Source organism: Panulirus ornatus, chromosome 20 (assembly GCF_036320965.1).
Source record: "Panulirus ornatus isolate Po-2019 chromosome 20, ASM3632096v1, whole genome shotgun sequence".
In the NCBI taxonomy this organism is placed as follows: Eukaryota; Metazoa; Arthropoda; class Malacostraca; order Decapoda; family Palinuridae; genus Panulirus; species Panulirus ornatus.
In genome coordinates, this window is record NC_092243.1 from 74,318,128 (window position 1) to 74,462,306 (window position 144,179).

The 144,179-nt window shown below is 42.8% G+C and overlaps 4 protein-coding genes across 6 annotated transcripts in view; 2 read left to right on the forward strand and 2 right to left on the reverse strand.

Annotated features, from left to right (window-relative positions):
* Positions 1 to 1,938: 1,938 nt before the first annotated feature.
* LOC139755760 (uncharacterized) lies at positions 1,939 to 12,193 on the reverse strand. The gene is made up of 6 exons (XM_071674386.1): positions 12,158 to 12,193; positions 11,496 to 11,699; positions 9,320 to 10,595; positions 8,860 to 9,074; positions 5,918 to 6,145; positions 1,939 to 2,889 (listed from the first exon to the last, which is right to left on the reverse strand). Exons 1-6 carry the CDS (start codon positions 12,191 to 12,193, stop codon positions 2,548 to 2,550), a joined length of 2,301 nt encoding a protein of 766 aa, XP_071530487.1. The 3' UTR covers positions 1,939 to 2,547.
* A 25,100-nt stretch (positions 12,194 to 37,293) lies between these two features.
* On the reverse strand, positions 37,294 to 75,365 carry LOC139756144 (uncharacterized). 3 transcript variants are annotated; one of them, XM_071675282.1, is made up of 11 exons: positions 75,219 to 75,365; positions 52,765 to 53,025; positions 51,705 to 51,839; positions 51,333 to 51,490; positions 50,908 to 51,044; positions 50,520 to 50,687; positions 48,208 to 48,396; positions 47,762 to 47,884; positions 47,242 to 47,341; positions 46,805 to 47,001; positions 37,294 to 38,219 (listed from the first exon to the last, which is right to left on the reverse strand). In XM_071675282.1, the coding sequence occupies exons 2-11, from the start codon at positions 52,947 to 52,949 to the stop codon at positions 38,163 to 38,165; spliced, it is 1,449 nt and encodes a 482-aa protein (XP_071531383.1). In that variant the 5' UTR covers positions 52,950 to 53,025; positions 75,219 to 75,365; the 3' UTR covers positions 37,294 to 38,162. The 3 variants fall into 3 exon arrangements, with proteins under 3 accessions (XP_071531383.1, XP_071531384.1, XP_071531385.1); XM_071675283.1 differs by having other exon boundaries at positions 52,765 to 53,022; positions 75,219 to 75,333; XM_071675284.1 differs by having other exon boundaries at positions 52,765 to 52,967; positions 75,219 to 75,321.
* A 4,048-nt stretch (positions 75,366 to 79,413) lies between these two features.
* Ost48 (dolichyl-diphosphooligosaccharide--protein glycosyltransferase non-catalytic subunit Ost48) lies at positions 79,414 to 96,684 on the forward strand. Its single transcript, XM_071675286.1, has 10 exons — positions 79,414 to 79,550; positions 81,769 to 81,881; positions 82,055 to 82,191; positions 83,218 to 83,382; positions 83,630 to 83,834; positions 85,927 to 86,045; positions 91,081 to 91,236; positions 92,421 to 92,570; positions 94,675 to 94,755; positions 96,111 to 96,684. Exons 1-10 carry the CDS (start codon positions 79,543 to 79,545, stop codon positions 96,267 to 96,269), a joined length of 1,293 nt encoding a protein of 430 aa, XP_071531387.1. The 5' UTR covers positions 79,414 to 79,542; the 3' UTR covers positions 96,270 to 96,684.
* A 27,731-nt stretch (positions 96,685 to 124,415) lies between these two features.
* Positions 124,416 to 144,179, forward strand: part of dlp (glypican dally-like) — a 336,501-nt gene continuing 316,737 nt past the window's right edge. The window contains exon 1 of the mRNA XM_071675291.1: positions 124,416 to 124,768. Within this exon, the coding sequence (XP_071531392.1) occupies positions 124,609 to 124,768 (160 nt within the window). The 5' untranslated portion in view covers positions 124,416 to 124,608. The remainder of the gene's footprint in view (positions 124,769 to 144,179) is intronic.

Here is a 144,179-nt window from a genome sequence, read left to right on the forward strand (position 1 = left end):
AGTTTGAATTTTGAAGAGTTTGAAGTCTGTATAACTTTATAGCACTGTTCGGGTGAAACATCGAAATACATAGTCTTTACATCGGTGAAATATGCATGAAATATATTGCCAAATTGACTCGTTCATGTAACCAAATTAGGTAGTTTGAAGGTAGGTTTTACAAATCACAGCTAGGCAACATGTATGTTGAGGAGCGCGAGCTAAGCAGTTAGACTTCTAATACACCTACAGCGATCAGGTTTCCCTGTGTTGGGGTAGTCTTCTATGTTTACCTGCAGTTTTACTAAAGAAAACCTTACCTAACTTCTTAGGAGTCAAGAAATATCACGTTATATTTTCGTGGAGATATATCACATATATAGACTTCCGTGGAGAGGAGCGGTTATAACCTCGCTTTATATATCTGGTAGCGTTGCTGACAATGAAGCAGCACTCACTGGCCGCCTGTGGACGACCGCATAGGTTTGGATCCCAGTTGCAACAGTCAACCCAGCTGTTCATCCTACCCTAGGAGTTATCATCTGCGTTAATACAACAGAAATAGCAAAGCGCTTCACAGCCAAAACATTTTGACATTGTTCAATAACTATTGTAGTTGACCCAGTCACCAAATGAAATTTGTTTACACTAGGGAGGCTGGCTAAGTTAGGTATATTCAACATACTTGGCAAATATTGTCATTGTTTGGCACGTGCCAAAAGATAAAATCACTAACAGTTAAATTTACTGGGCAGGGTACTCTATGCCGAACACGGTAAGCTTTGAACCAGTCAATTTGATAAGCAAGCAGGTGAAAATGTATTTTTTCTTGCATACTGCTTTTGATTCTGAAATACAGGTTGAAGCGATGAACACGAGAATACAAATCGTGCTCTGTATGTGTTCTCATATTACACTGTCATGCAGAATCTGCTAGCAGTGATGTCCCGCGAAATGTGAAAATGTAAATTTCATTTATTTTTTTTATGCTGAACACATCAGGGTCTCAACGAAAATGGATGTCTGTGCCTGAGTAGGCTAGTGACATGCAGGAACAACAGAGGCACTGATGACATCTAGGAACATTCAGTTAGTCAGTCAAGTCACCAGATATATCGGGTGAGGCCATTGCCTATGGTAAACGTAGACAAAGGACCAGTTATGTGCCGCATAGCTCAAGAAAAAAGATGTTGGAACGTGCATGCACTACCCATAACCCTATTATTCTTGTTTATATGCTTCGAGTTCTTGAGCTTTTCCTCATTATATTTTTACCTTTGATCGCAAATCCATCCACTGAACTGACAATGTTTGTTTGTATTTACAATATATCAATCTATTCTCACGAAGTTCGAGCTTCACGGGAGTACAGTCTTAAAATTTCTTCAAGCCTTCGACGTGATCTGTGGATGCAAGCATTAATACATGTCCAACTTCTCATAATACGCTTTTTGCATCTACAAGAACTTCGCTGTCTTTGCAGCTAGTCTGAGGAAATTTGTTCAAGGGTTATCCTGATCTTATCAATATATATCTACTTTTTGTAGGTAAATCTGAACGATACCTCAAAACAAGAGTACGAAATTTTTGTCGAAAGCAGTTACTCTTCCACAACTCCGTGTCAATGTTGCTGAGACAGTGGACGCAAGAATAACAAGCTAACAGTACTGGTGGGTGAATTGGACTGTGATTAAGTATATGCCTACAAACCTGGGAGGTGAAGAGTCATTATGGATATGCCTGCAATACTGGTGAGTGAACACAAGTCATTTAGTACATAAGTGAACACGTCATTAAGTATATACCATAAGTGAACACGTCATTAAGTATATACCATAAGTGAACGCGTCATTAAGTACATGCCATAAGTGAACGCGTCATGAAGTACATACCATGGTGGTGGGAAAATACAATAGCCATTAGAAGTGTAACTACAGGAGTAGAGGTCTGAAACAATCATTGAGCAACTTCATCTCTTAAGTATGTAGCCCACGTCATAGGCATTGAAACAGAAACTTGTTAAGCGAGTATGTATATATACTTCTGCAGCAGAGGTTAAGAACAACAATCAACAAGTATGATATTATCATTGTGTAATCCTAGGATTCCTCTTATGAGGTTAGTGCAATTTCGAGGATGCGCTTCGTGTGGGAGGAGGGTTAAAAGCTGGGCACCTTTAGGGTGAGATCCTGGACAACGCTAAATTCTTTTCTGTCTGCTGACAATGATGTGGTGTCGTAGAATGTGACAATTGGCTTTCGTGATGTTACGTTTTGCAACTGTTGTCCATTAACACCCAGAAGTATAATGCATTTATATCTATCTATCTTTATATCTACGTTTGTTCATTATCTCTGTATTCCTAATGGTGTGGAGTATCACGAAAGCGCTCGAATCTTCGTGTTTCCTTTTCCATGTGGCTACTGATATATATATATATATATATATATATATATATATATATATATATATATATATATATATATATATATATGATAAGCCTGCACAATTCAGGTCAAGTCATGATGCAAGCACACATCCCCGGGAGAAGACGGGTGAAATCAGCAGTCATTTAGCGAGTATGTAGCCCCAGTAGCAGATATTGAAGAGGAAGAACACGGCAGCCACCAGCACTTTGGTCACTACCACCACTCTATTTTCAAGCCACCCAGGCCTTGCCCATTTACCAACACCTATTTTATCAGGTTTGCCTTTGTTCACTGGGCGCACCCAGACCTTCGTCTGATGCATACCCAGGCCATTGTGGGCCAGGGTGGCTCCTTCCGTCCGGTACAGTATGTTGTCAACAACTACGTGGAATATGATGGTGAGGAAGGTGATGCTTATGCAGAAGATGAGCCATACGTCCACCATCTTGAAGTAAGATGTCTTGGGCAAAGAGCCAGATACCTGAGAAAACACTAGGTTTCAGTGATTGTGAATTGGGTTTTGACTACGCTTCAGTGATTGTGAATTGGCTTTATAATACAGTGACTTCAGTGAGTGTGAATTTACTAGGCTTCAGTGACTGTGAATTTGTTTTTATAGTAGGCTTCACTGAATGCGAATTGGCCTTTTCCACTAGGCTTCAGTGATTGTGAAATGCCTTTTGCATACTAGCCTTCATGATTGTAAATTGGCTTTAAGTACACAAGATATTTTGAGACTAAGAAATGACTGACCATGATATCAGTAACGAAAGTTTTACACTTGAGGTTATGTATGTATGACATATATCCTGCACTTGCTTATACATTTATGTACAATGTAGACAAAATGCAAACAGCAACAGACCACTGGATGCATTCGAGGATGTTTATGATAGAAAAGATCAAACAGAAGAGAAATGTATGGAAAAATACTTGAGATAAATGGAAAGATATATACTTGAAGAGAAAAAATAAAATATTTAGCTTTAAGTATATTTAGTATTACTTTTAACTAATCTTATAGGTATATAATTTCATGTTACAATCCTGTTGAAAAAGTACTTTGCTTCATTCAAATCAAAACGAATTCCACAAGATTGCACCCATTACCCGAATTGAATTGGACCGCTCTAGCCTTTAATACCTGCTTAGATCAAGATTGTTAAGTCTTATCATTTTGAATACCTAGATCAAATGACCTCTTAACATGTTAACTTACCTAGATCAGATGATCTCCTAGCATTTATCTTTTTAAGGCAGACAACTTTTGGTGTTTATGCTTCTCAGGATTTTCTCAATTCGGACAAGAATCGGTAGCTGGAGGCATATTTTCATTCTATGTCCCTTGTCAACTGGGGGACCGAAAACCTTAACACGGATTTCAAGACGGTACACACAAGTGAAGTATTGATTTTTGTTTTTGTTTTAATCTTGACTTTGAATACCGTGCCAATGAAGCCGATTTTTTTTTTCACTGCTTCCAGCCACTGCTTATATGGCTTTAGGTCATCGGAGATTATTGTTCCTAACCTAACCTAACCTTACCTATTTTCGAAAATGTGCCAGGCCATAGTTATTGGGAAAGGAATGGGAGGGTAAAGAATTCCAAAGCTTTGAGGTGTAGGGAAAGACAGTTATCAAAACAGCCCACTCGTGAGTTGCTAACAGCTACACAGTGATGAAGTGACGCAGCAGTTTGTCGAGTAGTGTGATCTTTAAACAAAATTGGAACAGACGAGCAAGCACAGGTGCACATTCAGAGGCACACTCTTTCAGTACACGTGGATGGGTGCCATCAGGACTATGGCAAAACCTTGCTTGTGTCCAGAGAAAGAAGCGCTGTTCGGACAGTACAAAAAGAAATTACAGGAAGAGAGAGGCATAGGTTTAGTAAGAGGAGGATCAGGGGGTGAAGGAATGTTTAGTCATCCAAGGTGGAGTTAAAGGAGAAACGGGAACCAAAGATGCTCTGTCTACGGGAGAGACAGGTATTGCACAATCAGAACGGAAATGTGAAGAAAAGGTAGAGCGACAGAAGTTGTCAGCGATGCCCTTAGCTAAAGTCCAGAAAGACCTATTGGTGGATGACGAGGAGAGCTTATCGCACGTGCTTGCAATGATCAATGGTAGTGATCATTACTGAGTGGGATTCAGAGAAGAGAGGGGTTTTCCAAGTCCGATATGCCTGATCCCTCGCTTGAATGGCCTTAGAACAAGAACAGTTGAACCATGGGTTGGAAAAACGGGTCGTCTTGGAGGAAAAAAAAAAAAGGGATAAATGTTTCCATTCCCGCAAGAATAACCTCTTGCTATGCGTCTGGCGGAGACACCACATAAAAGACAGTAATTTTCCCAAGGAAAGTCAGTTATTCCAGTCAGCTTTGTTCAGGTGCCAATATTTACGTTTATTATAAAAGGGGCTGCTGGAGGGGGAGTGCCGTTAGTATAGACGAATTTATGAATGTAATCAGATGAACCAATTAGGGCGAGGTTGTGTGGTAACAGCGGGATGGACTAGATGTGATAAATAGATCCAGAATATCTGGAGAGTGGTCACAGCGGTCAGGAATGTGGGAGATAATTTGCTCTTAAATCCCTGAGAATGGAGAACGTGAGGGTTTCAATACCCCCACCATGCGCATGGGAGGAATTCAACCACTCCCTATGGTAAACGTTGAAATCGTCTAAGGAGAGGATCTCGGCTTGCGGGTAAGAAGACGCTACAATATACTGAGCAAGAGTTGAGTTAGTCAAAGAAAGATAAAATTTGACCATGGGGGGGGGGGGGGGGCGTTCATTTGCCTGTGCCGTCTTAGTTAATATGTAAACAACTGTAGACAGAAACACAGATTGGGTCTGTGGACTGGAATTAATATAACTGGACAGTTCATCGAAAGTTAGGCACTGTCACTATGCTCTCTGAGTGAACTCTTTGGTTACCTTGCCAGTTGCCACCATTTTGAGGTAGTGATATGAGAAAGCTAGGCTAGGCTAAAACACAAACGGTAAATGTTTATGAAAAATATGACGCAAATTAGGATTTAACACTAACCGTAACTCAGTAGATATTACGCCATCATGGTTGACAGCAATCACCGCAATTACAGAAGTTTTTTAGGATGCACCTATAACTACCATAGTTAGTCAAGTAGATTGTGACACTAATTGCCATAATTGGTAAGGTTATCAGTTCTTCACAGAAAGTGAAAGGGCATGCTTTGTTCCATTTTTCATCATAACACGACGGTACCTGCATGCAAAAGTCGTACAGCTCAGTCATTTTTTTTCCTGGAAAATGTCCCCCCCGGCATGCAACCTCAGCTTCTGTTAACTACGCCTTCACATGCAAACCCCGATTGTGCGAGTTATCCCCACACACACTGTTCTTATCACCTCCCGACGTGGCAGAATTTCAACCAGTGTATACACATCGCTTGACATGGGTCTCACCCTTCACAGAACTTCCCTCACGCTTGACCTTCCAGCCGGGCAAATAGCAGCAACCTCACCTGCGAGAAAAGCGTAGCAATGACCAACTGGACGGTGAGGGCGGACATTATCCTCACGTCGAAGACGGCGGGCCTGATGAAGAGGGTGACGTAGCTGACGACGAGCAGGACGAGGCTGGGGATGTAGATGTTAAGGATGGCGTAGCCGTAGCGTCTGGTGAGCGGCACCCGCACCCACACTTCGCTGAACATACCCGACCCGCCGTGCTCCAACACCAGATCGCCCACCTGCCGACCGCAGACGCCGGTTACAAGTAGGACCACGTCCAGGGCGGCTGGAGATCATGGATTTTTTTTTCTTGATTGTTATATCTGGAGGAACGGGTCTTAGGTGATGATAAAGATGTTGCCAGGGGGTTTTCTTGGGAGTAACGAAAAAAGTTGGAGGGTAATGTCTTAGATTTTGATATAGCATTTAATCATTAGTAACAAGGGTTAAGTTTCATGAAATGGATGGGGTGGTGCTTTGATGGTATGGAGGTTGTCTAAGTGGCTGTAAACATAGTGATTAATGGTCAAGCCTCTAAATTGTCATCCCTAACAAGTGGTGTGCCACAGGGATCAGTATTGGCACCGGTTCTCTTTCTCATACAATGTTATTAACGATATTACTAATGGGCTTCACTGTAAGATCTCTAAATTCGCAAATGTTGATTGGGTCGAATATAGATTCTCAACAGAAACTGAATGTCTGCAGCCTTAAGTAGCATACACAAACTGATGGGCTGAGCTAACATGGCACATGAATTTTGATATTGATAAGTGCAAAGTTTTACATACCGATAGCAAAAATGATAAGGCAAACTATGAGTTATGTTGGGCTATAAAAAGGTAAAGCTTTGACTTGGGTTTGATAATCTCTGGTGATCTAAAGCCTAGCATCATGGGTTTAATAATTTCTGGTGACCTAAAGCCTAGCATCATGGGTTGATAATCTGTGGTGACTTAAAGCCTAGCATCATGGGTTTGATAATCTGTGGTGACTTAAAGCCTAGTTTCATGCACAGAGGCAGTGGAAATGGCAAAGTTCATGAATGCATGGGAAGGACTTTCGAATATGTCTCGGGAAATTATCCTCACTCTTTACAGCTCACTGACGCGTCCCCATCTTGAATACTGCGTTCAGTTTTGGTCAGCCTGCTCGAGAAAAGAATGAAGAGTGTATAGAGGCGAGATACCAAGATGATTTCCGGACCGAGAAACAAATCCTATGAGAGCTGACGAAGCGGATTGGATCTACTTACCTTAGAAAAGAGAGCGTTGAGAGGTGACTAATACAGATATTCAAAATCATTAAGGGCTTCGATAGCCTCGATCTAACGAGTTAAGGATAAATTCTGATCTCACGCATACTAATGGATACAAACTCGTGAACGAACGTTGTACGTCGAATGAGTGAAAGTACTTTATCTTCATTAGGATTGTTATCATGAATGATTTGCCAGTTGGAGTGGTTAAGGGTAGTACTACAGATACGTTTAAGTATAGACGGTGAATATTTCGCTTCAATCCCAAGATGGACAATATATTCTCTTAGAAAAAAAAAAAAATCTGCATGTCTTTCTCTCACCACACTCATCCACAAGCTTCTGTCCTCTCCCACCATCACAAACAGCCTACTTAGGGCCCATATGGCCTGTTGTTGTTGTTTGAATTCAGTTGTGTTTAGGTAGGAATAGTATGCGAAGAGAGTCATGGAGAGAAGTTTGGTGAAGAGAAAAGAGGTGGTGAAAAGAGAAGAGATGGTGAAAGCCTTGCGTAAGACGAAATGCGACAAGGCGTTTGGAGTGGATGGCAGTGCAGTTGAGTTTCTTAAGGTTGTGACTGTGCTGCTGATTGGTTAATTAGGATTTTCAGTGCCTGAGGATTGGCAGAATGCATGCATAGTGCCATCGTATAAACGCAAATGGAACAAAGGTTAGTGTTCAAACTACAAAGGTATAAGTTTGTTGAGTGTACCTGGTAAGTTTTAGAGAAAGTGCAAGAAATACTTAGAGAAAAAGAAGGATATTCATACGGCATTTTTGGATCTGAAGAAAGCGTTATATAGGGTTGATAGAGAAGCCTTGTGGAAGGTCTTTAGGATATATGGTGCCGTTGGAAAGCTTTTTAGAAGCAGTGAGAAGTTCTCTCAAGGGTGTAAGGCATTTGGGCGAGTAGGAGAGAGAGAGAGAGAGAGAGAGAGAGAGAGAGAGAGAGAGAGAGAGAGAGGTTCCAAGTGAAGGCTGCGACCGGGGTGTGTGACGTCGCCATGGCAGCTCAGTTTGTTTATGGATGGGGTGGTGAGGGAGGTAAATGCAAGTCTTGGAGAGATGGGCGAGTATGCAGATCTATAGGGGATGAGGAAAGCCTGGGAAGTAAATCAGTTGTTTGCCGATGATGCAGCACTAGTGGCAGATTCGAGTGAGAAACGGCAGAAGTTGGTTGCGAGGCAGGGGCTATAGATAAGGCTGTGGAAGAGGGTGGATGTACTGGAAACGAAATATTTGAAGACAATATGTGGTGTGAGGTGGTCTGATCGAGTCATAAAAGGGTAAGAGAGTTATGCGATAAAAAGAAATGCATAAGTGGGCATTTACGTATATATGTACACGAACATGGTGTATATGATCGCGCGCGCTTTTCTTAAAACACATAATGCCATCAACAGCAAGGATTCGACCTCGGACCTTTTGCGTGGTAGCTTGGAACGCTAACCGCTCGGCGGCGATGGCAACCTAGCAGTTAGCGTTTCCCAGCTACCACACAAAAGGTCCGGGTCCGAATCCTTGCTGTTGGAGGGCATTATGTGTGACGTATGTGTGTGCGTGTGCGTGTGTGTGTGTGTGTGTGTGTGTGTGCTTGTCATACATATCAGCATACACTCCTACACCCATCTTTTCCACGGATCGTACACCCATCTTTTCCTGTGGGTGTTGGCTGTGCATCCCCGCCACACTCACTGCATACTCCAGGAGGAGGTTGCTGGCTGAGTTGTTGACCGAGGAGGCGAAGGTGTTGAACACCAGGAAGGACTTGGTGGCGGAGGTGATCCTGAGGTGCATGAAGCACTCCTGGGCGTCGAAAGGGTAGAGGGCCAGGTCCAGGTCACACATGAACACCGTGCCGTACTTCCTACGGGTCGTCAGGGTGTTCTTCTCCCCCGAGTACACTTCCACTGAGGGAAGAGAGAAAAGTAATTAGACAGGAGTAGAAGAGGCGACGTAAAAAGTGAGGTGACTGATTGATTGGATGTTCAGTTATGATTCTCTTTGTTACTGACCAATGCCTATAGAAATAACATGAAGCCTCGCCTTCTCAAACCTGTTGTGTCTGATTATCATAGCAAAGTCAACCTAATCTGACGAAACCTTCAAGGACAGATCTGTCACGAGTGTGACAGATGGGCGTGGGCACACAGACCTTCGGCAGGAGCGGTTTCGTTCCTGCCGATGGAGTCGGCTCGGCGGTCCACCAGCATGATGGTGTCCACGTCCATGAGGGTGTGCTGGTTGCCGATGGTGTTAATGAAGCTGACCTGCGGCGTCCACAGCCTGGCCACCGTTCTGGCCGGCAGGATGTTCAGCGTGTTCTCCACCTTCAGGTTCTGGTACAGGACCCGGTTGTCCACCCACGTCAACTCCAGCTGGTAGGAGACCTCCATGGTCATTTCCATGGTCATGACAGTCATGGACTCGACGTTGATGGTGAGGATGATCGGCAGACTCTTGTCCTCGAGCCCGCCGGCCCTGGGCGGCAGGTGGCTCTGGTAGTCTCTTGGGAAAGCCACCATCTCGCACTCGAGCTCGTCCGTGTTGTCCCGGCAGTCGTACCTCAGGTCGCAGCGGTTGTCCAGTGGAATGCAGGTGGCGTCGTCGCAGGTGAAGTCGTCCGTGCCACAGGGCGAGAGCAGGAGGAGCCTCCGTCCGCCAGGTTTCTGGCCACAGACTGGCTCCTGCAGGTTCCACCATCGCCGCCCCATCGGGAAGTCTGGGACGCTCTCTTCCATCCGAGCGATGGTTCGGTTGTTGACGGCGTTGACCCACGTCCACACCCCCTCCTGTCTCTTGATGTGGTAGGCGCCGTAGCCCACGAAGACCGTCTCATTGTCCTGGAAGGCGGTGAGGTACACGTTCCGGAGCTCGGTCTCGCACGTCCCGAGGAACGAGAACCTCGTTTGCTCCTTCACGGGACACACGACGCATTTCAGATTCGCTTCGCAGTCAACGTCGCCCATGCCTATCCTGACGCCGGCCGCGCAGTTCTCGTAGTGGAGTCCGTTGGGTTCCTGAGGCGCCCAGCTGATCTCACCGGTCACAGGGACTCCATCGATCTTCCACACTCCTTCCTCGTCGATGTCGTTCATGGCTAACCAGAAGTCCGTGTAGCAGCTGTGCTCCCTGGGGAATTTGACCTCCGATACGTTATGTATGGCCAGCAGTTCGGCCATAGTGCTGGGCAGGTGGGTGCCCAGCGCCCGGCACAGGTACTGCGCCGTGTCGTAAGGGGTGGAAGGGAACCAGAAGTACGCCGGGTCAACTTCCCGCTGACAGAGGTTCGCCAGGGGCACTTCCCGGCTGGTGACGTTGTTCAGCGTCCAGCCCACCTCCCAGGACAGGTAGTTCCCCTGGGGGTCACTCCGGCACTGGGCTATCTCGCGGATCTCCGCATCGCTTAGCACTGTGTCCCACACGTTGACCTACAACGTACACAAGATGAGCGCCAGATAATCTCACAAGAAACGTACATACATAGGTCTACGTACATGCACATGCCTACATGCACACATAGGCCTACATACATACACAGGCCTATAGATACATACATACACAGGCCTATAGATACATACATACACAGGCCTATAGATATATACATACATGTAACGCACCAACTGCAATCCCTAACATCGTTGTGTGAACTTTACGATTTATAAAGTAATAAAATGTAATTAACCAAACACACCATGAACATTGATAAACTGTGAACTATGCGGTCATTAAAGTAATGAAATGCTCTTTAGGATACGAGATAAAGACTTAAGAACATGAATCCTACGCGGCCAAGCACTGGTCGTGGCTCGGGCGAGTTCGTAAACAAAGCGTTGTAGGAAACCTCGTGTGCACGGGGTGGAAGATAAGCCTACCTCTGGCATTCATCACGTATTACGAGATTTTCGTTAGTTCTAATGTAAGAACGCTTATGAAATAGCTCTGGATGAACTGGAGTGTTTTTTCTATACAGATTAAGCAAATGTACTGTGAAAACATACTCTCGTAGGTTTGTATTTTTTCCAGGAAAGAGAAAACATTAACTTTCTTTAATGATATACTGGAGGAGATTGGAAAGAAAGCGACTGAAGATAGAAAACACATTTCCTTCAAAAAAGATTTGATAAATTGACAAGCGAGAGACAAAATAATAGCAAAACGAAGAGAAAGAGTTGATATTTTTCCTTTCAAGTTGATGTAAGAAAAGGGAATTCAGATGAAAGTAACTAAAAACAAAGATTTTCATACGCTGACACCCGTATATTGGTTGGGCATCGAAATATAGGTAATAAAAAAAGTCCTTCATTGGAGAAGAAACCATCTTACCTTACCTGTGAGAGGTCTCCACTGAAGCTGCGCTGTATCCCTGCGCCCTGGCCCAACTTGGCCCTATCGCCAGACATATGGCGGACGATGTCGTACTCTTGGTGGTTATTGAGGTGTCCGTCCACGTAGGTGCCGATCAGGTGTCGCTGATGGTCGTAGGTGAAGCACAGATGGTGCCATCTGTAGGTGAAGGTGACATCTGCACTGCTCTGTTCTCGGTGTAAAGTACATTTCAAGATATTTTTAGCACTGTGAGTTTGATTTCAATTATTTACAGTGAAGAGACGAAAGAAAGGCAGGCTTGTCAGCGTTTAGTCTCTTGACTTACTACTATGGAAAGGTAGGTAAACAGAATGCGTATGAATTTAGTGTTTCTGAGACATTATCGGTTATGGCCACTAGAGACTTCACCTCCTCATTCAAAAAATTTTATGCATCACATATACAATTATTCTTTTAACTTTAATTCGTATTATTTAGATGTCATGTGATCTTAATACTGATCTCTTTTTTCTACTATTTCACGCACACCGTTGGTTACTTTATGTCCTTGGTTGGGGTGCAAGCGCCATTGTGGCTATTGCAAGCATCATACTTGTTGTGCTAGGCTTGTGGGAGAGGGTTAGCATTGTATCACACATACACGACCATCCAAAAGAGCCCTTACTTTCATAAGTCGGCCACCAGGGGTCACTTTGTCCATCATTTGTCTACATTCGTTGCTTATTGTAGGTGAAAATCTCTCACGTTAGTGATTTTTACTGATAACTGATACCAGTCTCATATCCGACTTTTTTGTGGATATCCGACCATTTTCAGGTCGCATCAATGTCGGATAACACGTTCCTGGCTCTCTCTCTCTCTCTCTCTCTCTCTCTCTCTCTCTCTCTCTCTCTCTCTCTCTCTCTCTCTCTCTCTCTCTCTCTCTCGGCAGTTTAACTGAGGGCAGCGCGGTAAGGCAACATTTCAGTGGCTGTCAAGTTTGATTTTGTTAGCCTAGGTTGCTGTCCTTTCCCCTCTGCTTCGCTCACGTGGGCTGCTGGCATTCAGTCCACCAGCATAATGTTTCTCGTCTCACCAACTGTGTAATGTAGCTCTGCATGGCTGACGTTGTTGGTGTGTTGTCAGGGTGTTGTGATGTGGCTGTGAGGTCTTCTGCATACGAAAGGACCCTCATGCCTAAGGTAATGCGAAGTCGTGTTGGAAGAGATTGATGAGAGGTGGAGAAAGGACTGCTCCTTGGGGAACTCCACCGTAGTGTATTTAAATATCTATAGATGAAGCTATTGTGAGTGACTCTGGGCCCAAGGGGCGGTCGGCTGTGAAATTGGCCAACTACTTAATGCCGCCGTTGTGGAGGGCGGTGTCAGATACTTCTTGTATGTGTGTGGGGTTGTTTTGGGAACCGTCAAATGCTTTGCTGATGTCCATTGCTATAAGTACTGTGCGGGAGGGGGGGGGGGGCTGTGGTGGGTTGCATCCATCTAGGATATGTTGTGTGAGGTTAGTGTGTTGTGTGGTGGTAGAGTGTATGGGTCTGGTTGGGTGAGAGAGATGATTTTGTTAAATGCTATCAAAGATCAGTTGTTTTCACAGAGTTTGGATATTGAGGGTACAAGCGATATATAACAGTAGGAGGAGGGGGAGTAAGATGGTTTGAACTTGATAAGGGTTATAGGATTGGTATTATTTTGGCAAATAACCGGATGTTAAGGATTTTGATGTGTAGTTAGTTATGTTAGGACCCTTGGCAGGGAAGTTAAGATTTTGATTACACTGCATGTATTAAATGGGGTTAAGGGTGGGTGGTCATTTTTTGGGGGTGGGTTGGTTTTGTGTAGGTTTATCAAGACTTTCCTATTTAGGGATGAGGCTGGTTTGGGACTTTTTTTTTTTGTAGCAGAGTTTCACGAATATGTGTGTTCTTTGGGAGAAATGATTTCGCTATTTCATGTGTGGCGGGGTGGCGACGAAAATGGATGAAGGCAGCAAGTATGAATATGTACTTGTGTATATATGTATATGTCTCTGTATGTATATGTGTGTATACGTTGAAATGTATAACGTATGTATATGTGCGTGTGTGGAAGTTTATGCATATACATGTGTGTGTGGGTGGGTTGGGCCATTCTTTCGTCTGTTTCCTTGCGCTAACTCGCTTACGCGGGAGACGGCGATTAAGTAAAATATATTTTCATACTATTCGCCACCTCCCGCATCAGCGAGGTAGTGTCAAGAACAGAGGACAGCCTTTGAGGGACTATTCTCACTTCGCACCCTACTTTGTTCCTTCTTTTGGAAAATTGAAAACGAGAGGGGAGGATTTCCAGCCTCCCGCTCCCTCCCCTTTTAGTCGCCTTCTACGACACGCAGGGAATACGTGGGAAGTATTCTTTCTCCCCTATCCCTAGGGATATATATATATATATATATATATATATATATATATATATATATATATATATATATATATATATATAAAGGAGAGATAGTATATTTGAGGAGAGAAACCTGGATGTTATGGCTCTGAGTGAATCGAAGATCAAGGGCATAAGGGAAGAGTGGTTTGGGAAAGACTTAGGAATAAAGTCAGGGGTTGGTGAGAGGACAAGAGATAAGGATCAGACACCTCGCTTTTGTATACCTATCAATTAGTATGTGATCCAGTAGCGCCCGCTGACCATCTTTTGCTCATCCACGCTTGTCCTCTATTTAGACAAAGTATTCCAAGCTCATCCACGTTTGTCCCTCTATTTAGACAAAGTATTCCCAGTCACCAGTCCTTTTCTTCAGCACACAACTCCACTAGCTGTCCATCGTGCCTCTTCACCTTATTGAATACCCCATACCCCCTTTCTGTACACTTCAACTGCCACATTACTCGCTTTCGCATTTGACTCACCCATCACTAATACCTGGTCTCTTGTATGGGAACTGCTGACACATTCACTCAGCTGCTCCCATCCCATTCGCCCCTCTTAATCTTCCTTCTCGTGGCCATGTGCATGAACGCTGATAAATCGCCCACCTTCTCGCGATTCACTTTCATTATTACCCACGTCAGTCAGGAGTTCGCCTCCTTACACTCTCACACATTTGCGGTGAAGTCATTTGGGCAGTGGTGAGGATGGGAATGCTGGCGTGTGACTGATTGAGGTCCCCGGTCTAGTGAGTTAGACGGCACGCGCATTAGTAGGGAGTTCCCAGGTCTGTCTTTGGCTGAGGGGCATCCTAGTTAGCTGAAGAGAGCAGTAGGCTAGTACTTCACTGGTCGACCTCTATGTATTTCATGGGGAGTTGAACCCATGCACTTGAACAGAACACCAAAGAAATAGACCAGACACTTACCCGTATAGTCACTAGCAGAGACCTGCATACACTCATCCGCTGAGATACTCACCCATCTGCTAGGACACCCAGCAGCTGCAGCACCTACCTGTATACACCCAGCAGCTGGACATCCACCTGTATACACCCAGCGGCTGGGAAACCCACCTGTGTATATACACCCAGCAGCTGGGACACCCACCTGTGTATATACACCCAGCGGCTGGGACACCCACCTGTACACCCAGAGCTTATCCTTGAGGATTTGGAAGTTCCAGTTCCTGGCCATGACTGGCCTGACGCGCTCCACCCACAAGTCTGAGGAGAAGAAGAGGTCACACACGTCACCCACACGACTCGTCTGGAATGGCTTCCTCCCGCTCTCATTAATCCTCTCAAAACACAAGCTTTTCTTTTTTTTTTTTTCCTATAACGTGATTATTACCCCGCCAGTCGTGAGGGATTAGACACATGCAGTGAACTCTCAAAGAGGGCCAGGAGAAGGTGAGGCTTGCTGGTGGTAGATTTTGGCCTACGAAGTACGAGATATACATAAAAAACAAAACAATCACGCCAGACTCTACATTTATCCTGTTTAAAGGATCAGACAGGATGACTGAAGACTTCAAAGGGGAACTGGAGAGAGGATGGTAATCTGTGGAGACCTACACACTACATTTCAAACCTGATTCACAATAAGAGACGAGAAAGTTCCAACACGACAGGATTGAGACGATTAATAACACTTTGGAAAGCAAAGATCAACAACTTGGATATGGAGAAACCACTGCATCGTTTGTGCCCATCAACACATTATCTTCACGGATGTGTCCGATGGATTACGAAAAGATCACTTCGACTCCTGTTGTCTCGGTAGGGTTGGTAATCGTGAATGCGAGACGCATTTCTTAATCGTCATAGCAGCTGCTCCGTGTAGGAATTACTCTTGAAATAAAGGTAGATGAGATGCATGATAACTGCTTGGAAATAGCGCAGTTTACATTGTTTTACTCAAACTGAGAAACATACATGGCGAACGCAGGGCTGCCAATGTGGGGGCAAGACACCCCCACCCCACACCCCCACGAGAGCATTTGTCTAAATCCTTCGTCCTTTGTGTCATATTGTCTAACACTAAAATGTAAATCTTTTTTTTTCTAATGGTATCACTACTGACAGAGTGTGCAGAAACCTTGAACATGACAGTGAGGGCTTTGTTAAGGACACATCGCGCTTGGAGACGATTGAAACTGTAGTATCAAATTTTATGAAAGTGGATAGGGTAGTAGGCTTGAACTACAGACTTGTTTCGCTAACAATGGTACGATGCAGACTGCTGAAAATGATGAGACAACAGAAGACTTCTTGTCTCTTTCGGACTTACACAATTCATGGCGAAGTGGAGTTAGGAAGTCATCGCTGACAAATCTGTTCTACGTAAATTTAGGCCACCTTTTAGGAAAGGGTAGATGTAGTTTGCACACAAAAGTCTATCAGAAGACCTTTGTTACTTTTTTAAGAAGGAATTCCTGACTGATGTCAAGGAAGGATTTCTGGTCTGAAAGCAACATAACTGGTAGACAGTTCATGACGTGTCAGGGATATAATTTGTCAAGATGGACGACGGTAAGTAGCGGGATCCTTCAGGGTTCTGTGTTGGGACCACTGCTGTTCCTGGCGATGTGAGTGACTTCTCAGAAGGGATTGGAATCCCATCCCTGTATTCTCATATCTAATCTTCGCTACCGTCAGTTCCTCATCCACTTTCAGTCCGCTTTCACTCACACTCAGCCACCCCCTATCCGTGCAATTAGGCTTCGAGCCCTACCAATTTCAGACCTCACCCCTGCCACTTCTAGACCACGTGCCTGCAACCCTCAGACCCCACATCCACCAGTCTCAGCTCCCATTCCTGTTGCTCTCAGCTCCCACCCCTCCCACTCTCAGATCCAGCGTCCTGTACAGCTCCTGTCCTAAACACACAGAACTAGGAGGCGAGTCGTTAGTTAATCACAGACACAGACCTCAAGAACAAGCAGGGAAATCACTAGAAAAACCTCACTGGGAGTCAGTAAAACAGACATACACGCAGCCAATAGTTCACATATAAAGGAACTGAACAACGTTAAACCAACGGAGAAACAAAGTAATATAGACTATGGGAATGAGAGACAGTAAAATGATAATGATGTTCACCAACGCACTTGCTCAGATACACACAACTAAACATCATATTACGCAGCAACTCAAGAAATAAGGAGGTAATACTTAACCAAAGGAAGATGTTTGATGATACTCAGATTAATAGTTTGATACTAGATTGATAGGTTGATACAAGAGGCATTTACGACCAAACCATACAACGTCACGGACAAGTAGAGAAAGCCACATGAAGCTGGTCCGCGCTACTTGCCTCCCTCCAGAATGGCGGAGTCTCCCTGGGCGTTGGTGAGGGTGAAGAAGGTGGCCCAGCCGTGGATAGTGAAGAGGTAGAACCTGGCGCACAGGGTGACGGAGAGGAGCTTCCTGCCGGGGTCCAGCTGGCCCTTGTACCACGCTACTGTCTCGCTCGACGCTACCCGGTCCTCCTGGAACCGAAGAACCGTCACCCCCTCAGCCGGACCTGCCGGGAGGAGGAGGTAACACACAGGTGCAGGGGGAGGTAACACACAGGTGCAGGGGGAGGTAACACACACGTGCAGGGGGAGGTAACACACACGTGCAGGGGGAGGTAACACACAGGTGCAGGGGGAGGTAACACACAGGTGCAGGGGGAGGTAACACACAGGTGCAGGGGGAGGTAACACACAGGTGCAGGGGGAGGTAACACACAGGTGCAGGGGGAGGTAACACACAGGTGCAGCGGGAGGTAACAAACAAGTGCGGGGAGGTACCACAAGTGTTGTCCGCCTCCTGAGGGTCGACACAATATATATCGACAGCACTGAGAATACTGGGAAACCGGATGATGCTCTCAACATGCGACAGGTTTGCAAGATGGTACGATCCATGAAACAGTGGTACAGCCTCTGAGCACCAGGGTACAGCCTCTGAGCACCAGGGTACAGTCCTTGAGCACCAGGGTACAGCCCCTGAGCACCAGGGTACAGCCCTTGAGCACCAGTGTACACCCCTTGAGCACCAGGGTACAACCCCTGAGCACCAGGGTACAACCCTTGAGCACCAGGGTACAGCCCTTGACCACCAGGGTACAGCCCTTGAGCACCAGGGTACAACCCTTGAGCACCAGGGTACAATCCCTGACCACCAGGGTACAGCCCTTGAGCACTAGGGTACAACCCCTGAGCACAAGGGTACAGCCCTTGAAAATTAGGGTACAACAACCCTTGGACACGAAGGTACGACACGTGGATCAATAATAGTCTTATCTCTGCCATGATCCACATGAATCAGGTATGAGGCCAGGTCATCATTAGCAAAGGGTCGTACTATGGCGTTCAAGGGTCGTCCTTTCATGCACAAGGGTCGTACCGTCGTGTACAAGAGTCGTACCGTCGTGCACAAGGGTCGTACCGTCGTGCACAAGGGTCGTAGCGTCGTGTTTTAAGGACTGAAGTCATCATCGGATGAGAAGCGTATGGCAGTACGGAGGCAGTCCCGTCTGTACTGTACCACTAGGCCAGACCTTCCACTTGCGATGCTGACGCTGACTTGAAGCTTCGACTGGTTAATGCTAGGCAGAAAGGAGAGCGAGTTTCGACCCCGGAACTAAGTTGCTGCCTGAGGAGGGTGAGTTTAAACCCCAAAATTAAGTAAGTTGGTTTGAAACTGTTAGGTCTCTCTGAAATTAGACGTTGGTACATGCGGTTTCATTGTATCTAGAACACTGTTTAAAGTCTGTCATTGACTGGATATATGAGTGGATTATGTAAGAGTAGAAGGTATACTACAGTTGACGATTTACAAAAAATAGAAGTTGTGAGTACCGTTAATCATACGCCGATGATGCCATATCTGGAAGATTTTCAGCGATAATTATTGTTCGGTGATATAACTCAAATTGAAAGGGAAATTATCACTGAATCATACATGAATAAAAGTATTGAAGCGTACAGTGACAATGGAGGAATGTAACGTCTGAGGTGCTTAAACCACAGTTTAGGAACGAGGTAGGTTGAGCGAGCGAGGCTAATGTTTACATATGTACGTGTAGGGAGGAGCAGTACTCACGGGAACAGAGGGCGTAGCAAACGACCAGCTGGAGCAACAAGATCTCTCTCTTCCTGACGACGGCGACCACCTCCTCGCACCACCTGGGACAACCCATGGCCTCCGGTAACCCTGCAGATGACCTCACGCCACCGCGATATCCCCGGGATGATCTTGCGCTGGAAGCGGGGCGAGGGAGATACGATCCAGCTGGGGGATGCATGCAAGACCCCAGAGAGGAGGATTTGTACTGGTCACGAAATCTATCTATCTATCCATATATCTATCTATCCATCAGTGTATCTATCTTTCCATCCATGTATCTACCTATCCATATATCTATCTATATCCATCTATGTACCTATCTATCTATCTATCCATATATCTATATATGTATCTATCCATATATCTCAGTCCATCTATGTATGTATCTATCTATCTATATATATTCATCAATCTATCCATATCTCTATCTATCCATATATCCATCTATTTAGCTATCTCTCTATGTATATATACGACTGAAGATCTTCCTGACAACCGAATCACAACACAGGCTGCACAACACAGCCTCTCCCTCTCTCTTGCCCATACCCTTATCTATCCTCTTATCTATTTCGCACCCCCACCTTGTCACGTGCAAATCGCCCCACTCCCCTGCTGCTCACCCTCACCTTGCGTCTGTGCTTTCCTCCTGACCTTGTCAGGTCGACTCACCAGGTGTGTGCGCACCTGGAACCGGGTGTTCTCGTGCACCCGGCTCTTCTTTTACATATATATACATACATATATATATATATATATATATATATATATATATATATATATATATATATATATATATATATATATATATATATTTGGATTTAATGGCATTCGATCGCATGGTGGTCATTAAGCCAGAAATCGTTGCCTGCGATAGAGATGCATAGTTGATGAAAGCAGTTAATGGTGCTAAGCTTTGCCAGGCCCTAACCCCGCCACAGGCCCCCTCCAGCGTCTTTTGACAGGCCCTCCGCGCTATTCATGACAGGCCTGGACACTGCATGACAGACTAACAGCTCAGTCTGCTGGTGCGTGGCTGTCCTTAGCTACCAGGGTCTGGTTCTGGTCTGGTCTGGTTCATTCCGATGACGAACGGAACTCCAGTGGTTCATTAGTTATGTGATCGAGTGGTCTGGTTCATTCCGATGATGAACGGAACTCCAGTGGTTCATTAGTTATGTGATCGAGTGGTCTGGTTCATTCCGATGATGAACGGAACTCCAGTGGTTCATTGGTTCTGTGGTCGAGTGGTCTGCTTCATTCCGATAACGAACGGTACTCCAGTGGTTCATTAGTTCTGTGGGCTTCAGGCCCATCGACTGCGAGGCTCGCTGAAGCCGTCAACGTCACTTCTGAAGAGCCAGTGGAACAATCATGAATGTCTGCAAGCGTTGAGGATAGTTCTAAAACTCCACACGCTCTTGCTAGCATGCATCGCCCACGTCAGGTGTCTGTTATTCAGTTCAATTGATGACATCTACGTGGCGCTATGAAGTTTGTGGAGTCGGGGGCAGTAAAGTGAGGAAGATACTGTTATGTTCGGTGACAAATGAGCGGATTCACTCAGCGCCATTATGATATGTATTTATGTTATCAGTTCTGGCTGGATTTATCGACGAACAAAGCACAAGATGTATATAAAAACGGCGTCTTTCATCACTAAAGCAAATGGAGTTTTTCCACATATTGATGGTCAATATCCACAAAATCCTGAGAAGATTGTCTCTAGATGTTAACGGGTCATCGTAATTTATAGCCTTGGTATATTTATGATGAGTAAATGTAAAAATTCCTCAATCCCGCCGTTAAGGAGTGGATAATCATTGCTCCATTTCACTCTATCCCGTGCTCGCCTTACGCCCTCCTGCACGTTCAGCCCACGAGCACTCAAAATCCTTCTCACTCCATCCTTCCATCCCCAATTTGGTCTTCCGCACCTCCTTGTTCCCTTCAGTTCTGACGCGTGCATCCTCTTTGTCAACCTCTCCTCACTCATTCTCTCCATATGTCCAAACCGTTTTGGCACACTTTCTTCAGTGCTCAACCACACTCTTCTCATTACCAACAGTCTCTCTTACCTTATCATTACGAACTCGATCACTCCCATCTCGTACCACATATTGCCCTCAAACGTTTCATTTCCATCACATTCACCCACCTCCGTACACTCCCATCTATAACCTATGCCTCGCAACCGTAAAACACCCTTGACTACTTCGTCTCTGCACATGCCCATTTTCGCTCTCCTAGATAGTGACCTCTCATCTTCACACATTCCGCAATGCCCCCAGAACCTTTGCCCCGTCACCCACCCTATGACTCACTTACGTTATCCTTCGCCGCCATATCCACACTCATGTATCTGCAACACTTCTTTCCCTCCAAATTTTCATTAATTCAAACTCACACCCTAAGTAACCTATCTCTCTGCTCTGCTAAACCTAATAACCTTGCTTTTATTCACGGTTTCTGTCAACTTCCTTCGTTCACGCGCTCTCCCAAAATCAAACACCAACTTCTGCAGATTCTCATTCGATTCTGCCACCAATACGGCATCATTAGCAAACAGCAACTGACTCATTTCCCAATTACCCTTACCCCGTACATTCTGTATAGCTGCCCCTTTCTCCAAGACCCCTGCATGTACCTCCCTCTCCACCCTATCCATAAACAAATCAAACAGCCACGGTGACATCACGCACCCCTGCCGCTGACACATCTTTACCTGGGACCACTCACCCTCTGTATCTACTACCACATACGCCTTATCTCTTGATAAATCTTTTTGCTTCTTGTAAAGGCTTCCTTCTCACACCATACATCTAGATTTAAGACCTCCAAAAGGCATTATTATCAACCTTATCATACGCTTTCCTCAGATCCATAAGTACCAACGACAAATCCCTCTGTTTCTCTAAGTATTTTTCATGCACACACATTCTTCAAAGCAAACACCTGATCCACTCCTGCAACTACAGTCTGGAGGAAGTAAAGTGTTTTAGATATCTGGGAGTGGATCTGGCAGCGGATGGAACCATGGAAGCGGAAGTGAATCATAGGGTGGGGGAGGGGGACGAAAATCCTGGGAGCCTTGAAGAATGTGTGGAAGTCGAGAACATTATCTCGGAAAGCAAAAATGGGTATGTTTGAAGGAATAGTGGTTCCAACAATGTTGTATGGTTGCGAGGCGTGGGCTATGGATAGAGTTGTGCGCAGGAGAGTGGATGTGCTGGAAATGAGATGTTTGAGGACAATGTGTGGTGTGAGGTGGTTTGATCGAGTAAGTAATGTAAGGGTAAGAGAGATGTGTGGAAATAAAATGAGCGTGGTTGAGAGAGCAGAAGAGGGTGTTTTGAAATGGTTTGGGCACATGGAGAGAATGAGTGAGGAGAGATTGACCAAGAGGATATATGTGTCGGAGGTGGAGGGAACGAGGAGAAGAGGGAGACCAAATTGGAGGTGGAAAGATGGAGTGAAAAAGATTTTGTGTGATCGGGGCCTGAACATGCAGGAGGGTGAAAGGAGGGCAAGAAATAGAGTGAATTGGAGTCATGTGGTATACAGGGGTTGACGTGCTGTCAGTGGATTGAAGCAAGGCATGTGAAGCGTCTGGGGTAAACCATGGAAAGCTGTGTAGGTATGTATATTTGCGTGTGTGGACGTGTGTATGTACATGTGTATGGGGGGGGGGGGTTGGGCCATTTCTTTCGTCTGTTTCCTTGCGCTACCTCGCAAACGCGGGAGACAGCGACAAAGTATAAAAAAAAAAAAAAAAAAAAAAAAAAAAATATATATATATATATATATATATATGGAGGGGATGGGGGGTTGCTGTTTCGTGTGTGGTTGGGTGGCGATGGGAATGGATAGGGGCAGCAAGTGTGGATGTGTACATGTGTATATATGTACATGTCTATCTATGTATATGTATGTATACGTTATACATGTACGCATTTGATAAACAAGTCACTTGTTTACCAATTGGCGTCCTAGCTATGTCTCTTCGTTGTATATCAACTGACATGTAATTCTTTCTTATATCTCTCCTGAAGTGTTATCACAGGAAAGTGCACTTGGGAACTTATCGTGTTTCATTTCACCGTGAACTCATAGAAATATACTTGATTACGCGCTAAATTGTGATCCTTTCCAATATATTATTTTTTCATACTATTCGCCATTCCCTACGTTAGCGATAAGAATAGAGAACTGAGCCTTTGAGGGAACATCCCCACTTGGCCCCCTTTTCTGCTTTTTTTTTTTTGGAAAATCTTAAACGATAGGGGAGAATTTCCTGTCCCCCCCCCGCCCTCCCGCACCCTTCCCTTTTAGTCGCCTTCTACGACACGCATGGAATACGTGGGAAGTATTCTTTCCCCCTTATCCCCAGGGGTTTGCGGCAGGGGTGTGTGATGTCTCCATGGTTGTTTAATTTGTTTATAGATGGGTTTGTTAGGGAGGTAAATGCAAGAGTTTTGGAAAGAGGGGCAAGTATGCAGTCTGTTGTGGATGAGAGAGCTTGGGAAGTGAGTCAGTTGTTCGCTGATGATGCAGCGCTGGTGGCTGATTCGTGTGAGAAACTGCAGAAGCTGGTGACTGAGTTTGGTAAAGTGGGTGGAAGAAAGCTGAGAGTAAATGTGAGTAAGAGCAAAGTTATTAGGTACAGTAGGATTGAGGGACAAGTCAATTGGGAGGTAAGTTTGAATGGAGAAAAACTGGAGGAAGTAAAGTGTTTTAGATATCTGGGAGTGGAGTTGGCAGCGGATGGAACTGCGGAAGTGAATCATAGGGTGGGGATTGGGGCGAAAGTTCTGGGAGCGTTGAAGAATGTGTGGAAGTCGAAATCATTATCTCGGAAAGCAAAAATGGGTATGTTTGAAGGAATAGTGGTTCCAACAATGTTATATGGTTGCGAGGCGTGGGCTATGGATAGAGTTGTGCGGAGGAGAGTGGATGTGCTGGAAATGAGATGTTTGAGGACAATATGTGGTGTGAGGTGGTTTGATCGTATAATAATAGGGTAAGAGAGATGTGTGGTAATAAAAAGAGTGTGGCTGAGAGAGCAGAAGAGAGTGTTTTGAAATGGTTTGGTCACATGGAGAGAATGAGTGGGGAAAGATTGACCAAGAAGATATATGTGTCAGAGGTGGAGGGAACGAGGAGAAGTGGGAGACCAAATTGGAGGTGGAAAGATGGAGTGAAAAAGATTCTGAGTGATCGGGGCCTGAACATGCAGGAGGGTGAAAGGCGTGCAAGGAATAGAGTGAATTGGAACGATGTGGTATACCGGGTTTGACGTGCTGTCATTGGATTGAACCAGGGCATGTGAAGCGTCTGGGGTAAACCATGGAAAGTTGTGTGGGGCCTGGATGTGGAAAGGGAGCTGTGATTTCGGTGCATTATTACAAGACAGCTAGAGACTGAGTGTGAACGAATGGGGAGGAGGGGGTTGTTATTTCATGTGTGGCGGGGTGGCGATGGGAATGAATAAAGGCAGACTATGAATTATGTAAATGTGTATATATGTATATGTCTGTGTGTGTATATATATATATATATGTATACGTTGAGATGTATAGGTATGTATATGTGCGTGTGTGGACGTGTATGTATATATATTGTGTATGTGGGTGGGGTGGGCCATTCTTTCGTCTGTTTCCTTGCGTTACCTCGCTAACGCGGGAGACAGCGACAAAGTAAAATAAATAGAATATAGATAATATACATATATTTTATCCCTGGGGACAGGGGAGAAAGAATACTTCCCACGTATTCCCTGCGTGTCGTAGAAGGCGACTAAAAGGGGAGGGAGCGGGTAGCTGGAAATCCTCCCTTAGCTTTTTTTTTTTTTTTTAATTTTCCAAAAGAAGGAACAGAGAAGGGGGCCAGGTGAAAATATTCCCTCAAAGGCCCAGTCCTCTGATCTTAACGCTACCTCGCTAACGCGGAAAATGGCGAATAGTATGAAAGAAAAAAGATATATATATATATATATATATATATATATATATATATATATATATATATATATATATATATATCTTTTCTTTCTTTCATACTATTCGCCATTTCCCGCATCAGCGAGGTAGCGTTGAGAACAGAGGACTGGGCCCTTGAGGGAATATCCTCACCTGGGCCCCTTCTCTGTTCCCCTTCTCTTTTGGAAAATTAAAAAAAAAGTGAGAGGGGAGGATTTCCAGCCCCCCGCTCCCTCCCCTTTTAGTCGCCTTCTACGACACGCAGGGAATACGTGGGAAGTATTCTTTCTCCCCTATCCCCAGGGATAATATATATATATATATATATATATATATATATATATATATATATATATATATATATATATATATATATATATATATATGAATTGAGCCCACAAATAAGGTTGAAGAACTTACACAAAATACCCATGTAAGGGAGATAATCCATGTATAAATCTGCATATTTGTAGCATGGATTCATGATATATGAAAGGGTATTTGCATTCAACACCCTACTGTGTTGAGGCAAAGAATCCGTAACACGCTCAATTTTTTTTTCCATTAAAAAAAATAATAACTACACATTAATTCGCTAATCATGTATCACAAAGCTCATACATTATTTTGAAGTACATCAGGAATATTACCTAGGAAAGAACTATCACTATCTTAACAAATGAGAAAGCCAAAATTCAAAGTATAACACATAATCATTCATCCTTTATACAGCAAAATATTTTATTACTATAAAACTGCCACACAAAATATCAAGACACTTCCCATCCCTACCATAAATATGTCTATTATAAATTTCTTACACACATTGCAAAAAATGCTTTAGTTAAATTTCTCCCTTTTATGCTAAAGTATAGTATGGCCTTTTATATGAATCACTTGAACTTAACTTACATTTAGTATAATTATTCTATATACATGTGTACGAGAGTATGAGTACTCAAGTAAAAATTTGTAGCTAAATATACAGCTGAAGATTTTCATTCATTATGAAGGGAAAATACATGAAAATGTGCTTGACAGTATCATGTGCTCTACGATGAACTACCCAGTCACATGCTTATAATTAGTTCCTGCATGACACATGTGTCTATCTATCTATATATCTGATGCCAGTTCCTTTCAGGAACTCTTTCATGAGAGAGAGAGAGAGAGAGAGAGAGAGAGAGAGAGAGAGAGAGAGAGAGAGAGAGAGAGGTTCACAGACCTTAAGAAGGAATGTTAAAATGGTTTGGATATAGAGAAGTGAAGCGAGGAGAGACTAACTTAAAGGGTATATACATTAGAAGTTATGGAGATTGGGTTGACCGGGTAGAAGTTGGAAGTATGGAGTGGAAAATCCTTCATGTTATCAGGGCTTGAATATAAAGGAAGGTGAGAGGCATGCATGGGAAAAAATAAATTGAAGCGTTGGGGTACAGAGGCTGACGTAGTGTCAATGGTCTTAACCAGGGGATGTCAAGCTGTTTGGGTAAACCAGAGAGGTCAGCGGGGTTGGCTGTGGATAAGAAGCTCTAGTTTCATTGCATTATACATGACAGCTAGTGTGGGACGAGAGCAAATGAGGCAATTCTTCACCTGTTAGTGTTGCAGGAAATGGCACACAAATATAGAAAAAAATAAGGCCATAAAAAAATCTTATATAGAATGGATATCAGTGGAAAAGAGAATTATGTTAAAAGAAAAAATTCTTTTTAAAACGGCTAGGTAAGTGGTTTGGTCGGGAGGAATAGGTATAAAAAAGGTAGAGGGGATTGAGGAGAAAATGTATACATGAAAGAAGTTAGTATAGCTGAGTATGTTGAGCTGTACATAATCAAATAAGTCTAGAGTATGTTTACAAATCTTCTGAGATGATAAAAGCCGAGTTATTCCATCTATAAGACTAGCACAAATTGTTATTATCCTTTTGAGCCATTACTTTTTAAATTACAGTATTCAAAAGGCCCTCCTCCCAGTGACCAAAAAAGCGAAGGGTATCATAACTTTTTACAACCTAAGATACGGCAAACATATGACAATTTTACCTTACAGTCCTTTGCTCTCTTAGTGTGTGATTATATTACACACATAATGAAATTTCCACTCCTATACTACCAACAGAATCAAAAATATAAAAATAAGTTGCATTATGTTTCATAACACAGAGTGGGATAGCCTGCAGCTATTACTGAACCACAGGTTTTGGAACTCTGAGCAAAGAAGGTTTCCGAGATGCAGCTGGGACTGTACCTGCACTTCTTGATAATTTATATATATATATATATATATTTTTCTTTCAAACTATTCGCCATTTCCCGCATTAGCGAGGTAGCGTTAAGAACAGAGGACTGGGCCTTGAGGGAATACCCTCACCTGGCCCAATTCTCTGTTCCTTCTTTTGGAAAATTAAAAAAAAAAAACCAGAGGGGAGGATTTCCAGCCCCCCGCTCCCTCCCCTTTTAGTCGCCTTCTACGACACGCAGGGAATACGTGGGAAGTATTCTTTCTCCCCTATCCCCAGGGAAAATAACTCCTGGAACCTTACAATTATATATATATATATATATATATATATATATATATATATGTGTGTGTGTGTGTGTGTGTGTGTGTGTGTGTGAGCGAGGTTGCGTTTAGAACAGGAAAGACGTAGGCAGATATTGTTAAGTCATTTATGGTGTTGAGAGGACTCGGCCTACAGGAGACAACACCTCATGCGAGAAGTCATCTTCGACGCAGCTCGTCAGCGACCGGGACAGAGAGCACAGTGTTACCAAGACGCTTAACAGCCTGAGAGTAACGGTCGCTCACCCCCACCTTCTCTGGCGTACATAGTGTATGGAGTATTTCCCTGGCCAATATACACCCTAACCTAACCTTACACCTTCAGAAGGCGCTACACATCTTAAGGGGTGAAGAGAAAGCAGTCCAGGCCACTGCTAACCCTAACCTAACCTTTAACCTCACAAAGGCGCTACACAGGTTAAGGGGTAAAGAGAGCGCAGTCCAGGCCAATGCTAACCCTAGGCTAACCTTTAAGCTCACAAAGGCGCTACACAGGTTAAGGGGTAAAGAGAGCGCAGTCCAGGCCAATGCTAACCCTAGGCTAACCTTTAACCTCACAAAGGCGCTACACAGGTTAAGGGGTAAAGAGAGCGCAGTCCAGGCCAATGCTAACCCTAGCCTAACCTTTAACCGCATAAAGGCGCTACACAGGTTAATGGGTAAAGAGAGAGTAGTCTAAGCCACTGCTAACCCTAAGCTAAAGATCATTATTTTCAACTTCATCCTGGAATCCATTTACGGATTTTCTAAAGCAAAGTGCATTTTGACGCGCCTAACACGCAACTGCAACCATGCTTATACGAGCCCCCTTTGTGTGTGTGTGTGTGTGTGTGTAAAGTTGCCTTATGTCACAAGCAACTATGATATTTGACGAGGTAAAATAACACTTCTGTCAGTTACACATATAGCAAGAGGTGGGAAGTTACTGCCCTATTCCTCCCTTATGTATTGCTGTGCACGCTCGCCCCAGCAAATTAGAGATTGTTTCTGGGACGCTAATGATGATGATATTGACCCAGTAGATGCTGGAAGTGAACTTTACGATGGATATAAAGGACAGAAGAGTGGAAGATTCTTGAACAAGGAAGGACAGCCATATGTGCAGATGCCTCAGGTTATTGGGCTGTGATAAACAGATCTATGTAAAACTGCAAAGAATGTGTGTTTCTGAAACTTATGACAATATAACGAAAAGAATAAGCGATATATCTAGAATTAATGTGGTGCTTAGTGAAACATTGTAGAGTCTTCACTATCTGTTATTCACCGGGTGTCGTATTACAAAGTCTCGAAATGCATAAAGTTTGATTTTCGTTAGATGAAAGCAAATACATGTGTGAAATGCGGTGGGCGCCGAGTTGAAAACATAATGACAGTAATTGCCCAGACGGCTAAGCACTTAACAAGGTAAGCAAAGCATATTCTTCTTGTCTTTTCTCGATAGTTCGTATAAGTTGATGGCTAGGATATTTCTTATTTCCATCGTCTCCTCTGTATTTTGTGGGCTACATGGTAAGGTTGAAGATGAGCATTGGCCTGGGTTGCTAGCGTCATACATTGTCCTGCGTGGCAACTTGGTGGGGTTGATAATATAGTTGAGGGTGGGGTTGGTAGTATGGTTGAGGGCGAGGTTGATAAGTATGGTTGAGGGTGAGGTTGAAGATTAGGTGACGATGAAAAGCTTGCTCGGATATGCTTGTCTGTACACCCGATTATGTGACGACCAGTGGGATAAGTTAGATTTGGTTAGGTTGGCTAATTTGAGTTAGAATTACGAACCTTTGGTGTAATTAATGTCATCGAAAGAGATGAATTCTATCTTTTCGAATTTCTGAATCATGAATTGAAGCGCGTCTTGGTTTATTACATGATTTTCCTTACATGAGGCGAAATCGATTCAGCAAATAATGTGGCGCAAGGAATGTAAATTATTACCATAGTACCATGATATTCATACTGGTCAATGAGTATATGACAGTACCTCGTCTTCCTAGCCAAATGATATCACTAACGTATGCTAACGACACAGAAAACTTTAAATAGGACCATCACACAGTTAGGTAATGTTATATACGAACGAGTTGGCCAAGTTGGCTGAACCTGTTCTCGAAGAACATCAGCTGAAAGTGACCACTAGAGCTGGGAGTTAAAAGGTGATGTTCATTTTGAGTCGATGGCCCGTAAAACACTGGTTATGTGTGAGTGTTCATCATTCCTTTGTGCTTGCCTTGCTGTTATATGAGATGTATCCAGTTGCAGATGACATGGTTTATTTTCATCAGTTACTTAGCATTTATACTGTAATAGAAGGGACATGGCACCGGCAGAAAGGACACCCTAATTTGAAGTAATGTCGTCTGAGTAAATTACTGTTTTTGATAAGTGATAATAACTTTATTGTGGTGACACCATATCCAGAAACTAAAGTAAACGCATCAAGACTTTTTCTTTTTCTGTTTCGTAAAACTCAAGTGGATTAAATCGTGGTTTTGAAAGACTTACCGTCGTGAATTTGATCGAGAAATGACAATCCTAGTTCGTCAGTCTCAGTTGCAGCCTAGCCAGGGTGTGTCCAGGGCTGGGCGGGGAATGGCTCTCACTGCAGGAACTCCACCTCTGTCTGGCCATGCGCGAGCTGCCATTGCCCTGCACGCCTCACCGTACGAACCCAATGGAGCTTTGAACTACGACTCCCTGGTTATAGCTATGATCATACCCATCACATGATACATTATAGTATCGCTACAGCCTCTGAGTGCCAGAGTTGAAGAGAGGCGTTACATTTGGCCGGTGGGAGACGCGCGTTGCGATGGCTGGTTGGTTGTTTGGGTTGTTAGACTCGTAAAATGGCAGGGTCATTTACGCCGTCAAAGTCAACCTATTTCCACCTACTGAAAAATCTTTAACATCTTCAATCAGATATTAAAGATAACTTTAAGACCCCGTCCAAAATCCTTACGCATGTGACCTAGATATTCGGGGGGGGGGGGGGGGGGGTAATCACACAGATCATGGATAAAACATATTTTTCACTAATACTATATGATGAGGTAATCTCTGGTTCGGTTCACAAGTTCCTGTGGGTAGCTTAGCGCCTGGTAACAACTGTAATTACACTCAGACAGTTTAGAATGGCGTGACTTTCACAGCAGCACACCAGGCACCTGCACACCCTTACAGCGTAATTTGCATGTTGCACCTGGTACTTCCGTTTGGTGTTGTAAGTGATTTGATTTTAGGTTCATTCATGGTCGATGATTGCTAGTGATTGTGCCAACTTTCTCAAGGTTCCTCTTTTTTTTTTTCATGTGAATTCTTGATCAAATTCATGGCATATGAGTTTGTCTGCCATAGCAAAGCTAGGATGCTACATGATTTGTATGCTGATTAACTTTTACTAGCCTACCCGTCATATCATTATTTTTTTCACTGTGCCTCTTCACCATACCCTTGACGCCATTCCACTTTGACTTGAACCGTATGGGTCTAGACAAAGGCCGTCTTCACTATGCCATCACCATCATTACATCCTGGACACCACTGGCGTTTGATCTGACTTTAACAGGCCTTTGAAATAACCCTTAATATTCATTCAAAGGCCAACTTCATCATATCTTCGACTCATTTGGCCACTGATTTGAACCTTTTAGCTAAGGTCAGGGGCCTGTACGGTTCAGATAAAAGGTTATTGGTGTGGAACATACGATGAAGATTATTGTGAAGATGAGAGTGTTGGTAAGGTAGGGGTGAACTGATTATGGCCTTTGTCCTAAGTGTAAGGTTTAGTTCAATGGCCCGATCTTTTCGAGTATGCGGTGAAGATGTCCTTTGACGTGAATTCTATAGGTCGGGTCTTAGGATTGGTATGGTGACATACACACATCCACATAGATTTCGAATTCCATGATTATATGTAAACAAACACATAAACGCTTTCCCTTACCCCAGTTTATACCAGGTACCCATTCATCGACCAGTGTGTATGTTTGCGTCTCTCTATGTATATCTGATGCAAATGCTTACTTTCCGTATGAATTTACTATGTTGAAACAAATTGGACGTATTCTTTGTGCCGACGGGGCGCCTGTGTTAAGATCCATTGAAATTGTTGGTTCTTGGCTGTTTGGCCAGGTAGGCTCGCACATACCTCGCCATAACACAAAGAGCAAACTCCATAAGGTTTCCATGAATTTTCTTTTTTTCTTTGTGTCGGTAATGTCAGAAACTTATTCACGAGGGGTTAGATCCACTGGGTGATTTATATAACCCTTCTTGTGTCAAGTCTCGCACCATTATATAGCACTGGCCGTGTCGGCAACTGACGGGCAGAAATGTCTGACCTAGACTTCAGAATGTCCCAACGGCCGTCGCCTTTGTTGTTATACGGTCAACAGTGGCGCCTGCTGGGTGATTCCTGCTATCGGTTGGTTCCTCTATGGGAGAAATACATAAGAGGCTATGAGGCTGTAATCGCAATTCGGTAGGAGTGCAGATAATTTCTTTTAACGCGTAATTTTTTTCCGTACATGCGCCACTACTTGTTTCACGGAGACAATCCGCAAACAATTCATAAAGTATTTCGATCCCAACACCACCACAAAGGTTCCATCTTCCTATGTTATTAGTACTATATGAAGTGCGTACACCTGACGAGGAGGAGTGTCCGTGAAACATGTGCTGCATGTATGGAAAAATTACAAGGGAAATGAAATGATCTAAACTACTGAATTGCGATTTATATATATATATATATATATATATATATATATATATATATATATATATATATATATATATATATATATATATATATATATATATTATACTTTGTCGCTGTCTCCCGCGTTAGCGAGGTAGCGCAAGGAAACATACGAAAGAACGGCCCAACCCACCCACATACACATGTATATACATATACGTCCCCACACGCACATATACATACCTATACATATAGACATATACATATATACACATGTATATAATTCATACCGTTTGCCCTTTATTCATTCCCGTCGCCACCCCGCCACACATGAAATGACAACCCTCTCCCCCTGCATGTGCGCGAGGTAGCGCTAGGAAAAGACAACAAAGGCCACATTCGTTCACACTCAATCTCTAGCTGTCATGTATAATGCACCGAAACCACAACTCCCTTTCCACACCCAGGCCCCACAAAACTTTCCATGGTTTACCCAACGCTTCGCATGCCCTGGTTCAATCCAATGACAGCACGTCGACCCCGGTATACCACATCGTTCCAATTCACGCTATTCCTTGCACGCCTTTCACCCTTCTGCATGCTCAGGCCCCGATCACTCAGAATCTTTTTCACTCCATCTTTCCACCTCCAATTTGGTCTTCCACTTCTCGTTCCCTCCACCTCTGACACATATATCTTCTTGGTCAATCTTTCCTCACTCATTCTCTCTGTGTGACCAAACCATTTCAAAACACTCTCTTCTGCTCTCTCAACCACACTCTTTTTATTACCACACAATTTTTTTTACCCTTTCATTACTTACTCGATCAAACCACCTCACACCACATATTGTCCTCAAACATCTCATTTCCAGCACATCCACCCTCCTGCGCACAACTTTATCTATAGCCCAAGCCTCACAACCATATAACATTGTTGGAACCACTATTCTTTCAAACATACCCATTTTTGCTTTCCAAGATAACGTTCTCGACTTCCACACATTTTCCAACGCTCCCAGAACTTTCGCCCCCTTCCCCACCCTATTATTCACTTCCGCTTCCATGGTTGCATCCGCTGCAAAATCCGCTCCCAGATATCTAAAACACTTTACTTCCTCCAGTTTTTCTCCATTCAAACTTACCTCCCTATTGACTTGTCCCTCAACCCTATTGTACCTAACAACTTTGCTATTATTCACATTTACTCTCAGCTTTCTTCTTTCACACACTTTACCAAACTCAGTCATCAGCTTCTGCAGTTTCTCACCCGAATCAGCCACCAGCGCTGTATCATCAGCGAACAACAACTTACTTCCCGAGCTCTCTCATCCACAACAGACTGCATACTTGCCCCTCTTTCCAAAACTCTTACATTCACCTCCCTAACAACCCCATCCATAAACAAATTAAACAACCATATATATATATATATATATATATATATATATATATATATATATATATATATATATATATATATTTTCTTTTTTCTTTCATACTATTCGCCATTTCCCGCATTAGCGAGGTAGCGTTGAGAACAGAGGACTGGGCCCTTCAGGGAATATCCTCACCTGGGCCCCCTCTCTGTTCCCTCTTTTGGAAAATTAAAAAAAGAAAGTGAGAGGGGAGGATTTCCAGCCCCCCGCTCCCTCCCCTTTTAGTCGCCTTCTACGACACGCAGGGAATACGTGGGAAGTATTCATTCTCCCCTATCCCCAGGGATAATATATATATATATATATATATATATATATATATATATATATATATATATATATATATATATATATAGATAGATAGATAGATAGATATAGGTAGATAGATATCTGTGTTTCTTCACTCCATCTGCTCGAGGTTACACCATCAGTGAAAAGAATTTGGTGAGGCTGTCTCACTGGGAGTACAGTGGCGTCAAAACTCATTCCAAAGGGGCTCACATTTCCCTGATAGTGGAAATAGCGTAACTTTAGGGTGCAGGAGCCACTGGAAGGAGATGCTGGGTAACATCAGAAATCTTTCTTCAAAACAGATTTAAGGTGGGAGTTTGCAAAGGTTCAAAATAAGAGAGAACATGAGTTTGAAACAAGATAACACACTGGGTCAAGGCGAAAGAAAATGCTTTGGTTCGGGATGAGATAGAAGACATAGGTTTAAGACAAAAAAACACAGGGGCTTGAGGCAATTGAGAACACAGTGGTTCAAAAGAGAACATGGGGTTCATGACGATAGAACACGGTCTTCAAATTAACACACATTAGAAAACACAAGGAGTACAAACGAAGATAGAGCACGAGGATTCAAAAGGAGAAAACATGTGCTCAAGACATGAGAAAATACAAGACTTAGAGAGAAAATACAAGGAGTACAAACGAAGATAGAGCACGAGGATTCAAAAGGAGAAAACAAGTGCTCAAGACATGAGAAAACACAAGACTTAGAGAGAAAATACAAGGGTTTTAGACGAGAGAACTCGAAGCAAGAGATCACACAAGGGTTCAAGACAACTATGAAGGTTTCATGGGAAGAGAACACGGGTTCAAGAAAGGAGGAAACACTGGCGCTAACTCTAGACCATTCTAATCAGGTTTTGCGAGGCACTCAGGTCATCATATTTAATGCCTCACTCTGAGACTTTGTCCTGGTTAACTCAAGACCATTTTAATCGTTCTTTTATTCTAAAGCTCACGTACTTTCATGACAATGAGAACACATGAGGCTCAAGACAAGAAAGAACTCAGAGGTCGAAGACAGAACACTAGACGTTTCAAGCAAGATAGCAAGATTCAAGAAAAGAGAGAAGAACACAGGGGTTTCAACATGAGAGGACGCTGAAGCTCAAGAGAAGAGAGGATAGTGGAACCCAAGACGAGAGAACAGAGAATAATAACTGATGTTCCCTGTTTATATAGCGGTAGTGGGGAAGCCTCGCTCTGACTGCGAGAAAACACTGCAGCAATGATCCTGTGAGCCAACCTCTCTTGGGCTCAGAAAAGTCAGCTTCTCTCGTCTTCTTTTTTTTTTTTTTTCTTACGCATAACTTCGAGAAGTCTACAGACTCTGATTTGGATAGATATTTTGCCACAATGGCGGCTAATTTATTGTACACTTCCGCCCATATTGTGGGCAGCAGCTCTACAGAGGAGACAGAATACACTACAGGTTACATCATGCGAAGTGTTAGGGCAACAGTGAAGTATTCACTCATTGTTGACTTTGTGGTAATTTCTAAGCTTGTCTGCAGGATGATGATGGGGTGAAGGAATGTTAAACTGTTGTCAGTAATAATACAAGAGAACTGAAAGAATTTCATTGCCATGAACATTAAGGTTGAAAAAAAAAGTATGAAGAATCTTTGTGAAGAAGTGCTTGCTGAAGTGGCACGCAGCTTCTCTATATCATTGTCATTATTAATAAATACATTTTTTAATCTCCATTATCATGTGCATTATTAATGTAAAGCTGAATGGCAAAGCTCTCAGCGTTGGTAAGGAACCAGTGAGCCAGTGTATTGTTTATCACTAGGAATAACTTAGAAACTTTTGAAGAACTAATCATCAGGTTGGCTAGTGTACTTGTTTATTCCTAGTAATGGCACAGCACTCTCTCCGTTCGTTAATGAATATATATGAATTTGTAATGGAAAATCAGGTGCTACACCGTCACCTGCATGCATTAGGTGACTCAGTGAATCGGATATTCGTTTGTAAGTGTCGGATATATGTTACTGTGCTCTTTCTTCCTATGAGCTATAGATTCCTATTGCTAGAAAAAAAAAATTGTTAGTCGATACGGAAATTGAGGTTCAGTCACGCACCACTTTATGTGACTACTAAGTCCAACCTAATCAAGGTGCTGTGGGTATATACCATCACAGTTCTAGGAAGGAAATAACTCATATTTCTTGAATATTTCTACAAATGGTTGGTTCGCTTCATGGCTGGTCGCTGATCCACCAAATCAGGCTATTAGGGGCCAGGCACACACACACACACACACACACACACACACACTGTGGGTGCAGTTGTAGAATTGATCTACTCTCCTCTCGCCTATATGTATTATTTAGTTTGCCGGGAAAAGATGGAACATATCCCGAGGACTCTAAGAAGGACACAGTCTAGCCTAACTGCGACACAGCACTGAAGAGGGAGATGGCAAAACATCCGTCGGCCATAGTCACAGCTCGATTTTACAGTATAAACAGATGCAAAGTGGATATGCAAACCTGTTCTGAACATCTTGCAAAGGAAGACCACTTATATAAGCGAGGAAAGGTGGTCCGACCACATCGTTTCTACTGTAGGGTGCTCGTGTATGGTAAACGAAGACAAGGGACGAAAGAGGAAGATTAGAACTGATATATTTTGCCAGGAAGTTTGTCTAAAGGTTCTTGTAAAGCACGACCGAGTAAACTGATGTCTTCCGCGGCCTAGGAAGCCAAATAGGAAGCCAAACACATCCACGACACCCCAAACAGACCTCCCCGAATCCCCAAACACACCCCGACACCCCAAACAGACCTCCCCGAATCCCCAGACACACCCCGACACCCCAAACACATCTCCGATATCCCACACATTCCCGAATCCCCAAACACCTCCTGCAAATCCCCCCAAACCCCAACACACCCGAAATATCCCCCAACTGCGTAACCGTCCCCCCCCCCCCCCCCCGAGGGAGTGTACACAGTATAAAGTAAGTGATGGGGTTACATGATTCCCTTATACTTTAGATGTTTTGAGCTTTGAGTATGGTGGACCAGAGCAGGTCATGTTAGATGGTGTTGAACACTCGTCCAAATCAAGATAACGAGCCATTGAAAAGTATTAACTAGGTTATCGAGACTAAAGAAAAAATGAATAAAAAGTCTTTTTGCTCTAGAGACAGAAGCCCTCGATTAAACATAAAATGAAGAGAAAAACAAAAGGCAAGAAGGAAAACCAATCTAAAGAGGATCGAAGGGGGCTCGGAACCTGTTAGGAGAGACGTGAGAGAAGGAAATAAAATTCACTTCTAAAATGGTACGTTTTATTTCAAGTTGCCGTGTACAGAACAGCAGAGGCCTTCATAAATATGGTGCAGATATGAATCGAACTACGTAACACTTACCATGTGTGAGAGCTTTCCCCTGCATATATATCTGTGCCACACAGACACACAAACACACACACATGCACATAAACACACACATTCCCTCGCAGGGTAATCTCTTATTACTATCTTCTCCCTCACTGGGAGGTGAAGCGTCCCACTCACCCCGCACATATACGTCTTTGGTACGTGGTGGTCTGCGGTACTGGTACGTTAATGTCTCTAGTCCGTAGCTTACGTTCAGACCGATGTCTCTGGTCCGTAGTGCATGTAGCTCTTATCCGTGGTTTCGTCGTGAGTCCGTGACTGTCCGTAGTGCACGTACAGAGAGATGTCTCTTGCCCATGACACTCCGTAGTGTAAGCACTGGCTGATGTCTCTTGTATACACGCTCTCCCCTCCCCCACCAGCCACAACTGTACCATGTGGTACAGAGCACAGACTGTCTGTACCACTGATATAGACGGTGCTGTACCCCGTCGCCCACAGGTGCGGGGGGGGGGGGGTGTCCAGTTGACGGAAGCGGTGGATGGGGTCGTTCTCCACCCACTGGAAGAGGTGGAAAGGGGTCGTTCTTCACCCCCGTGGTGCGGAGGGGGTTGTTCTCCACCCACTGGATGTGATGGAGAGGTGAGGTCCTCCACCCGCTTGGTATGGTGGAGAATTGTCGTCCTCCGCCCACTCGGCGTAGTAGAGAGGGGTCGTCTTCCACACACTTGGTGCAAAGGGGGTCGTTCTCCACCCATTGGGTGTGGTGGAGGGCTTGTCCTCCACCTTATGGCTACGATGGATCATCTACTTGCTCCCCACAAAGGAGGCCCACGTAATGTAGCCTTCCCGCACCCACTTGAGCTGAGGAGGGAGATAACATGGGTGAGCTGGGATGGTACTGGAGACATGAACTGGGGAGACGGTGGTGACTTGGACTGGGGAGACACTGAAAACATGAGCTGGGAAGACAATGAACCAATACTTTATGAGCTGGGGAGCTGGAGGATATTTGGTGTAAAGTGAGAAATGAATGAGGGAGGGAGATGAGGCATGCCTGAGCTGTGGTGACGAATGCATCAGCTGAGGAAATGAGCTGAGGAGGAAATACATGAGGTGAGTCGAGATGGTAAGTGCTGAGGGCGACCCAAGCCAACGTCTTGGGAGAGAACCTCCTTCATTCGGGACAGAGGTAACCAACACATACCTCTCAGACCCCACGATGGACACCAGTCACACATAACGATGATCAGGAATGGTCTGCTTACAGTGTGCTACAGTTAGGTAAATGAACCACCTGTGTCCCTCGTGGAAGACCTGATGAGGATGTGGGAGAAGTACCTCTGCAGGAAGTCATCCATTTGCTCTGTGATTATCTTTTAAAAGTACCTCACCGACCTCACTCGTTCGTGACATTGGTCTGTTGGCTCAGCGCCTCCTTCTGGTCTCCTTTATCATAGATAGGTATGACCTTGGCCCTCATCCGCTCCCTTGGCACTTCACCCACCGCTTTCCAGTGACCACTTCAAAGACATCTTCAAGTGGTTTATCACGTGTGTCTGTTCACATCAACAGCAGAAAAATAGAATTCAATCAGGACCTTCCTCGCTACAATGCACCCCTCTTCACAGAACAGGTGGAGTCTTGCCATTTTACAAAGTTTCGTCTCCATAACTACGACAATATCAGGTTCATATTCCTTAACACGAACCTTGGGTTCCAGCCCTTTACCAGTTACTACCATTCCACTAGCATTTGTATTCACGTTCCTGTGAAGTCTGACATTTAGATCACTTAACATTCCTCACCTCTGTTGTACTATTAGGACTGATCCACACGTGATTTCTATTGTGTTACTGGGAAAGAACTTTGTAGTCGCGTTGCCCCGTCTCTTAACCCATGTGTGCGTGCGTGTGTGTGTGTGTGTGTGTGTGTGTGTGTGTGTGTGTGTGTGTGTTTGTTGAGAAATCTGGTCTTGTGTCTAGCTTTTATTTCTGCACCAGTGATGGCATCTGTCCTTGCAGGACACTGTAGGCGACTGGAAGCTTCATTCACCAGCCTGGAGCCTGCAGAATGGCAACGTCCCTCCAGACCTTCCTGGTTCGTCATGAGATACAGCCACAAGTGAGGGAGAGCCAACACTTCGAGGTCGCTGATGGACATCGAAGACCAGTGAACAGACCTCAGGTCATCATAGCTTCGACTGTGAGGGACTCACTTATTGGAAGGGTCCAGTTATTAAAGCCTCGTAGTTCCAGTTATCAAATACCCACTTACGAGGACTCCAGTTAACTGCTGATGTCCACAGGTTGCGGGAGGTCATAGTGACCATCCTCCCAACCCACCAAGCGCCTCTAATGATGACCTTATGAACTAATGGGTGTCCGCGCTGGGCGAGCGGCGCGGGAGATGCTCTTGCACAAGACCTGGTGCCGATAATGACCTCACACAGTAAGTGGCACCAGCGGTGTCCACACAGCATGTGGCACCAGTGGTGTCCAAACAGTATGTGGTACTAGTGGTGCCTCCATAATCGGTGGTGTGCACACAGTATGTGGTACTAGTGGTGTGCACACAGTATGTGGTACTAGTGGTGTGCACACAGTATGTGGTACTAGTGGTGTGCACACAGTATGTGGTACTAGTAGTGTCTGCACAGTATGTGGTACTAGTGGTGCCTACATAGTCAGTGGTGCTCCATATCAAGACCAGGCCTTAGGTGAAGTATAGAGGTGTTAGTGAAAAAGATGAGACAAAGGAAAGAAGGATTGTGGAGGAAGCGAAAAAGATTGTCTTTTAAAAAGTGCCAGGTCATAGTTGTTGGGAAAGACATATGAAGGTAAAGAGCTCCAAAGCTTTGAAGTGTAGGAAAAGAAACAGTTATCAAAACGGCCCACCCTTGAGTTGCCAACAGCCACACAGTAATCGTGTGACGCAGCAACTTGCCGAGTATTGCGTGGTCTAGCTAGCGGTGGGGGCAAACAAGAAGCCAGCTCTTGGGAACAAATACCAAGATAATACCTACAGAAGAAGGAAAGTGAAAACAACATTACGGCACAGGGCAAGTGGATCATATTTTGAAGTTAGCCTGGGTGAGTTGATAAGTAGGACCGCTTTCGACTTGACTGTGTCGTGTAAGGATATACAGCTAGATTCACCCCAGAAGTGAGAGCAGTACTCCATACAAGGACGAATCAGTCCTTTGTATCACCGGAGCAAATGTTCAGAAGAAAAGAAATTTCGATATTTAAACAGGACACCCAGTTTCTTACAGGCGTCTAGACAAAGCTATTTACGTAATGTTGGGTTTCCAGTATAGAGTGTATGTTACACTGATACCAAATATGTTCATTAAATCAAGAAATAGAATCATAGAACCGTCGAAGGTGAGAGGAAAGTTGTGAGGAATTTTCAATAGAGAGATGGGAAGAAACTATGTCTTGTAGGCATCAAACATAACCAGATTTCCGCTACCCCACTGAGATATCACGTCCAAGTCAGATTATCGAGGAAGTTGTGTTGAGACGAAATACAGGTCGAGTGGAAGAAGGACCAGAATGGAAAGATGTAGAGGAATGCAGTGCTGAGTTGTCATCGTATGAGTGCATTTAGTTATTTGTAGAAGAAAAGAAATCGTTGATAAAAAGGAGAAAAAGTGTAGGAGACATGACAGAACCTCGAGAAACACTGCTATTGATGAAGAAAGGGAGAGAGGCTGACCTATCAACAAACACGGAGATAGATCGACCAGAGAGGAAGCTAGATATGAAGAAGAAAAGGGGAAGCCAAAAGAGGGGACCTTAGATATGAGACCCCAATGCTACACCCTGTCTAAAGCTTTGGATATGTCAAGGGCAACTACATAGGATTCCTCTAAATCTCTCAGGGATGATGAACAGACATTAGTAAGATAGAAAAGAATATCATCAGTGGATCTAGCTAGCCTTACGGAAGCCAAACTGGTGATCAGAGAGTAGACTGTGAGGTTCATGTCTGAGGATGTGAGTTGAGGAGGAATTCAAAGACTTTGGGATGGGATGTACTCTACTCATGCTACCAACAGGAGGGAAAAGCTCTGTTTTTTTAAACAGAATCGGAACAGACGAGCAAGTACAGGTGCAAGTTCAGGAGGCACACTCTTGCTTTGATTTGTACAACAATTGCGGCTTATTTATTGTGCATTCTTACCCATCCTGTGGACGGTGGCGCAAAAGAGGATACAGAGGTCATGAAAGGTTACATAAAGGAACAGATTGTCTCACATGGATTTCTCTTAATGATTATGGGCAGTGATAAATGATGAATGGGAGTCGGAGGAAGGAGAGATTTTCCAAGCCCGATATACCTGATCCCTTGCCTGAACGGCCTCAGATCAGGAACGGTTGAACTGTGGATTGGAAGAATAGGACGTCTTAGAGAAATAGGGGATGATTTTTTTTTTTTTTTTTTGTCGTTAAAGGCTCCAGTCACGAACTAAAGCCCACACCAAGCCCGGCCCTTGATTGAAATATGGATAGAATTATGAAAGGGAAAAAGAACAGGCAAGAGAAATTTGAAGGAAGTGAAATAAAAATCCTGTCTTGAAATATATCAGGTCAGTTATTGGGAAGACATGAGCAGATAGAGAGTTCCAAAGCTTTGAGGTGAAGGGAAAGAATTAGTTATCAAAACGGCTCACTTTGAGTTGCGGACGCCCACACAGCAATCATGTGACGCAGCAACCTGCCGAGTATTGCGTGGTCTAGCTAGAGGTGGGGGACACAAGCAGTCAGCTCTCGGAAGCAAAAACCAAAGTAGTACCTATAGCCACTGCTATGCTTTTCCCGAGACAGAAGCGTCACCTTATAAGAGACAGTCATTTACCCAAGATAAGTCATACTACAATTTTCCAAAGTTATTCCAGTCAACTTTGCTGAATTGCCAATGTTTACGTTTAGAAGCAGGTGCTGGAGAGGAAGATGCTGTTAAGATAGATACATATATGAAAGTGTGGTAAGATGAACCAGCTGGGGCAAGATTGTGTAGCTATCGTGCAAGGGATTAGAGGTATAAAACAGATCCAGGATACTAGTTAGGTGGTCATAACGGTCAGGAATATGGATGAGGTGAGTAACAATTTGCTTTAGATCATTGAGACTGGAGAACGTGAGGGCTTCAATCACCCAACAATGCGTATGGGAGGAATTCAACCATTCCCTATGGTGAACGTTGAAATCCCACAGGTAAAGGACCTCGGCTTGAGTGTGAGAGGATATCACGCCCTCATGGCTAGAGTTAAGTTAGTCGAAGATGTAGAATTTGTAGTACCAGGAGAGCAATAGGCGAAACAAATGAAAAGCGTGGTAGCTGGGAGCCAGATCTTGAGCCAGATAACATCAGAGTTTGGGGTTTCATGATCTGATCGTTGAGGTGTGTAATAGGTGTGTTGGTGTTGGAATAAGCACAGACACCACCTTTGAACCGGACTCGTGGGTGGAGGTTACAGCTGGATATGAGAAAGGGACGAGGGAGAACATCACTGGACAACTGGGTCTCAGAGAAGTAAGATGTTAGGAGAGGTATTGCACAGATGGTGTACAACAGAAGATGAGTTACTAGAGAGACCACGAATGTTGGAATAGTGACTAGAAAAAGAGGCACGTCTGTCAGAGAGAGAGAGAGAGAGAGAGAGAGAGAGAGAGAGAGAGAGAGAGAGAGAGAGAGGGAGAGCCAAGTGGTGCCAATAGTAAAGAGAGCAGTGCCTATGGGCACCTGAGAGGATAATATGGTGCCATTAATTACTAAGTGGTGACAGAAGGACGCCTTTCACAGTGTGGTGACGTCCCCTTATGGCAAGTGGTGTTAGAAGTACCCTCAAGTAGGGACTGGTGCCACATTGTTCTACTTATACAGTTACTGGTGTCAGTCAACATAGCACTTACTGCCACTGGGTTTTCAGACAGTACGTAGGAACACTGATGGTATCATGCAGACAACTGTACACTTAACCTGGTGTTACTTGTGGCCCCACGCATAACGCTGGGGTCCGCCTGCACTTATACAGTTCATGACATCTTTGTTGCTGGTTCCCTTATATTGTTGTTTCTTCCACTTATACAGTTAATGGTTTTCTAATACCAGTGATGGTTTCTCTAAAGTTAATGGTTTTCTGATACTAATAATGGTTTCTCTATACAGTTAATGGTTTTCTGATACCAATAATGGTTTCTCTATGCAGTTAATGGTTCCCTCTAGACGTTTATGCATCCCTTTTACAGTTAATTATTCCTTTATAAAGACTTCCTTATGCATTGAATGGTACCCTTATAGAGTTAAGTATTCCCTTTTAAAGACAATGTCTCCGTCGGTGACGTATACAGTTAGCTGTTCCCTCACCGTATTCACGTTCCCTTATACAGTTAGTGCTTCACTCACATTGTGTATAGATCCATTATACAGTTTGTGGTTCTCCTGAATGCTAGTTACTTTACAGTTAATGGTTCTTTCGAGTTGATGGTGGTTCTCATATACAGTTAGTATTTCCCTAATACTTTTAATGGTTCCCGTATACAGTTAATGATCCCCTTATACAGTTAATGATCCCCTTATACAGTTAGTGATACCTTATACAGATAATGATCACCTTATACAGTTAATGATTCCCTTATACTGTTAATGATTCCTTTATACAGTTAATGATCACCTTATTCAGTCAATGATCACCTTATACAGTTAATGATCACCTTATACAGTTAATGATTTTCTTATGCAGTTAATGGTCCCCTTATACAGTGTTATACCTTGTACTGTTAATCACCTTATACAGTTAGTGATACCTTATACAGTTAATGATCACTTTATACAGTTAATGATTCCCTTATACAGTTAATGATACCTCTTATTGGTGGGTCCGTCATGCAGTTAGGGGACCCCTAAAACTACTGTTGGCTGTCTTATCCAGTTAGTGGCTCCATTAACACAATAAATGATCCCTTTATACAGTTAGTTGGTTCATTCGCAATGTCAGTCTCTCCTTTATACAGTCAGTCATTCCCTTTGTACAGTTAGTTGATTCATTCGCAGTGTTGGTGTCTCTTTTATATAGTCAGTCATTCCCTTTATACAGTTAGTCATTCCCTTATAAAGTTTACGTTGCCCCTCACGCTCTTAGTAATTCCTCATGTAATCCCTTATACAGTTACTGGTTCCCTTTATACAGGTGGTCGTTCCCTTATGCAACTCGTGGTTCCCTTATACAATAAGTTCCATAATGCAGTTAGTGGTTTTAGTGTACAGTCAGTGATTCTTTTATACAGTTAGTGGTCCTTCACACTGTAAGTGGCTCCCTCATACAGTTAGTGGTCCTTCACACTGTAAGTGGCTCCCTCATACAGTTAGTGGTCCTTCACACTGTAAGTGGCTCCCTCATACAGTTAGTGGTCCTTCACACTGTAAGTGGCTCCCTCATACAGTTAGTGGTCCTTCACACTGTAAGTGGCTCCCTCATACAGTTAGTGGTCCTTCACACTGTAAGTGGCTCCCTCATACAGTTAGTGGTCCTTCACACTGTAAGTGGCTCCCTCATACAGTTAGTGGTCCTTCACACTGTAAGTGGCTCCCTCATACAGTTAGTATGAGGAGTGAGTGCATTTCCCCTTTACAGTTAGTGTGCCCCCTCTACAGTTAGGGGTTTTCCCTCACAGTTACATTTTCTTCACCCTGATGGTTGTGCACTTATACAGTTCGTGGTACCTTTACACTCATTGTGGATCCTTTATACAGTTAATAGTTTCGTTACGCTTCTCGTGGTTGCCTTATAAAGTTAGCTTTTCCCTTATAGAGTTTGTGATTCCTTCACGCTGTTGGTCCCCTTATATATATATATATATATATATATATATATATATATATATATATATATATATATATATATATATATTAGTCATTTCCCGCGTTAGCGAGGTAGCGTTAAGAACAGAGGACTGAGCCTTAGAAGGAATATCCTCACTTGGCCCGCTTCTCTGTTCTTTCTTTTCGAAAATTAAAAACGGGAGGGAAGGATTTAAGCAACATGGGAAGTAAAGTAAAATTATTATGAATAGGGAGAACTAAAAGATTCTTGGTGTCAATTGGAGGTTTGGGCTCAACTCTACAAAATATTTCTTTGCTTTCAGCAATAGTACTGTAAAGAATACCTTAATCAGGAACTCACCAGAAAATTCTCCTGGGTGCATCTATAAAGTGCCATGTAGAAATTGTGATAAGTTTTGTGTTGGGCAGACTGGTAAGGATCTTTCTGTTAGACTTAAGCAACAAAGATATAGTAAAGAACGGGACAAGAATCAAATGCCTTGTTTACACACGTTAAAAATTATGATCATTGTATTGACTGGAGTAATGCCATCTCAGTTATCAACTCTAAATCTATTACCACGAAAAATATCATTGAATCTTCTATTATTAAATACAAAAAGAATTATAATCTTAATATTAGTGATGGTCTATATAAACTGGATAACTTTGTTGATGAAATTTGTAAACAATTTACCTTCTTATCCACATAATAAGTTTATGATACGCGCGTTGTCTGTCTTGGACAATCGCATGTTTACGAAATGGCGTCCTAGCTACGTCTCTTCGTTGTATATCAGCTGACTGTTATATTTCTCTCTTGTGTCTCCCCCTGATGATGTGATTATTACACGAAAGTGCACTTGGGAACTTATCGTGTTTCATTTTCCCCGTGAACTCATAGGAATATATATATATATATATATATATATATATATATATATATATATATATATATATATATATATATATATATATATATATATATATATATATATTTAAGGTTCCATGACACTGTTGATTGCTCCCTGATACAGTTGCAGTTACCTTATACAGTGTTTCCATTAGTCTTTTTGTCTTTCTCTTATACAGTCAGTGGTGAATGGTTCTCTTGTACATTCAGTGGTCTCCTTCCACCGCTGCTGGTTCGCTTCAAGTTAGTGGTTCCTTAATGCTCTTCGAGGTTCCCTTATACACTTATTGATTTCCTTATAAAGTGGGATCTTCACACGAACAGTTCCACTGTACATATTGAGAGGTGGCCTCATACAGTAACTGGTGCTCTTGCACTGTAAGTGGTGCTGTAGTGGCAGTAAGTAGTCGTTTACACAGTGGTGGTGCGCCCCGCTCCCCACATCCTAATGTTTCCCGGTGCTCTCATACAGTTACTGGTGTCTTCATACAATCAGTGGTGTTCACAGAGCGGTACCAGAGTCTACACAGTACGTGGGAACACTTGACACTTCCATAATCTAAGTGGTGCGAAAACACAAGTGGTGCGCTCTAACACAAGGCGTTCCTACACAGTGGTGGGCCCCTCACCACTTCGTTCGGAGCCTTTTATTTATTTTCCCCCCCTTCCCCAGTGGGTGGTGTCCTTACTCTAAGTGGGAGCCCACCTGGTTGGTCCACTGGGCCGTCACTTCCTTGTGGGTCAGTTTGTCCTCGTCTGAGTCGCCACAGGTCGAGGCCAAGACGTTGAGGTCATTCTGCAGGATCTTGATGAACTCCTGGCCCAGGACGTCCATGGTCACGCCCTTGAGGCCAGCCTCCCTCATCCACATCTCGTGAGATTCCGCCGTGTCCAGGGAGCAAGCTGAGTAGCGCGGGCAGGCCAGGCAGGAAGGGAACAATGGGAGGGTATGGTTAGAGGGGCCACTGGAAAGGAGGAAGTGGGCGGGGGAGGAGGAGGAGGGTCTCTCTCTCTCTCTCTCTCTCTCTCTCTCTCTCTCTCTCTCTCTCTCTCTCTCTCTCTCTCTCTCTCTCAAGGTTGAAAAAAAAAAGAGAGGGAAGACATGAATGCGTCACGACGGGGGGAGAGGGGAGGTGTCCTTACGTTGGATCTGCTGGACGTGGTTGAGGAAGTGCTGCGACGGGGTGGTGCCGCCCTTGCAGTAGTCGGTGACGAAGATGGTGCCCCCCGGCCGCAGCCACCGCTGTACCGGGGACACGAGACACCACTTACTGTTATGATCTCTCTCTCCCACACACACACACACACACACACACACTGGATGATCCTGACTGCCGCGCTCAGTTTTCGAACCCATGCAGGGCCAACCTCGAGTGGGAGCCATAATGACTCGTGGTCATCAGCGATAATCGCTATACACCAGTGTGTGTGTGTGTGTGTGTGTGTGTGTAGTTCACCTAACCAACCCAGAACACGTGCGTCAGAACTCGTTAGGTGCCAACCATCTCAGGAACCATGAACATTTGACTTTAAGGCAAAATGCCAAGGAAGATATGGGAGGAGAAAAAAAACGAAGAAAATGTAACATTTAGGGATAACTAAATGACTATGATTATAGACACAAACACTACTCCTCTCGTCATGAACGGGACGTGGAACGTACGCAGAACTTGACGAACAGGTCCTTCTTGTTGGTGAACTTGTGTAAGGTGTCCCTGACGTGGATGGCGTGGTACGTGTCCTCCTCACAGTCCAGGCTCAAGACGTCCCTCATTTCGAACTGCAGCTGTAGGAGGAGGAGAAGGAGGTGTGTGTGTGTGTGTGAGAGAGAGAGAGGTGTGAGTGTGTCATGGCTCTATGCGCTACCCTTACCACCAATCAAACTCACCAGCTGAAGGATGCGTCTAGTGTGTTCTAACTCTTTAACAGTGTCTCTCAGCCATATTTCTGGGGTGGGGATATGTTCTAACTCTTTAACAGCCATATTTCTGGGGTGGGGATATGTTCTAACTCTTTAACAGCCATATTTCTGGGGTGGGGATATGATCTAATTCTTTAACAGCCATATTTCTGGGGAGGGGATATTGGGTTTGTGTTATCATCACCGACCTTCTTCCTCAGCTCGCTGTCGACGTTCATCTGTCGCTCGATGGCTGTGAAGACCCTGCTGGGGGAGAGGTCGACGCCGTGCACGTGGACGCCCAAGTGTCTGGCCATGAAGACGGCAGAGGCGCCCGTGCCGCAGCCCACGTCCAGCACCCGCTGCCCGGCGCGCAGGCCCAGACGCCCGCAGAAGTCCTGCTGGAGAGAACGGTGGGTCTTTCTCTGGGGGGCGACTGACAACGGTGGGTCTTTCTCTGGGGGCGACTGACAACGGTGGGTCTTTCTCTGGGGGGTGACTGAGAACAGTGGGTCTTTCTCTGGGGGGCGACAGTACGGTGGGTCTTTCTCTGGGGGCGACTGAGAACGGTGGGTCTTTCTCTGGGGGCGACTGAGAACGGTGGGTCTTTCTCTGGGGGGGGGGTGACTGAGAACGGTGGGTCTTTCTCTGGGGGGCGACTGAGAACGGTGGGTCTTTCTCTGGGGGCGACTGACAACGGTGTCTCTTTCTCTGGGGGCGACTGGTCTACTAAGGTACATGATGACATCTGCCCACCTGGTGCCACAGACATCCTTCAGGATGATGGGGTGGTCATGATGACGTATGTGCGTTCTCATGACCCGTGTGTGTGTTCACTGTAATGATCCATACGTAACGTGATGTTGACTGTAATGATCCATATGTGACGTGATGTTGACTGTAATGATCCATATGTGACGTGATGTTGACTGTAATGATCCATACGTAACGTGATGTTGACTGTAATGATCCATATGTGACGTGATGTTAACTGTAATGATCCATACGTAACGTGATGTTGACTGTAATGATCCATATGTGACGTGATGTTGACTGTAATGATCCATATGTGACGTGATGTTAACTGTAATGATCCATATGTGACGTGATGTTAACTGTAATGATCCATATGTGACGTGAAGTTAACTGTAATGATCAATATGTGACGTGATGTTAACTGTAATGATCCATATGTGACGTGATGTTGACTGTAATGATCCATATGTGACGTGATGTTGACTGTAATGATCCATATGTGACGTGATGTTGACTGTAATGATCCATATGTGACGTGATGTTGACTGTAATGATCCATATGTGACGTGATGTTAACTGTAATGATCCATATGTGACGTGATGTTGACTGTAATGATCCATCAGTGAAGTACACGTAAATTGTAATGATACATATGTAAAGTAACTGACCAAATAAGGAAGTTACTGTGTGATACAAAAGGAAATTATACATTCATCTTGACAGTTGTCGTAAATGTGAAATCTAAGGTGGAATCATGCAAGAAAAAGAGCGAGTGTTGCATGGGATTCATCAACGTGAGAATGAGTAGCGTTCATATGGAAGAGCGATCATTGTATGGCTAGACGAAAGAGCGTAGACGACAGAACATACCCAAACGGGACGCCATCTCTGACAGGCTAAGGAGAGTCGTTCATCAACAACGACGGAAATGGAAGGACAGGAGAGGAAGCTGTTCAGTAGATGATAAAAAGGAATTAGAAAACAAAGGATGGTAGCTTAAAGTTTAAAGACTTTATCTCCCACACGCACTGTCAAGTGCTTTAGAGATGTCGAGGTCCGCGACAAAGAGATTCACCAAATTCTGCGGGAGGAGAAGAACCAGACGTGGAACACATAGAAGAGATCACCAGTGGCCCTTGCACTGCGAAAGCCACATTGGTGATCTGGAAGCAGGGAACGAGACTCTTGAATTTCAAGTGTTGAAAAAAGTAATGGTTAATGTTTCGAAACCTTTGGATATAGCGGGAATGAGACCAATGGGGCTTTGGTAAGAAGGGTCGGAACGGTCTCTTTTCCTTGGGATGGGGCTACACCAAAGCTTGCTTCTTAAAGAGAAACTCAGGGATTCAAGACAAGAGACGCCCTAGGCGAGCAAGGACCGGAGTTAGCTCAGAGCCGTAGACTCTCTCAGCACATGAGGATGTATGCCATCTTACCATACACCTTGCCCAGCTGGTGCCGGGAGAGTCCTCGGAAGACCTTTAACGAGAAAAAGACAAGGAAGGATCCTCCTCATCCTGAGTAGGGTCAGAGGAAAGTAAGTTGCCGACAAGGGCGGCTTAAGCACCTGGAGAGTTAGCTACAGACTGCGCCGGCAGGAAGAGAAGAGGAAGGGCTGAACTGCAGTCATTACTGAAGGGTACAGACACACATCCAGCCAACAGGCACACGGGTACAGAAAAAGACAAGAGAGAAAGATTGGAAGAAATGCAATTGGCTGAGTCTGGGATATAACTCAGTCCCCTTTATCCCACGGGGACGTACCCTTGTGGTGGCTGTCCCACCCATGGTGAGGCACGGCCCACGGAATGCCTTCTCGAGGGCGGCGGCGTCGAGGGAGGAGAGGCGACACTGCGGTTCCTTCAGGTTGGCCACGTCCCCGTGAGAGACCTTCTCCGCCAGGAAACACACCTGGTTGGGCGCATTCTTATGCTGGGGAGAGAGAGAGATATATACACCCGATGACATCAACACATTTAGCGCGCCTCTCTTCTCTAGGGAGAGAGATGTACCAATAACCTCGGCAAAGATCAGCAGGACCCCTTTTGATACCAGAAAAGTAGTACGTCTTCTCATGTCTCACTGTATCTCCCGCGTTGCCCCGGTTCTCGTTAATAGTGAACAGGTTGCTGTGAGCTACAGTACGACTTACGTTGATGTAAACGAGGATGCTCTTACTGCGGACGAGTCTGAAGGATGATTGGTCGTCCCCTGTGGCGTCACGCAGCAGCCCCAGGTAGAACTGAGGTTTGTGGTAGACGGTAGGGTTGTTCATTGCGTCCAGGGTGCCTGCAAAGAGATGGGCGTTTTATTTCTTTCCAGATAAAGGGACAGATACTTAAATAAATACTCTCTCTTCAACTAATGTGCGGCTACCGACAGACGGGCGCAGCGTTCTGGTTGGTTTGTGATTCCATCTTCGGGCCTGTCAACTACCAGGGTCATTAAGACCGTCATAGTGAAGGTATAAAGACCACTCGAAGAATCTAGAACATCACCTTCAGGTGTTCAGGATAATGCAAAGACCACAGACACTCTCACTGTCCGCATATGGCGGATGGGCCACCGATAACTCACCTACGGAGTTGTAACAGGACTCCCTGAAGAAGAAGAACCCACCAGGGCTCAGCCACTTGAGGACCCGACTCAGGAACTGGATGAGCTCGGCGTTGCTCAGGTACTTCAGGAGCCAGTTGCTGAAGACCAGGTCGAAGGAGCCCTCGGGGAAATCCAACCTGGCAACATTGATTTCAAGTCAAGGATTTCTAAAGCCTAAGAACAGTGACCTTATAGTAAGAGGGATGAGGGGAAATCTTACATGAGAATTGTGACTGAATGTAAAAGAATGAGGAGTGAGGGTGGGGGAATGTTGGTACGCATCCCTTAAAAAAAAACAAATGACATGAATCTATGGGTCGAGTGTAAGGCTGTCGATGTGCTTAGACTTACTTGACGACGTCGCTGCAGATGAAGGAGACGTTGCCCAGGTGCTGGTTCCTGGCGCGGTTCTCCTTGATGAAGGCCTCGGCCACGTCCACCGCCGTCACCTGACTGGCCACCTTCGCCAGGCGAGTCGTGAACCTCCTGCAGGAGGCGAGAGACGGTCAGATACACCCAGCGGTGATGAACGAGTTCAGAAACATCTCGCATGCAAAATCAGGAAATCAGGGGAATAGAACGAGGATGAAAGGCTGAAGGAACTCAAGACTATACAGCCTACAGGGAAGAGAAATATGCATAGTAAGTTTACATGTATCTTAAAGGACTCTGTTGAAATAACGCATCTGGAAGATTAACGTTCAAATGATGGTATTTAAATGTTCGTTAAAGAATAAGGAGTTGTTGAAATAACGCAGGTGGAAGATTAACGTTCAAGTGGTGGTGTTTAAATGTTCGTTAATGAATGCGGAGTTGTTGAAATAACGCAGCTGGAAGGTTAACGTTCAAGTGATGGTGTTTAAATGTTCGTTAATGAGTGCGGAGTTGTTGAAATAACGCAGCTGGAAGGTTAACGTTCAAATGGTGGTGTTTAAATGTTCGTTAATGAATGACAGAGTTAAAGGAATTAATTTTACGTTCGCGTTCGTGGGAGTAATTTTGAAATTGTGTTTAAATGTCAGAGTTTACATGTTCGCCATCCGTGGCAGCATATTGAGGGCTTGAAAAATAATCTTCTGGTCTTAAATGCCTCTCAGTAAGGAAGAAACAAGAGTTAATGAGAGAAATAAGGGAACGTGCGCGGAGCAACTACAGAAACATTTAAAAGAAAACTTGATATACGGTTGAAGTCAGTCCCAGATGAACCCAGGACTGATAATGTGGTGTGTGTGTGTGTGTGTGTGTAGCCGCAGGGAATATGTACTACATCAAGTAAGACGTGCGGTGTGCGCTACGCGATAATCCTGCCTTTTGGCAAAATGTCATAGTTAAAGGACTCCTCTCTCTCTCTCTCTCTCTCTCTCTCTCTCTCTCTCTCTCTCTCTCTCTCTCTCTCTCTCTCTCTTCTTACCCTATACCGGCGGCAAGGTCAATGACTCTCTTGCCCCTCAGGTCAGGCAGGTAGGCCATGACTTCGTCAGCGTCGTCGTCAGCCAGGCCCTGGCTCTTCGTCTGGATCATGGCTTCCAGGGTGGGGTCCTGGTGGTCCCAGAAGTCTTTCCTCTGGCGCAGCAGTTGCTCGTCAGCGTCGCCCATGGCTTCCGGCCGTCAGTGCTGAGGGCAGAGGTCGGGTGGTGTGGTCAGCAGCCTTCCGAAGGGATGACAGCGCCTGCTGAAGGTGAAAGACGTGGAAGCAACATTGATGACTGTCATGCAAAGATGGAAGTAGGGATGTCCCACCCACCTTCACCACCTTAGCTGCGTGTATTGCTCCAGCCGACTACGAGATCCGGAGGTGGTGGAGGACCAGCTGCTGGTCTAGGGGCACGATGTTGGTGGTGGTGAGGAAGAGGAGGCAGCCACATGTGGGTGGTGAGGAGGAGGAGGCAGGAAGATGGTGTTGGTGGTTGTGGTGAAGAAGAGGAGGCCGCTAGATGGTGTTGGCGAATAGGAGGAGGAGGAGGCAGGAAAATGGTGGTGAGGAGGAGGAGGAGGCAGCCAGATGGTGTTGAGGGTGAGGAGACAGCAGGATGATGATGATGGTGATGGTAAGAAGACGGGAAAATGATGATGGTGGTGAGGAGGAGGAGGCAGCAGACTGGTGGTAGTGATGGTGTGCAGACAGCAAGACATACAAGAATTCCAGCAGCATCAGACCACTGACTGGGTCCTTTCGAGGCTGTTTGTGACTTCTGAAGCTCATGGATTAACATGGTAAGAGGAGAATAGCTTACGAGTGGTTTAAAAAGAAACACCTGTGAACTATACCTGTCACTAAGCAAATAATGTCCGTCGGGGACTTGCTTACCTGGGAAGTCTGTCATCAACGTATCTATGGTGTTGCTTTCAACTATGCCAATTGATGAAACATCCATACATTGACCCCGTCGAAGAAAAGCTGCTTCAGCTCACCCGAAGTAAAAACCCTGCCCATTACTATGAGTGAGACCCGATAGATTAAGCCTTAACTAGCTATTTCGATCATGATTATCAAAACCTTTAACGATTTTGTATTGAATAACTTCTCAACTTTCTCTTTTTCTAAGCTTAACAAGTTTAGTTCATCTGGTTGGTTCTAATAGGATAAATTTCTCAATCCGGTAATCATCTTGGTAGCTTGACTCTCTACTCTCTCCATTTTCTGTTTTCACCGAAAACCAGTTCCGAAAATCACTTATTAGTTATTAATATAAATGATCTACAATCTTATCTCAATTGATAGGTAAAATGAGTTTGCCATCTACAAGCATATAACTGATTGGATGATAATTTCCTGTTGGGGACTATTTACCTTTTTTTTAATATTGTTGCGCTGGCTAACGTCCAATCCTCTGGAACTTTCCCTGTAGTGTTGTACTTATTGAAAGGAGGATTCTAGGGCTTAAATATCGTAGCTTTCTTTTCTTCATTCATTATCGTCAAATAAAACTCATCTGGGTGAGCTGTTTTATTTACTTTCATGCCAATTAGGGCTAACGGTATATCTTCAACTTTTATGGTATTATGTTCTGGAATCTTTTCCTCTTTTTAGCCTTCAGTCTTGAACCAAGTCACCGTTTTCCATAATTGATGGACCAATTGTCTTGGTAATGATTCTCTTGCCTCTGATATAAGTATACAAATCCTTAGGGGCTTCTTTTGCTATTTTAATCAATATGTTTCATCCTGATATCTTCTTTGATGTTTATACATCCTACCATTTCTGTACAAATTTACATAACTTATTCTCTCATGTTGGTTTCTCTTGTAAGTTTCTTATATTATTCCTAGAAAACGATCGGTTCTTTACTTTTCGAAGATGATGTCAGCTACGCACCGACTTATAAATTCTCTCTACTACTATGAATGTTTTACTGAAGTTTTCCAAGCTACAGCCATGTCTTTTTCATTGACAGCATCATCCCATATTTGCCTGTCAAGAGCAAAGGGATGATAATTAGATTTGTAGGTCTAATCACAAGCTATGTCGAACATTAAATCGGAAGTAATCTGTTGCACCTCACTTGTACAGCACTTTTCTCCAACTACAACAATGTAAGGAATTGCCTCATTCGTATCTAGAACTAAGTCTAGCATGTTCTCGCCTCGGATAGGTTTCTCAGTGACTTGTATTAAAGCGCTATCAAGCAAGTTTAGGTAGAACCCATACCTGGAGCAACGAAAAAGGATTCTTCCCACTTTAGATGCAGATACGTTTGAATTTCCTTGAGTCATCGATCCTACCGAACATTGCTAACAATCCACGTAACTCTGTCTCTGAGAAGACCATTCGTCGAGGAGGACCGTATTGTCAATTTCCACCGTAGTAAACCACATCACTTGTGTGATCAGTTACACATCCTAACACCTGCGACTCCATTGTGTTTATTGTCATTTCAATATAAAACTCGAGGTAATAGAGTCATGCAGGCCATGCGGCACCTTCTCCAGAGGGTGAGTTTCACCTCCCTCCCCACTGTGTTGGCACGTTGATAAGACCCGAAGTTCCGAGATGGACGTGTGTTCGATGTTACATAGAGCCAGCATCCCGGTCTGTGACCCTCATGGACACTAGGTGGTGTTAGTGTAGAAATACCTCCAACTTGAAGTCTTAAAGAGACGGAAACATAATTTTAAAAGCTTAGTTCTCTGTGCTCTTTGTGAGCGGAGACCGTGTGCCTCGCCCTACCTTGTTAGCGACATTTTGAAGGAAAGATTTGGTTATCCGTAAAACTACCCCTATATTGACCCGGTAGACATTGGACGCAAGAACTTTGCCGAGATCATGATGGGGAAACTCGCTCACTTCGCCATTAAGGAAGGAGACATACACACACACACACACACACACACACACACACACACACAGACCGTTGTTCATTGAAAAAGCATTGAAGGTTGCCGGACATTGAGAGTCTCTGGCTCTATCAAGTCTATCAAGACACTGGAGTTCGTAATATGTTGGCGAGCGAAGAATCGAAAGCCATCCTACCCATTCTTACTGGGAAACGACAGACCGAAAGGGTGTAAATTTTCTTGAAAATGCAGCGACAGATATGTGCTCAGTCAGGATCGACTGAGCACATATCTGTCGCTACCTCGCACACATGAGGGGGAAGGGGGATGTTATTCCATGTGTGACGAGGTGGCGATGGGAATAAATAAAGGCAGACTATGAATTATGTACATGTGTATATATGTATATGTCTGTGTGTTGTGTATATATATGTGTACATTGAGATGTATAGGTATGTATATTTGCGTGTGTGGACGTGTATGTATATACAGGTGTATGGGGGTGGGTTGGGCCATTTCTTTCGTCTGTTTCCTTGCGCTACCTCGCAAACGCGGGAGACAGCGACAAAGCAAAATAATAATAATAATAATAGATAAGTGCTCAGTCAGGATCGAATCGTGTGTGTGTATGGACAAAACTTGGACTACAAGAGGCATAAAACAAAAACAAAAACAAAACATATTCTTGGATGACGGAAAATACGTAAACTGAAAATGAATTACTGTACGATGAAGAAAAAATATAATGTAAAATGAAAATATAGCAGATGGTGCCTTCAGCCACTGTGGCATTCGTTTTTCACTCAACAACAGCTGCTATTATAACTAGGTTTTCACTAAAATATACAACAGCTGTTACAATAACTGAATTATGACACACTGACTCACATATAATCTATCCAACAACTGGCAGGCTTGCATGCAGAAATGGCTGTGAGGGGAGGGAAAGCAGGTGGGTAGAATGTGGCCGTCTTTTTCTTTTTTTTTTTTTTGTTCCTCGCTCTCATAGGCGTACACCAACTGTCGTCAAAGGAAGATATGACACCAGGATAATTAGTCTACCAAGAGAACACCACCAACCACCATGCTTACAATACCTCCACCGTACAGCGACACACACACACGTACACACACACACACAGGCAACGTACACACACACACACACACACACACACCTGATAGGTTTATGTGTGTAGGAGAAAAGATGTTAGATACAAGGTTAAGAATTATGGCTTTGCATTTGTGTAAAGCTCTCTTACCGAAAAATACAAATAGCAACTACACAGACACAGACACACACACACACACACACACACACACACACAAGATCAGAAAACTATAGCTATTTTTTTTTCTATTTCTCCAATGTAAAGAATATTTAATCACAAAATAACGGGAATAATTGATATAACGTGAGCCAATAAGTTTCTGAGAGTAAATAAAGAAAATCTAAACATATGTTACTAACAGGAATCATTACCGGATGATTGGTCACACAGCCAACTCTCGAGCCCAATTTTCTGGGGTTTGTCTTAAGAGCCAATAACATAAATGATATTTGTTCTGAGTGTCAACTGGGAGAATAAATTAAGACCCTTAGTACTGCATAAACCCAGGAGAGAGGAGTCTTTCAGGCAGTGTGCGTAAAAGACCTCAGATATTAAAATGAATAATGAGGATTCTACAGTCTGCAAAAACCAAAATTTTGAATTATTGTTTATTCAAGAATCTTTGACCAGAAGAGACACTGTAAATGGTCGACATAAAATGAGTAAAGATGTTTTCATAGTCAACGTGAGGAGTATATTAATGCCTTTAACAATGGCATGAGCCTAGCCAAGTATGTGTTCCTCAAACAAAGCAAGATATTGGACCAGCCTAATTAAGCTATGCTAGGCTAGATTAGCTAGGCTAAGCGTGCTATTAAACACAAACACAACTAAGAAAACATTCTTTGATTTCACAGAAAATCAGATATGGATTCAAAGGAGAGTATCATGAGCAATCAATTGCGACTTGATCCACAGAAAGGAAGCAAAAGGAATAAATAGAGGATGAATCACCTGATACTGTAAGTCTCGGGAAATCATTTTGAAATTCACAAGAAACAGAATTAGACGAATTAAGGAAAATGAAAATTCGGATCGATCATGACGTGTTTGAGAAGGAATTTAAGGACTTGAAAATTTTCAGGTAAAGGGCACGATGTCAGACCATAATCAAAGGGAAGGAGATATAGTACTGGAAAAGTGAGAGGAGTCATTTCTGGATGAGCCCGCTCAACTAAATGGTTGCCCATGACATTTAAAGAAACTGTTGATGATAGTGGGCGGGGAGGGGAAGAAGAGGTATATACAAGACAGTTCAACACAGAGAATAAAGACTATGCAGTGAACGAGAGACCCCTGGACGGTAGCTGGGAAATCTGAAGGTCCACTGTATGTATGATTCAAATAAGTAGAATATACAGTGCTTGTTGACGAAAAAGGGGGATTCTAAGAGAGAGAGAGAGAGAGAGAGAGAGAGAGAGAGAGAGAGAGAGAGAGAGAGAGAGAGAGCGAAGACTGGGATATTGTAGCTAACGGAAAAGTGTGTGGCAGCAAAAATTGGAAAAATTAGGAATCAGGAGGAAAGATTCAACTCACTCACGGGTTCTGAAGTGAAGATCATATTCCACATAAGAGCGTAAAGGATAAAGGAGAAGAGTGCTTTCCTAACCTGTCCACAATATTCTTTTCAAAGTTTCATTGTTCTTCATTTTTTTTAACTTGTACTTGTTCATTGCTCTTTTGTACCTAACAAATGCTGATTGGCTGGAGTGTCGCTTATCATCTTCTCCATAGGAACGAGTATAGGAGGATGAGAAAGGAGGAACAAAAGAACTTTGAAAAGTGTATTGTTCGTAAATAAACCATACCTCTTCCAAAAGGAGTAAATTGATGAGTAGAGAGCAGCTAATCAGGCTTAGGGATTCGCAGTGGAAGACCTTTTGTCCCCAACACCCGTGAGATGGAATGAAGAGGAGGTCTTGGAGGACAGAGATACATCTAAAGAAAACATAGTTATCCAGAGTCTTGACTCATAGAGGGCTCCAGATCCTAAAGCAATTCCTCCATATACGCTGAAGATGTGTGCAGACACACACTTGACATACGGCTTGAAGTGTTTCTGATGATGTCGCTGGAGAAAGAGAGTACCAGAGGAGTAGGAAAGATAGGAGAATGCATTGAACAACACCAAACTGCCCGAAGAGTGTGGTCTATATGGTGCGGGAAAAGATAATGAGAAAGGAAATGGGTGACTTGTTTTTGAGACCACTTAAATGAGGGGAAAACACAGTGTCAGGGAAAGGTCATGTGTAATGAGCTCCGTTTTTGATAAAAGAGAAGGCGGGGTATGTTATGAGTATCTGGACTGCTGGAAAGCATTTGACATTACCATATAGGAGGCGGGATATATATATATATATATATATATATATATATATATATATATATATATATATATATATATATATATATATATATATGGGAGCAGCTGAATGAGTGTGTTAGTGGTTTTGATGCACGAGACCGGGTTATAGTGATGGGTGATTTGAATGCAAAGGTGAGTAATGTGGCAGTTGAGGGAATAATTGGTATACATGGGGTGTTCAGTGTTGTAAATGGAAATGGTGAAGAGCTTGTAGATTTATGTGCTGAAAAAGGACTGATGATTGGGAATACCTGGTTTAAAAAGCGAGATATACATAAGTATACTTATGTAAGTAGGAGAGATGGCCAGAGAGCGTTATTGGATTACGTGTTAATTGACAGGCGTGCGAAAGAGAGACTTTTGGATGTTAATGTGCTAAGAGGTGCAACTGGAGGGATGTCTGATCATTATCTTGTGGAGGCTAAGGTGAAGATTTGTATGGGTTTTCAGAAAAGAAGAGTGAATGTTGGGGTGAAGAGGGTGGTGAGAGTAAGTGAGCTTGAGAAGGAGACCTGTGTGAGGAAGTACCAGGAGAGACTGAGTACAAAATGGAAAAAGGTGAGAACAATGGAAGCAAGGGGAGTGGGGGAGGAATGGGATGTATTTAGGGAATCAGTGATGGAGTGCGCAAAAGATGCTTGTGGCATGAGAAGAGTGGGAGGTGGGTTGATTAGAAAGGGTAGTGAGTGGTGGGATGAAGAAGTAAGAGTATTAGTGAAAGAGAAGAGAGAGGCATTTGGACGATTTTTGCCGGGAAAAAATGCAATTGAGTGGGAGATGTATAAAAGAAAGAGACAGGAGGTCAAGAGAAAGGTGCAAGAGAGTTGGGGTGAGAGAGTATCATTAAATTTTAGGGAGAATAAAAAGATGTTCTGGAAGGAGGTAAATAAAGTGCGTAAGACAAGGGAGCAAATGGGAACTTCAGTGAAGGGCGCAAATGGGGAGGTGATAACAAGTAGTGGTGATGTGAGAAGGAGATGGAGTGAGTATTTTGAAGGTTTGTTGAATGTGTTTGATGATAGAGTGGCAGATATAGGGTGTTTTGGTCGAGGTGGTGTGCAAAGTGAGAGGGTTAGGGAAAATGATTTGGTAAACAGAGAAGAGGTAGTGAAAGCTTTGCGGAAGATGAAAGCCGGCAAGGCAGCAGGTTTGGATGGTATTGCAGTGGAATTTATAAAAAAAAAAAAGGGGGTGACTGTATTGTTGACTGGTTGGTAAGGTTATTTAATGTATGTATGACTCATGGTGAGGTGCCTGAGGATTGGCGGAATGAGTGCATAGTGCCATTGTACAAAGGCAAAGGGGATAAGAGTGAGTGCTCAAATTACAGAGGTATAAGTTTGTTGAGTATTCCTGGTAAATTATATGGGAGGGTATTGATTGAGAGGGTGAAGGCATGTACAGAGCATCAGATTGGGGAAGAGCAGTGTGGTTTCAGAAGTGGTAGAGGATGTGTGGATCAGGTGTTTGCTTTGAAGAATGTATGTGAGAAATACTTAGAAAAGCAAATGGATTTGTATGTAGCATTTATGGATCTGGAGAAGGCATATGATAGAGTTGATAGAGATGCTCTGTGGAAGGTATTAAGAATATATGGTGTGGGAGGAAAGTTGTTAGAAGCAGTGAAAAGTTTTTATCGAGGATGTAAGGCATGTGTACGTGTAGGAAGAGAGGAAAGTGATTGGTTCTCAGTGAATGTAGGTTTGCGGCAGGGGTGTGTGATGTCTCCATGGTTGTTTAATTTGTATATGGATGGGGTTGTTAGGGAAGTAAATGCAAGAGTTTTGGAAAGAGGGGCAAGTATGAAGTCTGTTGGGGATGAGAGAGCTTGGGAAGTGAGTCAGTTGTTGTTCGCTGATGATACAGCGCTGGTGGCTGATTCATGTGAGAAACTGCAGAAGCTGGTGACTGAGTTTGGTAAAGTGTGTGGAAGAAGAAAGTTAAGAGTAAATGTGAATAAGAGCAAGGTTATTAGGTACAGTAGGGTTGAGGGTCAAGTCAATTGGGAGGTGAGTTTGAATGGAGAAAAACTGGAGGAAGTGAAGTGTTTTAGATATCTGGGAGTGGATCTGGCAGCGGATGGAACCATGGAAGCGGAAGTGGATCATAGGGTGGGGGAGGGGGCGAAAATTCTGGGAGCCTTGAAGAATGTGTGGAAGTCGAAAACATTATCTCGGAAAGCAAAAATGGGTATGTTTGAAGGAATAGTGGTTCCAACAATGTTGTATGGTTGCGAGGCGTGGGCTATGGATAGAGTTGTGCTCAGGAGGATGGATGTGCTGGAAATGAGATGTTTGAGGACAATATGTGGTGTGAGGTGGTTTGATCGAGTGAGTAACGTAAGGGTAAGAGAGATGTGTGGAAATAAAAAGAGCGTGGTTGAGAGAGCAGAAGAGGGTGTTTTGAAGTGGTTTGGGCACATGGAGAGGATGAGTGAGGAAAGATTGACCAAGAGGATATATGTGTCGGAGGTGGAGGGAGCAAGGAGAAGAGGGAGACCAAATTGGAGGTGGAAAGATGGAGTGAAAAAGATTTTGTGTGATCGGGGCCTGAACATGCAGGAGGGTGAAAGGAGGGCAAGGAATAGAGTGAATTGGAGCGATGTGGTATACCGGGGTTGACGTGCTGTCAGTGGATTGAATCAAGGCATGTGAAGCGTCTGGGGTAAACCATGGAAAGCTGTGTAGGTATGTATATTTGCGTGTGTGGACGTATGTATATACATGTGTATGGGGGGGGGGGGTTGGGCCATTTCTTTCGTCTGTTTCCTTGCGCTACCTCGCAAACGCGGGAGACAGCGACAAAGTATATATAAAAAAAAAAAAATATATATATATATATATATATATATATATATATATATATATATATATATATATATATATATATATATATATATATATATATATATAAAGGGTAAAGGGGAAGAGTGGTTTGGAAATGTCTGGGGAGTGAAGTCAGGGGTTAGTGAGAGGACAAGAGCAAGGGAAGGAGTAGCAATACTCCTGAAACAGGAGTTGTGGGAGTATGTGATAGAATGTAAGAAAGTAAATTCTCGATTAATATGGGTAAAATTGAAAGTTGATGGAGAGAGGTGGGTGATTATTGGTGCATATGCACCTGGGCATGAGAAGAAAGATCATGAGAGGCAAGTGTTTTGGGAGCAGCTAAATGAGTGTGTTAGCGGTTTTGATGCACGAGACCGGGTTATAGTGATGGGTGATTTGAATGCAAAGGTGAGTAATGTGGCAGTTGAGGGAATAATTGGTATGCATGGGGTGTTCAGTGTTGTAAATGGAAATGGTGAAGAGCTTGTAGATTTATGTGCTGAAAAAGGACTGATGATTGGGAATACCTGGTTTAAAAAGCGAGATATACATAAGTATACTTATGTAAGTAGGAGAGATGGCCAGAGAGCGTTATTGGATTACGTGTTAATTGACAGGCGTGCGAAAGAGAGACTTTTGGATGTTAATGTGCTGAGAGGTGCAACTGGAGGGATGTCTGATCATTATCTTGTGGAGGCTAAGGTGAAGATTAGTATGGGTTTTCAGAAAAGAGGAGTGAATGTTGGGGTGAAGAAGGTGGTGAGAGTAAGTGAGCTTGGGAAGGAGACCTGTGTGGGGAAGTACCAGGAGAGACTGTGTACAGAATGGAAAAAGGTGAGAACAATGGAAGTAAGGGGAGTCGGGGAGGAATGGGATGTATTTAGGGAATCAGTGATGGATTGCGCAAAAGATGCTTGTGGCATGAGAAGAGTGGGAGGTGGGCTGTTTAGAAAGGGTAGTGTGTGGTGGGATGAAGAAGTAAGAGTATTAGTGAAAGAGAAGAGAGAGGCATTTGGACGATTTTTGCAGGGAAAAAATGCAATTGAGTGGGAGAAGTATAAAAGAAAGAGACAGGAGGTCAAGAGAAAGGTGCAAGAGGTGAAAAAAAGGGCAAATGAGAGTTGGGGTGAGAGACTATCAGTAAATTTTAGGGAGAATAAAAAGATGTTCTGGAAGGAGGTAAATAGGGTGCGTAAGACAAGGGAGCAAATGGGAACTTCAGTGAAGGGCGTAAATGGGGAGGTGATAACAAGTAGCGGTGATGTGAGAAGGAGATGGAATGAGTATTTTGAAGGTTTGTTGAATGTGTCTGATGACAGAGTGGCAGATATAGGGTGTTTTGGTCGAGGTGGTGTGCAAAGTGAGAGAGTTAGGGAAAATGATTTGGTAAACAGAGAAGAGGTAGTAAAAGCTTTGCGGAAGATGAAAGCCGGCAAGGCAGCAGGTTTGGATGGTATTGCAGTGGAATTTATTAAGAAAGGGGGTGACTGTATTGTTGACTGGTTGGTAAGGTTATTTAATGTATGTATGACTCATGGTGAGGTGCCTGAGGATTGGCGGAATGCGTGCATAGTGCCATTGTACAAAGGCAAAGGGGATAAGAGTGAGTGCTCAAATTACAGAGGTATAAGTTTGTTGAGTATTCCTGGTAAATTATATGGGAGGGTATTGATTGAGAGGGTGAAGGCATGTACAGAGCATCAGATTGGGGAAGAGCAGTGCGGTTTCAGAAGTGGTAGAGGATGTGTGGATCAGGTGTTTGCTTTGAAGAATGTATGTGAGAAATACTTAGAAAAGCAAATGGATTTGTATGTAGCATTTATGGATCTGGAGAAGGCATATGATAGAGTTGATAGAGATGCTCTGTGGAAGGTATTAAGAATATATGGTGTGGGAGGCAAGTTGTTAGAAGCAGTGAAAAGTTTTTATCGAGGATGTAAGGCATGTGTACGTGTAGGAAGAGAGGAAAGTGATTGGTTCTCAGTGAATGTAGGTTTGCGGCAGGGGTGTGTGATGTCTCCATGGTTGTTTAATTTGTTTATGGATGGGGTTGTAAAGGAGGTAAATGCAAGAGTCCTGGAAAGAGGGGCAAGTATGAAGTCTGTTGGGGATGAGAGAGCTTGGGAAGTGAGTCAATTGTTGTTCGCTGATGATACAGCGCTGGTGGCTGATTCATGTGAGAAACTGCAGAAGCTGGTGACTGAGTTTGGTAAAGTGTGTGGAAGAAGAAAGTTGAGAGTAAATGTGAATAAGAGCAAGGTTATTAGGTACAGTAGGGGTGAGGGTCAAGTCAATTGGGAGGTGAGTTTGAATGGAGAAAAACTGGAGGAAGTGAAGTGTTTTAGATATCTGGGAGTGGATCTGTCAGCGGATGGAACCATGGAAGCGGAAGTGGATCATAGGGTGGGGGAGGGGGCGAAAATTTTGGGAGCCTTGAAAAATGTGTGGAAGTCGAGAACATTATCTCGGAAAGCAAAAATGGGTATGTTTGAGGGAATAGTGGTTCCAACAATGCTGTATGGTTGCGAGGCGTGGGCTATGGATAGAGATGTGCGCAGGAGGATGGATGTGCTGGAAATGAGATGTTTGAGGACAATGTGTGGTGTGAGGTGGTTTGAGCGAGTAAGTAACGTAAGGGTAAGAGAGATGTGTGGAAATAAAAAGAGCGTGGTTGAGAGAGCAGAAGAGGGTGTTTTGAAATGGTTTGGGCACATGGAGAGAATGAGTGAGGAGAGATTGACCAAGAGGATATATGTGTCGGAGGTGGAGGGAACGAGGAGAAGAGGGAGACCAAATTGGAGGTGGAAAGATGGAGTGAAAAAGATTTTGTGTGATCGGGGCCTGAACATGCAGGAGGGTGAAAGGAGGGCAAGAAATAGAGTGAATTGGAGTCATGTGGTATACAGGGGTTGACGTGCTGTCAGTGGATTGAAGCAAGGCATGTGAAGCGTCTGGGGTAAACCATGGAAAGCTGTGTAGGTATGTATATTTGCGTGTGTGGACGTGTGTATGTACATGTGTATGGGGGGGGGGGGGGTTGGGCCATTTCTTTCGTCTGTTTCCTTGCGCTACCTCGCAAACGCGGGAGACAGCGACAAAGTATAAAAAAAAAAAAAAAAAAAAAATATATATATATATATATATATATGTGTGTGTATATATGTATATATTTATATATATATATATATATGTATGTATATATATATGTATGTGTATATATATAATATATAATGTGAATAAGAGCAAGGTTATTAGGTACAGTAGGGCTGAGGGTCAAGTCAATTGGGAGGTGAGTTTGAATGGTGAAAAACTGGAGGAAGTGAAGTGTTTTAGATATCTGGGAGTGGATCTGTCAGCGGATGGAACCATGGAAGCGGAAGTGGATCATAGGGTGGGGGAGGGGGCGAAAATTTTGGGAGCCTTGAAAAATGTGTGGAAGTCGAGAACATTATCCCGGAAAGCAAAAATGGGTATGTTTGAAGGAATAGTAGTTCCAACAATGTTGTATGGTTGCGAGGCGTGGGCTATGGATAGAGTTGTGCGCAGGAGGATGGATGTGCTGGAAATGAGATGTTTGAGGACAATGTGTGGTGTGAGGTGGTTTGATCGAGTAAGTAACGTAAGGGTAAGAGAGATGTGTGGAAATAAAAAGAGCGTGGTTGAGAGAGCAGAAGAGAGTGTTTTAAAATGGTTTGGGCACATGGAGAGAATGAGTGAGGAAAGATTGACCAAGAGGATATATGTGTCGGAGGTGGAGGGAACGAGGAGAAGAGGGAGACCAAATTGGAGGTGGAAAGATGGAGTGAAAAAGATTTTGTGTGATCGGGGCCTGAACATGCAGGAGGGTGAAAGGAGGGCAAGGAATAGAGTGAATTGGAGCGATGTGGTATACAGGGGTTGACGTGCTGTCAGTGGATTGAATCAAGGCATGTGAAGCGTCCGGGGTAAACCATGGAAAGCTGTGTAGGTATGTATATTTGTGTGTGTGGACGTGTGTATGTACATGTGTATGGGGGGGGTTGGGCCATTTCTTTCGTCTGTTTCCTTGCGCTACCTCGCAATACGCGGGAGACAGCGACAAAGTATAAAAAAAAAAAAAAAAAAAAAAATATATATAAGAAACTGAATCAACAGGTAGGAACAAGGGAAAGGCTTCTTAGAAGGACAGAATATTATTTCAGTGTAGAGGAACAAAGGACTCGTGTCTAGAGTAGCTTACTCGAAGTGGGTTGAGGGCACCAGTGAAGTGCCACAGGGTTCTGCTCGTGACCTGTTGTCTTCTTGATCTGTGTGAATGACTTGCAACAAGAACTGGACCTCTAAATTAATATGTTTGCGGATGATGCCAAGGTCACGAAGAAAGTGAAAAGGAAAGATTGCAATGACTTACAAGGGGACCTAGACAAACTCAGGAATAATTGATATGATACAAGACTGATGAAACTCAACCCAAGTAAGTGTAAAGTAATGAGCGTGAGACAATATAAAAAGAAAAACTCGATATGAATATTTTCTTGCAGAAAATAAGCTGCGGGAGTCTGTGTGCGAGAGAACAACCTGCTGGTAGAGTCCACTTCAGGAGAGTGACAACGGAACAAGCTTTCTGCTGGCAAATATTAGGCCTGCGTTCGTGTACATGGATGGGAATACATTCAGCAAGCTGTTGACGTCTTACGAGAGGCCAAAAGTAGAACATGCTTCTCAAGTTTGGTCACCAAGTATAAGCACGAAGAGCTGTCAAAGTTCCAGACGAGGGCGACAAAGGCCTTACCTCGGAGAGCTGAGGTACTGGGGAGGGCTGGAGGCCATAGATTTTGCCCACCATGGAAAAAAAAAAAAAATAAAGGGTGACTTGTTCATAAGCTTTTGAGTTTATAAATCAGCTTGATGTTGCAGACAGTGAACAGCTCTTCGAAAGATGCAAGGATAGAACAACCAGAGAACATATGCTTTTTAGCAAAAAAGAAAAGTTTGAAAAGATGTAAAGAAGTACTTATATAACATCAGAATAACGAACGGTTGGAAGAAACTAAGTTTCTAGATAATGAATGTGAAATAGCATTTGTAAGTTTAAACAAGTTTTAAGACAGGAAACGTTCAAGAGATGAAACCTCATGTCTATTGAACTAAGAACTCCCTGTTCATACAATACAGTAGGTAATTGAACGCGACCTTCTAGGCTACCCTACCACGCGTAACCATAGAAGAGACAGTGTTTGTTTCTATGTATCAGCTGATTGAAAATCATGAAGGCTGTGAGTAGGGAAATTATATTCCGGTTGAGGCTGAATGCAGCCCTGGAGAGTCTCAAAGCAGTTGTATGTATGGCTGAGACAGGTTACGGTATTGAAGGCAACGATGAACTAACTGATAAGGATCATGAGTGATGTGTGTTAATATTTGAAGAGAGACTTAGGAAGCAAAAGGCTCAAGCTCAACAATTGTGAGACAGGTTTGAGGAAGTCTGAGATTTCTTCTCTAAGACATATCTAAGTATGGTCGAAACATGATCATGATAAGGTAACATCCACTGTAAAGATGATAACAAAATACGACATGTAAAAATGGTAGCAGACGTGGTGAATTATTTCGCGAGAACCTTACCTAAATCATCTGATGTAATGAAGCCTATCCTTCAACTGGGTAATAAAGATATTGAATGGTAATGGGGAAGAGTACAGGAGAAAGCTCCACGCGAGGTTAAGCAGTTAGTACTCTCTTCTCCTGTGTCACCTTTGTATGACCACAAGGACCAGCTCAAGTCATCAGAAAACTGATAGCTCATTTTGCGAGATGTGGGATTCCATCGTAGCTTTTTTTTTTTTTTCACTAACAATGGACCACAATTCATCCCTGAGGAGTTCAGGGACTGTGCGTACAAAGCATGATTTTCCAACACAGGACAAGCAGGCCTGTCAGTACCTCAGAAGAATGGAATGGCCGAATCAGCTGTCAAAAACCTGATCAGGGCTGTTCATGTGGCCATATTAATAAGACCACAGGAACAACCCCAACACAGGATATGGAAACGAGTCCAGCGCAACAGAGCCATGGAAGAAGGACAGAAACATTGTCACCAGTTTCATCATATAAGCTTTTAAAGCCGCAAGGGATAAGACTAGAAGACATGTGTACAAAGATGTGCGTGAGAGCCTGCAGGATTAGGGTAAGGATTGAATGGGTTACGAGAGATGTTTCCAGTACAGCAGTTACTAAATATAATCTGAGGTTGGTTGGGCTTGAGGCCTATCAACTGACAAGGTTAGGTAGGCCGTCAACGTAAGCTACGTACATCCACCAACCGAAAAATCTTTTAACACCTTCAGGTTTTAAAGATGATTCTAAGACCACATACACTTTTTACCATGCATGTGGCCCGCGTAATGTGAGCCTTATTGGATATGTGCTCCGCTCCCAGTCACATTGAAGGATTACGGTGTAACCAAAATGTTTAAGTCGCTGATGCACAATTATGCAATTAAATGCATTGCTTTCGGGGAGGGGGGGGGGGGATTAAAGGGCATAACGGTGTCTGTATTTATTACAGTCTACAATAACACGTTCTCTATAAGCAAGAGACTGTTTTCTTGACACCCACAAGAACGCGCGAGCAGGAAGATATTGATTTTCTCTCTCTCTCTCTCTCTCTCTCTCTCTCTCTCTCTCTCTCTCTCTCTCTCTCTCTCTCTCTCTCTGTAATACTAGGCCCCCATAAGACACACACACACACAGAAACCAGTAAAAAACATAGCCATCAATCAAATTAGGCTTAGGAGCACACAACGGGTGTGGTTACCTTCAGAGTCGATGGAAGCGAACTGGGCATAAGTACAGATAATCATACGTGTGACTTTTTATTTTCTTCTATTTAGAAGCAGTAATTGCTCGTGTTACTCCCCCCCCCCCCCCCTTTGATGTTAAGAATACACAAAATGACAAATCTTTGTATTAGTTTTATAAGATTTACTATTTGCTGTATATACCATCATTTACGACAAATGCAGATGGATGAAAAAAAAAATAATGTAAGACGCTCTAAAGGCATGTTTAACGCTCGATCAACTGGGGCACGTTACATTCAAGCACATCTGATTCTATTCCCAAAGGTCCCCTGGTAATATAGAATATTTTTTAAACATTCTAATCTTCATAAGTAATTTGTCCCACTATACTTATAAAAAAAAAGATTATATACACAACCGAGTATACTTGCAATGCAGGTCGTCTTGATAGATCTCACTACTGTCACATGCAAGAGCTGGAAGGTTACTGCAGGTATAAAATGCAATGTGTTTGTGGCGACAGCAAACAGAGCCTCAGCCGCAGAGTTGCCAATTTAGTGTTTTTAGCGCTAGATCTAGCGGCTTTTATAGAGCTCTAAAGTTCGTATTTAGCGCCGGAGCACATTTTTCGGCGTTTTTTTCTTTTTTTTTTATTTTGTATTTAGATCCTATCTTGATGTTATTTCAATAAACGACGAAATTCAAGTAAATGAAATGTTAATGTGATCTAGGTTTAAGTGAAACCTATCAAAATAACAAGGAAAACAATACAAATATTGCACGTAATTCAATTTCAGCGAAATAGATGTGTTCGAAAAAAAATTTGATCAGGTTCAGTTCGGGTGTCTTTTTGGGGCTCCCCATCCTCAAGTCCCCCATTCAGTTCAGATTCAGTCGGTCTCTCGAGGGTGGCAGGCGTATCCGTGGGCTCTTAAGGGTCACCTCCGACCTCATAACCAGAGTGTAGAATCTCCATGGAGTACAGTTGAATTGGTTAGGCATTACGGTAACTTTATTGCAGAACATAGGGAGAACATTGAAGCAAACATCTATAACCTACTTGTATTTTAGGATTCAGAATGACTTGATTGCTAGGTACCTTCAGCTTTCCTATCCTGTTTCCTTCACCATATTTAGATATTTTTGATTTTCTGATTATCTCGTAAGGGGCCATCAGGTCTTCCTTTCAGTATCCTTCCTGTCTGTTCCCATGTACGTTGTTTGGTTCTTTTCAAAAGTATATATCATATACCTTTGGCTGGGAGGCAGTGTGAGAGAGGCTTTGTGAAGGACAACTCTTAAAAGTTCATTGTGGACATGGGCGATCAATAGGAGAGCAGGCAGTGCCATCACTCAGTACCTAAATCGACCTTGGCAAGGTACGTCAGACGCTGTCATTTCGAGGGCTGACACACAGGAATGGGTACTAAAAATCCTGACATATTAATTTCACTTTTGTCTGACTTTTCGGATAATTGGAGCAAAAGCTGCTCACTTGCATTGATCGCAGGAACAGCTGTCGTCCGCAAGGCAAACGGTTATTGATTAATGACACTGAGTCTTGAGGGGCTGGTGAAACCCATCACATAACTGCGGGTTAAGCGACTTGAGACAGTGAATGAGGCTTGCAGAGAAGATGGACGGTGAATCTAACTTTCCAATGAAGGTGGAGCCTATGTTTGCCCTCAGCTCTAGCGGATATCTCAAGCAGAAGAGAAAAGTATCGCTGTGCTGGACCTGAATAGTATCATACAATCTCACCGACAGTTTCCGTCTTCACTGCCTCTGTAACAACTCGAGAAAAGTCGAAGTAACCTGCCATTAATATAATCAAAGACTGTACCTGTAAAGAAACTTGATTCCGAATTGTTGGCTTGAAATTCCAAACAGAATTATGAGATCTAGATTTAGGTGAACAAATGTGAATGTACCTCTCGAATTTAATATATTCCTGCCCCCTCTCTCAAGGATGCCTAAGCTAATAATAGAATTATTGCCTTTTGTACTTTTTTCTTTCTTTTTTTTACCTTACCAGTAACTGTCGCTTCCCCTGAACGTAGTAGCCTCGAGGAGCCATCCGACGATCCGCTAACTTTAGCCTAGTTAGTACTCCCTCAACCATGACTCAGGCTGGGTTGTCTAAAGGAGTGTGGATGTAACCAAGATGAGAAGAAAAGATAGGTATTATGTTTGAGGATAGAAAGCTGGATGTTCTGGCTCTGAGTGAAACAAATCTTAAGGGTGAAAGGCAAGAATGGTTTAGAAATATCTCAGGCGTAAAGTCAGAGGTTGGTGAGAGGACAATAACTGAGGAAGGACTAGCACTACTCCTGAAGCAGGAGTGGCGGGAGTATGCGACAGTGTTAGAGGAAAGGTGTTGGAGGAAAGCCGCTAGAAGCAATTAGTTTTAATCAAGTGTGTAAGATATGTGTGTGAAACGGAAGAGATGAGAGTGAATGGTTCCAAGTGAAGTTTGGTCTGCGGCAGGGGTGTATGATGTCACCATACTTGCTCAGTTTGTTCATGGATGAGGTGGTCAGGGAAGTAAATACGAGAGTCTGGGAAGAAGTGCCGAGAATGCAGTCTGTAGAGGATGAAAGGGCCTGGGAAGCGAGTTATTTGTTGATTGCTGATGATTCATCACTGGTAGCAGATTCGAGTGAGAAACTGCCGAAGTTGGTGAGTAAATTGGGAAAAGTGTGAAAGGAGAAAGTTGGCAGTAAATGTAAATAAAAGCAAGGTTATCAGGTTTAGCAGCGTTGAGGGGAAGGTTAGATGGGGCTTGAGTTTAAATGGAGAAAGATTGGAGGAAGTTAAATGTTTAGATACCTGGGAGTGGACATGGCAGCGAATGAACACTGGAAGTGGAAGTGAGTTATAGGGTGGGGGAGGGGGCGAAGGTTCTGGGAGCGATGAAGAATGTTTAGAAAGAAGGAACGTTACTCGGAGAGCAAAAATGGGACAGTATTCTCTACAATATTTATGGTTGCGAGGTATGGGCTATAGATAAGGCTGTGCAGAGGAGGGTGGATGTATTGGAAATGAAACTTTTGAGGACATTATGTGGTGTGAGGTGATTTGATCGAGTATTAAATGAAAGGGTAAGAGAGAAGTTTGGTAAAAAAAAAAAAATGTTGGTTGAGAGCTGAATAATTTATGCTTAGACGAGTAATATAAAAATAAACATTGTAAAGTCCAGAAGATATATAAAAGCCTTATATTTTCGTATACACGAACGCTATTCTTTTATCCACAGTTCCAATTCTTAATGAATGTGCCTAATTATATACCATAAACCAGTTCACGCCAATGCTTGTACGTGAAATTATCAAAATTAAATCAGTCTGCATGTATTGGAGATCTTTAATGAGCATACTCTAATGTAAATTGTCTTAACTAAAAACTTATAAGAAAATTAAGAGTATATGAATGTTAGAATTGTCGCTGTATGAAAATATACAAATGGTCATTTTGTATATAGTTCTATATGAAGTAATTTGTAAATGATCAAGAAACTACAGAGTCGGTGTCTGAACTGTGGGCGATTATGAATGCCAAGAACAAGCTGGGAAGAAGGACTGTTATACCTGGAGAAGCGTTGTTCCTTCCTCACTTATTATTATCGGCAACTGTCCAACATCTCAAACCTACTACACCGTGTAGCCCTTCAGCAGCAGTCGACGAGGCCAAGAAAGAGGTACTGATACAACTATTAGAGTCATTTTTGTTAATTCTAAGTGATTATATGAGTCATCATTCTACGAAAACTTTTTTTTTCTATGCATAATCAGTTATGAATACGGGCGTAAATACTAATATTTAAGGGTTTTCATGTGGGAAGATTGACATTATTTACTCGTAATTCTTCGAGGTGGTTGTTACATTTATATATTTACAGTCAAGGTAATTTTTTTGGGTTTGACTTGTACAGTCGCCGAGGCACACGAGAACATGTAACCCAGCAAAAGAACCTTATAATTGATGAATTAGCCATTACGAAGGAAGAAGATCACGCCAGGTAACAGCCACGCAAAGATATTACCAAGAAAGAGAAAGCAAAATATATTTCCTGAGAACAATCATGTAAATGACATGATCATCAGAATAAGATTTCAAATTCCTTATACCTACTGTAATAACATACTGGTACAGTGCATCGTATTACACTATAACTTAGTCCTGTAAGAGTTATGTTAAGTGGCTTATATATAATTTATGTAGATAACAGAAGAGCAGGTGTAACGATAGATAGAATCAATTTTTGACATGAATGTGTGCACTAGGATTCCGCAACCACCACGTACTCATTATTGAAAGTTTAGATTACACGCTGTACTGTGGGGGTACAGCTGACATCAGTAATTAAACACTTACAACAGTGTTATCAAAATTTGAAAGCTTTAGATAGATAGAATTAGCAAGTGAATATTTACACGGGGAGGGGGGGGGGGATTAACATCCAATTGTGGGTCCCGTGGACCAACACATTTCCACGGGTTCCATTTAGATGTGAGAGGGTCAAACGTTTCTTGGTTTCAAAACATTGTTTTACATGGATACCATGAAGAAGCCTAGCTGAGCACTATAATGTTCCACTGAAAGAAGTAAAATCGTGGAGGGGTCACAGTGACCTTTCATTGCTTTGTGCTCTATGGCTAACACGCTAAAGGCTAGATGTGAATTACTCATTTCTTTTTTTTTTTCTCTTTTTTGTTACGTTCGAGGCTTTAGCCACGGATGAGAGTCTACATCAAGGCCAGGCCTTAATTGAAATATAGAAAGGTCAAAGAAAGGGAAAAGGAAAAGGGAAAGCATATATGAATTTTGAAGAAACTGAAAACTTGTCTTTTGAAATGTGTTAGGTCATAGTTACTGAGAAAGACGTGAAAGGATACAGAGTTCCAAGGCTTGGAGGTGTAGGGAAAAAGTTATCAAAATGGCCTGCCCTTGATTATAATTAAAGGTTATTGGACAGAAATTGATAGTGTTAGATCATTTACATGGTTCAACATTATATCAGCTCATGCTCAACAAGTTACACTGGCATAGTCAAAAGACTATCACAACCACCCAGTATGGGTGATGATTGTTAACGTGGTCACAGTAGTACAGAGTGTACAAAACAAAAATACATCAGCACTTGAGAAACAGAATGTACAAAACAAGGACTTCACGTAATACTCCATACAAGGACGGGTCAATCCTTTGTATAAACGAAGAAACTATTCGGAAGAAAAGAAATTACATTTACATAGGACTCTTAGTTTCTAAGGGGGCAGACTTACCAAGTTAAGTTCATTGAGTCAAGAGGAGTTATATATAAGAACCGTCGAAGGAGAGAGGAAAAGTGTGAGGAATTTTCGATAGAGATGCGCAGAAAGTGGGACTTGGAGGCATTAATCGTAATCAGATTTCATGTACCTCACTGAGATATCCTGTCCAAGTATGGGTTTATTGAGAAAGTTGTGTCAAGGTGAGATGCAAAATGAGTGAGAGAAGAGGAAGCAGAATTGAACGATGTGTAGGAATGCAGTGTTGAAGCGTCAGCGTATGACTGCGTTTGGTTATTTGTAGAAGGAAATAGCGTAGGAGACAGATAGAACCTTGAGGGACAAAGCCGGTGATGGATAAAGGGAAAGAGGCTGACCCATCAACACCCAAGGAGATGGATCAGTCTAGACATATGAGGAAGGGAAGACAAAAGAGAGGAACTTAGAAATAAGACCCCGATGCCACACCCTGTCGAACGCTTTAGATATATCAAGGGCAAGTACACAGGATTCCCCCAAATTTCTCAGGGATGATGACCAGACATTTAGTGAGATAGGAAAGAATATAACCACTGGATCTCGCTTTATGCATGCCAGACTGATAATCAGAGAGAAAACTATGAGATTCAAGATGCCTGAGGATATGGGAGTTGAGGAGGCATTCAAAGACTATGGATATTGTAGATGTCAAAGCAACAGGATGACAATTCAAGGGCTTATAGAGTGGTCACCCTTCTTAGGGATGGGATTTACCAATGCATGCTTCCAAGAAGGAAAGTTCTACTTTTTAAACAAAAACGGAACAGACAAATAAAGCACAGGTGCAGGTTCATGGCCACAGAATAGCAAACACGTGGGCTAGTTCAGAGACCATCTCTCGGATCATAGTATGTTGTATGAAATGGCATATGTGCTAGTATGATGTTTGTGGTATGAATGCAAGTGTGATACGTGGCATGTTATGGCATGATGCTGGTGTGATAGATAGTATGGTATGGCATCATGCAAGTATGATGTGCACTATGGCAGGGCAAGTGTCAAGAATCACCATCACAGTATTATTTGCGTGGCATTCCAGCGTTTGCGGCATTTACCCTCTCTGTGTGAGAGCAGCCTACCTGTGCAACTATTCTCTATTTTTTTCCGATGAGGAATGCAGGGTCAAATTGATCCTGAACAGACAGCTCACATCTATATCTCGATGACAATAATTTATGCCTGAATTTATTCACTTACCTACAATCTACGTCGGATTATCCCAAGCCCCGTCGTCTGAGCTAGGCTACACTGATGCGCACAGCAGAGCTGATGTTACTGTTGTGCCTCGGCTTTCACATGCCGTCTGACATTAACAGGTGGTGGAATTTGTCACGAAATATCGACCATCCATGAGTCCAGCAGCCACTCACAATCGACCACAGCTCGCCATCTGAACGTTACCATTGGCCAGTTCTACAGTGATCGGGATCCGTCATCCATTTTTCAACGCATTCCCGAGATCACCTACGGAGAAAAAAAAAAAAAAAATATATATATATGAGCGCGTTCCGAGGGTGCGATGTTTAGGGGGAATGTGACGGGTCGAAAGTTTATCATATTATTATCCCTAATGAACGTATAATTGCATTGAATTAGGGCCCAGTTAGGCATGTGCGCCTTGGCGAAGTTCTGCACCGGGGGTAAAATCCGGACGCTTTTGAAATAACAAATGTGGAGAAACGTAAAAATGCAGACGAGTTTTGTGTCATTTTTAATGGCAAATGTGTCTGTCATCAGAAACACACTTTCTGAAAAACTGGACACTTGGGACGATTAGGGACGCTCCCGGGGCTCAAAATTCGTTGCCCTAACATCCCATGATCTCATTTATAGTGAATTGGATAACCCTTAGGACTATAGATCTTCGCCGCTGAGTTAAATGTCAGGAACTTCCCAAAGCTTAGCTCGCTCCCAGATGAGTCCCACAGCTTAAGTGTTGTTCGCCGAGAGATTCTAGAATTCAATAACGATCAATAGGATTGAACTGTAGAATAAGGACTGCGTTATTTGTGACATGTCTCTCATTATGGTTTGTATGCTGTTAACTGCTGGTATTATCTAAGTAATGGAAAGAATAAACGAAATACAAATAAATCTTTTCGCAGCTTATCCCGTAAACATTTAATTCACTTGACGTCCGTGTTTTACAAGGGTTCCAGTTCACATATTCAATCACTATTCAAAATAAGTTTAGAATGATCCAGGAAGCAGGTTATCATCTCTTTGCACGTTAATGAACATAGCAAAGTTTTCTATGAATTATTTGAGTATCCACAAAACACACATTGTGGTCGCCAAACGACTCGAGCAAGTTTCCTTCATAAGAATAATCATTTCTTACCTTAAACTGACATATATAGCCATTTTCTTGACAAAGAGAATTGTTATGGCTCCACAATTTCCTCAATCACAGCATCGAATAGCAAGCAGGCGGCCTTCATCTGGGCCGGCAGGGTCTTACGTAAGTCAGTGCTTTAAGATGCCACTGAGTTTCTCTTGGTTAGTCCTTTTGCAAGTTGGTCCAAGTACTGTCCCACTTACAGTTGAGCAACATGTATGGGTTCGGATGACAGCTCTTGGTGTCGCTTATTTTGCCTGTTCAAAAACCCAAACCTTTCGTTTGTTTCAGAATGGTGACGTGATGCAGTATGTGCCAAAGATATGTGGCCATTCTCACCCTTCTGACTACCGTCCCGTTGCCCTGACTTTTCTGCTGTCTCCAGAGTCTTTGAATCCTTATTTGCCCATCACTTTCATAGACACTTAGAATCTCATTCCCTTCTTTCCGGTCACCAAGCACTTTCGCAATGCAAGGTCTATTGATGATCTTATTTTCCTAGGTGCCTCACCTATGGTCCTTCTCTCTCAGGGATCTAGATGAATCTTTTGCTGTCAAATCGACATCTCCAAACACATGAGAGGGTGCGACATAAATCTTTCATTTCTAATCTTGATGAATCTTTGGTTGTGTCTTCCAGGTACTGAGACTCGTGTCCATAACGTAGCCATTGGTCACAGCATCTGACACTCTTCATAGTAGGTTTGTCTCCCACTGTGATCCGCCCTTGAATCAGTTATTGTGTGCCGGATCCGCAGCCTCGCCGGAACCACTTCTATCCCTCGGCTGGAACGAACACTCGTCACTCAGCTTTCCTAGGTCCACTCTGATTCCTCGCTGTTTGATGTTTGTTGTCCGTTTGTCTGTATTCATTCCTGCATCCATCAGCTGTGAAGACCTCGTATGTGGGGCTTCATACATTGCTGTGTGGGAGAGGACAATGAGCTTTCCAGCAGCCGCTTTTGTTCGCTCATCAGTTCTTACGTTCCCACAAAGTGGATATATGTGTCGGAAGTGGAGGGAACAAGGAGAACGGGGAGACTAAATTGGAGGTGTAGGGATTGAGTGAAATATATTCTGTGCGATCAGGACCTGAACATGGAGGAGGGTGAAAGGAGTACAGGGGATAGAGTGAATTGAAATGAGGTGATATAGTAGGGCCGACGTGCTGACTGGATTGAACCAGGGCATGTGAAGCGTCCGGGTTAAACCTTGGAAAGGGCTTGGTTGTGGATAAGGAGTCGTAGTTTCGGTGCATTACACATGACAGATAGAGAATGGATGTGAGCGGATGCAGCCTTTCTTCGTCCGATCTTTGGCAAGTAGTGTCTATACTGTCTAGACGCACAATATCCCTCTGTCTTATGAGAGTTATAAGGGGACATGCTATGATAACCAGAGACTAGAGGGAAATTATCAGTTGTATATCGCATACGTTGCTTACGTGATAATTGTACCAACGTGAACATCAGGCCGCCGTATAGTGTTCCATCTGACCTGGAATACGTTCTTGTGAACAATAGTGTTATAAAGTCCATATAGATTAACATCGAACCGTTCAAAATTTTCATCGCATCCAAGTCAGTGATAGTAACGTCATAGCTCCAAGCGATGTTAATGCATTTAACAGAAGCTTGGTGAGGTAGTTCCTAATAACTACAGTTGGTTATTCTGCTGCTAACGAGAGGAAAGGCTCAGCTGTACTGGCCCCATCTAACTCAAGGAACACCCCGTCCCCTTCCCTTGTAGCAATCCATTAGGTAGTAAGCTGTCAACAGTTCCTTATATAAGTAAGCGACATAAAGCAATTGAAGTTAAATAATACCACGAGAAAATGCTTGCAGGTGATACGAAAATCTGTAATAACATGCAAGGCATCACAGATAATATGCAACAACAGAAGGAACTAAACGTAAGTTCAGTGGGCGGTCAAGAGTGGGTTTTTTTTTTTTTTCTTTATTTGGATGTAGGGAAAATGCGAAAGGATGGACAGAGAGGGAATGGGAACATGAATACAGGATGATAGATGGAGGGAAGAGAAGAACACAAGATGAGGTTGGAGAGGAACAACGGAGTGTTGATCAAAAACTCGAATCTAACAAAGTAGTGCATGAATATTGTCGAAAAAGCATTGTGATGAGATTTAATAAGGACAGTTTAATCTAAGAGGCTAAAAGGGATTCTTAACACTGAATACTGTGTATAATCTTGGTCGCCTGAGAACAAAAGGGATTTAGCTGTTTTGTAAGGCGTCCAACGAAATGTCAAGTTTCTTCTTAGAGTACAGAAAAAAAAATTGGAATTATAGAGATCGTTGTGAAGATGTAGTCCCCGAAAGAAAGATATACAAAAGAAATAAGCCATAGAAATAAAACTGATAGCACACTGGTCTTCCTACCGGGAACCTCACCTTCTTTAAAAGGATATGCAGTACATTTATACAAAGGATGGTTCAGAATCCAAACGAGACAAATTTTATTCAAGCAGAGAACTGTAGTAGGGGAATAGATCAGTGTACGTGAACATGTACCAGAGTCCTGTATCCACCTGCTTATAGGTAGATTTTAAGCTGGGTCTGAAGAAGTAAGAGGATTTCATAAGTAAGCCATGATATTGTGAAACATTGAACTGTGCCATTTGCTAATGTAGACTTGTCGCAAAACTATCTTAGGGTAAGCAAAACTTTACGAAAACGAATGCCGAAGTTCTGATATATATATTATTCATAGTCCTTGTTAGAATGGACGAACAGCTTAATCATTACTCTCCTGAATATATATCAGGAACATAATGAAGCATTTGATTGAATACAAATAAAAAAGAATTTCAGAGATTGTTGATACATTGCTTATCAGATATACATTGAGTCTATACTGTATCAGCCAACCCGGCCGGCCGCCCGTCTCTACCAATCACAGGCCGCCAACTGCCACGCTCCCAAAAAATTTCATTATAAACAACTCACGAATTAGATATTTACTTCTTGTATTCTTAGATTGTATTGATCAAATCGCTGCAGTTTTCCTAATGATAATATAAGAATTATATTGAATGTAATTGCTATTAGAATCAGGTAGAGTTATTCTTTCTCGTAAGAAATCTTAGTTAGAGTTTCTAGAATCTAATGCGGATATATGGGCAAATAACCTGTCAGGTTTGTGATCATTCCACCGGGTAAAAGTGATGTTAAGGTAGGTAAATTGTCGCTTATTTTCTTAGATTTACGGACAGATTTAGATGTACTTTTAGTATATTGTTGGCTGACATATTGTGGAAGCTCTAGGTGAATTGTCATCAGTTGTTCATGGCCATAAGGTTCTGTAGACATTTAACATGCACTTTATTCGGCACATCGCTGTAGGATTTTTATATTCTTGTAGGAAGAGCATCTTATAGTGAAGCCATCATGTATTTTGTAATGTGCGTTGATAATTTAGTGTTCACATGGGACAATTGACAGAAAATTTTATCCGGTAGGGGCACGACCGTAAACATAAGGCTTCTACTTTCGTTTCGCAAGGTTAAGGTAACCAGTTGGGTTGATAACCAGGTCAGCTACACCAAAACTAGTGTTGGATATTGTGGCTTTGTGCCACAACGGTGGTTATAATCCATACATTTTGACAGTGATGTCACTGGATTCTTTACGCTGTGTAGACTTGCTTAAGAGAGTGTTTTCAGTGTATCTCCATTTATTCGATAAATCTCCTCCCCTACGTGTTGTTAGGAAGGTTGTCCAAGTCTTTATAGCTTGCTTGTTAGGTGAATTCAGATGTCTATATTGTGATTGAATCATGGTATAAGGGGATCTGTTCTATGCGGGTAAATTTTATTATTTCTGTTGGTATCTGACCGATATTTGAACTGTATCTTTACCTCTCCTTAATAACCCTTCAAAGAGACATAAATGAAGCTTTAACTGGGCATCTAAAACAACAAGCTTTTTAATGGAGATTTGTTCTTCTCCGATATGGGGAAAATTGAGAAATCAAAAGCTGTACAGAATTTTACAGACACCGACACTCTCATTACCCAGTGAAATGATGCGAAAGACCACAAAGTAGGAATCTCTAATTACCTAACTTTTGGCAAATGTAACAAAACAACGGTTGCTTCAAGTAGAAGGATGGTAGAATGGTTCTTGCAGACCCTTAAAACGAGGGAATGAAATATAAACCACTGACAGTATTCAAGGCATATTTCTTTCATGAATTGAATATTGCTGCATTTCATTACCATACAGGGTGGGTGAAATTTAAGAATTAGAAGTGTTCAGAGATCTTTCACAGCCCATATATTTGTAGTGAAATAACTAAATTACTGGGGATGGCTGAAATCTCTCAAGGCCAGACGGGAAAGGTACATCATCGTCTGTACCAGGAAAATCCTAGTAGGTACAGTTCGCAACTTACATTAGAAAATAACATCCCGCTTGGTGAAGTACTGCATCTGAAACCCAAAGATGCAAAATGCACATAAAAAAGAGCACATTGAATATCTAGGACCTCTTTAATACCTTGCCTCCTACCATCAGAAACAGAATGAGATGCACAATATAGAGTAAGTTTATGCAGAGGGTACCAGACCAGCCAGGTTGTAGGGTCTCTATGGGGCTGAAGGCTGCATCCTCCAACAGTTTGGTTGAACAACTACCTTAACCAACAGCCTGGGCCTGGCCTGGGCTGTAGGGGAGAAGACCCCAGAGGACTTCACCAGGTATTCAATAAGAGAGAGGAAAATAAGGGGTTAAGTAATAAATGATGAATGTTTGTCATTTCCGTGCTACTGGAAATAGTGCAGCCTTAAAGCTGCGGGAGCCTCATTAGAGAAAGAGGTCTATGCATTATTTGATTATAACATTAACAATAAGGGAGACCTACCTACCTATCTATCATTATCTTTGATGCTTGTTTCCTCATGGAACTCCCATCAAGGGGTGGCCTCCACAAGAGTCTCCACTTATCTCTAACCTAGCATGCCTCCCTCACATACACCATTCCATGCATTCTTCTACCATTACTCTCCCTCCCATATTCTACCACCCTATTTGCCTATGTCACAGGTGGTCTTCCTCTCATACCAATCCCTTTAATTGTGCTATCATATACTCTCCATGTAAATTTTGTCTTGCATTCTCTCCAAGAGCCCAAATCACACAAAGTATTACTTCTCTCCTGCAACATTAATATTTAGTTTCACTGTTTCACAGTAGCTAAGTTATGGGTTGGCCAGGCTCAGAGTATGATAGGTTTGGTTTAGATGTCACTTGCATTGAATTGTTCATGTTTAATATATCGTTTTCTGTAAACTTCAGATGCCTTTGTTGATTTCTTGTTTGCTGATTTTAATTTTTAAAAACAAAGGTAATTGCTGTTGATTTATGATTTTAAATGGTAAATTTTGTTTCAGGTTAGCAGTGTTGGCCGTGTGTGTGGCCTCTGCCTTAGGGGTCAACACACTGGTATTGGTGGACACTCTGGCCACCCGTGAGACTCATTCAATCTTCCTTAAGTCCCTTCAAGGTAAGTTGCAGGTTATCTGGGTGGAAGATATGACCTGCTCAGAAAAACAAAAATAAAGAATTTTTCTGACCCATTATTGATTGATGTTTTTAAATTGTTGACTGGGAGCAGATTGAGAAAGTGCCTTTTAGATTTGTAGGTTAATAATTATTAATACCAGATACTTAAAACAGAACGTGGTCATGATGTCAGTGTGAAGGCTGCAGATGACCCAACCCTTCAGCTATCTCGCTATGGCGAGTACATTTATCAGAACCTGTTAATCCTGGCCCCAGGAGTCGAAGAATTTGGAGGAGCACTTAGTGTGGAGGTTAGAAAACTTTTGTTCCTATTTGCTTTTTGAAGGCTGTTGTTATGTGGTATTGGATATCTTGTGTGATTTAAAGATGATGTTAGGCAGAAATTTTGTCATGTTCACTGGAAACATTTGGAAAAGGATGAAATTCTTTATAGTCATTATTTGTCGTTGATACCTGTATTTTGTACAAAGTGACTACTTAAAGAATGTTGGTGTTGTGTGAAAGTTTGCCTCATCTCACATGGAGAGAAAGATTAATGGCACAGAATTTCAACTGATTTCTGAGGAATATTCATGGTAATTATTTTGTGTGGTTTCACTGTTTTGTTTGATTTTTTGTATGAAATAATTAGTTATGCAATGAGATTTCCCTTTTGAATTCTTATTGTAAAATTGTTGGTTTCCATATAGATTGACCTCCTGAAGGTTATTTTACTTATAGCCAGTGCTTAAGTTTGCCTCAGACTCCCATAGAATTGATAGCGTGAAAGGTATTTATTTTCCACCTGTTGGCACTTTTCATAACATACTCCTTTTTTACATTTTGTTTTCATTCTTTCTTATATCTGCATTCCTCCTTCATTTATACATCATAAAGCAACTCTATTTCAATATTTTTGATTCTCTTTACAAACATGTGTCTTCTTCATGGAGTAGTTTTGACATATTTACTCCTCAACATTTGAAATTATGGAGATGCTCTGCAGATGACGTGTTTGAATATGGCAGTCAATCTATCTGTCTATATCTCTGATGGCTACTCCTTCTGCAACTCCATCAAGGGGGTGGCCACAACAAAAGGGTCTCCAAAACTGGTGAACTCCAGTGCCACTTAGTCTTTCATACCTCACTCTTGACAGGCCACTGGCAAAGGACAACTTTGCAGTGTTTCCAGAGGCTTCTGCCATATGTTCCTACCAACTACGTATGCTTAATGTTCATGCCTAATGCTCCAACCTACTACTACTACCTAATGCTCCTAGTTATAGTATTGTTAACATAACATGAATGGAAATAATAATCTTTTATTCTCCAAAGACTATTGTAGAGTTCATTGATGGAGGTGGCAATGTATTAGTGGCTGGATCTCGGGATGCTGCTGACCTCATTCGTGAATTGGTGACTGAGGTCGGAGTAGAAATGGATGAGGAAGGTGCAGCAGTTATTGATCACCTTCATTATGATGCCAATGATGATGGACAGGTAAAGGTCTACTGCATTTTCACTTTATTTTTGTTGAAAGAGTTTGACTAATGATTAGTACAGACTTAATTAGTTGTCATTCACTAGGGATAGTTTTTATGAAAGTGAATGATATAAACTTATTGAATTACTGTCAGGTGACCTTTTATGTTAAACTTTAGAAATATGTTGAATTTCAGTTTTTTTTTTAGTTAAAACATATTCTTCCCTGGACCATTAAAAATTCTGCTTCTACCTTTATTTGTAGCACACACTTGTTGCTGCTCCAAGTGCAGGATTGATTGACTCGGAAGTAATGGTTGGATCACGAGATGCAGTTCCATTGTTGTATCGTGGAACAGGACTAATCACTGATGCTGACAACCCACTTGTGCTTCCTGTGTTGAGGGCACCATCCACTGCCTACTGTTACAACCCTACTCAGTCTATCACTGACTACCCACATGCCACTGGTTAGTATAGTAGGCATCATCTCATTTGCTAGAGCACTGTTTTCTTTGTGACCTTTCTCACTGCTGTTTCTAGCTGTTGGGATATTTTTACTTGTGGTTTTGTAATAAACATTTATTGATCAGTTGCCGTCGTGGAAATTAGATGTACAAAAATCAAGAAAATTTGCTGATTTGATGCAGTTTTATTGGTTCAAAATATTTTTTTCAAAGCTAGATGAATTCAAGATAAAATTTTGATTATTGTTTAGGTGGATTGCGCAAGAATTAGTAGCATCTCTATACTGCAAAGGCAGAACATTATGAATCTGTAATCCTCAGTACCATGAGTTTTTCAGATTTAAAAAAAAAAAAAGGGGGGGGAGGCACAAAGGTCTCTCTCTCTCTCTCTCTCTCTCTCTCTCTCTCTCTCTCTCTCTCTCTAGTACCACCTTGTTGTTGGTTCCATTTGTCCCTTTGTCCTCCTAACACAGTTAACCTTCCATGACCTATTCTTCTTATTTCTGAAGTAACTGTCACTCTCATGTCCCATCTTGATTTTGCTGTTTTTATAAGCTTTCATACACTTTTCTTAACCATTAGTTGTTTTTCTGCTGATCTTGTCCATACAAATCCCTGTTTTCTTTCAGTAGCAATTCTAACTTCCTCATCCCACCATTCGCTACCCCTTTTTCATATGTCCACACCCACCTTCTACATGTCACACACTTCACCCACATTCCTGATTCAGGCTGGTGTGTGTATGCATACACAGATAGGTAAAGGCATGTTACAGATATACAAGGTTGAGAGGCACAACAACTCAAGTGTACAATTTTCCCCATAACTCATGAATGTTAGTCACAACGGGCAGTGCCATATAAACACTTCTGAACTAAATACCATTCACAGGTCTTTTACTCCCATGATTTTATCAACTCTAACCCTTTGCCATTCCTCTCAGAATCTCTTGATATTCATGTTTGCAGACCTCTGTCCAAGCTTGCTTACTTTCATATTTCTTTCACACATGCCATAGCCTCTTTTCCTAAAACTGCTGCAAAGTTTCACACTTGTCTTCACCAAGAAATGATGACACATCCCACCTGCTGCCTCTTTCAGCATGGTTGCAACCAAAACCCTTCTCCTTTGCATGCCTATCATTTAGCATATAAAAAGAGTAATGCCCTTTGACCTGCATCTCCATTTACACTGGGAATCCTATACCTCCCCAGTTATATTACCCCATGAACCCCTCTTGCATTTAGAACCTTATGGCACCAGAATTCAATTCTTCTGTCTGAATTGGCAAAGCACTCTCTCATCTTTTCCCAAAAAGCACCCTTTCTTTTTTATTCCTACCCCGACCAGATGTATAGTCACTTGATACTCACCCACCTCTTGTATTCTAATACCCTCTAACATTTGAACTTCTTTTCATGGAGGGAATGATTTCATGGATTGTGCATTGGTGTCAAATATTTGTCACTTTTGTACTATTCATGAACATGATATCAAGCATTTCAGCGTAAATGGTATGGATGTTTTCTCTTTCCTGAAAATATTAGCAATGGGGAATAGGAAAAAAAATTTCCCTTAGATCACTCTCATCATTGAAGTCATTTGTAAGGCAGTGGTGGGTACTGTACCACCTGAGGAGAATTGAATCAGCTTTATGACAGAAGAATTACTGAAGGTTACCATTAGATTTGTACAAGGGTATAGTACTCCCTACATTCTTTGCACTTTGCCCTCAACCATCATTGGCAGAAAAATGTTTCCATTTATTAATGCTCTTATTCTAAATAGGCAGTTACGCTAACACTTCCTCTTTTTTATTCTTTGGAGCTATCAATGTGTGTTTGCAAGTTTCTTATGGGTCATGTTAGTGAAAATGACAGGATAATGTGAAGGATTTATGTTACTATTTTAGGATTTAAAAAAAATTTCTTTATTATTATAACTGAAAAAAGGGGAGAAAAAAAAATGGAAGACAACCCTGGTATGCCCTCTTCTGGAAGCAGTGTGAGTGACCCTAAATGACCTTGGCATGACCCTCTCTATCTCTTACTGTCTTTTATTCATACAGAATATTAATGTCTTTTCTTTGTTACAGGACAGAATATGCTGTTAGTGGCAGCACTGCAGGCCCGCAACAATGCCAGAGTAGTCGTGTCAGGTTCCCTTGAGTTCTTTTCTGATGCATTTATCATGGCCTCTGTAAAGACTCCACAGGTAACCAGATTATCTGATTAAATGCATACCCACAATTAACTAAACCATATTCATAAGGATTTCTCACTGTACTTGGTTTTACTACAGTATGAATTCTGTTGAGCTTTTAAAGGTAATTTAGGAGGAAGACTTTGGTGACGTAAGCCAGGTAAGCAGTGCTCAGAAGCCATAGAAAGTGTGAACAAAATTATTGAATTCATAAATAGGGCTTTTTAACTTGAGCCTAGGAAAATTATCCATACTCTTTATAAGTCACTGGTGCATTCCCACCTTGAAAACTGTTCAGTTTTGGTTACTGGACATTGAAGAAAAACTGAATGGTGAGATTACAGAGGCGAGCAACCAAGATAATCCCTGAAATGAGAAACCAATTCTATTGAGAACTAACTAAATTATTTTATATTTATTTATATATTTATTTATTTTGCTTTGTCGCTGTCTCCCGCATTTGCGAGGTAGCGCAAGGAAACAGACGAAAGAAATGGCCCAACCCACCCCCATACACATGTATATACATACACGTCCACACACGCAAATATACATACCTATACATCTCAATGTACACATATATATACACACACACAGACACAGACACACATACACATGTACATAATTCACACTGTCTGCCCCTACTCATTCCCATTGCCACCCCGTCACACACAGAATAATATCCCCCTCCCCCCTCATGTGTGCGAGGTAGCGCTAGGAAAAGACAACGAAGGCCCCATTCGTTCACACTCAGTCTCCAGCTGTCATGTAATAATGCCCGAAACCACAGCTTCCTCTCCACATCCAGGCGCCACAGAACCTTCCACAGCCCAGGTTATGCAAATTGTAGTTATTATTGAAAAAGAAAGTGTAATAAGTCTAAATTCTAGAGACCAAATTAGAATGAAAATAAGATCAGCAGTAAAATGGTTGATGATTCATGAATGATTGCAAGGAATAGATGATGAGATTCATAATTTGTTAATCAGCAATAGAGGCAGCTGGAGTGGATAGCATTAATAGTTGAATTTCTCAGTAAATGAGGTGGATGTTGATTGGTTAGTTTTGATTTTGCAGAATATCCATTTCGTGCTATTGTATACAGGCAAGGGGGACAAAGATGAATGTTCAGAGGTTTGTGCAGAAGTATAGGTGACAGTGAGAAGGGTTAGACAGAACAGGCGATGGAGGGATGGAGTGAATATGATTTTGAGTGCTTGGGGCCTAAACATGCAGGAGGGTGAAAGCTATGCATGGGTTTAGAGTAAATTGGAGAAGTGTGGTAAGTGGGATGACTTGCTGTCTGTGGATTAAACCAGGGCATGTGAAACAACTAGGGGAAATGACAGAAAGGTCTGTAGGGTCTTGTTGTGGATGGTGGCTGTGGTTTTGGTTCATTAAACATGACAGCTAGACTATGGGTGAGTGAACGAGGCATTCTATTAATCTGTTCCTGTGCTTCCTTGCTAATTTAGGAAATTTAGAGCAAATATGGAAAAAATTTTGAGTGTATTTGTTAGGTTATATGAAAAAATGGTGATTGAGAGGGTGGTGGCATGCACAGAGCTTCAGGAGTGTTAGAAGATGTATGGATCAGGTATTTCTTTTGACAAATGTGTCTAAGAGATACTTAACAGTTGGATTTGTAAGTGGCATTTATGGATCTGGATACTCAAGAGAAGCAGAAGGATTTGTAGTTGGCATTTAAGGATCTGTAGAAAGCATGTGATAGCATTGATAAAGATACTTTGTGGAAGGTGTGAGGAATATATGCAGTTTTCTTGAAGAGAGTAAGGTGTGTGTGTTTGAGGAGAAAGAAAGGAGGGCAAGTGGTTCCAGGTGAAGATGAGTCTCTTTGTTCAGTAAGTTTATGGAGTGGTGATGGGAAGAATTCAAGGCTCTTAGTGGGAGGAAGAGGTCTACATTCTGGTGGAAGGGAGAGGGGGATGGGGAGTGGGGAGATATAGGAGTGTTAGTTGTTGTGTGCTATGACATGGCACTGATGGCAGACTCAAGTGAGGAACTGCTGAAGTTGGCATCTGAGTTTTGGAGAAAGTTTGAAATGGGAGAGTTAACAGTTAATGTGAATAAATGCAAGGTTGTTAGATGGAAAGAAGCAGGTTATATGGCGTGAGTCTGAATGACGAAAACCAAGTGGAAGTGGGATATTTTGAATGCTTGAGTGGACATTGCACTGAATGGAACTACTGAAGAATTAGTGAGCCTTAGGGTGGGTGAGAGTGTTGAGGCCTTGAATGCATTGTTGAGTGTGTGGAAAGAGACATCATTGTCGTTAAGGGCAAAGGTGTACATTTGATGGTGTTGTGTGTGGATGCAAGGCATTGTCCCAAGATGAAAATCTTCTGAAGAAGGTGGATATATTGGAAACAAAATAGTTGAGGACAGTATGTGATATGAGGAGGATTGATTACAAGAGAAATGTAGAGAAAAAGTTTTAGTAGTAAGATTAGTATGTTTTAGTAAGCCGAAGAAGGCTTGCTGAAATGGTTATGACATATGGAAAGGATAACAAAGAAAATATGCATGTTGGATGTGGAGATGCTTAGGAAAAGGGGAACCAACAAGTAGGTGGAAAGATGGAGAGAGAGACACTGAGTTTTAAGGGCCGGAGCATTATGGAGGGTGTTAGGTGTGCAAGTGATAGAGTGAACTGGTTGGTGTGATATACACAAAGGGCAACATGCAGGGCTGAACCATAGTATATGAATAGGTCAAGGGAAAGTATGGAAAGGTCTGTGCTTCAGGGCTCAGGTTTCAGTACATTATACATTACAGCAAGAGAGCAGATGTAAGAGAATAAGGGTATTGTGATTGTCGACAATCACATTTACCAAATGGCGTCCTAGCTTCGTCTCTTCGATGTATATCAACTGACTGTTATATCTCTCTCTTATGTCTCCCCTGATGATGTGATTATTACACAAAAGTGCACTTGGGAACTTTTCGTGTTTCATTTTCCCCGTGGACTCATAGGAATATCTTGATCACACGCAAAATTGTGATCCTTTCCAATATATACATGTGTATGTGGGTAGGTTGGGCCATTCTTTCATCTGTTTCCTTGCGCTACCTCGTTAACGCAGGAGACAGCGACAAAGTATAATGAATAGATTAATAGAATAGAATTTAGATATATATTTGATACTTTGAAATATTAGATTGCATTAAAAAAGTAAACCAGAGAAGCTTACATACCCATATTATGATCTCCATGCTTTTATAGGTGTTAAGATATTAATCCTGCATGCTGGTTTAACATTAGATTTTTTTTTTTTTTTTGCCGCTGTCTCCCACATTTGCGAGGTAGCGCAAGGAAACAGACGAAAGAAATGGCCCAACCCACCCCCATACACATGTATATACATACACGTCCACACACGCAAATATACATACCTACGCAGCTTTCCATGGTTTACCCCAGACGCTTCACTTGCCCTGATTCAATCCACTGACAGCACGTCAACCCCGGTATACCACTTCGATCCAATTCACTCTATTCCTTGCCCTCCTTTCACCCTCCTGCATGTTCAGGCCCCGATCACACAAAATCTTTTTCACTCCATCTTTCCACCTTCAATTTGGTCTCCCACTTCTCCGCGTTCCCTCCACCTCCGACACATATATCCTCTTGGTCAATCTTTCCTCACTCATTCTCTCCATGTGCCCAAACCATTTCAAAACACCCTCTTCTGCTCTCAACCACGCTCTTTTTATTTCCACACATCTCTCTTACCCTTACGTTACTTACTCGATCAAACCACCTCACACCACACATTGTCCTCAAACATCTCATTTCCAGCACATCCACCCTCCTGCGCACAACTCTATCCATAGCCCACGCCTCGCAACCATACAACATTGTTGGAACCACTATTCCTTCAAACATACCCATTTTTGCTTTCCGAGATAATGTTCTCGACTTCCACACATTCTTCAAGGCTCCCAGGATTTTCGCCCCCTCCCCCACCCTATGATCCACTTCCGCTTCCATGGTTCCATCCGCTGCCAGATCCACTCCCAGATATCTAAAACACTTTACTTCCTCCAGTTTTTCTCCATTCAAACTTATCTCCCAATTGACTTGACCCTCAACCCTACTGTACCTAATAACCTTGCTCTTATTCACATTTACTCTTAACTTTCTTTTTTCACACACTTTACCAAACTCAGTCACCAGCTTCTGCAGTTTCTCACATGAATCAGCCACCAGCGCTGTATCATCAGCGAACAACAACTGACTCACTTCCCAAGCTCTCTCATCCACAACAGACTTCATACTTGCCCCTCTTCCAAAACTCTTGCATTCACCTCCCTAACAACCCCATCCATAAACAAATTAAACAACCATGGAGACATCACACACCCCTGCCGCAAACCTACATTCACTGAGAACCAATCACTTTCCTCTCTTCCTACACGTACACATGCCTTACATCCTCGATAAAAACTTTTCACTGCTTCTAACAACTTTCCTCCCACACCATATATTCTTAATATCTTCCACAGAGCATCTCTATCAACTCTATCATATGCCTTCTCCAGATCCATAAATGCTCCATACAAATCCATTTGCTTTTCTAAGTATTTCTCACATTCTTCAAAGCAAACACCTGATCCACACATCCTCTACCACTTCTGAAACCACACTGCTCTTCCTCAATCTGATGCTCTGTACATGCCTTCACCCTCTCAATCGATACCCTCTCATATAATTTAACAGGAATACTCAACAAACTTATACCTCTGAAATTTGAGCACTCACTCTTATCCCCTTTGCCTTTGTACAATGGCACTATGCACGCATTCCGCCAATCCTCAGGCACCTCACCATGAGTCATACATACATTAAATAACCTTACCAACCAGTCAATAATACAGTCACACCCTTTTTTAATAAATTCCACTGCAATACCATCCAAACCTGCTGCCTTGCTGGCTTTCATCTTCCACAAATTAGATTTATAGATGATTTTATGTCTTGCCATGCCAGGTTGACTTTTTAACTTAAATTTGACTCTTGTTTCAGGGTGCTTTTCATGAACGCTCTGGAAATGGAAAGGTAGTGGAGGCCCTCGGTCGATGGGTCTTCATGGAGGAAGGTGTACTACGTGTGGTCTCTGTACAGCATCATTTAGTGGGTGAAACAGAGGCCCCTTCAGCTTACACCATCAAACAGGACGTTGTATGTTCTTTTCAGTTGTTTGTATGAGCTTAGATTATTATCACCAGTGTTACTTTGTCTCAGAGTGTGTAGATGGAGTGGCAAAAGCCATCCTCCTATGTCTATTTTAGCAAGTTCATACGAGATTATGTGTCATTTAGCTATGTTAAAAGTAGCTATAAGGTCAAGAAAGATCATCTAATTGTACTCTGTATGGAGAATTGAAAAGGCGATAATGCAATGATGCACACTTTTTGCGCATAAAACCACATAGATTAGAAGACAGCTGCTCTGTGATTCTTTATAGAAGATGATGAATACCATGCTTTCAGAGGTTTTACATAAACAACTTGTTCAGGGATATAGGTCTAATCCATCGGGTTGATTAGATTTGAGTATTAGAATGATAAGACAATTCATCCAGGAAGTAGGTAGTACTCCCATCACATAGCTCATGTATATACTGTGAGAAGAGGATTGCCAGGTACATTGCATAAGAGCTGCAAGATTTCACAGGTAATACCATTCTTTCCTGGGGACATAACTTTATCTTAGGCAGTGCTGTGTCAAGTTCAGATTCAGTGAATATGATATTTTGGTTAACATGCCCCTTGTTCATCATAAAGTGGATTGGTCTATCTCTGTGTTTATGTTTGAGTTTTAGTTTAACCTGCATCTCAGATGGTAGATTTGCAAGATTAGGCATAGAGCTTCAGGTGTTAAGGAGGTCATTGGCTCTTTGTCAGGGGTTTGGATGGGAGACTTGACTGGTTCTTCTGCCTTCAATTTTGTTCATGCTTTCCATGCCTTCCTGGTAGATGTATACTTGTTCACATGTTTCCCAGTTAGATCATTCATGCACAGGTGGGCAGTCGCTAAGGCAGATTGGAATAGTTTCAGGATTTCTGATGTTCGTGATCACCTATAAGCTAGTCTGATTCTCCTAGTGAGAGTGAGATATTTCTTAGGTTGTGGATCATTATAGTAGTTGTGTTGTCTGTGTGGGTTAGGTTGGGAAGTGTTCATGGGTAATCCTCACTAAATATTGCTGGATAGTTACCACTAGGTTTTCATGAAACTCCAGCCTTAGAGAAACGCATGGCATTTCAGAGAGCCCTGTGAAGCTTAGTATTTCATGTAAAATATGCGTACTTACAAATACCTTTTCATTTTTGTTTCTTTTCTGATTTCATTACTCTTTACAGGAATACAAGATTAAGGTGGAGCGATTAGTGGGTGGGACTTGGAATCCCTTCATGGCAGATGATCTTCAGGTGGAGTTTGTGCGCATTGACCCATTTGTCAGGTTGACCATGACACCCAACAATGATGGTGTTTTCTCTGTGAAGCTAAAGGTATTATTTGTTCCATGCCTTGCCATGTTTTGAAAAATGAACACTTTTCACATTATTTTTTAAAGTGGTGAAAGGGAGCAAGCTTGAAGGGGTGGCTTGTGGTCTGAGAAATCAAGAAGGATTGAATAAAGGTTGGCATAGATTGAAAGAAAGTAAATGAATGTGAGGTAGGGAAAGATATTCAGGGAAGTAGGTCTTTAAAGTATGCCTGGGAAGTTGGTGGCATGAACAGAACATGATTTGAAGGGAGCAGCATAGCAACAGAGGTAGAGGTGTTGTGGACTAGATGTTGTTTTGAAAAATGTGTGACAGTTACATGGATAAGCAGCATAGCAACAGAGGTAGAGGTGTTGTGGACTAGATGTTGTTTTGAAGAATGTGTGACGGTTACATGGAGAAGCAGCATAAATTGTTTGTGGCATTTCATAGATCTTGTGAATGTGTATGGTGGGGTGAAGGTTAGATGAATATATGTGGTAAATGGAAACAGGAGAAAGTTGAAATAGGGTTGAAGCTTCAGGTCTGCTAATATTTGGGGTAGATATAGAGTTACTCAGTGCAGTAAGGAGTTTTTACTGGGAGAATAAAGCAAGTGAGTAAGGAGAAAGGCAGGAGGACAGGTTGTTTCTGATGATGGTGGATCTGTTGTCAAGGATGTGTGGTATCACAATATCTTCATGGAAGTTAATGGAAGGGTTTTGGAGTGAGAAGCAGGTCTTCAGGATGCTTGGGGCTAGTGGACATAGGTGAATCTGTTGTTGCTTGCAAATGACAAAGCTTTGATGGCAAATTCTAAATAGAAATTCCTAATAATATTGACAGACTTTGAGAGTGTGTGAAAGGCAAAAGATGAGAGTAAATGTGAACACAAATAAGGCAATGAGGTGAAGCATTGGGGGTACAATAAGTTTAGATGGGGTGGAGCTGGAGGAAGTACATTACTGAATGTACTGGGAAGTGGATGTGGCAGCAAAATGGTATGTTGGGGGCTGAATTGAGTTATTGGATGTTAAATGGGGTTACCTTGTTGGGTACATCAAGGGGGTTGCAGAAGGAAATGCCTGTAAGGGCAAAGATGGGGATTTTTGAAGATCTAGAAGTCTTGACATTGTTTTCATGTCGTTTGGGCCTTGAACGCAAAAGAAATGAAAGGGTCAAATGAATGGGATGTGAAAAGCTTGAGGAAGGTATTTGAGGTGGGTTCATTGTGCATGGATTGTCAAATGTTAGAGAGAGGTGGATAGTAAGTACAGTATGACTGAAAGGGCTGGAAGGGTTTGGGCATATTTAGAGAAAGGGTGAAGATTGACCAAGAGGGTATATCTATCTATCTATATCTCTGATGCCTGTTCCCTTTGGGAAAACCCTCATGTGGGTGGCTAAGGCAAAAGTCTCCATAACTGGTGAACTCCATCGTCACTTTTTAGTCTTTAAGTGAGGCTATCCTTTTAATACCTCACTCTCAACAGGCCACTGGCTGAGGGCAACTCTAGAGCAATCATTCCAGAGGCTCCTACCCAATGTTTGTACTGACTACTTCAACCTAATGTTTCAGCCCAGTACCACTTTGTTAAAAGGAGATAGAACATGTGGGTTAGGGAGAGCCAATATATGTGATGGGTAGATGGAGTAAAAGAGGCTTTTAGTCATTTTGGGCCTTGATCATCAGGAGGATGAGAGGTGTGCATAAGATGAAATGAAGTGAATCGTTGTATATGGGGGCATTGTGCTGTCAGTGGGTCGAACCAGAGCTTATGATACTGTGAAGATTAACCAGAATGTAGTCTGGGGTGCTTGGTCATAGATGTGATTTTTAAAATCTCATATATGGACACTATACATGACAGCCAGAGTTTGAGATGGAAAATGTGGACATTGGGTGTTCCTTGTGCTGCCTAGCTGAAGCAGGAAAGGCAGTTATGTAAATAAATGATCTTTTTAAAGTATGTTAACATGAAATATTTCCCTTTTACATGCCATCCCCTCTTGCCTTAGCAAGGAATATAACTAATTTTTTTAGTATTAGAGGTTGAATGCAGAGCAAACAGTTGATTTGTAGCTGAAATTATATCCATTACTTATGAGCATTACTTCTTTACTCAAGGTGCCTGATGTGTATGGTGTATACCAGTTCAAAGTGGAGTATAATCGTGTTGGCTTCACAAGGCTCTTCAGCACAACCCAAGTAAGTGTTTGATTTTTTAAGACATGAGAAAGGTGGACTAAGAAATATATACCTGTACTGTGCCTAAATGGCCAGTAAAGGAGAAACATTGGGACTGTTGCTTTATAATACAAGAAATGAGAATGTATTACAAAATCTAAAAGACTGCAAACACATGCGCAGTCACAGTGAAAGTGTTTGAAAGGATTATAATCCTTGTGTTATTAGAATGCATTTGCATAAAGGCTTTTGCAAATAATGGAACATAGCCCAACATCAGAATCATCATTAGGTGCTACTGCTTCATTAGCTGTTGTTAAGAATGCCACAGGTAAAATATATTATTGGATTATCATGTTGATACCAAAGGAAAATGAGTCATTTCATTTAAAGTATTGAATGGTCTTCAGTACAGTACCATTATTAGCTTTTCAAGAGGGTAGAGATGAAGATATACAAAAAACTGACAAAATGATGAGGATGAAGCTGATATCACCCAAAACAAATTAATGGCAAATACATCTCCATGGCATTCAAAAATTCACCAAAAATATATTTATTCATCAGCTGTTCACTGTAATAGATTGAATTACATTTGAAATGTTTCCCATTATCTTTTTTAGTAGTGTGTGCTTCTGTGTGGTAACTAAGAGTCTGTTCAGTGCGCTCTATGCTGTATCCATTGCCTTCTTGCCAAACATGACAAATGCATCTCATTTTCTCTCTCTCGTTCTTTTAGCATTTTGAGTTTTGTGTGTAAGATATTTTAGAATACACATTTACAAAGAAATATATGTTGAAAAGTATGATTTATGACTGTGAATAACAACACACATTAGATAGATCATGAATTTAAGAGTGAGTGAACAACACTGGTAACCATCCAGTTCACTGTGGGTGTGAATTCAGGGACCTTCGCATGGGATTATCAGCACACTAGTAGTAAAGCCGGCAAAATCACTCAGCAGGTATTGATAACTCAATATTTTGAAGTGTTTTACCTGTCTTTTACAATAGCACTTTTTTATGATGGAATTGAACAGACCTCATCCTTCTTAAGAATAGAAAAATTGATAGTGATAGAGTAGTATTAAAGATACAATACCACTATTTGGGTACTGGATTGTTGTAGGATTTAGAAGTATGAACTTTTTGTTTGTTAACAATAGTAGGTAAATTGGTTACTTAGATACAAACTTGAAAAGCGTGGATGCTGAATTTCTAAGACCACAAGTTCTATTATTGTAATTCCATTTTTCTCTCTTTAGTGATGCCAGATTATTTCATCCTTGCCCTCATTTTGTTTATTCAAGCTACAGTCACCAAGGAGTCCATCTGATTTAGGCAGTCATCAACAACTTTATTTTTTCTTTCAGGTTTCTGTTCGGCCATTCACACATCGTCAGTACGAGCGATTCATTGAGTGTGCATACCCTTATTATGCAAGTGCATTTTCAATGATGGTTGGTGTTTTCCTCTTCTCCATGGTGTTCTTACACCACAAAGAGTTACCAACCAAGAATAAGACAGAGTAGTGTCTTGGGTATAATACTGTAGCAACTAGAACTCAGCAGGTCACTTATTCCAACTAGATAACCTGTTTTGTAGGTTATTTTTTTCAATAGCCTTGCCCATTTTTCCCTAAAATTTCCATGCAAAAAGGGTTATTTGTATTCATCAGATGTATGAATGTAGAAAGAAGTTAGTTCATGTGTAACTGTGGAGTGTTTGTTGGAAGTTCATACATGCTGAAGTGGGTTCTTGAGTCTCTTGTGAAGTGGTTGTTGACTTAAACTTAAGTGGGAGTTATGATTGTAGGTGTACTTGATGTTGCAGGTTTTTGGTAAACGAGTCATTACTTATTTTTTCAACTGTTAAGATTGTCATGAAAAGAACTTACTTTAGTTTTCATTTATATTTTTATGTGAAATGAATAAAGAATTAAGAGTATTGGGTGATCATTATCCATAAATTATATTTCTGAGGAAAGTTTGAGGAAGTACCAGGTGTATATTCTTGGAGCAAAATTAAGCATCTTTAGTTGAACTCTTCTCATTGCACATATTAAAGTTATTTTTGTTGATATTGAATATTGGTATTATATTTATTTATTATACTTGATCGCCGTTTCCCGCATCAACCAGGTAACACCAGGAAACAGATGAGGAACACCCATCCACTCACACAAACATGCATATGCATACATGCTCATACACGTACATATACATATACACATATACCTACATACACATATGCAGCCATATACATATATACACATGTACATATACTTGCTTGCCTTCATCCATTCCTGGCCCCACCTCGCTCCACAGAAAACAGCATTGCCACCCCCTGCATCAGTGAGGTAGCAACTTTCTCAACCCCATGCATCTTTTCTACATATGCTTTGCCCATTCATACTTTTTAGTAATGTTAGGAGTTTTCATTTTTACTGCTAATGTTTTAATCTGCAGTTGCTTTGAAAGCCTTAAGTTTCACATCGACATGCATTAGAACAGGGTCTTCACACTGCCAGTCTTTTATGATGAGGTGTTTCCAAAAGAGGCTTAAATATAAACAGGTTACTTAACACCCACCACAGAAGAGGTCTAGCTTTGTGTTAGAAAAATGTCTCTGATGTATATATACCAAGTCAATATGTACAGCCATTCTATGAATGTATGTTTAGATTACATTCTGATGTATATATACCAAGTCAATATGTACAGCCATTCTATGAATGTATGTTTAGCTTACATTCTTTGCAAGCCATCATTACCATATACATTTTCAACTAAAGCTGATATATTGTGGTTGCAGGAAGTCTCTTGTAAGTGTATTTTAGAAATGCAGAATATGCAGTTTTATATATTTTTTCCAAGTTCCAAAACTTGCAACATTTGTGTATGTTATATTTGAACACTTATTAACTCATTCACTGCAGCTCCTCTAAATATTAAGTGTATCTCCAATGTGGTACTTTCCAATAAATAGGAAAAAAAATTATTTATTTTACCTTACCTCTCAAAGATTTTTTTCTGAAACAAATAAAATTATATATTGAAAGGTGACCTTCCAAAAAGAGTAAAAGTTAAAGATGCATCTGCCTACCGAATGAGTATCGTTCCCTATACTGTAATGCATATGCATGTCATCATTTAAGTATTATACTTTTCCAGTTTCTAATTAATGTGTTTCATTATACATGTGTTATTTTTTATTTTTATTTTGCTTTGTCGCTGTCTCCCGCATTAGCGAGGTAGCGCAAGGAAACAGACAAAAGAATGGCCCAACCCACCCACATACACATGTATATACATACACGTCCACTCACGCAAATACACATACCTATACATCTCAATGTATACATATATATACACACACACAGACATATACATATATACACATGTACATAATTCATACTGTCTGCCTTTAATCATTCCCATCACCACCCTGCCACACATGAAATAACAACCCCCTCCCCCCTCATGTGTGCAAGGTAGCGCTAGAAAAAGACAACAAAGGCCACATTCGTTCACTCAGTCTCTAGCTGTCATGTAATAATGCACCGAAACCACAGCTCCCTTTCCACATCCACGCCCCACAGAACTTTCCATGGTTTACCCCAGACGCTTCACATTCCCTGGTTCAATCCATTAACAGCACGTCGACCCCGGTATACCACATCGTTCCAATTCACTCTATTCCTTGCACGCCTTTCACCCTCCTGCATGTTCAGGCTCCGATCACTCAAAATCTTTTTCACTCCATCCTTCCACCTCCAATTTGGTCTCCCACTTCTCCTTGTTCCCTCCACCTCAGACACATATATCCTCTTGGTCAATCTTTCCTCACTCATTCTCTCCATGTGACCAAACTATTTCAAAACACCCTCTTCTGCTCTCTCAACCACACTCTTTTTATTACCACACATCTCTCTTACCCTATTATTATTTGCATGTGTTTTTGCATGTGAAGGTATTTAAAAAGCAATATAAATTCTAAAGTGTGTCAAAAACCGCATTCAGCGACCCCCATCAACTTCTTCCTAAGTAGTAATCCCTTATTTACTTAGCTGATTTCACTGCTTTGCTACAAGGCCATTGAGAAACTGCTCTAGGACCAGAAGCATGGAAATCTCTCGACAGAGAAATGCAGAGCACAACTTGCACAGAAACTAATATACTCCGGAAAAAAAAAGTCCTGACTGGCATCATTCCCAAGAGTTTGAAACGTACTAACTTGGCAACATTTCACGTAAGAGGAGCAAATTATTCCTAAAAACTGCCATCGGTAACAATGACATTTCATTTCATCTAGATTTGGAAGAGTTATGAGATGTACGTTGACAACAGAATCAGTTATACACAGATTCTTCCTCTCAGCTGCTTGACCATTACCGTAGAATTGCAGAGGCATTGGAGAGTAAACAAATTGCTGGTCATATATGCTAACAGCTAAAGCCTTTGATAGATATGCTCATGATTTCATAGCACGCTAGATGTATATGACGGAAATGAAAGGAAATTAACTGAAGATAGATATAAAACATCAACAGTACAATGACTTCAAAATCAGGCTATTCCCAATACCTGTATGGTAAAATTATACTTCCATTTCTTATTTGACATACACAAATATCAGTCATAGTTTCGTATCATCCTTTGCAGATGAGGATAGAATAAGTAGGAAAATCTCATCATCAGGTTATGTGGAAAATTTAAACATCTCTAGGATGGGGAGAGTGCAGACTTAAATACAGTACAGAAGACAAGACTGATACAGACACCATCATATCACAAATAAAAAGCATGTAAGACCTTTGAATAATGATGGTTTGATGACATAACTTGCAGCGAAAATAAATAACAAGGGAACAGTTGCTTATTTCAAAAATGTGGTTGGTTGGATCTGGCAGACATTCAAGACATAAGAGGAAAGACCAACTATAATGCTATGAAGTCAGTAATACTTCCACAAACAGAATACTGTATGTGGCAACGTCACCATTCAGGGAAGGGAAAACTGCAGAGTTCGAGAGTGCAAAGATCTTTCATCGCTTGCATTCATGTAGTGGAAAATCTAAATTACCAGGTGCATAGATGGGAGAGATACATGCTATTATCATTAACAACTGGAAAATCCTAGAAGGTATGGCTCCCAATGTATGCTGAAAAATAGTCCCTGTTGGTATGACAGGTATGACAGGCATACAATAAAAAAGTACAATAAGTGTAAGAAGACATTATCTACACCCAGGATATACAACATATTGCCTCCAGCCATTCGATACACTATGAGATGCACAGCGGACAGATCTAAATAATTCCCCGGATAAGTATTTCCAAGGTATAACAGGCTATGGTGATTCCAAGGAAGGTATACTTCCACTAGGCTGTGGTGATTCCCTGGCCGGCGAGACGGCCTCCAGCAGCTGGGTCTATTATTGACCCTGCCTATTAACCTGGACTCGGCCTGAGCTGTTGGAGTAGAAGCCAAATTGACAAAAGAACTGATACCTCCATTGATCTAGTCATAAGATTTTCGAGATTTTTTAATCTTGGAAGAATACATTTCAGTGATAAAGATGGTGACAAATAAGGCCAAGAATTATGTGGCTGCTTTTCCCGTGCATGTAGATGAATGGCTTGCTTGACCGAGGGATCAGTTTTCAGTAACTACCATCTTGTCTGGCTGACGTACACCGTTTGCGGTAAAACCACCAGTATGTTTAAAAGAAAAATCTTTTATTTTTCCTTTTCTTTTAAACTATTCGCCATTTCCCGCGTTAGCGAGGTAGCATTAAGAACAGAGGACTGGGCCCTTGAGGGAATACCCTCACCTGGCCCAATTCTCTGTTCCTTCTTTTGGAAAAAAAAAAAAAAAAAAAAAAAAACGAGAGGGGAGGATTTCCAGCCCCCCCGCTCCCTCCCCTTTTAGTCGCCTTCTACGACACGCAGGGAATACGTGGGAAGTATTCTTAATCCCCTATCCCCAGGGATAAATCTTTTATATGTGGTAATTTTCTGATCTGAGCGAGGTAGCGTCAGGACCTGAGCCTTCAAGGAAGATACCTTGCTCTGCAACTTTTTGTGATGGTTATTATTGTAAGCAGATTATTATCATAATCTTTTGTTTCAGTCTGGATAGATATGGCTCTTGAACTAGGTCAGTTTGTAATCGATGTCTTGAGACAATAATCAGCAACGACCTGCTGGTTTTTAGAGAGAGACCCGCCACCACCAAGCTAGTAGCATTTTTTTTCTTACAGTTTAACAAATCATCTTACTGTCACTATTTATAGGTGAAAAGTATAGGTAGAGTCTTCATCTTACACAGTGTCAAAAATGTTGGAAACAATGATAATGGGTTCAACTCAAGCATCAACACTCTTGTCTTCACTATTAAGGATATACTGAACTGCCGCAGATAGTCCACCAGCGTGACAAGAATAGTGACAAAGTTGAGATGGAAGAACCCCTGAACTGCTGCTTACATCAAAAGCAAAGAGACGAAAGAGGTACATACATGGCGACAACCTTTGAATTCCTCAGGGGCCTTAGTGCTGATAACTGGTGTTTCAGATAAGGAAGTGGCATGAGGGAGAGAGTGAATGAAACATGGGGTATGGGTGAGGAATGAAAGGCATTTAGGGAAGCCGAGCTTACGTGTGCGGATAAAATGCGAGGTATGCAGAGGGCGGGATGTGGGCGTATGAGGAAGAGAAGCAATTAATGAGATCAAGATGATGAGAGAAAGTTACAGGAGATGATAAAGAAGGCAAATGAGGTATAGAATGAGAGTGTATCTGTGAACTTCGGGAATAACAGAATGTTATGGAAGAAGTGTCAAGAGAACAAGACAAATGGGAGCAGCAAGGGAAGCAGATAGGGAGGTGGTACCAAGCAAAGACGAGGTGAAAAGAACGAGTAATTTGAAGGACTTGAACGTGTTAGATAAGGTGGTCTGTCTGGGATTTGTCGGCATGAGAAGTGAGGGAGTCCAAGTAAATGATTTTGTTAAAAGAGGAAGCAGTGAAGGACCTGCGTAAGAGATGTGGCAAGCAGTTTGGTTGGTCGACAGTTTTTGATTGGTTTATTAGGTTATTTATTTATAGATGGCCATGGTGAAGTGCCTGATGACCGGGAGAATTCCTGTATAGTGCCATTTCATAAAACAAGAAATGAATCGTCGAATTACAGAGGTAAAAAGTCTGTTAAGTATACCTGTTAAGGTGTATGGAAGTGTGGTGATTAAGATGGTGGATACATGTGCAGAGCTACAGATTGGTGAGAAAAAATGTGGCTTTAGGTAAGATAAGATAAAGGATTTGTGGTTCAGGTGTTTGTCTTGATAATAAGAATGCTTAAGAAATACTTGGATGAGGAGAGGGAACTGAACGTGGCGTATCATCATCATCATCATAATAATAATGATAATAATGATAATGATAATAATGATAATGATAATAATAATAATGATAATGATAATGATAATAATAATAATAATAATAACAATGATAACAAACTTTATAGAAAGACGCTGTGGAAGCTAAACTATTAAAATGATTGATCGTGTTTTTCTTAGATTACTTCAAATGAGCATAAGATCCACATAAACTTGTCAGTCGTTCACGGAATAAGTAACTTATTGTTAGAAGTGAAAAGCATAATGAAATATATTTCTAGGCCCAGATGGTGACTTCATCAACAGAAATAATTGTTTCGTATCTTGCCAATATAAACATTTACAAAATTCAAAGCGAAATCATTCATATTCATTTTTCTTTCTGTGATTTTACTCCCGTGTGAAATTAAGAATGATCAAAGCCTGTGAGCAACACATGTGTGGTTAATGTCACTCACAAGTTGCGTTAACACACGATAATTACGTCCATTAGTTTAGCATAAACCAACTGTGTCTAAGGAATGTAATCTATTCTGTAATCTATCCATTCTAAATACCTCGTTACGTGAATTTCTTTTTCTTAGAATTACCGTCAGAATAATTTCTAAATTGAAAAAAAAAAGCAGTCAATCTATTACCTCAAGTTCGAAAACGTTATTACTAGATAATGGAAGTGTTACAGCAGTAATGGTTTTGTATACTGACAATATAGAGCGGCATCAGTTAAACACCTTTGACCAATCAAGCAGCAGGAACCAAAATCCCGGTCGACAAACTGCCTTCCCTTCCTCACCACATACGTCATCACGACCAAACGAGCACCAACTAACTGCTACTGTCATTGTCAATGTGTGTGCTGGCTGGCCAGTGGCTGGCTCCTGGGAGAGTGAAGTGTTATTGCTGGTGTTCCTCCCGTCCTGTAGGAAGAGACACGACATAAAGCAGCAGTGAGGTGTGTACACAGATACCGTGTTTGACGTTTTTCTTAAGAAGTTTTAACTTTCGTCTGTAATTGTCTAGTTGTTTTGAATGTGTTTCCGTTTTCGGATATTTAGCTGTGAACTGTAGGTCTTTGTTGTTTAAGAGGTAATGCCTATGCTCATTATATATATATATATATATATATATATATATATATATATATATATATATATATATATATATATATATTGACATGTTTGAATGTACTTTATGTAGGTTAGGATTATGCATGGGTTTTCAATCACTACAGAGTTTGACCCCTTATATATGATTCATTTTGGTTTCGGCTTTCATGATGCTTTTTATTCTCGATAAATTTACATACTAGCGAAATTATAATTTGTACAGACGATCTTGTAAGAATTACGTTCCTCATCCTTTCCATTATAGACCCAGAGTTGAAGATAGTCATTCCTTGATTCTTTTCATATATATATATATATATATATATATATATATATATATATATATATATATATAGAGAGAGAGAGAGAGAGAGAGAGAGAGAGAGAGAGAGAGAGAGAGAGCACAACAGATAACACATTTACATACTAGGCATTCATCTCCACACACACACACACACACACACAGGCCATATGTAAACAAAACGCACTACCACCTGGCATCATTTCCTAACAGTATGAATAATCCAAATAATCCCGAGTTTATCCTCTACAAACAGTTCATCTGCTTCACGTTAAATGACGATGTATTAACGTATACAACCACTTTGTCAATAGCAAACATAACAAGACTACAAACTACGCCGAAGAGCATCCAGAATAGCAATTTACCACGGTCTATCATGAACTACAATAGTCCAAACTTGCACAAGGAAACAGAAATGCTTACAATACAGCCCCACTTCGATATGTCTTTGACCCAGATCCTTTCAACAGCTGTATCCTACTTTCCCCCTTAGCTACTACAGCCCTCAAGCAGGGATAAAAAGACAAAGCTCACCTTTGTCTTACACTTGAGCAAGCTCTATTTACGGATCCCTCAAGGCCTTGCAGACGACACCGCCTTGGCGAAACATAACATGCACTAAATTCCCTCCTCTCCCAACACTCTCATCTTTTTGACGCCATTTCACCATTCATTCATGCATCTGGATAGCATTTCCCAGACGCGCACTAGTAACGCTATCTCGCCTACGTTCCTGGACACAACCTCCTTCTCTTCAACATCACAACCACTGGCAAAATATACAACAAGGGACCCTTCATGCCAATATGTAACTTCCGTGGTGCAAACATTGAAAAAAATCCCTCTCAATTGCCTTGCACCCAGCAACGAAAACAAACACACTCGACCTCTGGCCCCGCCTGGTGGACGTGGCTGGCTTCCTGAGCGTGGTAGGAGACGCCCCTTGCTGAAGGATCCTATAGCAAAACGGTATGGTAAGGTACCCTACGAATTCTGATTGGCTGTTATTGCTTCTAATTCTCCTCCCATTTAGTTGGTCAGTAAGTAGAGGCAAGTGACACAGAAGCTTGTGTTTGGAACATATACTTGACAACGTCATCCTTCGCGGGTCTGGCGAATATTTGCTCAGAGAAAGCTAGGCTTCGTCTCCTCCTCCTCCTCCTCCTCCACACATTCTTATAAACATTTACTTATGTCTTAACTGAAAATGGTAACTTATTTTGGTTGTATCTCTAGCCTCGCGTCCATCTCTTTTCATTCATAATTCACGTATTTGTTTCATGTCCTCGGTAGGTAATTCATTCCTCTAGTAAACACCCAGAAAATAAATTTATCTTAAACGTTACTCATGTCTTCCTTTTGCCAGTTTAATGTTAAGGGGTTTGGGGCGGATGGCACCGTAATGCGGTAGCCATAGTACGATAGCCGGACACCACAGGGCTATCTATTAGACCATAATACGATGGATGGATATGAAAGAACGATAGCCGGACACTATAAGGCAATAGCCTAGCCCCAAAATACGATAGCTCCGCACCATAGACGATAGCCCGGCGCCATAGTACGGTATTCGTACGTAGGGCGATAGCCTAACACCAAAGTACGATAGCCTGACACCACGCACGATAGCCCAGCACCATAGCACAACTTGACACTATAGGGCGATAGCCTGGCACCATAGTACGATAGTCGGGCACCAGAGTACGACAGCCAGACACCATGACAAACATCTCCCTTACACGACCCTTCCATGCGATACCCGATCGTATTTCTTCCCGTCTCTCTCTCTCTCTCTCTCTCTCTCTCTCTCTCTCTCTCTCTCTCTCTCTCTCTCTCTCTCTCTCTCTCTCTCCCGGCGCTTCAATATTATTCATCAAGTTTTCTCATTTGCTGAGAATTTAGGTCAAGTCTATTATTGTATTCGAGTCGGTTCCATCTTGCACCACTTCTAGGAAGTCTTCCGCCCAGGTCATTTAATAGAATTACTCTCCATCAGTACATACCTTATTGCGCCATTGTGCCTCAAGTCATTTCGGCGAAAATGTATTTCCCTTTTCGATATTAATATATTTAGGGGCAATATGCTGCCATGGTAAGAATTTTTTCCCGCATATTTTTTAATTCAAATTGTTTTTGTGCATGCTAATTCCTTTTTAATCCTTTTGCAATTTTCATCACATTAAACGTCACTCCCTTGTTTATCCTACCCACCTTTTGGCAATAAAACCACGTCTCATAATAAAAAGAAATTAAGACATATGAATTATTTCTGGTCACACAATAGCTCATCCATCTTATACTCCCGCCATATTTGCAGTTAATATCTGGGAATTTCTGCTCCACTACCTGACCGATGTCTGGGGTTCACTACATCTTATCTTTGTACCTATATTATTAGTGTCGTAACTCCTCTTCCTAGACACCTTACTTGATATTATTCCAGTTATAATTCTTTTTCTTTTTTTTTCGCCTTTTTCCTTAAATGTCTCGGCCATAACGGTGCGTGCTATTTTTTTTCTTCATAGGTTTTTTTCCTTTCTAAACCGTCTCGACCGACCTAGTCAAAATTGAGACTGTCTTAGTCACCCCGGAGTTGAGGAGGTTAGATTCATTCCCCTGAAGGAGGAGGAGGAGAGGGCATTTCTGTCATAGACAATGTCCCAGTTGTCGGTGGAAGACATTATGGCCCTTCTGCAATATATAATATATACGTCCGGTGGGCAGTTGATGATAATGGCCGCTGGACGACGCCTTTGGCGAAACACCACACACACACACACACACACACACACACGCCAGGCACCAATACCTTCCGTTGGTCTAATTCCTTCTATGGCTGCCGTACGAAACTTTTAACGTAATTCCCTCCCGAAATCAGCCATTTATATTACATTTTCCATTACCATTCGTGACTATATCCATTCTCTTCAAAATATCGCTATAAACCTTCATGCGAAAGACTTGCATCATCCTCTTCCTTCCCTCTGTATAGGAAACCATTTTCTAATATTTAGAATGTCTTTAACTTTGTAGTGACCTGCATTCTTTACCCTGATTTTCTCTTCAGTTTATCCTAGGCTACTGTGACACACATATATCTGCCGTTCTCAGATTCCACCACTGCGTCATCACCATTTTTTCATCACAATGATGGCTCTCCTCCATATACCCCTCCTCACCTCCTGGTTCTCCTCCTCCAGGAGCCGCATGTCACTCGTCACCACCACTGCCAGCCAGGCTAGCAAGGAGGAGGTGAAGCCTTGTGTCTTGAAATACCACAAGAGGAGGTTACATGAAGCGCGGAGCCTAATACGCTAACCTACTTTCTTGGTATGCCATAAGTTAGGCTTGGTTAGGTTGGTTGTAATGGTCAACAAATGACGCCCCCAGAAATCACGTAAAATATTCTACCTCATTTAATGATAGTGTAAAAACCGTTCGCCAGGAATGGTCAGTCTAGACTCTAAAGAGTAAGTGGTTCCCAAAGTGGTCGTTACGTACGTGTTGTAGTCTACGGAACGAACCAACTAGCGGCCCTCTGTCCAATGCGAGGCGACTCCTGTGTGTGTGTGTGTGTGTGTGTACCTAGTCACTATTCGTCATGTATGTATCCAACGTGTCTAAAGCCTCACCACTTGTTCAGTGTTATGAATCACTTGGCTAGACAAGGTCAATGGGATTAAGAAAAAATAACAGCAGAAATTCGGGCGTCAAAGAAACCAAAGGACGGGATGAAATTTACAAAAGAAAATAACTAGACACGACTGAGTAAATAGTTTCTTCTAGAAGATTGTAATTTGCAGGATGATAATGTGTCGGGGTAATTTATGGTTGTAATATGGACTATGTAGAGGAAGGATACATCCATTACACCGTCAGTTTACCGTACGGTGTAGGACAGCAAACTTAATTCACTGTTTACTGCAATGAGAATGAGATTAATTCTTCAAACAGAAGCATTCAGATTAATTAAGGATGATGAGGTGCACTCAGCCATGAGGGGAGAGTCCATCTGATTATATAGATATCCGCATTGATTACTGATAGGTCGGACTGCCTGAAACATTATGATATTTATGACAAAACGACGCAAGAATACGTTTGGGCTAATATGGTTTATGGAAATTAACTTGATCTCAGACACGAAACATGCGATTGATAGGTGTGGCTAAAATCGGGATATCAAGAAGAGTGAAATTATGTACAAAATGTAAGCAAACGGTTAAAAGATTCTGTCTTGATGGCGAATATTGAGAGGGGAATGGTTGGTGTAGGTGTTCATGATGGTGAGCGGTGTGGGGGTATGACATGCCAGGCTGGGTGTATTCAAGCAGCCCTGCTCGCCGTTCATGTACCACCCTCATAGTCAAATTTCGTCTTTACATCTTTTCTAACAAGTTTCTTGCATTATTCCACGTAACGGTCTTGAGTTGTCTTTGTGATTTTGAATGCTTTTGATATCGTCAAAAATAATGATCATTGCGTTTGCAGCTTGGCTGTGGCGTTCAACTGTGGCCAGCACTTTTGAGTTCTATACAGCAACGTAAGCAGTTAACCTGTGACTTACCTTATCTAACTCTTAAGCTCGGGAGGTGAAGAGTGCGATGGAGTTGAAGCTTCGTCTTATCATCAGGGGTTCGTTAGCACTTGATAGGTTAGCCAGCAGTGTTATCTTTACCTTTGTTGATCATAAGCGATAAAGATGATTCACGTAAGCCACACATGGAGGTTTCCCTACCTCCAGAGGCAGGAGGAGGGAGACCTAATCTATCTCCGATTTAGAGTGAAGGTGATGAGGTCCGCTAAAATATAAGCTAATACTTGCATATTACGATATGTTCATTCATTCTCTATTACTGAGGTAGATTTTATAGCATGTAATCAGTGAACACGAACGTGGAAAACCTATAATTTCCTACGGTATTAGTAACTCTTGGGATACATGCGTATTTCCTGTCCAGCACCTGAGCACACATTAATCAATGAGTCGGAGACCATGACATGACTCACTAGACCAGAGTGAGTGGCAGCTTGATATAAAAATTATGAACGTCACGTCATAATCAGGCGATTAAGATAATCTTGATTAAGGTCTTGGGGGGGCCAATAAATCGTTCAAACCTGTGGCTTCCGCTGATGTAGGGGTACATTGTAGATGCCGTTCGGTCATGGCAGCGTTAGGCGGGCGAGGAGGCAGGCGTCCGTGCGTGGACCCGCTCGCTTCCAGCGTCATGCGTCACCCTACAGTTAATATTTTTTTTTCCCCCTGGCGACGACGGAGTGGCTGAAGAAGAAAGACATTGTGACGGCCGGAAGCGAGCCCTCCCCTATTCGTGTCATGTTAAGGAGCCATCACAATGGCGCGTAGGCTGGGGGAGGCGACTGAATCTTAAGAGTTGTGTTGGCTTACCACACTAGGCTGCCAGCCAGCACGCCATAGGCTACGGAGCTGTGGGTTAACTATTGCCTGGTTAGACCTACTTAACTCTGGTTGAATGACGGATATATTGATTAGAATATTAGACTAAGAAGTTTTGGTTCTTTCCTTCAAATTAGGACAGACTTTGATGTACTTAGGCTGATTCGACTTGCTGCTTTAGATTCAATAAGAATAGAGTGGAAGGTTAGGTTAGGTTCAGCTAGGCTGAGGTTCTACATGAATGTACTTAGATTAAAAGTTAACCACTAAATAGAGTTCATGACTGCAGTTAGGCGTTCGTATATAAAAGTTAACTACTAAATAGAGTTCGTGACTGTAGTTAGGCGTTCGTATATGGTGTAGTACAAAGTGTTCGACCAGAGAGACTTTTACAGACATTGTCATCTCATATGGTCTGTGTGGCGTCTTGGTTAAGTGTCTGCTGTTTGTGTGTACAAAAACTAGTAACATTCATTTTGATATGATTTCCCTCACGTTAAGTGGGACTTGAATGTTACCGAGTTCATAAGAGAAACACGAAGTTAGACATCTACTCTAACAGGACGAAAAGTGACTTTTTAAGTTTTTTGAATACATTTATATGATGACACTTTGAAATACATAATTGCACATGTATTTGCTCCTTGAAGCATATTAAGACATTCAAACACACACACACACACACACACACACACACACACACACACACACACACACACATAAAACTTCCACATAAACAATCAAAAGTGTACAAGCATACACAAAGTTATATAATCATATACATTATTCTCTCTCTCTCTCTCTCTCTCTCTCTCTCTCTCTCTCTCTCTCTCTCTCTCTCTCTCTCTCTCTCTCTCTCTCTCACCTGTGTGAATACTTTTGAACAAGCCACTTGGAATGTTTAAGTTGCCGCTGGAGGAAGTTATAGAGACAAGAGAGTAAATGTGAAGTAATGAGTGTGGGACACAGGGGCAAATGTTAGAACTGTGTTCAAGTACATAGATAAGAATGTATTTAGTGAGCTTTTACGTTTTGATTTAAGGTCTGAACTAGAATATGCTTCTGAAGTTTGTTCACCTAAAGAGGCATAAAGAATTGACAAAGGTCTAGAGGAAGGAAATAAAGATGGTACGAGGATTAAGAGAAATGAGTTACGGAAGATGAAGAAATAGAAAGACCAGATGAAATTAAGTTCAAACTTGCTAAAAGAAATGTGATTTTGCAGTTTTGATACAAGATTTATGAATGAATGGAATAGATTTATTGTTGAAGTTGTTAAAGTGAACGGCATACGGAAGTTTGAAACGTTCAAGAGATGTGGTCCTATTAGAGTAAAACCCTCCTTGTACAGTACAAACAGATAGGTAATTGCACACACACACACACACACACACATACACACACACTTGTGTGCCCATCTATATTTGTGAAACTAATACATAAAGAGAAGCATCATAAGGTAAAGGCAGCGAGAGAGAGAGTCATAATCAAAGACGGGGAAAATGAGAAAACGGAACAGAAAATCTACATAGAGCACAAGAAAGGAGATCTAATGGGACCACATACATCAAGATGTTGAAATTTTGCGTATGTAGATAGCGACCAGCCTGTATGTACATAAATTTACTAGTCTGCTTCTACAACCAACTAATCAGTGAGCTAGGCTACTTCCATCAACAATCAGGCCAGCTAGGCTACTTCCATCAACAATCAGGCCAGCTAGGCTACTTCCATCAACGATCAGGTGAGCTAGACTACCATCAACCATCAGGTGAGCTAGGCTACTTCCAACAGCACTCAGGCGAGATAGACTACTTCCAACAGCACTCAAGTGAGTTAGGCTACTTCCATCAACAGTGAGTTTAGCTAAAGAGGTTACTTCCACCAACAGTCGGACGAGGTAAGGTACCTCCACCAACGTCAGATGGACTAGCTAAGTTACCCTTATTAGTAGTCAGGTGAACTAACTAAACTGCTTCTACAACTGTCAAGTGAGCAAGGCTACTTCCACTAACAGCTAGGAGCTAGGTGAGTTAGGCTACCTCCACCAACAGCTAGGTGAGTTAGGCTACCTCCACCAACAGCTAGGCGAGTTAGCTTTTCCCACCAACATCAGGTGAGTTAGCTTCTCCCACCACCAGCAGCCCTGGGCGAAATTCCTGGAAAGTCTTGAAGCGTACACAAAAATCCAACAAATTAACAAACAGACAAGCAAGATAGACGTCATATTTATCCTTCTAAAGAAAGCTTTTTTAAAAACTTGTGAGGAAGCGGAAGTGTCTCCACAAGGAGCGGTAAAGTGTGAGACAAAAATTCTTATGGTCGCGCAAGTTTCTGAACACTTGCAGTCCACAAACTTTTTTTTTTCAGGTTTCTTTTCGTCCTGTAATATTTTACAGTCTTTTGGTAATGATTATTATGTTTGCAGAGGGTGGAGAGAGGGAGCGTAGAGGTAAATACATTCTTTATGAAGAATAAAAAATGTATAGAGACTCAGTCTCACGCATATCTCACGTACGATCAAAATTAGGATATTCTCTGGTTAGGGTAATCGAGGAGGTCCAGAGGACGGCAACGCAATGGATATGAGAATAAAGTTGAATTACAGGGAAAAGGCTAGAGGCTTTGAATCTGCACCACCTTTGAAGAGGGAGGGTGTGTGACCTGAACAGGAACTTTTTCCATTTTTAAGCCAATTTGTTGAGGACAACGATAGTGTAGAGGACTCCGAAAGATGTTAGAAGTTGTAACATTTATAGAAGGTGGTGGACGATTGTGAGTGTGAGAGTGAGGGAAAGATTTGTAGCCAAATCATGAGCATAGTAACTTTTTAAGTTGATGTTATGTGATTCGGAGTTAAGAAAAGGGTGTGCCACCCTCTTATTACGCACACAATGAAGGGGTTGGCATCCCCTCCCCGAGAATTCGATACCAGGATATATAACAACCAGAGGACATAACACAGAATGAAGTAAGACACTTGTTTAGAAAAGACGGACTGAAGTAGTACTCTGTTGGTGAGAGGGTGGTGGATGAATGGAATAGATTGAGTGCGGAAGCTGTGAATATGGCCAACATACAGACATTTAGAAAGTTGTAAAAATAGGGTAGTGTTCAAGAGATGGGGCCCCACGAGTGTAGAACTCCCTCCCCGTACAGTACAAGAGATGGGACCCCACGAGTGTAGAACTCCCTCCCCAGACAATACAAGAGATGGGACCCCACCACTGTACAACTCCCTTCCCGTACAGTACAAGAGATGGGGCCCCACCAGTGTACAACTCCCTTCCCGTACAGTACAAGAGATGGGGCCCCACCAGTGTACAACTCCCTTCCCGTACAGTACAAGAGATGGGGCCCCACCAGTGTACAACTCCCTCCCCGCGCAGTACAAGTAGGTAATTACACACACTGACATTATCAGATGACATGTCGCTGTTGAACATGGTGGCTGAGTTTGTCAGCACAGAGCCATGTTATAAGGAGGGTTATGAACTGTTCCGTCATTGAAGTACCAGCTGGCGTGGTGGGGGTTGTAGTGACGAGGGAACACCGTCAGAAGTGCTGGGAGTTCCTGAGGGAGGATGAGGTAGCGTAGTCCTCTCTTCATGGTGGCTCTTTACTGTGTGGTGTATCGCTCGCCTGCCTCCCTCCCTCCCTCACCATCCCTGCCTCCTTACAGAGATGTGATGGCGAACCGTCTCATTTGAACACCCCGGAGTCGTGTGGTAGTGACCAGTGTGCCGAGGTAAGTAGCGTAGCGGTGAGTTCATTCATCGGAGATCGGTGTGGCGGCAAAAGTCCCGAAAGAATGTCGGTTTGTCACGGGCGGAAGACCCCTCTCTCTCTCTCTCTCTCTCTCTCTCTCTCTCTCTCTCTCTCTCTCTCTCTCTCTCTAACCAGCGCCATCTGTCGTTTTTTTTTTTTTTTTTGTTTGTCTGCTTGTTTGCAGTCTCCTCCCCCCCCGCGCGCCCCCCTCTCTCTCTCTGTGACCGTGTCCCCCCCCCACTCTGCGACGACCTGGCACCCACAATCCTGGGGTGATCAAACCATCACGTTGCCTGAGTCAGCAACACGGCACGCCGGACTGACGTCGGGCTTATCGTTATCTCAGGACTCATTACTGCACTGCTGCTCAGCGTAGCTGACGCCGAGACAACACGGGGCTGATTTTCTTGTGAGCAGGTATTCGTTATCTACGGGGGCGAGGAGGAGGGGGGGGGGGGCATATTTGTCCTCGTGTGGAGCACTGCGCACACACACACACACACACACACACACCTGCGGTGGCTCGTCCTGCGCTGCTCTGTTAACTGGAGTGGCATCAAAAACCTTCCGTTTCATTAATTCTCCCGGCATCACCTCTGTGCAACCTTCCTCTCCTTTTTTGGTAGGCCGCGATGTTGCTGCTGCTGCTATCTCTCTCTCTCTCTCTCTCTCTCTCTCTCTCTCTCTCTCTCTCTCTCTCTCTCTCTCTCTCTCTCTCTCCTGGTCGGTGTTTGTTTATGGCCATTGTTCTCATGAGCTGTCTCTTATGTGTCCCAACTCCCTAAGGTTAGGTTTGGATGGACCCGTGCCACGCGTTTTGGCTCCTGCTTCCCACAGCTTTAGTGTCGCGACCCGCCACACGAAGATTAGCCGTTATGATGCCACCTTCTTCCCTCGAAGACCTGAGCTGTGGCATTCTCTCCTTTTTTCTTGTTTGTCTTTCCTTCATATAATCTTTGGTCCTTTTGAGAGTCAGGTCCACAACTACCAGCAGGGTCATGATTAGAAACCTGGAAGACTTAGTCGGGCATGAGCCAGTGGTGTGGGGAGCTGAAAGAGGTGAGGGGGTTTCGAAATGCAGACTCCTTCCCCTCCCAAAGCTGTACCACTCTTTACTGTCTCACTAAGCCCCACTCCCCTCCAGGTTGCCCAGTCCACCAAGCTTCCAGCGCCTGCCCCACCCCGTACTGTCTCACTAGGCCCCACTCCCCTCCAGGTTGTCCAGTCCACCAAGCTTCCAGCCCTGTCCCACCCCCTACTGTCTCACTAGGCCCCAGTCCCCTCCAGGTTGTCCGGTCCACCAAGCTTCCAGCCCTGTCCCACCCCCTACTGTCTCACTAGGCCCCAGTCCCCTCCAGGTTGTCCAGTCCACCAAGCTTCTGGGTGTCCCCACCCTGGACCATGAAGTAAGCTGGAAGGACCACGTCAACACCATCATCAGATCCTCCAAACTCTCGTCTCTACACAAGACACTTGGCCACCCTCCACCTGGACTGAGGAACATGTGCACAACTCTCATTCTTCCCGGACTGACCTCAGCCTCACCCCGGGGCCCGCCTGCTCTTCCTCCCTGCCACACACCACAGGGGACACTGCCACACTACACCACACACCACAGGGGACACTGCCACACTACACCACACACCACAGGGGACACTGGAGGAGGCCACACACCACAGGGGGACAGTGGAGGAGGCCACACACCACAGGGGACACTGCCACACCACACCACACACCACAGGGGGACAGTGGAGGAGGCCACACACCACAGGGGACACTGCCACACACCACACACCACACCACAGGGGACACTGGAGGAGGCCACACACCACAGAGGGACAGTGGATGAGGCCACACACCACACACCACACCACAGGGGACACTGGAGGAGGCCACACACCACAGAGGGACAGTGGATGAGGCCACACACCACAGGGGACACTGCCACACACCACACACCACACCACAGGGGACACTGGAGGAGGCCACACACCACAGAGGGACAGTGGATGAGGCCACACACCACACACCACACCACAGGGGACACTGGAGGAGGCCACACACCACAGAGGGACAGTGGATGAGGCCACACACCACAGGGGACACTGCCACACACCACACACCACACCACAGGGGACACTGGAGGAGGCCACACACCACAGAGGGACAGTGGATGAGGCCACACACCACACACCACACCACAGGGGACACTGGAGGAGGCCACACACCACAGAGGGACAGTGGATGAGGCCACACACCACAGGAGACACTGCCACACACCACACACCACACCACAGGGGACACTGGAGGAGGCCACACACCACAGAGGGACAGTGGATGAGGCCACACACCACACCACAATATGCTACTCGGAAAGATCAAGATAAGGCCATGTATAATCATCCTCGTTCCCTCTTACACCACCTATTAAGAGGTGTCCCACACACACTGACTCTCAACGTAATGCACCATACCCACCACCGTCACCTTCTGTCACCAGGGATCCCTCGTCCCCAAGTTACAGTCCGCGCCTCCACAAACGCATCGAACCCATCCATGCCCAACTCGCACAGGCCGCTACCAGAACAGAACCATCCCAACCACGGCAAACACCATGATCAATAAACTGTAATACCAGAGTTTGTATAAAAACTGTCCCTAACACAGACACCCTACCATTATTATTATTATTATTATTATTATTATTATTATTATTATTATTATTATTATTATCATTATTATTATTATTATTATTATTATTATTATTATTATTGTTATCATTATTATTATTTCTACATACAAACATGTACGATCATAAATAATTACACACACACACACACACACACACACACACACACACACACACACACACACACACACACACACACGTCCACGTAAGGGTTCAACACTCGCGGGTGTACATAAAACGCTAAACATTTTCGTCGAGAATGTTTGATGTATAATGAATCTCTTTGTGACTAGAATGTAATCATTCTAATATTCATTTACCCCTTTTTTCCCCCCTCCCTCCGTCCCAACCTTGTTGGATGAAAGGGAACTTTAAAGTCATTGAAAATAAATGCGTTTAGCGACGCCAAATTCGCGTACATGTGTGTGTGGTTGTTGGTAGATGCGTAGGGTCAGGTGACCTTTGAGTCGTGGCAGGTGTGGCCTGAGAGAGACCCGGTGTGTCCGGATGTGATTCTGCATTTATCAACTCTCTCTCTCTCTCTCTCTCTCTCTCTCTCTCTCTCTCTCTCTCTCTCTCTCTCTCTCTCTCTCTCTCTCTCTCTCTCTATCTATATAAAGAGAGAGAGAGAGAGAGAGAGAGAGAGAGAGAGAGAGAGCACACCTGCTGCCGAGTACTGGGGTCGACTCCCAGCTCCCTCACCTGGTACCCGGGTAGTAGCTCCCCCTGACGACCACAAGGAACCAAAAACCCGCCTTGGGGTAGTCACCGTCAGACGTACGTACGTACGTGAGCACAGGTGTCTCCAGCGAAGGTCGTGTCCTCAGGCAGTGTGTGTGTGTGTGTGTGTAACCCAGCAGCTTAGGGTCTTCGTGCTGTCGTTCTCGAAGGTAGCTTTGCTGGCGTCCGCTCCACAACCTCCTTCAGTTGAGGCAGAGCGGTGTCCGACCCACTCTCGGCCACCTCGGTCTCTAACTCAGGGCGTTCCAGAGGTTCGTATACACGACGTCTGGAAGTCTATGTTTGGAAGAGGAGGTTCCATGCGCCCTCTTGATCAGCCCCACTATGGAAGAGAAAGAAAAAAAGGCAAAGACTCCCAGACGACCTTCGATTAGCATATGAACCCAGAATCACGTCGAGATCACCTTCCCAGAAGAAAATATCTGAAAACAAAGAATAAATCTCAAATTCGCCTCCCCCAAAAGATCTACCTCCTGCTCATCAACAACACCGAAGTAGACATTCGTTCTACCCACATCCTCTGGACCAGAGAGTCTCGGATCTGGGGTCTGTCTGTGGTCCAGCGAGGAATTTCGCCAGCGTTCAATCGCCTTGCGACCCAGACCACATCAACGGACTTGGAAACATATCGTACAGTAACACTCACAAAGGTCGAACATCGTGAGAGAGAAGAGAATATATAGCACTTTTAAATCATCCAAAACCTCCACTTTTATCTACATTTTAGTATCTTTAAACTCGCATATATCTTGCCGTGGTTTCACGAGTGATAGTTGGCAATGGCTGGGACGGACGGAGATGTGGAACATTGTGTAGTTTTATCTCGCTGTTTTACATAATTTGAATTATTATGATTTTTTTTTCTTTTCCCGTTGCGATAAACCAGCTCACGAACTAGCACTTGATGAAGGGAGACATCTAGAGTCAGTTTAGAAAAGGAATATCATAGTAGAATATATATATATATATATATATATATATATATATATATATATATATATATATATATATATATATATATATATTGCTGATGGGTAGTGAGAATGGGAAGTGTGGCAGTAAGGGAGCATGGGGTACCCAGTGACGTGAGTGAAAATGATGAACAGCTTGTGGAGTTGTGTGCTGAAATAGGGTTGGTGATTAGGAAAACCTGGAAAGTAAGTCAGTTGTTGATTGCTGATGACCCTGCGCTATTGGCAGATTGGAGTGAGAAACTGTAGAAACTGGTTGCTGATTTTGGGAGACTGTGCGAAAGGAGGAAGTTGAGAGTAAATGTGAATACAAACGAGGTTGTTAGATTTAGCGGTACAGAGAAAAAGATTAGTTGGAGTGTGAATTAGATGGACAGAAATTGGAGGGAAATGTGTTGTTTTAGATACCTGGGACATGGCAGCGAATAGAGATATGGAAGCTGAACTGAGCCGTAAGGTGAATGAAGGAGGGCTAAGGTCCTAAGCGCATTGACGAGTGTGTGGAAAGAGAGGACATTGTCGGCGAGGACAAAGACTGGAATGATTAATGGTATAGTAGTCCCGACGGTGTAGGATGGATGAGAGGCGTAGGCCCTAGATGGCAAAGTACAGGTGAGGATGGATGTGTTAGCGATGAATTTCTGAGGACAAAATGTAATTTGAAGGTGGTTAATGGAATAAGAAATGATAGGATAAGAGAGAGGTGTGGTACGCGTAGGAGTATGACTGAGAGACCTGGAGAGGGTATGCTGAAATGGTTTGGACATATGGAGAGGATGAGTGAGGAGAGGTTGACTGATAAGGGTATGCATGTCAGAAGTGGAGGGAACAAGGAGGAGGTGGAAGGATGCAGTAAAAGATGCTTTGAAGGTTCGATGCCTGAACATGCAGGAGGAGTGAAAGGGATAGAATGAATTGAAGCGATATGGTATACCAGGGGCGACATCCTGTATGAAGACTGAACCATGGCATATCAAACAGTCCGGGGTAAACCATGGAAAGGTCTGTGGGGCCTGGATGTGGATAGGGAGCTGTGGTTTCAGTGCATTACACATGACAGCTTAGGGGCTGAATGTGAACGAATGAAGCCATTTCTTCGCCTGTTCCTGGCGCAACTTCGCAAACGAGGAAACGACAAACAAGAATGAAGTGTGTGTGTTTATTCATCCAAATTGTCCCATTTTCTATGATGAACAACCTCGGGACAGTACTGCCATAGGCGTTATCTTGAGTGTAGGTCAGGACTGCTGTCTTAGTCATCCGTTATCTTTTTTATCGCGACTATCAGCAGGTGTGTAAGTCCTGTGATAGCGATGCGAGGGGGCGCGTCGTGTGTCGTCTCCTGCCGGCTGTACGTACTGGCCTCCAGGAAGGAATTACCAGAAGAATTTATTTTACGATTTTCTGGAATTCCTGGCGGTGGTAACGCTGACGGCAGTTGCCAAGAAATTAACAAATAGACAAGTGAATGATAGATAAACGGAAAGATATAAGAATAATATCAATCTTGCATGTAATAATGATAATAATAATAATGATAATTATAATAATAATGATAATAATGATAATAGTAATGAATAGATTATGATAATAGATAAATAATAATAATAATAATAATAATAATAATAATAATTGACAAATGATAATAATAATAATAATAATAATATTTTTTTCTTTTTTTTTTTTTGCTTTTTCGCTGTCTCCCGCGTTTGCGAGGTAGCGCAAGGAAACAGACGAAAGAAATGGCCCAACCCACTCCCATACACATGTATATACATACGTCCACACACGCAAATATACATACCTATACAACTTTCCATGGTTTACCCCAGACGCTTCACATGCCTTGATTCAATCCACTGACAGCACGTCAACCCCGGTATACCACATCGCTCCAATTCACTCTATTCCTTGCCCTCCTTTCACCCTCCTGCATGTTCAGGCCCCGATCACACAAAATCTTTTTCACTCCATCTTTCCACCTCCAATTTGGTCTCCCTCTTCTCCTCGTTCCCTCCACCTCCGACACATATATTCTCTTGGTCAATCTTTCCTCACTCATTCTCTCCATGTATTATTATATACTTCAATAATAATAATAATAATAGCAAAATTATCTAAAGCGTCGTGGGATGTGGCGTGTCCCAGAGGTTTCGATGTCTACCAAACGAAGTATTCTGGTTTCCTCTCCCGTCTTTATATGTAGTCTAATTAATTTCTCTCCCTCTCTTTCTTCCATATTTCCATCCCTCCGTCTAGATCCACTCCCTCTCTCTCTCTCTCTTTCCCCTCCCTCCGTCTAAATCCATTCCCTCTTCTTCCGTCTAGATCCTCTCCATCTCCCTCTGTTTCTCTCTCTCCGTCTAGATCCATTCCCTCTCCTTCCGTCTAGATCCATTCCCTCTCCTTCCGTCTAGATCCATTCCCTCTCCTTCCGTTTAGATCCATTCCCTCTCCTTCCGTCTGCATTCGCTCCCTCCGTCTACATCCACTCCCTCTCCCCCCGTCTAGATCCACTCCCTCCCCTCTGTCTAATCCATCTCCCTCTTCATCCCTGCAGGTCACACGTCGCTCCCTCAGCGAAGGGAACGTCCTGGGCTTTTCCCTCAGTGTCCGCAACTTCCTCAGCCGCTGCGATGGTCTGTGAGGCTCTGGGTGTGTGTCTGTGTTTCGTACGTGTGTGTGTGTGTGTGTGTGTTTCGTACGTTTGTGTGTGTCTTTCTCTTTGTATGTGCGTGTACACGAATGTTTGCGTAAACGTATGAAATTATGTACATAACGTATGATTTCGTATATCTCATATATATATATATATATATATATATATATATATATATATATATATATATATATATATATATATATGCAGGCTTCCTGGTCATTGAAGCGGTAAATAGCGAAGACGTGAGCCCACATGAGCGTGACTGGTAGGCGCCATTTTACTACTAGTAACACCCCTCCTCACCCACAGTGGCCTGTCATGGATTAATGACTCTATTACTAAGCTCAGTGTGTCTTTTTGTCCCCAGCCACCACCCATGGATCGTTCATGACATCAAATGCCAATACTTTAGCGCGCGCGTTAAATGTCTTCACTCAAACTCGAATAACAATGTTCGTCCGTTACAGGCATTCGCTGCACACCATTCACATGTAAGTCTGGCTTATCTATTCAGTATTAACTGACATTTGCCATATTGTCGATATTCCTGAATCACTTTGTTACATGGAAATGGAACAGCCACTGACAAGACGAAGATTCGATCAGACACATCTGATAAGGTGATGAATTGGTACCAAGTCAAATTGGCAACCTATTATATTTTAAGTAAGTTGTATTGTATCCACACACACACACACACACACACACACACACACACATATATATATATATATATATATATATATATATATATATATATATATATATATATATATATATATATATATATATACATATATAATCAATTGATTTATGAAACGCGTAAAGCAAAATGGAGAGACGTGCTCAAGGTTAGTGACGGGAATTTAACGTTCCCAGGACAGTGTGGTGCCCCGCCCTCCCGCTGCTACACTACCTGCCTCACCCACTCCTCTCTCTCTCTCTCTCTCTCTCTCTCTCTCTCTCTCTCTCTCTCTCTCTCTCTCTCTCTCTCTCTCTCTCATGCATTACATAATACGAAGAAGCGGTCAATCCCACGCAATGCCAAGTGAGGAGGGAGTTCTATTCTCTATTTGATCAAAGTGGAGTCAATACTGCGTTCTACTTAGGTGGTAACTGATCCTTAAGCATCCTGCAGCAGGTGCAACAACAGCAGGTGCAGCAGCAGCAGCAGGAGCAGCTGCAGGTGCAGCAGCAAATCGGTTACACACTACCATATGTCATGGACGGGGCGGGTCGACTCGATTTTAAACAGATAAAAATGGTGCTCCGCCCATTTCATCAGAATTTTCGTTTTTGTTTATTTTTTTTGCGTAGACTAGGGTAGATTTTTGAGTTTTGCATAGTCATATTATTACATATATCCTCTCACAAGCTCCGCCCAGTCAGTAATGCCCCCTAAATATTCGTCACGTACGTACAAATACTGGATTCCTTTGCCATATATTTCTGAACACAGTTGCCATCAGTTCAGACCCAGTACTAGGCTACGCTCGTCATTTTTATCACCTCTCCACCACCGTCGCCACCCCTTAACCTTCCCACACACACAACCCATCACTGCTACTCTGGCCGCTCGCTGTGGTGGCCTGGGGCCAGCGGTCCTCACGATCACTGTAGGATTTACTGTTACAATATAATGGAGAGAGAGAGAGAGAGAGAGAGAGAGAGAGAGAGAGAGAGAGAGAGAGAGAGAGAGAGAGAGAGAGAGAGAGAGAGAGAGTGAGGCATCTTGACACCGAGTGTAGGTGCTGAGTAACGCGTTTCATCTATTAGCGATTAGGATTTACGACGTGAATATTTCTCTTTATTACTTATTTTTCCACTTTGATTTGATATTGAGTGCATTACAGAATTTTTCCATTTTGAATATATGTCTAGTACATTACACAATATTTGTATTAGTTCTTCGCAAATATTTTTGTTTCTATGATTGAATACAGTTGTAAGATGTGGCTTTTTTTACTTGGTATTGACCATAGTCGCTCTTAACCTTCCATTTGTTTACTGGAATCATGATATAACCATTAACTTGTTCTAACGTACTACTTTTGAAAAGTATAGAACATGAACCCATTTTGTACAATTTCCCAGCACTAGCATGAGAATGAAAAGTATAGATCATGAACCCATTTTGTACAATTTCCCAGCAGTGGCATGAGAATGAAGTAACGTAAAAACCCATAACTCTAAGTTTGGATTTTACGTAGGTTAAGTCACTTCTAAAAGAATCGTAACCTTGATCGTCGCTTGTCTTATAACGTGGAACACCTTTGACTGTGGAACGTGATGCTAATGTTTTTATTATTTTCCAAAGACCAGCGTTTGTTGAATCATCTCGAATTCAGTCCAGTGTGATTATGTAGGTCCGTAAATGATAACAGAAGCTTTATTTACACCGTGGAAATATAAACTTAATTCAGATTTGATATTCATATATTTTTTTCAGGTGCTTAGCATAACGCCAGAACATCTAGGTTAGAATATTCAACGCTGTACCCATCAGTGTTATGGGAATATTACTTCGTGTAATCTATTTTTTTTTTTTGAGCTGAGACGGCACGGGCAACTGAAACCCTAATCAAGGCCATCTCATTATAAAAGTTACCCATTTTATCGACCAAGCCCTAGAGATGGATGAAAAGCTAGGTTGACTGTGGACTGACTGCCGCAACCAGGAATCGAACCCATGCGTTCGACCCTGGGCGGCCCGGGAATACGTTGACGAGTTTTACAATACCCGTGTCTACCCGTTCTTTCACAGATAGATACACTCGGTGGTCGAAACATCTCGGCTCAGTACCAGTGCCTAACGCAGGCAGAGCAAGGATAAAAGAAATACTCCCTCATACAAGACCAAACCATTCAGTCCTTTATGACTGCTGTGATGAAAACCTAAGAATTAGGACAATAGCAGACATCCATATGGTTGAAGTGAACCACGTAGATGGAACCCAGGTTATATAACGATAAATAACAATACATTGTTTTGTTTTTTCTCTCTTCGTCGAAAGGCACAAATGGTGGACATTTGTGTTTTTCATTTTGTGGACAATTTTACGTCAAATAAGCTTCGGTAGAGCGGCCGTGGTGGCGACGTACTCCAGAGAAGTGCTTCAAGGAAAACAGACCTGTAGTACAATGGTACAAACACAGAAGCGTTACAAAAATCTTAATCTATTTACCATTCCATCCACATTTAGTCTGATCTCTTCAACAGCCATTTTATATATCATGTTCGGGACGATATAATGAACTTATAAAAGTCAAAGTTTAAGTAAGGGATGGGGTCCATGCAAGCGGGGGTCTTATCGTTGCCAGAAGTGTCTCAAAACCCAACGGCTCCTCCCCTGCAAGCGGGGTTCTCAGCGTTGCCACAAGTCTCTCAAGACCCAACGGCTCCTCCTCGCTGTTCAGATGACCCGGCGTAGTAGCCCCTCCGCCTCTTGTGTAAGGTCGGGCGGACATAATATTCACATACCTCTCTCTCTCTCTCTCTCTCTCTCTCTCTCTCTCTCTCTCTCTCTCTCTCTCTCTCTCTCTCTCTCTCTCTCTCTCTAGTGCCACTGGGAGGGTTTAAGGTCGCAGGATGGGGACGGTAGGCGAGGCAATAGAAAAAGGCGAATGAAGGTGAACTGATAAAGCAGGGACGTGTTAAGGTAGGTAGGTGAAAGGTAGGCTAGTGAAGTAAGCCTGGCGCTTCAGGGAGTGAGTAGAGGTCGCTGGTGAACGAGGGAGCGTAGGTAGGTAGGTGAATAGAAGGATGTAGGGTACGTGAATAGAATGATGGAGGGTAAGTGAACAGAAGGATGGAAGGTAGATGAACACAAAAAAATGGATGGAGGTTATGAAACCAGATGTGAAATGGATAAGAATGGAGGGCATAGTGAACAGAGGGAAGGATTGTAAAGCAAGCAGGAGGAACACGGGAGGTGCTCCACAAAGGCATTCATTGTGCTATGTCAATAAACAGGGCTGAGGATACAACATACGCACCACCATGAGGATCCTCTGACGTTCAGCCCAGCCAGCCCCAGACATGTTTTAATGCTGCCCACGCACCACACTTGATGTACCTTCTGTTGACTGATGGACCCCCGGTTCTCGTCTTCTTATTTTTTTTTTTACCTCTTCTTACTTGTGATCGATCCCTCATTACCCAGACAAAATGTATTTCATATTACAGTCAACTCTTTGTACGTAACCCCCGCATGATGTACTGTGACGGTGGAATTAAGTAGCCAGTGAGTACAGAGCCCTAGTTAATGGTTCGTAGACATGAGTGCATGGCTAAAATCCCATTCTAAGAATGTTCTCTGCATATCCAACTGAATTTGGATACAGATGGTAAGGGTGGAAAACGGAACAGCTGCTCCTGCTGGGCTGGGAGGGGAGGCAGGAGGAAGCGCTTACTGTCAGACGTATGACCGTCCAAAAATCGATTTTGAATCTTTCATAAGACCTGGAATATATATACTTATGTCCACCATTTTGTGACTGAAATGGTTATTGTGAAAAATCTATCTGAAAATGAAATAGCTGTTGACCCGAGCGGTGAAATAGTACAGGGAAGTACAAGAACTGCGGCGGAGTCTCCCATCCCCCGGCAGCGTCTCCAAGCGAGTCGTCTGTTGTCTTGTGTTGGGAACGCGTGTGTCTGTGACCCCTGGACCCACAATGAAAGTGTAGTGAGATAGCGTTTGCGGTGTGGATAAAATCCGAGCTCTCCAGAGTTCGACGGTAGAAAACCCCTACCCCACTCTCGCCTGTAGTGGGGTGTTTTAGTAAAGTTAGTAGATTAGTGTGGAGAATGGCGAGGAGGGAGCGTGTGTGGGCAGCGGCGGCGGCGGCGATGCTGTTCCTGGCGTTGGCAGACGTCGCCTCTGCCGCCGCCGAGTCCTGCGCCGCCGTCAAGACTGTATACCGCCGTCAGGGATTCGGGGACGTCGTGCCAAAGAAACCAAAACCAGGTAGGCCATGCATTGGAGACCGTGCTCTGTCTCCCCTGGGAGACCCAGAGAGTCTCTGTTCTCTCTTTGTAGCATCTTTGGGGACCTCGACTGTCTGAAAGGATATCAGTATTCGATATGTTTGGTTATCTGCTCCTGTCCCTTTGATAGAACCACTAAGGAATTCTCACACTACTGCGTGAGGTGACGCCCCCATCTTCAGCATGTGATAATCACCCTTAGTGTAGCACAACCTTGGGTATTTAAGTGTTGTAAAAGAGCTGTTTGTTCGTTCACTTCGAAGGTGTTGGTCTCTTCCGCAAAGGTTTTAAGTACCAGCATCAGAAGATGCCTTCATAACAACCCCACACTCGCACAGCACAGGAGGCCCTGGATCTAGGGTGAACCACCTTCCTCTGTCCGACCCAGCTTTCATCTCCACCAACCCTTGGTGCCCTGGAGGCTCTGCCTCTTGAATTATATTTACCTCTCGAAGAACAGTGAATGTTCGAGTGACTGGCAGTGTTGTTTTGGTCAAGTCTGTTTTGGGTGAACGCTTGGTGATTGCAACAGACGCATTTGACAAATCTCTGAATCACAGCACCCCTAAGAACCCTTTAACATCCCATCCTTCTTTAGCTCCAACAGCCGCCCACCCACCATCCTCCTTCTCCTCCTCCTCCTCCCCGTCCATCCCGTCAACACGAAAGATATTCATAGTGTCATCTCATTACCTGGACCTGGAGTCAGAAAGCAAATAGTGGAGGATGAATAACTTACACTGCTTCCATGTTGTGTTTGCTAACATGTAATGAATATTTCCGCTTCCCTGTTACAGGTGGCCGTTCTCGTATTTCATTTTTCCCTCTCATGTATCATTCTACCGCCCTAGTGCAACTTCACACTGGTCTGGTAGCGATTTGTAATATAGCCAGCCACCCCAGGTGCAATCGACACCACCAGTTTGATCCACATCTTTGTTTATCCTCTCACTTTCCGTCTTGTCTAACATCTTTCTGTTCTGTCCAGACATCTTTTTAGTACTGTCTGGACGCATCCCTCGTGTATCGCAGTACCTGAATAGTCACCTTTAGCCAGGCTGTGTACTCGTCGATTGGCGAAACAGTAAAGTCTGGGTATAGAACTTCGCGCTTCAGATGAGACCATCCCGTCCCTGCTGCCGAGTGTAGCGCATCCTTGAAGGTGGAGGAGGAGTCCCTGCAGTGGGCCTTAGTTTGTATGAAGATATTGATAGTGTAGGCTAAATACCAGAAATGTATCCTTACATGTCCCATGTAGATAACACAGAGGTGTAGAATAATATAGCCTTGTTTCAGGGAAGTATTACCACTTAAAAGGGTCACTGCAACATTTTCATGCAGCCTGATGCATCCCAAAAGGAGCTGTATGACTCCTCCTAAGCCAGACGGCTTCTGCCTCACTATCCTCTCTCCATCATAGAGATAAGGAATGGAGGTTACTTTTACTTTCCTTCAGCAGATAGCTTCGTGATAGGCCTTCAGGTCTTGTTACCAACCTGTTTTTGTCAATAGATCACATATAAATGTTGCTAAATATCTCCAGAATGTAAATTGTGTTATAGACTAGAATTACTTTTTTAGACTCGCTCTTATGTGTCAGGTAAGTTGGTATGGTCCTCTTCATGGGGCTTTAAGCTGAAGCTTCAGGGCTGTACTCCAAATCAGGAGGACTCCACAGGAGGCGTACAGTCAGAAGAGGATCTGTAGGTATCTGTGAGGAGCAAGGAAATGGTGATCTCCTTTGAAACGAAAGGTTCCTCAGCGAGGCTGTGCTCCTTTTTGTCTGTTGACGTGATAAAGCGTTGCTGAAGGCGAGTTTACACTCGCGGTGTACCACATGTTGGGGGAGTTCCGGTAATACCTATATATGGATCGTTTACGTTAGGTTTAATGGGTGATGACTTCAGTTCATCTCTCAAAGAAAATTCACAACTTTGGCGTTTTACAGTGGTTCATAAAGTAGCCCACTTGTTGAACCAATGTAAGAATTTTATGTTGAGTAAGTGTGTATAGCGGGGATGTTTGCTTGAAGAATGTCCCTTTTTTTTGCGAGCTGGGGACGGTTGGATGCAAGCAGCTCGTGTTTAGGGGGATAAGCGCTTACATAATGGCTTTTTTTTTTTTGTTTCAGAACTCACATCCATGTAACCGATGATTAAATTGACAATCTTACCGAAGGAAAATCATCACAAGTTCTTATTTGCTGAAGGAATATTTAAGTGAGATTACCTTTTCCTTTTCCTTTTCCTTTTCTTTCTCTCTCTTTTTAGTTAACCGTTAGAGAGATTGTGTTGAAACAAACGGGTGATGAGTTCTGCGTTCATTACCAGTGCTTTATCTTCACCAGGACCTAAGTAAGGATGGTGCCGATTGTTGGGTGGCATGTGAGAGTTCAGACGTCCGCCCCACTCGCGTCTCCACACTGAACCCTTTGTGCAGTCACGAGAAGCACATACTCTTGGTCTCGGTCACCTTCTCAGTCACTCACATACTGAACATTCACAGGCACAGTCCCTCATAGTCTCCATCTTTAGTGCTACTCGTTCATTTGGTTATATGCATTATATATATATATATATATATATATATATATATATATATATATATATATATATATATATATATATATATATATATATATTCCTATGAGTCCACGGGGAAAATGAAACACGATAAGTTCCCCGTGAACTCGTAGGAATATACTTGATCAAGCGCAAAATTGTGATCCTTTCCTATGTATATATATATATATATATATATATATATATATATATATATATATATATATATATATATATATACACCTTGATGCCTTAAGCGCTCGTGATGAAACAGGCATGCATACACCACAAATCACCTGCTTGATAAGAAAGTCATGCATTTTGTACTCATAGGGTACCGCACATACAAGATGCACCTATTTTCATACGCTGCATACATCTCTCTCTCTCTCTCTCTCTCTCTCTCTCTCTCTCTCTCTCTCTCTCTCTCTCTCTCTCTCTCTCTCTTACACACACTTAAGGACCGACTGAAACACGTGCTCGCACACGGTCATCCTGCACACACGCCACGTTCTTACATGTACACACCAATGGGAAAGACACACTCACAGACGTCCCCACAGAGTCCTTGCAAGTCTCTTTGTTTACATGGGGTCAGGAGGGCAGAGGGCTCTGGCTCAGGCCGCGGGACGTGTCGCTAGGCTGCTCACCAAACCCGACCTCCCTCTGTTTACTTCACGAGAAAGTGTTTGCCGTTGAACAGTTAGTGTGAAAGTTTAAGGTTGCCTTGTGGTCACGGGAGGGCAAACGGTTTCATCTGGGAGTTCTGTATTTCGAAACGAAAAAAAAAGAATAGTTTCGTCTGTTCATCAGTCAGTCAGTTTACTTTTTTTTTTTTTTTTTACTCCGCCTTTGGTACAATGTTTATTCCTGGTTATGAACTTTGAGTTGATATCATTGTTGAGAGCTCCCCCCCCCTTTTTTTTTGAATCGGGTTCCTGTGAATAAAGTTTAAGAAAACGTGCCATTGGCTTCCTGCAAAACACAGTCGGTGTTGCCATGATCTGTACTAACAACATTGCAGTATTTATTGTGGTGAGGACAACGAGGGGTTGGCGTCTTTCGTAACACTTCACAGTGTTTCCAGGATGTACCCGTCTCAGAGCGCGTGTGAAGTACGAACATGGGCGAGAAATGTTTTCTCGTCTGGACATTTTGGAGTTTAGTGGGATGAAGAGAGAGAGAGAGAGAGAGAGAGAGAGAGAGAGAGAGAGAGAGAGAGAGAGAGAGCGTCGCCCGCCATGTTGTTAAGTGGTAACCCCGGGGAGTTGGTGGGGGAGTGAGTGAGTGAGGGAGGGAGGGAGGTATTTACGATCCCGGCTCGTCTGGTTCTGATTGTTGACGAGACGTTCGCGTGACGTGCCGGCGGTGTTACGGCGCGGACGAAGTACGTCTTGCAAAACAATGTGTGTATATATATATATAGTCCGTGGTCGTGCCGGCACGTGAGTTCACGAGTTTTATGCGCCCATCACATCATGGAAGATGTAAAATGATCCTTTAGGGGAGTGATTTGTGTCTTGATGGCCTGGAGCGAGCGAGCGAGCGTAGGGTAAGACAATGACACTCTTCAAAGCACTCACACTCTCCAGACCAGGAGGATGCTGTTGTCTGCCAACGTCATCCATCAAGGGCGGAGCAAACGCCTCTTGAGATCGGAGACTGCAAAGAGCTTTCACTGTCCGGACTGATCTTTATTTATACACCTTTCATGGACATTTACCTTACGTATTCCGTGCCCAGAACTGCCGGGAACCTCATAGATCACCTGAGGCTTTACTACCGTAGACGAAAAGACGCTCCACATCTCAGACCTGATATTTTTTTTGGTAGGCTCGTCTTCCTCCCAAGCTCGGTCTGGGACCCCGAGCTGCCTGCAGTGTGTTGCTCATCAAATCAGTGAGGCAGATTGGGGTCGCGACGCTCTGTTCTTGGTACCCGCCACGAACAGGTTGGCTGTTCAGGTACATTTTCTGGATATTTTTTTCTCTCTCTCCCCCGCGAGGTCCATAATATTTATGATGGTGGCAGAGAAGGTGTGGAAGAAGTTCGCGCGTATGTTTATTCTTTATTATTATTATTATTATTATTTTTATTATTATTATTATTATTATTATTATTATTATTATTATTATTATTATTCGAATGAATGGCATCTTATTTATGATGGGGGTGAGAATCTTTACGTTCGGGTGTCTCTTCGTGTAGATCCAGTCTGTGTATGAGCTAAGTGTCTCAGGTTTAAATTTAGCCACTCGAGGTGGATTTGATATGGGCAATCATAATGTACTTATGATGTATTGTACCCACTGTACTACGCTCTGTACTTGTCTCCACATACCATCACTGAAATCCTTTGTATGCAACTGACGAGTGGAATTAATAGAATGTAAGAAAAAGAAGACTTGAAAGAGTATTTACGCTGAAAAGAGAGGAACTGTCTCTTGGTCTGGTTGACTTGGGGGGGTTCCCTGAATGCATAAGATGCCACAAGAACGAGAGATGAAGACAAGCGGACGAGACGAATCTGGCGTGTCCCCGCCACCACCTCACTTTACCAGTTCGTCTCAAGTTACAGCTTCTCTGTGGCGCGACACCGTGTACACATTTGTCAAGAGGCCGTAGCAAGCCCCGCGTGTGTGTGTGTGTGTGTGTGTGTGTGTGTGTGTGTGTGTGTGTGTGTGTGTGTGTCATACACCGCTTTGTTTATTTTATAGAGTTTTTGGCGTAATGATGGAGGGGCTGAGAGATGCCGGCAGTGCCCAGCGGTTCCCGTTCAGGTGACGTTCGGGAGGTAAGTTATAGCCAGATATATGTATGTGGGATCTCGACTCTTCCCAAGTTTTGACATGTGATGTATATATATATATATATATATATATATATATATATATATATGTGTGATGTATATATATATATATATATATATATATATATATATATATATATATATGTGTGATGTATATATATATATATATATATATATATATATATATATATATATATATATATATATATATATATATATATATTTTTTTTAAGGGGGGGATGGTTTTTAGTCGGATCAGTGATCTCATTTAATGGGATGAGGCTTCGTGAGTGGCGGACGTTTTGAGAATTACACTCGTTCCTAGTCTCTCTCTCTCTCTCTCTCTCTCTCTCTCTCTCTCTCTCTCTCTCTCTCTCTCTCTCTCTCTCTCTTTTCAATAGGTAGGTAGTTGCCATATACCGACCTAGGAGGTACATTGCAGGCGCCGCCCGCCTGGGTATAGAGCCGTTGAGGAGTGAGCCAGCATATCAGTGGCTGTCAAGTGTCAGGTCTTTGCCCTATCAAGCTGTTATTTAAAATCCGCTACCCTAGGTTTTCCTGCGGTGAGCACAACGCGCTACCCTTGCCTTTTTGGTCTAATCTCGTCGTAAGTGCACAAAATCTTGCCATAGAGACTTAATCAGTAAGGAGACTCTGTCTCGTAAGGAGGCAGGAGGTCCTAGTGCAGAAGGCATGGGCACAGTGTTGCCAGTAGCCATCTCGATGTCCAATGGTCTGGTGTCCAGTTCAGGCGTACTGCCATATACCAAGCAGGGGTTTGGGTCGGGGGAGGTCACTAAAAAAAAATGGATTTGGTTTATCCTTTGGGGAGTTATTGGTTCATTGAAATTTGATTCTTTCATTTTTCACTCTTCATATATATTTGTTTATTTTATTATTTTGCTTTGTCGCTGTCTCCCGCGTTAGCGAGGTAGCGCAAGGAAACAGACGAAAGAAATGGCCCAGCCCACCCACATACACATGTATATACATACCCATCCACACACGCAAATATACATACCTATACATCTCAACGTATACATATATATACATACACAGACATATATACACATGTACATAATTCATCCCTTGGGGATACGGGAAAAAAATACTGCCCACGTATTCCCTGAATGTCGTACAAAGCGACTTAAAGGTGTGGGAGTGGGGGACTGTAGGTCTTCCCTTCCTATTTTACTTTTCCAAAAGAAGGAACAGGGAAGGGGTCCAAGTGAGGATTTTTCCTATTAGGCTCAGTCATCTGTTCTTGACGCTATTTCGCTAACGCAAGGAAAAGGCGTATATGTCTATTATTTTACTGAAACATTGCCACGACCCTACAAGACTACTGGTGACGTGAGCCATGAACCAAACCCCTCAGTAGATCATCAGATTACGAGCTAGAACACTACAGCCATTCTGTACCTCACTCTAAATGACCTCCACTCTGTACTACAGTTGTACTTTCCCTTAGGCCAACCCCCAACCTTTGACCCGACTTGTTTGACCGTGACCGTCCACACTACAACACGTGAACTCCGAAGGAACACGGTCCACCGATCAGCATATCATTTCCGTCACTGCTCTCATTTTTGTAACTCATTGAGATGAGATTAATTCCTGCTTTGTATTTGACACTGTGTTGTATCTTTTTGCGATCAATTTGACTGACGCTGGGCAGTTTCCGTTGGCCCGAATTGTCTCATCTGGTGAGAAAAAATGAAATAAAAAGGAAGTGAGTGTTAAATCTGCATTGGTCTTTAACAAACTGTGTATGAAAGGGAATATTCATCCAGCTTTCACACACACACACACACACACACACACACACACACACACACACACACACATATATATATATATATATATTTTTTTTTTTTTTTTTTTTTTTTTTTTTTATACTTTGTCGCTGTCTCCCGCGTTTGCGAGGTAGCGCAAGGAAACAGACGAAAGAAATGGCCCAACCCCCCCCCCCCATACACATGTACATACACACGTCCACACACGCAAATATACATACCTACACAGCTTTCCATGGTTTACCCCAGACGCTTCACATGCCTTGCTTCAATCCACTGACAGCACGTCAACCCCTGTATACCACATGACTCCAATTCACTCTATTTCTTGCCCTCCTTTCACCCTCCTGCATGTTCAGGCCCCGATCACACAAAATCTTTTTCACTCCATCTTTCCACCTCCAATTTGGTCTCCCTCTTCTCCTCGTTCCCTCCACCTCCGACACATATATCCTCTTGGTCAATCTCTCCTCACTCATTCTCTCCATGTGCCCAAACCATTTCAAAACACCCTCTTCTGCTCTCTCAACCACGCTCTTTTTATTTCCACACATCTCTCTTACCCTTACGTTACTTACTCGATCAAACCACCTCACACCACACATTGTCCTCAAACATCTCATTTCCAGCACATCCATCCTCCTGCGCACATCTCTATCCATAGCCCACGCCTCGCAACCATACAACATTGTTGGAACCACTATTCCCTCAAACATACCCATTTTTGCTTTCCGAGATAGTGTTCTCGACTTCTATATATAGATAGATGGCGCTGCTGATGTGTTTGTCATCGCGACAGTTAGGATCCCAGAACCTGGTGGAGGCTAGGCTCGGGGGCATCTGCACCTCGCCACACCGCCCGGTGGCGGCCCGGCCTCCCCGAGCGCACGTCAAGGGGCGCGGGGGAGGGGAGGTCGCGGTATTGGCGGCGCGTCGGCGGAGGGAGGGGGGGGGGGGGGAGGTGGCGTGTCGGTGATTAAGACTTTCATTAGTGGACGTAACATCTATCATGACGTCACGACTTGTTGCAACTGCAGCAGCCTGGTGAACGGCATGGTTGGGGGGGGGGGTTAATTGGTCTCGGCTGTAAGGTGATTGGTCGTGCTGCTGTGGTCAGAGCTGTGGGTGATTGGTCGTGCTGCTGTGGGTGATTTGTATGCCAGATGGTACAGTGATGATGATGGCCCAGGATGGTGGCAGACCTCTCACTGATACCGCTCAACTGTCTCCCGTTTTCTTATGCTTTTGTTATTCTTTGACTTTCGTCTTCTTTTTTCTCCTCACCCTTCCTATGTTTTCTGACTTTTCTTCCGTTTTTCTTGCCTTTCGTACTTTTGCTGGCGTTTCCTCCGTTTTTCTAACTCTTTCTGCATTTTCTTATATTTCCTTCGTTTTCTCATTCTTCCATTTTCTTACATTTCCTCCGTTTTTCTTACCCCTCTCTGCATTTTCTTCCTACATTTCCTGTTTTCTCGTCCCTCCTCCATTTTCTTCTTCCGTTTCTCCACCAACTCTGGATCCTTGCCCCTCTCCTCCACCATCTCTTGTGATGTATGTCTCCTTCGCTCCCACTGCTCCTCCGTCTCTTCCTCGTCCACTTCTCCACCTCTCCATTCCTACACGTCTCCCCACCTCTTCCAACCCTCTGTCTCTCACTCTCTCTCCTCTTTAATTTCATTTTGTATGACCTTCTCTTCTTCCTCTCCATGACTCGTCTTTTACCTTCGTATTTTTCTCTTCTTTCCGTCTTTTTCAGGACGAGAATCAACACACACACACGCACGCATTCACACATACACACACATTAGGTGTTACCGGACTCCGCGAATGAGGAGTCGCCTTTCACGAGGCTGTATCATCATCTGTTACTGAGTCTTGTCATAGAACTTTTTGCTTCAAAGAAGTTTTTGTTACTGTCCCTGCTGCTGAGGGTAGCGCACTCTTGAAGCTGCAGAATCTCTTACATAAGGGGTTCAAGCGTTGTATAATGATAATAATAATGGTGATGATATACTACTATTATTATTATTATTATTATTATTATTATTATTAGTAGTAGTAGTAGTAGTAGTAGTAATGATTATAACAATAATGATAATGTGTGGAGGTATGTGAGATGAGAGTCATGACAAGTGGTTTTATGAGAAGAAATGAGATGGGGAAAACCCTGTGTAAGAGGAAGCGTGGCAAAGGTGCTGGAGTGGATGGGATTGCAGGTGAATTTCTTAAGAAAGAGGCTGACCATGTTGCTGATTTATTTGATAGGATTTTCATTGTATATGTGGATCCTGGTGAGGTGCCTGAGGATTGGCGGAAAGCATGTAGAGTGCCGTTGTAGAAAGGCAAGGGGAAAAGGTCGAAATAAAGTATAAGTTTGTTGAGTGTCCTGGGAAGTTGTACGGGAGAGTGCTGATTGAATGGGTGGTGGCATGCTCAGAACATCAGACTGGGGAGGAACAACGTAAAGTCAGGAGCTGTAGAGGATGTGTGGATGTGACGTTTGCTTCAAGGAAATTGTGTGAGAAATATTTTAGAGAAACATGGATATGGATCTGGAGAAAGCGTATTATAGGGTTGATAAAGATGCTTTGTGGCAGGTCTTAAGGGTACGTGATGTGGGAGGTAAGCTCTTAGAAGCAGTGAGAAGTTTTTACCAAGAGGGTAACGTGTGTGTGCGAATAGGAAGAGAGGAGGGTGAGTGGTTTCTGGTAAAGGTGTGTCTGCGATAGAACTTTGTGATGTCACCATGACTTGTGTATCTGTTTATGGTTAGAGCTGGTGAGGGATTAAGTGTGAAGGTTATGGGGGAGAGGGGTCGGTCTGCAGTCTGTTGTGGTGGGGGTGAGGAGATGAGTCAGTTACTGGTGGCAGATTCGAGTGAGAAATTTCAGGTTTGTTTTTGAGTTTGACGTAGTGTGTGAAAGGAGAAAATTGAAAGCAAATGTGAATGAAAGGAAGGTTATTAAGTTTAGCAGTAGAGCGAGACAGGTTATTTGGAGGTGTGATTTTGAAGAGAGAAATTTGAGGAAGTGAAATGTTTCAGACACCAGGGAATAGACGTGGCAGCGATTGGAATCATGGGTACTGATGGGAGCTACAGGATGGGTGAGAAGGGCGTAGGTCGTGGGTGCCTTTAGGAACGTGTGGAAGGAGTGGTCTTGATGTGGGAGGGCGAAGATGGGCATGTTTGATGGTATAGTAGTTTCGACGGTGTTATGTGGGTGCGAGGCGTCGGCTGTAGGCGATAAAGTATGGAAGAGGGTGAGAGTTTGGAATGTTTGAGGTCGATATGTGGTGTGAGGAGGGGGGGTTGAGCGAGTAAGAAATGATTTGGTAAGAGTGGGGTAATAAGGAGAGTGTGGTTGAGAGATCACAAAAGGGTGTGCTGAAATGGTTTGGCTATACGGAGACACTGAGTGAGGAGAGGTTAATAAAGAGGGTGTATGTTCCAGGAGTGGAAGGTACAAGGAGAAGGGATGAACCAGGGAAGAGTGATCTGGGCCTGAACATGCAGGAGGGTGTAAGGCGTGCATGGGATAGAGTGAATTGGAGCTATGTGTTATACAGGGGTCGACGTGCTGTCGCTAGACTGAACTGGAGCATATGAAGCGGACAGAGGAAACAACGAAAAGGTCTGTAGGGTCTAGGTGTGGATAAGGGGCTCTGCATTCGTTGCAGTACACATGATAGCAAGTGAATTGATGTGAGAGAACGAGGCCGTTCTTCCTCCGTTCCTAGCGCTGTCTCGTTGAAGTAGGAAACAGAGAACAGGTATGAAATTATAGTATTAATAATGATATTATAAGATTCAGCCAGCTTGGCAGGGGTAAAACATTACTGTGTTGCATTTCAAGATATTTTTTGCGAGAAAATAGTTCCCCTGATCCGTATTTATGAGGGCCAGCCAAGAATTAGTGTCTGACTCGCGCACTAAATTCACGATGCACACAGAAATGGACGCAAGGGGAAAAAAAAAAAAATCCACGCCATTTTTTTGAAGTCTGCCTTTGATGCGCAGACATGTAAAGAAAACGGGCGTCAGAGCGGACGGTACTTGGAAATTCAGTACGGTACAGAGAGACACGGCATCAAGTGTACCTGCCTGCTGCGGTACAGTGCTGAAATATTACGATTTAGAATATGGTCATGTTAACTAGACAAGGAGGCGTACTGTAATGGTGTTGGATACTTTCCAAACTCGCAAGAGAATTGTTGAATGATTACGTCCAATTCATCTCGATTGTGATGCAGGCTACGCTTGCCCGCAGCTTAAAGCTACGCTATGTATCGTAAATGAGGAGTTGGGTTTGTTAAGAGTCTTTGCAGCTTACGAGGAGGAGGAGGAGTAATTAGCATTGTTGATACTGCTAGGCTGAGTTATGGTGATGGTGGGGGGGAGGGGGGGTTCTTGTGTATGTGTGTGTGTATGTGTACACATAACCTTAGCTGGCTGTAGGGTTGGAATATAATAACCCCTCCTGTAGGGTTGGAATGTATTAACCCTCCTGTAGGGTTGGAATATAATAACCCCTTCTGTAGGGTTGGAATATAATCCCCCCCCCCCCCCACCCTTTGAGGTACTGCCGCCATTTCCCGCTTCAGGTGTGGGCGCCCTCGACGTGTCTGTGATGGTTCTTTTGCATCACTTTCATCTCGTTTGCTTGTTCGTGGATGGTTAGGACAAGGGGGTTTGAAATATATTTCAGTAAAGGCATGGAATATGGGTGAATAGAAAACGGTTTGTGAAGATGTACGTTTTACATATGTGTGTGGTTTGTTGGCCATATGTTTTCCAGGGTCTGATGCACCATTTACCCATTATGCTTATATTCCCGAGGGGATATGTTAATGATATGTCGGGTTAGTAGGGAAAGAACTAAGGAATTTGTGAGTACACACACACACACACACACACACACACACACACACACAAAAAAAAAAAAAAAAAAAAAAGTTGAAAGCTTTTTTTTCAAGTATTGGAAATGTGTGAAATATGTATAAGAGCTGGCTGCAGAAGAATGTTCCCCTTTTATCATGACTTGCCATTATCTTCGCTGAGAACGTGCAGGGTGTAAGGGACTGTTACAGTTGGGAGCGTTAGGTAACGCGTATGTTACAAGAGGACCATGGTAACATTGGTCGGTAGGTGGCTGGGGGGTTTACGTTACCACTGGATGTGACAGCTATTTGATAAATCTTAAATGCGGGAATGTAGACATTTTTCAGAGATCTTTCACAGCCCATATTAATGTGGTATAGGACATGAACTGCCGGGAACGGATGCAATCTCTGAGGCTGTAATCCCTGATGCACGGACTGGAGAGGTGTATTATCATATATACTTGGATGATTCTTCATAGGTATGGTACACGACTTAGATAAGTAGGAAATGATATCCTGCAGTTACCACGGGCGTGGATGACTCTGTAAAATACTTAGTTCCGAAATACGTAGGTGCTATGTGCACATAAGAAAGCACCGACATCCGGGCCCCAAGACTCTTCTTCACCACCATCGTGCCATCTACCGCCACAAACAGCCTGGGATGCGCGGTAGAGAAGGTCAAGAGTGCACTGGACCAGTACCTACACGGTGTACCAGACCAGCCAGGCTGTGCCCAGCACGGGCTGTGGGGTTTAAGATACACCGAATACTTTACCGGGTATTTGCAACGAGAAGTTCCAGTACGCCAGGTTGGCTGTGGGAGCAAACCATCTCCATGACTGTTGAAGACGAAGCTGATTGTGTGGCTTGTTTGAACGAACAGGCTGTTTAAGGCCGCCGTTTGTAGGCCTTCAATATATATATATATATATATATATATATATATATATATATATATATATATATATATATATATATATATATATATATATATTGTAAATTGGTAGGGCTATGTTCGATAGTATTTTTAGTTTATTGACGAGAACATAACTTGACACGAGTATTCTATATTTGCCAAATATTGGCTTCTCGAATATCGCATTACAGTCCGAATACTTATCATTCCCCGGACGTATGATGTTGAAGTGTGAGACACGACGCGCATGAACCCTTCACGGGGAACTAATTCAAAATTAATCATATAATAGGTTCCCCCCCCTCCCTCCTCCTCCCCGCCTGCCCACCATTACACAATTACGTAGTCTTGACTCCCTGCATGTAATTGACGTGCTCACGACGAGGCACCTAAATAACTTACTGGAGGAGGAGGAGGAGGAGGAGCAGTGGTGGTGGGACGTCGCGTGCTGGGTGTGGTAAGTGGTGATGTTATTAGATTTCACGTGATGAATTTTGTTCACGACACATTGAGGGGAGAGACAGAGAGAGATGGACTCGTTTTCTAATTCAGGCGACATTTTCTTTTTGAGCTGTATTTGATTTTTTTTTTATGCTAGTTGATTATTTCTTTGTTTTTGATTGCTTCTGTTACGCCTGGGTTAGATTAGATCAGGACTTTGTTAATTAGTGTTATAAGGGGATGATAAACCAAGCAGTATCTCCCCATTTTCTTTATCATTTTGACTGCATTTTTATTCATTGTCCTTTTTCCTTAACTAGAATATATATATATATATATATATATATATATATTTTTTTTTTTTTTTTTTTATACTTTGTCGCTGTCTCCCGCGTTTGCGAGGTAGCGCAAGGAAACAGACGAAAGAAATGGCCCCCCCCCCCATACACATGTACATACACACGTCCACACACGCAAATATACATACCTACACAGCTTTCCATGGTTTACACCAGACGCTTCACATGCCTTGCTTCAATCCACTGACAGCACGTCAACCCCTGTATACCACATGACTCCAATTCACTCTATTTCTTGCCCTCCTTTCACCCTCCTGCATGTTCAGGCCCCGATCACACAAAATCTTTTTCACTCCATCTTTCCACCTCCAATTTGGTCTCCCTCTTCTCCTCGTTCCCTCCACCTCCGACACATATATCCTCTTGGTCAATCTCTCCTCACTCATTCTCTCCATGTGCCCAAACCATTTCAAAACACCCTCTTCTGCTCTCTCAACCACGCTCTTTTTATTTCCACACATCTCTCTTACCCTTACGTTACTTACTCGATCAAACCACCTCACACCACACATTGTCCTTAAACATCTCATTTCCAGCACATCCATCCTCCTGCGCACATCTCTATCCATAGCCCACGCCTCGCAACCATACAACATTGTTGGAACCACTATTCCCTCAAACATACCCATTTTTGCTTTCCGAGATAATGTTCTCGACTTCCACACATTTTTCAAGGCTCCCAAAATTTTCGCCCCCTCCCCCACCCTATGATCCACTTCCGCTTCCATGGTTCCATCCGCTGACAGATCCACTCCCAGATATCTAAAACACTTCACTTCCTCCAGTTTTTCTCCATTCAAACTCACCTCCCAATTGACTTGACCCTCACCCCTACTGTACCTAATAACCTTGCTCTTATTCACATTTACTCTCAACTTTCTTCTTCCACACACTTTACCAAACTCAGTCACCAGCTTCTGCAGTTTCTCACATGAATCAGCCACCAGCGCTGTATCATCAGCGAACAACAACTGACTCACTTCCCAAGCTCTCTCATCCCCAACAGACTTCATACTTGCCCCTCTTTCCAGGACTCTTGCATTTACCTCCCTTACAACCCCATCCATAAACAAATTAAACAACCATGGAGACATCACACACCCCTGCCGCAAACCTACATTCACTGAGAACCAATCACTTTCCTCTCTTCCTACACGTACACATGCCTTACATCCTCGATAAAAACTTTTCACTGCTTCTAACAACTTGCCTCCCACACCATATATTCTTAATACCTTCCACAGAGCATCTCTATCAACTCTATCATATGCCTTCTCCAGATCCATAAATGCTACATACAAATCCATTTGCTTTTCTAAGTATATCTCACATACATTCTTCAAAGCAAACACCTGATCCACACATCCTCTACCACTTCTGAAACCGCACTGCTCTTCCCCAATCTGATGCTCTGTACATGCCTTCACCCTCTCAATCAATACCCTCCCATATAATTTACCAGGAATACTCAACAAACTTATACCTCTGTAATTTGAGCACTCACTCTTATCCCCTTTGCCTTTGTACAATGGCACTATGCACGCATTCCGCCAATCCTCAGGCACCTCACCATGAGTCATACATACATTAAATAACCTTACCAACCAGTCAACAATACAGTCACCCCCTTTCTTAATAAATTCCACTGCAATACCATCCAAACCTGCTGCCTTGCCGGCTTTCATCTTCCGCAAAGCTTTTACTACCTCTTCTCTGTTTACCAAATCATTTTCCCTAACCCTCTCACTTTGCACACCACCTCGACCAAAACACCCTATATCTGCCACTCTGTCATCAGACACATTCAACAAACCTTCAAAATACTCATTCCATCTCCTTCTCACATCACCGCTACTTGTTATCACCTCCCCATTTACGCCCTTCACTGAAGTTCCCATTTGCTCCCTTGTCTTACGCACCCTATTTACCTCCTTCCAGTACATCTTTTTATTCTCCCTAAAATTTACTGATAGTCTCTCACCCCAACTCTCATTTGCCCTTTTTTTCACCTCTTGCACCTTTCTCTTGACCTCCTGTCTCTTTCTTTTATACTTCTCCCACTCAATTGCATTTTTTCCCTGCAAAAATCGTCCAAATGCCTCTCTCTTCTCTTTCACTAATACTCTTACTTCTTCATCCCACCACTCACTACCCTCTAAACAGCCCACCTCCCACTCTTCTCATGCCACAAGCATCTTTTGCGCAATCCATCACTGATTCCCTAAATACATCCCATTCCTCCCCCACTCCCCTTACTTCCATTGTTCTCACCTTTTTCCATTCTGTACACAGTCTCTCCTGGTACTTCCCCACACAGGTCTCCTTCCCAAGCTCACTTACTCTCACCACCTTCTTCACCCCATCCTCCCCTCCTTGTATTAACTTTCTAAAATGGGAAACAGAAGAAGGAGTCACGCGGGGAGTGATCATCCTCCTCGAAGGCTCAGAGTGGGGTGCCTAAATGTGTGTGGATGTAACCAAGATGTGAAAAAAGGAGAGATAGGTAGTATGTTTGAGGAAAGGAACCTGGATGTTTTGGCTCTGAGTGAAACGAAGCTCAAGGGTAAAGGGGAAGAGTGGTTTGGAAATGTCTGGGGAGTGAAGTCAGGGGTTAGTGAGAGGACAAGAGCAAGGGAAGGAGTAGCAATACTCCTGAAACAGGAGTTGTGGGAGTATGTGATAGAATGTAAGAAAGTAAATTCTCGATTAATATGGGTAAAATTGAAAGTTGATGGAGAGAGGTGGGTGATTATTGGTGCATATGCACCTGGGCATGAGAAGAAAGATCATGAGAGGCAAGTGTTTTGGGAGCAGCTAAATGAGTGTGTTAGCGGTTTTGATGCACGAGACCGGGTTATAGTGATGGGTGATTTGAATGCAAAGGTGAGTAATGTGGCAGTTGAGGGAATAATTGGTATGCATGGGGTGTTCAGTGTTGTAAATGGAAATGGTGAAGAGCTTTTAGATTTATGTGCTGAAAAAGGACTGATGATTGGGAATACCTGGTTTAAAAAGCGAGATATACATAAGTATACTTATGTAAGTAGGAGAGATGGCCAGAGAGCGTTATTGGATTACGTGTTAATTGACAGGCGTGCGAAAGAGAGACTTTTGGATGTTAATGTGCTTAGAGGTGCAACTGGAGGGATGTCTGATCATTATCTTGTGGAGGCTAAGGTGAAGATTAGTATGGGTTTTCAGATATATATATATATATATATATATATATATATATATATATATATATATATATATATATATATATATATATATAGGGGATAGGGGATTAAGAATACTTCCCACGTATTCCCTGCGTGTCGTAGAAGGCGACTAAAAGGGGAGGGAGCGGGGGGCTGGAAATCCTCCCCTCTCGGGTTTTTTTTTTTTTTTTCTCAAAAGAAGGAACAGAGAATTGGGCCAGGTGAGGGTATTCCTCAAAGGCCCAGTCCTCTGTTCTTAACGCTACCTCGCTAATGCGGGAAATGGCGAATAGTTTGAAAGAAAAAGAAAGAAATATATATATATATATATATATATATATATATATATATATATATATATATATATATATATATCGTTACGAACATGTGTGTGTGTGTGCCCACATGTTCGTATATATGTATGGTGTGTCTTTGTGTATGGTGTTGCTGGTATTTCTTGTTAGAACGAGGATTAGGGTCTTCCTCTGCTATCGGCTCGGACCTCACTTCCCTAACCGAGCCATTAGTCTTGATAATCCTGTTTGAAACCAGATGACGTCCAGTCCTTCAGCACTTGGACCTCACTCGAGGCGTCAGGTCAAGTCGTGACGTCAGCCTACGGGGTATGTCATCCCGTACATCATCGCCGCTGTCGTAAACAAGATAATAGAGGAGGGTGAGCTCTAGGCAAGATGTGGGACGGACGTAGGATCCTCCAAGCCAATCAGTAGTTTCGGATACCACTCTCCTCCAATCACAAGTGGATCTTAGGCTCATAGCCAATCAAGAATAACATTGTAGGGTGACAGGGCGGACGCTCGTTCTTACTTGTGATAAATACACTTCTAAGGCTCAGTCATCTCTTTTTAACGCTACCTCACTAAGGCGGGAGATTTCGATATATATATATATATATATATATATATATATATATATATATATATATATATATATATATATATATATATATATATGTGTGTATATATGTATATATATAAATTTTTAGAGGCCACAACACAGAGGCCATCACTCATACGACAGTGTCATTCGGGAGATTCTTGCAACTTTCCCAACGAAAAGAGAATCAAAGCCGACGCTGATGCTGATAAAGGCACTTAAACTCTCCAGACTGGAATATTATGGTCCGACTGCCAGACATTTTGTGTTTTATATGTTAACCTAAATCATGACCACGCGATTGTACAAGATTGGGTAGACTTAGTGTAATGACCAGGCCGGGGAGTGGAGGCGGTTAGTATTTTAAACGGTGTTTGGGGAAACTTGACTAAAAAGAAACTGTATGTATTATATTCAAAAGATCACATATAGAAATGGTTTAGTAAGGGTGACTATAGTAAATTATTTTACTAAAAAACATTGGTAAAGAAACACTTGGACTTTTCCGCTTGTAATACAAATCATGTTTTAGTTATTTTTATTTATAAATATAGACATTTAGTGGACAGCTGATTCTCTCTCTCTCTCTCTCTCTCTCTCTCTCTCTCTCTCTCTCTCTATATATATATATATATATATATATATATATATATATATATATATATATATATAGAGAGAGAGAGAGAGAGAGAGAGAGAGAGAGAGAGAGTTAATGGGATGACCTTGGATTAGGACCTCAGGTGCTCGTGCCGTCTCATCTAACATCAAAACAATCATGTAGTCTGTGAGTAACATCTCTTAAAGTGTGTGTATGGGGGAGGGATGTGTGTGTCTGGAACCCGGCAGGTGTGTGTGTGTGTATAACACCACCACTCCATCTCTATCCCCTCACAATACGTCTGCACCAAAGGTTGTCTTTTTAGAACATGTGTGATGGGTTACCTGCATGATCACTAACAAAGAAATCAAGGAAGAAAAAAATGGTTTAGTCACTCCTACAGAAAACGAGGGGTTGCCAACTGACATTTGCCCAAAGATAGAAGACGGCTGAATGATGGTGATTACGTTCGTATGAGTGATCGTACGGTCGTTAAGCCAGGTAGAACAAGGCAGTTGATCCTCGTCTGTCCTCGTGCATCAACGTGAATAAGCAACATACACACACGCACACACATAACACACACACACACACACACACACACACACTGTGTTAGCGTTGCTGACCATGATTCGAGCACACGCCCCCCACCACCGTCCAGGGGTCGAATCCTAATCGCGGCAGGCGGGCCCTTTAAAGGCTCCTGCGTTCGAACTTGTGCCAAGGCTTGTGCTACGTTTTCTTCCTTACGTTTTCTTTCTGTCTTTTTTTCCAGAGCGAAGGATAGAGAGGGATAACGATTATATATTCAAGTGATCCCTTTTGTGACAGTACCCAACCCTCAAATAAACAATTTATACTATATCCAAAAAGAGATGAAGGGACTACATATATTCCCATACGATAAATAAACATTATTATTTATCCTTA

Bases quoted from the DNA above. Each gene is read 5' to 3' on its own strand.
- LOC139755760 (XM_071674386.1), bottom strand. From the start codon at position 12,193: ATGGACAAAGTGACCCCTGGTGGCCGACTTATGAAA. The intron at 11,700-12,157 runs GTAAGGGCTCTT...CACCGAGAACAG, and splicing joins CTGGTGGCCGACTTATGAAA to AGCAGTGCAGATGTCACCTT. The intron at 9,075-9,319 runs GTCTGTGTGCCC...CTCTTCCCTCAG, and splicing joins CGAAACCGCTCCTGCCGAAG to TGGAAGTGTACTCGGGGGAG.
- LOC139756144 (XM_071675282.1), bottom strand. From the start codon at position 52,949: ATGGGCGACGCTGACGAGCAACTGCTGCGCCAGAGGAAAGACTTCTGG. The intron at 51,045-51,332 runs GTGAGTTATCGG...ATCTCTTTGCAG, and splicing joins GTCCTGTTACAACTCCGTAG to GCACCCTGGACGCAATGAAC. The intron at 47,342-47,761 runs GTACGTTCCACG...TCCCCGGTACAG, and splicing joins ACCTGTTCGTCAAGTTCTGC to CGGTGGCTGCGGCCGGGGGG.
- Ost48 (XM_071675286.1), top strand. The intron at 86,046-91,080 runs GTAACCAGATTA...CTCTTGTTTCAG, and splicing joins CCTCTGTAAAGACTCCACAG to GGTGCTTTTCATGAACGCTC. The intron at 94,756-96,110 runs GTAAGTGTTTGA...TTTTTCTTTCAG, and splicing joins GGCTCTTCAGCACAACCCAA to GTTTCTGTTCGGCCATTCAC.